This window comes from Nycticebus coucang, chromosome 22 (genome assembly GCF_027406575.1).
Source record: "Nycticebus coucang isolate mNycCou1 chromosome 22, mNycCou1.pri, whole genome shotgun sequence".
NCBI classification, from domain to species: domain Eukaryota; kingdom Metazoa; phylum Chordata; class Mammalia; order Primates; family Lorisidae; genus Nycticebus; species Nycticebus coucang.
In genome coordinates, this window is record NC_069801.1 from 20,188,984 (window position 1) to 20,297,663 (window position 108,680).

The 108,680-nt window shown below is 47.3% G+C and overlaps 3 protein-coding genes, 1 long non-coding RNA gene and 2 pseudogenes across 7 annotated transcripts; 4 read left to right on the forward strand and 2 right to left on the reverse strand.

Moving 5' to 3' along the window:
* Positions 1-16,804: 16,804 nt before the first annotated feature.
* Positions 16,805-18,399, forward strand: LOC128575424 (uncharacterized). The gene is made up of 3 exons (XR_008376991.1): positions 16,805-16,948; positions 17,527-17,559; positions 18,066-18,399. It is a non-coding gene; the product is annotated as an uncharacterized LOC128575424 (long non-coding RNA).
* Positions 18,400-24,541: 6,142 nt separating this feature from the next.
* CEP85 (centrosomal protein 85) lies at positions 24,542-74,518 on the forward strand. The gene is given in 16 exon segments (XM_053577048.1): positions 24,542-24,675; positions 33,641-33,713; positions 40,176-40,285; positions 40,287-40,329; positions 49,715-50,409; positions 52,640-52,773; positions 53,153-53,270; positions 54,686-54,871; positions 59,161-59,313; positions 59,541-59,695; positions 62,240-62,333; positions 64,123-64,173; positions 67,444-67,551; positions 68,989-69,214; positions 69,585-73,185; positions 74,055-74,518. Coding segments are annotated over 14 exon segments (2,289 nt in total). The 5' UTR covers positions 24,542-24,675; positions 33,641-33,658; the 3' UTR covers positions 69,746-73,185; positions 74,055-74,518.
* On the reverse strand, positions 27,028-28,070 carry LOC128575408 (centromere protein K-like; annotated as a pseudogene).
* On the forward strand, positions 44,590-44,764 carry LOC128575741 (uncharacterized; annotated as a pseudogene).
* SH3BGRL3 (SH3 domain binding glutamate rich protein like 3) lies at positions 73,071-74,518 on the forward strand. The gene is made up of 3 exons (XM_053577104.1): positions 73,071-73,185; positions 73,755-73,922; positions 74,055-74,518. The coding sequence occupies exons 1-3, from the start codon at positions 73,138-73,140 to the stop codon at positions 74,118-74,120; spliced, it is 282 nt and encodes a 93-aa protein (XP_053433079.1). The 5' UTR covers positions 73,071-73,137; the 3' UTR covers positions 74,121-74,518.
* Positions 74,519-74,987: 469 nt separating this feature from the next.
* Positions 74,988-102,772, reverse strand: UBXN11 (UBX domain protein 11). 4 transcript variants are annotated; one of them, XM_053577054.1, is made up of 16 exons: positions 102,724-102,772; positions 99,494-99,593; positions 98,097-98,125; positions 97,368-97,466; positions 92,379-92,479; positions 91,957-92,011; positions 91,403-91,479; positions 87,669-87,755; positions 85,644-85,770; positions 78,512-78,726; positions 78,200-78,277; positions 77,149-77,269; positions 76,928-77,031; positions 75,722-75,795; positions 75,501-75,641; positions 74,988-75,414 (listed from the first exon to the last, which is right to left on the reverse strand). In XM_053577054.1, the coding sequence occupies exons 2-16, from the start codon at positions 99,562-99,564 to the stop codon at positions 75,234-75,236; spliced, it is 1,560 nt and encodes a 519-aa protein (XP_053433029.1). In that variant the 5' UTR covers positions 99,565-99,593; positions 102,724-102,772; the 3' UTR covers positions 74,988-75,233. The 4 variants fall into 4 exon arrangements, with proteins under 4 accessions (XP_053433029.1, XP_053433028.1, XP_053433030.1 ...); XM_053577053.1 differs by lacking the exon at positions 102,724-102,772 and adding an exon at positions 102,413-102,711; XM_053577055.1 differs by lacking the exons at positions 87,669-87,755; positions 102,724-102,772 and adding an exon at positions 102,413-102,711.
* Between the last annotated feature and the right edge of the window lie 5,908 nt (positions 102,773-108,680).

Below are 108,680 nucleotides of genomic sequence, written 5' to 3' on the forward strand. Positions count from 1 at the left end.
AAGACTCATCCAATATTAAGCTCAAGTCCCCCACTGTGCTAAAGGGACATGGAGCCCCAGATAAAGGGGAGGCCTTCCCCAAGGTCACACCGCATAGCAAGTCAATAGCAGGGTTAGGTCTTCAGCCTAGGTCCCACTACCCTCTCCAAGCACCTTGGCCAGTTCCTCTGCCCTTTTGTGATCCTTTAGCTCTGTACAGGGATAAAAGAAAGTGGTGTGAATGGGCAGGTGCCAGGTAGGAGCAGGGTTGGGGACAAGTGTTAATATCTCTTCACAGTTAGGTGATGGGAAGGATGAAGGATGATCCTATCAACTAGGCTGGGTCACCTCAGTTTTCTGAATTAACCCCTTTGAAAATTACCAACAGTCCAATGACAGGCATCAGGTGATGAGCCTATTTCTGCCCATTGCCCATGGGAAGGAAGGTTTCCAAGGGATCTAGCTAAGCATAGCTGATTTGTATCTTTCTCTCTAGAGAAACTAGTTGGCTCAGCCATGAGGAGGAAGCTAAAAGGCAGTGTGCTTGGGAAGATACCACAGGCTCTGGGATCTGATGGACCTGGTTTCAAATGCAATGCCACCACTTCCTGGCTATGTGTCCTTGGAAAGATACCATCACATGTCTAAGTCTCAGTTTTTTCATCTGATAAATGGAAATAATAGCCCTTACCTCTGGTTAGTTGTGAGGATTTAGTGTGCCAACGCTTGTGCCTTGGAGCGGCATCTTATCTGGACAAGGTGAAAATCGAATGATGTCAAAATGATTCTTAGGCTGAACACAGTGCCTCATGCCTGTAATCCCAACATGTGGAAGGCTGAGGCAGGTGGATTGCCTGAGCTCATGAGTTCGAGACCAGCCTGAGCCAGAGCTAGACCCCCGTCTCTAAAAAAACAAATAGCCAGGTACTGTGGTGGGCACCTGTAGTCACAGCTACTTGAGAGGCTGAGGCAAAAGAATCTTTTAAGCCCAAGAGTTTGAGGTTGCTGTAAGCCATGATGCCATGGCACTCTACCAAAGGTGACAAAGTAAAACTGTCTCAAAAAAAAAAAATTAAGCTAAGCACGGTGGCTCATGCCTATAATCCTAGCACTCTGGGAGGCTGAGGCAGGTGGATTGCTTGAGCTCAGGAATTGAGCCTAAACAAGAGTGAGACCCCATCTCTAAAAAATAGCTGGGCATGTGGTGGGCACCTGTAGTCCCAGCTACTTGGGAGACTGAAGTAAGAGGATTACTTGAGCCCAAGAGTTTGAAGTTGCTGTGAACTATGACACCACAGCACCCTACTAAGGATGACAAAGTGAGATTCTGTCTCGGAAAAAAAAAGAAAAAGAAAAAAGAAAAGAAATGCTGCTGAAATAGCTGGACATCTACATGAAAAAAGTAAAAATGAAATCCTTGAATGCTATCATGCTAAATGAAGGCCCTGGCTTGCATTGTACAGAAAAATTATATCTTTAAATCCTATAATCATATTCAATGTAGTAGGAAACTGATACCAAATAAAGTATAAGAAATCAAACACTGGCTCAGCGCCTGTAGCTCAAGTGGCTAAGGCGCCAGCCATATGCACTGGAGCTGGCTGGTTTGAATCCAGCCCCAGCCTGTCAAACTACGATGACAACTACAACCAAAAAATAGCCGGGCGTTGTGGCGGGCGCCTGTAGTCCCAGCTACTCGGGAGGCTGAGGCGAGAGAATTGCTTAAGCCCAGGAGTTGGAGGTTGCTGTGAGTTGTGATGCTACGGCACACAGGGCAGGGCAACAGCTTGAGACGTCTCAAAAAAAAAAAGAAAGAAAAGAAAAAGAAACCAAACACCAACTGAGATAACAGATTTCTGTCTTTTGCTGACTCACACTGTGTGGCGTTGCCATTGAGTGAAACGAAATATAGTTACTCACACAAGTTAAGTTCTCTCTCCCTGGCATGCATTAGTTGAAATCTATGTTGATGTTATTTATTTATTTATTTATTTTGAGACAGAGTCTCACTTTGTCGCCCTTGGTAGAGTGCCATGGTGTCACAGCTCATAGCAACCTCAGCCTCTTGGGCTCAAGCAGTTCTCTTGTATCAGCCTCCTAAGTAGCTGGCACTACAGGCACCTGCCACAATGTCCAGCTATTTTATAGAGACAGGGGTCTCACTGTAGCTCAGGCTGGTCTCAAACTCATGAGCTTAGGTGATCCTCCCACCTTGGCCTCTCAGAGTGCTGGGATTACAGGCATAAATCACTATGCCCAGCCTATTTTTTTTTCTTTTCTTTTTTTTTTTGCAGTTTTTGGCCAGGGCCAGGTTTGAACCTGCCACCTCCAGCATATGGGGCCAGTGCCCTACTCCTTTGAGCACAGGCGCCACCCTGTGCCCGACCTATTGATGTTATTTTTATTGAATTCCCAATGAAAATATTTGGCAGGCCAGAACATCTGAGAAGAGCTCTGGTTTGGTGGAAGGAATGAGTAGATTGGGGTTTTTTTGTTTGTTTGTTTTTCACAGGCAGTGTTACAATCTGGGCCACTGCATCGCCTAAAAACTCACCCATAACCAGGAGGACATCGACGTGTGCATCTCAGGAGCACTCGACATCAGCTATTTCTCCAGCCTCTCCACAAACCAGCAGCTCTACTGGGACAACTGAGAAGACAACTCCAATGGCTGGTACTCAGGAAGAGAAATTAAATACAACTATCACCACAACCTCCAAGGGCACAAGGCTGTCAAATTCTATGATAACTTCTACATTGAAGAGTCAGGGAGAGACATTAAGAACTACAGGCTTATCCAGCATGTCCTCATCAGCTGAGACCCCAAAACAGAATCAGAAAACTCTAACTACAGCCCCATCAGTATCAAATACCTCATTCAATGGAACAGAATCATCGGTGTCCCCTGACTCTGAGATGTCAGCCACAGTCACAGCTCCAACAGCATCAGACCTAGCTGGCAATGTTGTTCATTCATCCCAGGCCATGATAACCACTGTTTCTGAGAAATCAGCTGTAACTATATCCCCAAGAACATTGAACAAAGTCACTAATGTGAAAGAGTCTTCACCCATGACAATGAGTGCAGTTATCCACACCACCTTGCTAACCACAACCACTCTAGGGACAACTGTTCTCGGAACAACTGTGTCTGGGACTCAGGAAGGAAAAACAACAGGTGCACTCCCACCTCTAACATCAGCCCCCATGGTGAGCAAGCTGTCTCAGGAACACCAGAGCACAGCCACACAGACACCTTCCTACCCAGTGGAATCAGCCTCCATTGTGGACACTGCGGCAGCCCAGTCACGTGAGACAAGGGCTGCTCATTCCACAGCCCTTACCCGCAGCTCCTCAGGAACAACAAAAACCTCAATAACTGGGACCAGTCAAGCTTCCCCTAAACACACCCGAAGTAGTAGTCCTGGAACTGAAGCCTGTGCTTTGGACGAGTATTCAGAGAGTAGAGGAGTTTGTAGGTGCAATAAGAGCTACCACACTCACTCAGGTAAGTCTGTGGAACTCATGTGAGTAAACCAAAGAAGAGGCAGGGCCCAGAGTGGATATCAGAACTTTGTAAAGGTCCAGAGGAAGATTGAGTCCAAAAGGTATGGGAGGCCCAGTGAGGTTTGGTAAGATGTTGGCATCTGCGGAGTCTATCCAGGTAGTGGTCATTTCTGGTAGAAAGACAACTGGCCATTTGAGGTAGACTAGACAATTTACCAACCTCCACACCCCAAGGACTCCAGCTACTGGGCAGAGATGAAACCTTCCTGTGAGAAGGAGCTGATGATCCACCAAAGACCAGGGCTATAGTCCCAGCAGAGGCCTGTAAGGCTGGGCAGGGAAACTGAGGCAAAATTCTGATTGTTAGGGCAGCTTAGGGTGACAGATATTACAGAAAGGCTGAGTTCACAGGGCCTCCCACAGGCAATGCAATAAACTTCCCAGTCCACCTTCTGGTAGGGCTGAAGCTGGGTCCAGGGAACCAGAGTTTGAGGTTGCTGTGACCACGATCACCCATGTCTAATCATGTCCCCCAGACATATGTCCTTCACAGTCAAAATAATTCTAAGCCTCTAGCACATTTAAATTTAGCAAAATTCTGATTTTCCTAAAATGATTACTGTGCTTTTTTTTTTTTTTTTTAAATCAAATTCCTTGAAGAAATATTTCTTTGTCATTTCTGCTTTGGTCTATTGGATAACCCTGCCTTGGGATGAAGCTTATGTTATATGCAAAATTAGCAATGCTTAACTTCTTCCTCAATATTTTCCAAAATGTATTTGCTACAGAATTTCAATACACTTAAGAAAAGATTCTATTGTCAAATATATTTGGGAAAGGCTGGATTAAACAAAACTGTTTCTTTCTTTCTTTTTTTTTTTTTTGAGACAGAGTCTCACTTTATCGCCCTTGGTAGAGTGCCGTGGCATCACAACTCACAGCAACCTCCAGCTCTTGGGCTTAGGAGATTCTCTTACCTCAGCCTCCAGAGTAACTGGGACTACAGGCGCCCACCACAATGCCCAGCTATTTTTTTTTTTTTTTTTTTGTAGAGACAGAGTCTCGCTTTATGGCCCTCGGTAGAGTGCCGTGGCCTCACACAGCTCACAGCAACCTTCAACTCCTGGGCTTAAGCGATTTTCTTGCCTCAGCCTCCCGAGTAGCTGGGACTACAGGCGCCCGCCACAACACCCGGCCATTTTTTGGTTGCAGTTTGGCTGGGGCCGGGTTTGAACCCGCCACTCTCCGTATATGGGGCCGGCGCCCTACTCACTGAGACACAGCTGCCACCCAAAACTGTTTCTTTCTATTTTTTTCTCTTTTCTTTTCTTTCTTTCTTTTTCTTTTTCTTTTTTTTTGAGACAGTTTCTTGCTCTGTCACCCAGGCTTTGTCACCCAGGCTAGAGTACAGTGGTATTATTATAGCTCACTGCAACCTCACACTCCTGCCTCAGCCTCCTGAGTAGCTGGGGCTACAGGCACGTACCACCACACCCAGCTAATTTTCCTTTTTCTTTTTTGCAGTTTTTTGTCCAGGGCTGAGTTTGAACCCGCCACCTCTGGCATATGGGGCCAGTGCCCTACTCCTTTGAGCCATAGGTGCTGCCCACTAATTTTCTTATTTTTGGTAGAGATTGGGTCTTACTATTGCCCAGGCTGACCTTGAACGCCTGGTCTCATGTAAGCTTCCCATCTCAGCCTCGCAAAGGGCTAGGATTACAGGTGTGAGCCATTGTGCCTGGACCAAAACTGTTTCTTGACTGCAGGGCTTTTCAGAACCTTTAATACTCTGCTGTTCACTGTGACTTCCTTACAGCAGATTATGGCATGCATTTCCCGAGAGTATTTGTCCCTAGAATCCTCATTCTGATCGATGTTTGTGCAGCACCTCGGAATACTCTGTTGTAGAGCTAAGCAGGACTGTACAAGGCAGAAGTGATCAGGATAACAAGTCCAACCCAGGTGGTTTTTAATCAAATCCTGAGGGAGTGTTGGCCTCTTAGAGGATTGTCACCATCTCAACAGACTCTCTTGATAAGACCAGGGTTGTGTGCCAACTTGTATACATTGCATGTGTCCTTCTGTGGAAGGTATAAAGTATATCATTGTGTTTTCATGCAATGCAAATGAGATGATTTTTCTGTTTTTGTTAATTTTTTCCCCCTGTGAGTAAGAACATGGACTGTGCAAGGTAGACCAGGTTTGAACTGTGTCTCATTTTCTTCTGCTTGGGATAATAAGAGTACATTTACCTCATGGGATTAATTGGTGCTAGCTATCATTAATATTGATATTTAGCACCATGTATTACAATATAATATTGACTGCGCGGCGCCTGTGGCTCAAGGAGTAGGGCGCCGGTCCCACATGCTGGAGGTGGCGGGTTCAAACCCAGCCCCGGCCAAAAATAAAAAAAAAAAACAATATAATATTGACTGCAACAGCGGAAAGTTATATGACTGACTAAAACTCCCCAGCACACATTGATGGGTACAAAGTACCTGAACTTTAACTACAGTTCATCCCTCTGACCAAACATGCCTGCCAAAAAAGAAATAATAATAATAATTTTTTTTGAGACAAAGTCTTACTAAGTCACCCTCAGTAGAGTACTGTGATGTCACAGCTCACAGCAACCTCAAACCCTTGGGCTTAAGCGATTCTGTTGCCTCAGCCTCCCAAGTAGCTGGGACTACAGGCATCCATCACAACACCCGCTATTTTTTGTTGCAGTTGTCATTGTTATTTAGCAGGCCCAGGCCAGGTTCAAACCCACCAGCCTTGGTGTATGTGGCTGGCACCGTAACCACTGTGATATGGCGCCAAGCCAGAAATAATAATATTTTTAAAAAAGGAAAAAAACTTTAAATTCAATGTAGGAAAATAAGTCCAGAAATGTTTTGCACTAGTACTTCTATTATGTTTTACATTTTAAGCTTTACTTTATTTTATTTATTTATTTTTTTTTGTAGAGACAGAGTCTCACTGTATGGCCCTCTGTAGAGTGCCGTGGCCTCACACAGCTCACAGCAACCTCCAACTCCTGGCTTAAGCGATTCTCTTGCCTCAGCCTCCCGAGCAGCTGGGACTACAGGTGCCTGCCACAACGCCCGGCTATTTTTTGGTTGCAGTTTTGGCCGGGGCTGGGTTTGAACCCGCCACCCTTGGTATACGGGGCCGGCGCCTTAACGACTGAGCCACAGGCGCCGCCCAGCTTTACTTTATTTTTTATTTTATTTTTATTTTTATTTTTATTTTTTTTTATTTTTTTTTTTTGTAGAGACAGAGTCTCACTGTACCGCCCTCTGGTAGAGTGCCATGGCGTCACACGGCTCACAGCAACCTCTAACTCTTGGGCTTACGCGATTCTCTTGCCTCAGCCTCCTGAGTAGCTGGGACTACAGGCGCCCGCCACAACGCCCAGCTATTTTTTTGTTGCAGTTTGGCCGGGGCTGGGTTGGGTTTGAACCCGCCACCCTTGGCATATGGGGCCGGTGCCCTACTCACTGAGCCACAGGCGCCTCCCTTTATTTTATTTTTTTGAGACAGAATCTCACTATGTCGGCCTCGGTAGAGTGCTGTGGCATCACAGCTCACAGCAATCTCAAACTCTTGGGCTTAAGCAATTCTTGCCTCAGCCTTCCAAGTAGCTGGGACAACAGGTGCCCGCCACAATGTCCAGCTATTTTTTGTTGCAGTTGTCATTGTTGTTTAGCTGGCCCTGGCCAGGTTCAAACCTGCCAACTTTGGTGTAGTGGCTAGTGCTATAACCACTGTGTTACAGGCACCTAGCCTAAGCTTTACTTTTTAATGACTAACTTTCAAGTAACTCATCCCAAATTCAGTGGAAAACATGGAGAGAACAGATGCAAAGAAAGGGAAGGGTATTAGCTTTTTTTTTTTATTTTTTTTTTTGTAGAGACAGAGTCTCACTGTACCGCCCTCGGGTAGAGTGCCGTGGTGTCACACGGCTCACAGCAACCTCTAGCTCTTGGGCTTCAGCGATTCTCTTGCCTCAGCCTCCCGAGCAGCTGGGACTACAGGTGCTCGCCACAACGCCCGGCTATTTTTTTTTTGTTGTTGCAGTTTGGCCGGGGCTGGGTTTGAACCCGCCACCCTCGGCATATGGGGCCGGCGCCCTACTCACTGAGCCACAGGTGCTGCCCGGGTATTAGCTTTTCATTCATCACTCAGACAGCACTGGTGTTTGGCATGTATCAGTTAGGACACCTTGTGTTGAAGTGGCAGAAAATCAACTCTAATTGGCTTGAGTGTAATACATACAGTTTTTATTTTTTATTATTTTTTATTTTTTGGAGACAGAGTCTCACTTTGTCACCCCTGGTAGACAAGGGTGGTATAACAGCTCACAGCAACCTCATACTCTTGGGCTCAAGTGATTCTCTTGCCTCAGCCTCCCAAGTAGCTGAGACTACTATATACAGTTTTTAAAAAATTGAAAACATGGCCTGGGGCAGTGCCCGGGGCTCAGTGGGTAGGGTGCTGGCCCCATATACCGAGGGTGGCCCCATAATCCGACCCCAGCCAAACTGCAAAAAAAAAAAACATGGCCTAAGATGCTTTAGGGTGAGAGTGTGAGTGATTACCGCTTGACCCCAGCAGTTTAATGCTTCAGTGAACTATGATGATGCCACTGCACTCTAGCCTAGGCAACAGAACAAGACCCCATCACTAAAAAAAAAAAAAAAAATTGAAAACATGAGGTCAGAAGTGGTGCTGACACCTGTAATCCTAGCACTCTGGGAGGCCGAGGCAGAGGGATTGCTTGAACTCAAGAGTTCAAGACCAGCCTGAGCAAGAGAGAGACTCCGTCTACTTAAAAAAATAAAATAGGTGGGCCTCGTGGCTCACACCTATAATCCCAGCACTTGGGAGGCTGACACAGGTGGATTGCCTGAGCTCACAGGTTTGAGACCAGCCTGAGCAAGAGCAAGACCTTGTCTCAAAAAAAAAAAAAAAAAAAAAGCCGGAGTCCCAGCTACTTAGGAGGCTGAAGTAAGAGAATCACTTAAACCCAGAAGTTTGAGATTGCTGTGAGCTATGACGCTATGGCACTCTACTAGTGGTGACAAAGTGAGACTCAGTCTCAAAAAATAAAAATAAAAATAAAAAAACTAGCTGGGTGTAGTAGCACATGCCTATAGTTCCAGCTATGTGGGAGGCTGAGGCAAGAGGATTGCTTGAGCCCAAGAGTTTGAGGTTGCTGTGAGATATGATGACACCATGGCACTCTAGCCAGGGTGATAGAGTGAGTCATTGTCTTAAAATAAATAAACAAATAAAAATTGAAAACATGTAACAAAATAAAACAAAATTGGTTGGGTGCAGTGGCTCATGCCTGAAATCCCAGCACTTTGGGAGGCCAAGATGGGAGGATCACTTGAGCCCAGAGTTTGAGACCAGCCCGGGCAACATAGCAAGACCCCTAAAATTAGCCAGGGTCAGTGGTGCACAAGTGTAGTTTCAGCTATTCAATAGGCTAAGGCAGGAGGATTGCTTGACCCTAGGTGTTTGAGGCCTCAGTGAGCCATGATCATGCCACCGTACTCCATGCAGACTGGGTGACAGTAGGGGAACCTGTTTCCAAAAAAAAAAAAAGTGTTGGCTAATGAAACTAGAAAGTCCAGAAAAGAACCTGCAGATTCCCAAAAGCCCTCTCTCCCTTCCCTCCCTCAGGGCAAGTTCTTCAGTAAGTTTAGACTTTTCCAGACTGAAAGAGCCATTCATTTCGAGCCATTTAGTCCCCTCAAAATGCCCCAGGGACTGGCTTCCAGCTTGGAATAGAAGAGAAATCACAGAGAACAAAATGAATTAATAAATCAAAATACAATCTTTCCAGACAAGTAACAGAAACCAACAGGACCAGCTGAAGGAAAAGTGTCTCAGAGAGGCCTTGCAAGGGCAGGCTCCAGCCAGGTTCTCTAAAGACTGGAACTTGAACTAGGAATGTAGCAGGAACCAGGGGGCCACCTCTCTTTCCTCTCATCTTGCTCTCCCAATCCTGCACCTGCTCTCTCCCTCTGTCCTTACCTACCTCTCAGCCCACAGACAGAAGATGGTCCTCACCTCTCAAGTTCTATGTCATATCTTTTGAGGCTCAGTTCCTAATTCCTAGGAAAATGATACTGAGTGGATCAGCTAAGGCCTGGGATCAGGGTCCCACAGGGCAAATGTGCTATGGGTATGTGCCTCCTGTGTAAGGGAGACTTTGTGAGTTGCGCTAATATCCCAACAGTGTCTCTTCCCCCTATATTAGAATTAGAACCTCCTCCCATGGCATCATCCCAGGAACCTCAGGAGGCCCCTGCCCTGGCTCTTGTCCTCCTACAGAACTGTCCAGGGAGTCCGTGAGCCTGCATTGCCTGCCACAGAAAATTGAGGTGCTCCTGAACAGCTGCTTTCTGGAAACTCACCACTGGATCCTGGCTAAAGGTGCCTTCTCAGGATGCTCCAGTGTCAACAGGATAGACCAGGGGCTCCGTGTCCAGGTCTTCACACTGGAGAAGAAGGAAAGTACCTGTGGACTCCACCTTTCTGTAAGCAAGCTGGGAGGGGCTGCCTGGTGGGGGAATCTGTAGGTAGAGGCAGGAGCTAGGAAGGGACTGATTGGGCACTGGTCAGGATTTTATTTCTTTTCTTTCTTTCTTTCTTTCTTTTTTTTTTTTTGTTTGAGACAGAGTCTCACTATGTCACCCTTTAGTAGAGTGCTGTAGCGTCACAGCTCACAGCAACCTCAAACTTGTGGGTTTAAGCAATTCTCTTGTTTCAGCCTCCCAAGCAACTGGGACTATAGGCATCCGTCACAATGCCTGGCTATTTTTTTGTTGTAATTGTCATTGTTGTTTAGCAGGCCTGGGCCAGGCTGAACCCACCAGCCCCAGTGTATGTGACCGCTGCCCTAACCACTGAGCTACAGGCACCAAACCATCATGACTTTATTTCTTTTTTTTTGGCAGTTTCTGGCAAGGGCTAGGTTTGAACCTGCCACCTCCGGCATATGGGGCCAGCACCCCACTCCTTTGAGCCACAGGCGCTGCCCCCCTCATGACTTTATTTCTATCAGACTGAGGAATTCTCTGATAAGGTAGTCATGTCTCAGCCATCAGTCCAGTCTTTTTTTTTTGAGACAGAGTCTCACTTTGTGGCCCTCAGTAGAGCGCCGTGGCGTCAAAGCTCACAGAAACCTCCAACTCTTGGGTTCAAGCAATTCTCTTGTCTCAGCCTCTCAAGTAGCTGGGACTACAGGCACCCACCACAATGCCTGGCTACTTTTAGAGATAAGGTCTCACTCTGGCTCAGGTTAGTCTTGAACCTGTAAGCTCAGGCAATCCTGCCTTGGCCTCCCAGAGTGCTAGGATTACAGATGTGAGCCACCACACCTGGCCCATTAGTTCAGTCTTTTTGAGGGAAAAAACCATGGTGTTCACCTTCAGACTGGGCACACCCTTGTGGATGGTACCATGTTTGATGGATTGAGATATTGCTTTCCAAACTGTTGTCAGGCACTTTAAATAGTAATAACCTAAACCATAACCGATATTTATTAATTTCTTACCCTGTGCCATTTTCTATAGTTCAAATATTTTTATACACATTACTTCATTAAATCTTTTTTTTTTTTTTTTTGAGACAGATTCTCACCATGTTGCCCTCGGTAAAGAACAGTGGCATTGGGCGGCGCCTGTGGCTCAAAGGGATAGGGCACCGGCCCCATATGCCAGAGGTAGCAGGTTCAAACCCAGCTCTGGCCAGAAACTGGAAAAAAAAAAAAAAAAAAGAACAGTGGCATCACAATTCACAGCAACCTCAAACTCTTGGGCTCAAGTGTTTCTCTTGACTCAGCCTCCCAAATAGCTGGGCCTAGAGGTGCCCGCCACAACACCTGGCTATATTTCATTAAATTTTCATGATAATCCTGTGAGGTTCCCATTTTACAGATGAGTAAATAATGTAAGGCTCAGAGAAGTTGAGAGATTTTCTCAAGTTGCATAGCTATTAACAGATTATGTGGTTGTTAACTGCCTCTCCTTTTTGTAGAAAGGGTCTTACACAAAAGCTAAATATAAAAATATTATAAATACTTAAAAGTAGAGCAGTTCTGACTGACTTGGGGGGGGAGAGTCCCCTGCTGAGGAGCTTCCCCCTCACATATAAGCTGGCTTTCACTGCCCTTCAAGGAGGCTCTGGGGCTTCCCAAGCACAGTTTGAAAACCAAAGTTTGGAGCGGCATCTGTGACTTAGTGGGTAGGGCACCAGCCCCATATACCAAGGGTAGCTGGTTCAAACCTGGCCCCAGCCAAACTGCAACCAAAAAATAGCTGGGCGTTGTGGCGGGCACATATAGTCCCAGCTACTCAGGAGGCTGAGGCAGGAGAATCACCTAAGGGTGGCACCCGTGGCTCAGTGAGTAGGGCGCCGGTCCCATATACGGAGGGTGGTGGGTTCAGACCCAGCCCCGGCTGAACTGCAACCAAAAAATAGCCGGGCGTTGTGGCGGGCGCCTGTAGTCTCAGCTGCTCGGGAGGCTGAGGCAGGAGAATCGCGGAAGCCCAAGGGCTGGAGGTTGCTGTGAGCTGTGTGATGCCATGGCACTCTACTGAGGGCCATAAAGTGAGACTCTGTCTCTACAAAAAAAAAAAAAAAAGACAGAGAATCACCTAAGCCCAGGAGCTGGAGGTTGCTGTGAGCTGTGTGATGCCACAGCATTCTACTGAGGGTGATACAGTGAGACTCTGTCTCTACAAACAAACAAACAAACAAAGTTTGTCCAACAGAGATAATTTAGTTCCTCCCAATTGTCTGCTATTATCTCTTGTTCTGGGATTCATGAGGGATTCACGAGGTCTCTGGCTGAGGATATGGAATAGTTTTGGCAATTTCAGTATAGGACGGCAACATCCGTAGCTAAGCACCACAGAACTCTCTATTAATGTTCTTTTTGATCAAGTGCTTTATTTATAGCAACAAATCATTTTTTAAAACTATATTAACAATAGGGTGGCGCCTATGCTCAGTGGGTAGGGTGCCAGCCCCATATACTGAGGGTGGTGGGTTCCAGCCCTGGCCAAACTGAAACAAAAAATAGCCGGGTGTTGCGGCAGACACCTGTAGTCCCAACTACTCAGGAGGCTGAGGCAAGAGAATCCCCTAAGCCCAGGAGTTGGAGGTTGCTGTGAGCTGTGATGGCTACAGCACTCTACCAAGAGCGATAAAGTGAGACCCCATTTCAAAAAAAAAAAAAACTATTTAAACAATAAAACACCAAAGATGTATCCAAATCTTAGGATCAAGACTAGAGGACTTGACATTTTTAACAAGCCTCCAGTGATTTATTTATTTATTTATTCCATGGGATTATAAAATGCACACTGAAATTTGAGAAACACTGGCATGGAGGTTAAGCATGTGCATGACCCTAGAATCAGAGAGATGTTGAATTCTGGCTCTGTTACTTGCTTTGGGCAAGACTTTCAAACTTCTTAAGCCTAAGTTTGCTTCTCTGTAAAATGGGACTAATAACAGAATTCTCTTAGAGAGTTGTGGTCAAGCCACATTACCTGGCATACAGCCCAAACTCAGTAAACTTGAGTCATCACTTTCATTTAAATATACAGCTTGCATCCAATGAGGATAGGAGGTGGTGTTTCCCTTGGAGATCTGACGGTAATAGCAGCCTCCCCGTCCTTTCTAGACCAACAACAGCCACGCCCTGTATTCTCTGGAGGTGCAGCTTCTGCATATTCTCCCTGGCTTTATTGAGACTACCTCCTCAATGCTCAGCTTCAGCTGCGTGTACCCTCTGGTGGTGAATGTCAGCCAGACCCAGCCCTACCCGGTGGTCTCTTTTCCGTGAGTTCTACCTTGTCAGCTGCTTCTCTGGCTGGGAAAGCCCTGGGAGCCTTCTGAATTCTCTATCTCTAATCCAGGTGAAATCCAACACTCTCAGGAAGTTGGCCCCCTATGCCCACCCACCAACGATAAGCACCTTTTAGATGGAAACTCAAAACATTAGTAGAAGAAAAAAGATGCTTTTGTGAAGGAATACATTATGGGTTGCTTATGTAAATTACCATAGAGTAGGATGGCTGGGGATCTATAAGGTGGGGCTTCACTTTTTAGGGGGACTGAGAGGAAGGATAGCAGGTTTGTTCCTTCCCTCCCTTTATTCTCTATGGTTACCAGTGCTCAGTGACCTTGATAAGGTAGAAGGTGGGTGACTGGGGTTTTGTAGTGAGGGTCTTATTCCCGTCCCTCTTCAGACACAGTGTCATCCATGTTCCGGGCACTGGGGACACCATCATTATCCTGGGAATCTTCACAGACCCTCAGCTCTCAGCTCCTCTTGAGAACAGAACAGCTCCTCTTGGCAAGCCCCTCTTCGTGGTCCTCAGGGCCACAAGCAGTGATCCAGACCGATTTGCCCTGGTGGCCAATGAGGTCTTTGCCAGTACCAACATCTCCAGGATGAGTGCTGATAAGGCCACCTACCACTTTGTGAATGAGAGGTAAGGATCTGTCAGACCCAATAACCTCCGGCCAATGCCAGACCAGCCCCTTGACTACAGCTTGTGCTGGGTTCTTTTGTACCCATAAGCACTTGGCACACAAACACTGGGAGAAAGTAAGTGTTGGGTGGATATCTGTTGAATACTGTTATCATTTCCATTTTGCAGGTGAGTAAATTAAGGTTCAGGGAGATTAAATCCTGCTCAAGAGCTCACAGCCAATAAATGATATTCTCTTCCTTTATTCTTCCTTTATACAATTAGTGAGAGCCTAAGATGATAAAACTAAACAACAAAAACAAAACAAATCAGAGTGCAATACTCTATATTATATATTGGACATGCATTGCACTTAATAGTTAATAGTAGCTAATTACTGACATAGCATTTACTCCGTGCCAGGGACAGTTGGAATCACTTCACATAAACTCATGTAAAGCTCATATAACTCTATGAGATAGTTATACTATTTTCTTCTCTCTCTCTCTTTCTTTCTTTCCTTCCTTCTTTCTTTCTTTCTTTCTTGACAGAGTTTCAAGCTGTTGCCCTGGGTAGAGTACCATGCATCACAGCTTACAGCAACCTCAAACTCTTGGGCTTAAGCGATTCTCCTGCCTTAGCCTCCCAAGTAGCTGGGACCACAGGCACCCACAACAATGCCCAGCTGTTTTTGTTGTTGTTGTTTTTGCAGTTGTCACTGTTGTTTTAGCTGGCCTTGGTGCATGTCGAACCCACCAGGCTTGGGTGCATGTCGCTGGCGTCCTACCTACTGAACTATGGGTGTTGCCCAGTTATATTATTTTCATTCCCATTTTATAGATGGAGAAACTGAGGCTCAGTTTATACAATTGGTAAATGGCAGACTTTACTAAGTGTTAGGAACACAGAGATAGAAAATCTAAGTCGGAGGTGGGGGGTGGGGCTCACACCTGTAAGGCTGGTGGATTGCCTGAGCTCATGGTTTCAGGACCAGCCTGAGCAAGAACAAGAACCCATCTCTAAAAAGTAGCTGGGCGTTGTGGCAGGTGTCTGTACTCTTAGCTACTTGGAAGGCTGAGGGAAGAGAACTGCTTGAGTCCAAGAGTTTGAGATTGCTGTGAGCTGTGACATCACAGCACTCTACCAAGGGTAACAAAGTGAGACTGTCTAAGAGAGAGAGAGAGAAAGAAAGAAAGAGAAAAATCTAAGTCCTTATTCTCAACAATCTAGGGAAGGAGCTAGGTTTCAGGATTTCTAGATCCTATTTTATTTTATTCATTTATTTATGTATGTATTTATTTATTTGAGACAGTCTCAGTTTGTCACCCTCGGTAGAGTACCGTGGTGTCATAATTCACAGCTACCTCAGATTCTTGGGCTCAAGCTTCTCTCCTTAGCCTGCTGAGTAGCTGGGACTACAGGCACCTGCCACAACACCCAGCTATATTTAGAGATGGGGATCTTGCTGTAGCTCAGGCCGGTATTGAACTCATGAGCTCAGGCAACCCACTCACCTGGGCCTCCCAGTGTGCTAGGATTACAGGCGTGAGCCACCGCGCCCAGCCCCTAGATCATATTTTAATAACAAGCACAGGGAATCATTCATTACCTTATGTATTCCTGAAAACAGCCCTATAAAGTATTATTTCCCCACTTAATAGATGAAAGAACTAGAGAGGGCTCAAAGAGTTTAGGTGACTTGACCAAGGACACACCAGGGGTCTGTTCGTGCTCCAGAGTCCAGGTTCTGAAATACACCACTACCAAACCTGTTAATGCATGTAATTTCTCCTTTGTCAGGAGGAAATAGAACCTAGTGATTAAGGGTATGGGCCAGCGCTGAAGCCAGATCGCTACCTGCAGAACACTGGGCAACCTTCTTTGAGCCTCAGTCTCTTCATCTTTTTAAAAGGGAGGGGGGCGCAGGCGCGGTGGCTCACGCCTATAATCCCAGCACTGTGAGAGAGTTGCTTGAGGTCAGGAATTCAAGATTTGCCTGAGCGAGAGTGAGACCCTGACTCCTAAAAAAATGGAAAAAACCCAGCCCTGCGCTGCGGTGAGCGTCTGTAATCCCAGCGGCTTCCGGAGGCTGAGGCAGTGGGATGCCCACAGCCTGAGTCTGAGGTTGCAGTGAGCTATGATGCCATTGCACTCTGCTCAGGGCATAGGGTGGGACTCTGTCTCAACAATAATAACAACAACAAAAAGGGCGGGGAGTATTGTCTTCTTCACAGGATTGGTGTGATGAAATGAAATAATCCATGTAAAGTTCTCAGCAAGAGACCCAGCATTTATTCATGTATGTAGGACAAATAAAAAGCTGGAACTCATTGTCCATCTACACCGTCTGCCCATGCCGGGGCTCCTAACCAGTCCAGACACTGCCTCTTCCCACAGTTGCCCAGTCAGCAACCGGCTGCTCCAGGGTCTGTGGGCCAACGGGGACTCTCTGGAAGTGACGCTGGCCTTCAACCTTTTCCGCTTCTTGACCAGCGATACGCTCTACCTACATGGCCGCGTAACCCTGTGCGATAAGCGAGCAGGACGACCATGCCAACCGGTGAGCAGGCAACCTCGGGGACCCTGGAGCAGCCGCCGCCCACCCCACCAAACAATTAATTTCTTGGTGGCCGGACTCACGGCAACTCACCGGGCCTGGAAGCTGATTGGCCTATCCTGCCACGGGCGGGGCTTGCGGAAAGACCGGAGGGGCGGGATTTTGAAGATCTAGGCCTGCGGATTGGTGAACTCACTTGGGGGCGGGAAAGGAGTCGGGGACTATCTGGAGTCTGGTGCAAAGTCCCTTACCCGGCCAGCCTCGCTATGCGTTTGCCTGTATCGCCCACAGACTTGTCAGAAGAACCCTCCTGGAAGCGAGCAAGCCTGGCAAATCCGAGCGTCAGAGAGCGTGGAGCGCGGCGACAGCTGGGTGGTGTTCGGGCCCATTCGAATAAGCGGTAACTGGATCGTTGTGGGGCCTCCCTCCTCTTCCAGAGCCTCCCGCTTTTGTGCTGAGACTTCCACTCAGTTAACTGAGTCCCCTTCTATCTTTATGATCTCTTGCTCCTCACTAAATGCAGGTTTCCTCCCCGAAGCCATATTCTTCTTGGTGCTTTCTGCGCTCTAGAGAGGTCTCCTGCCCTCCTTGCATCCTGTTCTCATTCATTAAACTTCGAGTCTAAGCCGCCTTTCCCTCCCTCTTGACCCATTCTCGCCTTTACTGTCACACCAGATCTTTCTTCTCCCAAACTATCCCTTGTGCTGGTCTTTTTGGTAAATTTTCTTTGCTAGTCTAGAACAGTCACTCTCTTCCTTCTATTCCATAATAGTCCTCCGAAGTTCTACCCCTCTCTGGAAAGCCTATCTTCTCAGTAAATCCATTCTCATTAGAGGTAGAGGGTCCATCTTCACACCTTTCTGAGGTCAAAATGGGACTGGACCCTTTGCCTAATCTTGATGAAATGATGGGAGATTGCCGGCCTTGTCCTCTCAGGATGGCACCTTGAGCTCAATCTTTCTTTCTATGTGATTTCAGAGTCTAATGCCTCCAGCAGCAGAAGCTCAGCAGGTTGGTACAAAGGGATTGTTATGATGAAGGTCTGAGGATTACACGAGGGTTTAGGGGTGCACACTGGGTCCTGGCATGTCCTAGTCTTGGATTCTGTTTCTACTCAACTTTTGTGACCTGGGAGAAATCAGTTAATCTCTCTGAGTCTCAGCTTCTTAAGTCTCAGCAGTACAGCAGCTGTACTGCTGAGACTTTTATCCCTTATCAAAACCTAAGACTACCCAGAAATTATTGAAAATCAAGATACAGGGCCAGGCAGGTAAGAATTATAAATGAGGGGGCTTGAGTGGTTCCACACTAAACTAGACAGTGCCTTTTATCACTGTTATCCTCATCCTACCCACCTCTAATCACAATGGCACATAGTCCCAGAAAAGCTCTGTTGAAAGAATAAATGAATGGATTACTAAATAATCTCCCAAAGTGAACTATCTAAGCCTAAAAAGTTTCCCAGGCTTTCAAAGCCACCTAATCTTGTTTTGTAATTATTTTTTTCTTTCCTGCAGGAACCTGGATGGCCATCTTTCTCCTGATGTTGATAGGTTGGACGCTGGGCTAAGATCTTGCCCCCCAAATCTAGTCCTTGGCCTCTAGTTTACTTGCCTGAAGCAAGAGTGGAGTGGAAGAATATTTAGGGAGAGGCAAGTAATCTGTCCTCTTGTCAGGGACCAGAGAGGTTGGGGGTGAAAAAGGGCCTGATGTGTGGCCCCACTATAGTAGGTAAGGAGTGTGGCTGCTGAACATTTGGCTGTGTTTCCTCATCCCATTCTTTTCTCATCTCTGAAACTCTTCAGAGGAATGTTGGGTTGCTCATTATGGTAGGGGGAGGTGCAGAGGGTATGGTCAATAAACAGCAGGGAATTCTACCTTGTCTGGCTCCTTTCTGTGTAAACTGACCATAAGGACTCAGTGCTCCAGGTCTCAGGGTTGAAGGATTGGGGTAAGAGATGGTATGAGAAATCACTTTACATTCTATGGGTCACAGTTTCCCCACATGTAAAATGAGAGTTTGATCATGTGATTCCTGCTTCAACACGGGGACACTATGAGTCTGTTAAATTTAACAGTCTTTTTTTTTTTCTGTCCATTCTGGTGTGTCCTAAAAATGTAACCATCTTAACATTTCATTTGCTAACATTTTATTGTTATTTAATGCTTTAACAGCTCCTGGAAAAAAAATTAAGTCAAACGACTAACCCATATTATTTTTTCATGTACATCAAAGTCACACATCTATTAAATCAGCATATAACTAATTACATTTCATTAAGAATTCATATCAACTTTACAGGTCTGGAGTAGACTGCTTAAACAACACTGCTAGCAAAGGTGTTAATCCTTGCCTTTAAAGGAGGTAGAGGAAATATGTTTGTGTGTGTATATATATGTGTGTGTGTGTGTGTACATTATATATGTATATGTATATAGAGAGATGTCCATATATATCTATATCTCCTGAAGGATAAGGGCAAAATACTCTTATCTAAATATCTCACAAAGAGAAGAATGAAACAAAATTAAGTAAACTAGGAAACTATTGAACTTAAACCAAATTAGTTAACCACATTAAAGAAGCCTTGATGCTGTATAACCCTAGATGTTTATAAACATAATCCACCAGACAACATTAAACGTGTAGGAAAGTGGTAGCTCTAATTATACAATTAAAACTAAGTTGGCTGGCTGGATGCAGTGGCTCACGCCTGTAATCCCAGGAGTGGGAGGCTGAGGTGGGAGGATTGCTTGAGCTCAGGAGTTCGAGGCTTGTCTGAGTGAAAGTGAGACCCTGACTCATGAAAAAAATGGAAAAACCTAGCCGGGCACTGTGGCCAGTGCCTGTAATCCCAGCAGCTTTAGAGGTTGAAGCAGCAGGATGCTCACAGCCTGAATCTGAGGTTGCCATGAGCTACAACGCCATTGTACTCAGCTCAGAGCATAGGGTAGAACTCTGTCTCAACAAAAACAACAAAAAAACCAAGTTGGCTGGGAGAGGTGGCTTACTCCTGTAATCCTATTGCACTCTGGGAGGCTGAAACAGGTGGATTGCCTGAGCTCAGGAGTTCAAGACCAGCCTGAGCCAGAACAAGAATTCATCTCTAAAAAACAAAAAAAGAAAGAAAACAGCCGGGCATTGTGGTGGGCACCTACAGTGCAAGCTACTGGGGCAGCTGAGGCAAGAACATCACTTGAGCAGAAGAGTTTGAGGTTGCTGTGAGCTATGGAGCCATGGTACTATACCAAGGACAACAAAGTGAGACTCTGTTTCAAAAAAAACAAAAAACTAGGTTGCAGTTAATTTTCCATTTTCTTTTATTAAATCGAAGTGGATCATAGCTGGCCAAATCCAGTCCTTTTTCAAGGAGTAATTAATACAGTCAGTATCGGGCGGCACCTGTGGCTCAGTGGGTAGGACACTGGCCTCATATACCGAGGGTGGCAGGTTCAAACCCAGCCCCTGCCAAACTGCAAAAACAAGAAAATAGCCGGGCATTGTGGCAGGCACCTGTAGTCCCAGCTACTTCAGAGGCTGAGGTAAGAGAATTGCCTAAGCCCAAGAGCTAGAGGTTGCTGTGAGCTGTGATGCCATGACACTCTACCAAGGGTGACAACGTGAGACTCTGTCTCTACAAAAAAAAAAAAAAAATACAGTCATATCATCAAGTGATAGTTCCCTTGATACGTTTTATTAAAATGTGTGAATGCCGTGAATCTTTTGAAAATTATAAAGTAACTGAAAATCTCATATCTGAAGATTGATTGGTTTTTTTAAATATTTATTTATTTATGTATTTGAGACAGAATCTCACTCTGTCACCCTGGGTAGAGTGCCATGGTGTCATAGTTTACAGCAACCTCAAATTCTTGGGCTCAAGCAATCCTCTTTCTCTAGCCTACCAAACAGCTAGAACTACAGGAATGGGCCACCACGCTCAGCTAGTTTAAATTTTTTTTTTTTTTTTTTCAGTAGAGATGGGGTCTCACTCTTGCTCAGGCTGGTCTCTAATTTGTGATCTCAAGCTGTCCTCTCACCTCGGCCTCCAGAGTGCTAGGATTACAGGCATGAGCCACCTGGCCCACCCTAAAGATTGGTTGTTAATATGAGTTGAAATTAAGTCCAAAAGGGTCTGTTAAAATATAAATATGGCGAGCAATATAGTAAGACCCTGTCTCAAAAAAAAAAAAAAATATATATATATAATATATATATATGCCTGTAGTCCCAGCTACTTGGGAGGCTGAAGTAGGAAGATAGCTTAGCTCAGGAGTTTGAGGCCAGCCTGGGCAACATAGCAAGACTTTGTCTTGAAGAAAAGAAAAGAAGTATTATATATATATATAATATAATATTTATAATATATGTAATAAATACATATTTAATTATAAATGAGTGATTCACATTTGAAAATTGTAGTAGATAATGCTGTTACTTTTAAACTATAGATATCCATCGAAGAAAACTGTACAAATGTACTGTTGGCTGGGCGGCGCCTGTGGCTCAAGGAGTAGGGCGCCGGTCCCATATGCTGGAGGTGGCGGGTTCAAACCCATCCCCGGCCAAAAAAAAACCACACACACACAAATGTACTGTTGGCTATTTGTAAATTTAAATCTCAACACTTATGTTTCCAGTCAGGTTTCTCTTCCATTGTCTGTATCATCTCTTCAAATCTTCCCCAACTTTCTTTCTTTCCTTTTTTTTTTTTTTGAGACAGAATCTCATTTTGTCATCCTTGGTAGAGTGCTCACAACAACCTCAATCCCCTGGGCTCAAGAGATCCTCTTGCCTCAGCCTCTTAAGGAGCTGGGACTGCAGGTACCCACAAAAACACTCAGCTATTTTTTTGAAGAGTCGGGGTCTCACTCTCACTCAGGCTGGTCTCAAACTCCTGAGCTCAAACAATCCACCACCTCAGCCTCCCCAGAGTGCATTCCCACCTTTTTTTGTTTTCATTCCCACCTTTTTTTGTTTTCATTCCCACCTTTCTTAATCCTCTACATGTCTGTTTCCTTTCTCCTCCCATATGCCTTTCACAAAAGAAACAGAAGCCATCAAGTTGCTTTCAATTTTCAATTTTTTTTTTTTTTTTAGAGACAGAGTCTCACTGTGTCATCTTCGACAGAGTGCTATGGCATCACAGCTCACAGCAACCTCCAGCTCTTGGGCTTAGGTGATTCTCCTGCCTCAGCCTCCTGAGTAGCTGTTTTTTTTTTTTTTGTTGTTGTTGTTGCAGTTTGGCAGGGGCCGGGTTTGAATCTGCCACCCTCGGTATATGGGGCCAGCACCCTACTCACTGAGCCACAGGTGCCGCCCTTAATTTATTTTTTAATTAACATTCTCAACTTTATACCCATGAGTCCATAGATTTATTCATTTAGACACCCAGCTTTACCTCCCAAGCCAGCTTTTCTGGCTCAGCACCTGTAGCTCAAGCAGCTAAGGCTCCAGCCACATACACCAGAACTGGTGGGTTCAACTCTAGCCCAGGCCTGCCAAAAAACAATGACAACTACAACCAAAAAATAGCTGGGCATTGTGGCGGGTGCCTGTAGTGCCAGCTACTGGGAGGCCAAGGCAAGAGAATGGCTTAAGCCCAGGAGTTGGAAGTTGCTGTGAGCTGTGATGCCATAGCACACTACGCAAGGTGACAGCTTGAGGCTCTGTCTCAAAAACAAAACAAAACAAAAAACAAAGATTTCTGGTTCTAGTTGCATATAATACCCAGTTTTATTATCCAGTAAATCTTCTGTTTTATGGCTTCTATGTTCTTGCCTTAAAAGGTTAAAAGAGAGGGCAGGAAGGCGGCACCTGTAGCTCAGTCATCAGGGCACCAGCCACATACACCAAGGGTGGCGGGTTTGAACCCGGCCTGGCCAGCTAAAAAAAAAAAAAGAAAAGAAATTTTAAAAAAAGGAACTTATAATTGATAAAAAAAAAAAAAAAAAAAAAAAAACAGAGAGAGCGAGAGAGGGCAGGAAAACTAGCTGGGCATCATGGTGGGGGCCTGTAGTCCCAGCTACTCTGGAGGCTGAGACAGGAAGATCACTTGAGCTCAAGAGACCGAGGTTGCTGTGAGCTATGATGAAGTCAAGGTACCCTACTCTAGGTGGACATAGTGAGATTCTGTCCAAATAAACAAACAAACAAAAACCCAGACAAACAACAAAAAACAAAGAGGGAACTTTGGAACACATTCCTAGGATCCTTAACTCTAGAATGAATTTGTTTTGTTCCCCCCTGGGCTAGAGTGCTACGGCTTCAGCCTAACTCATAGCAACCCCAAACTCTTGGACTTAAATGATTCTCTTGCCTCAGCCTCCCAAGTAGCTGGGACTATAGGCGTCTGCCACAACGCCCGGCTGTTTTTTGTTGCAGTTGTCATTGTTTAGCTGGCCCAGGCTGGGTTTGAACCTGCCAGCCCTGGTGTATGTGGCCGGCATTCTAACCACTGAGCTACGGGCGCCAAGCCCTATTTATTTATTTATTTAGACACAGAGTCTCACTTTGTTGCCCTCAGCAGTGTGCCCCGGCTCATAGGTCACCACAGCATCAAACTCTTCAGCTCAGGTGATCCTCTTGTCTCAGCCTCCCAAGCAGCTGGGACTCCAGGCCACAACACCAGGCTATTTTTTTTTTTCTTTTTAGAGACGGGGGTGGTCTGGAACCTGTGAGCTCAGGCAATCCACCCACCTTACCCTCCCAAGTGCTGGGATTACAGGCGTGAGCCACTGCGCCCGGCCTGGTGTCTTGCTCTTACTCAGGCTGGTCTCTTAACTCCTGAGCTCTGGTGATCCACTCGCCTCGGCCTCCCAGAGTCCAAGGTTTACAGGAGTGAGCCATAGCGCCCGGCCTAATTTTTCTATTTTAGTAGAGAGGGAGTCTCACTTTGCTCAGGCTGGTCTGGAACTCCGAGCTCAAGGGATCCTCCAGCCTCGGCCTCTCAGATTGCTTGGATTAAATGCGTGAGCCACTGCCTCTAGAGTGAATTTGAATTTGATCCAGTAATGAACTCTATTTATGTCTGGTTCTTCAAACCCAAGAACCTTTTTTTTTTCCATATAACTTTATAATGCCTCTTCCTCCCAAGTCAGGTTTCTAGAAAACTAGAATTTCACCATCAAATATTCATTCCTTTGGCTCTTGGCTTTGTTCCTCCTTTGAAACAATTTTTCTTTTTTTTTTTTTTTTTTTGTAGAGACAGAGTCCCACTTTATGGCCCTCGGTAGAGTGCCGTGGCCTCACACAGCTCACAGCAACCTCCAACTCCTGGGCTTAAGCGATTCTCTTGCCTCAGCCTCCCGAGTAGCTGGGACTACAGGCGGCCGCCACAACGCCCGGCTATTTTTTGGTTGCAGTTTGGCCGGGGCCGGGTTTGAACCCGCCACCCTCGGTATATGGGGCCGGCGCCCTACCGACTGAGCCACAGGCGCCGCCCTGAAACAATTTTTCAGTTTGATGCAAGTACATATTAACGCAAATTAACAGTTCCTTTTCCTGGTACCAAGTCTGGGCCGGAAGGCAAGTCAAGACTGACCCTTTACACTAAGCCCCGGTCACAGGCTGACCACAGACTCCCAACCAGACCCAGCCCTGACCTCCTGCTTCAGATGGGAGGACTGATAGATGGGTGGTGAAACTCGAGGAGCGTGAATCTTGTTTGGTGCCCTTTCTATTTTAGTACAGACGCCAGCTTCCCAACTGTCTCCGGTCCTGCAGGCTACCTCAAGCAGAGGTGAGCAGGGTTCCCCCTAAAGGCAAGACCCAGCTAGCGGCCGCGGAGAAGTTTCCAAGAGGCGGCGGGGTCATGCGCAGAGAGATCCGCCCGGCCTGCCCGCAGGGCAGCGTGCGGGGGGGGGGGGCGGCACCGGGGCGGCTCGACTCCCGATTGGTCAGAGGCAGGCATAAAGGGGAGGGAGAGTGGTGTGACTCGGCTCCCCATTGGTCAGTGGGCAGAAAGGGAGCGGGGCTGGACGGCGCGCACACTGAGGCGCGCGGCCTGGCGGGCTTGTAACGGCTGTTGGGCAAGCTGTGGAACTGGCCCACTGTCCACTGCAGACGTGGTGGCCGCAGTCGGTGTCCCCCAAGTGAGGGATTTCGTCTCCCGCTTTCAGGCTTCCGTAAGTTTTCCTCGCTTGCGGGCCCCTGTGGGAGTGACGGACCTCGCTCCTCCTCCTCCGGTAGCCCGGGCCAGGCTGGGGACCCGTTGGGGGCCGGGCTGGTGGGGAGAGTAGCGCATGCGCTTGGCGACTAAGTCGCAACCCCTCGGGTCACTCATGGTCTCGGCTTCCTAAGATAATGCCTCCCCCACACGCCCTCTGGTGTCCCAGTCTCCTCCCTTCTCGTCATCTTGCTTTCTCTTCGGTCATTCACTCCACAGCAGTTGCTTTACCTGTGTGCTGGGCCCTGGGTCGGTGGTCAGAGTAACCGCGGGAGGCACATTCCTTGCCCTCACGGAGCACATCGTCCCGGGAGAAGAGTGGACTTTAAGCGGGTCGTTAGCGCTAAGTGTAGGGTGGAGAAATTTTTACAAACAGCACAACATAGAGGGCGCTGATCTAGTTGGAGAGGTCAGGGAGCCCTCCCGGAGGAAGTGAAGTTTGAGGTGAGATTTCAAGGATGTATAGAGAATTAAGGTCGGGGCACAGAGTGTCAAAACTCCGGGGATTGTGTATAGAACAGCCCCCACAACAAAGAATCATCCTATCCAAAATGTCAGAAGTGCTGACGTTGACGAACCCTGCTCTAACAAGAAACTGGTACTTTGGATGAATTGAAAGTTCGGTGTGTCCAAGTTTATTTGTTCACCAGAAGGCATTTAGCACTTCAACCCAGTAAACCAGGGGCATCAGAACCATGTTTTTCTTTTATACTTATGTATTTTCAGCATATGGCACAGAGCCGGCAGTAGTAGGCATTCAGTAAAATTTGGATAATGAAATGAATGCTGTGTACTAGGTAGGGAGGAGTGGTGATAACCAGGACTTGTCTGCTTTATAATGGTCTGGTTTTTATGTCCCAGTACTTGTTCTTTGTAAAGGCAAGTTCTTGTCTTTCACAAAGTCTGGTTTAATGAATGATCAAGGCTGTGAAAATAGTGTGATGGTGAGAAATTCCTACTGTGTCTGTTTTAGCTGTCTGTGTATCCCTTCAAATCCTCTCCTGTCTTGATGTAGTTCTCTCAACAGCTGTGAGTGTGATGTTCATACTAAGATTGTAATTTTTCAAGGGGAGAAATGAAACATTGGAAATCTAATCCTTAGAGGGTAGCAGCTTGAGAAATAGAACCTGGGTGAGGACCAAGGGCAAAGTGAAGAAATTGTATGAGCTGTCCCTTGACTTCCTTTTTTTTTTTTTTTTTTTTGACTTTTAAAAAGAATTTTATTTACAAAAAATTCACAGAGCGGGCGGCGCCTGTGGCTCAGTCGGTAAGGCGCTGGTCCCATATACGGAGGGTGGCGGGTTCAAACCCGGCCCCGGCTGAACTGCAACCAAGAGGTAGCTGGGCGTTGTGGCGGGCGCCTCTGTAGTCCCAGCTACTCGGGAGGCTGAGGCAGGAGAATCGCTTAAGCACAGGAGTTGGAGGTTGCTGTGAGCTGTGTGATGACATGGCACTCTACCGAGGGCGATAAAGTGAGACTCTGTCTCTACCAAAAAAAAAAATAAATAAAAGAAAAAAAGAAAATTCACAGAGCATTAATAGAATGTTTGCGAACACAATTTTGTTGGTAATAATTAACAGAATCAAGAGCGAATTAATAATGTCACTTGATATATAATACAAATTAGATTATTTTCATACTAGTTTTATCCATTTTTATAGCCCAGTTTTTTGCAAATCTAGAAATAAGGCAGTACATATGAAACAAATTTGCTAAATATTTTTAAATTATGCCAACTTCTCCATGAGATGTTATTTCCATTTTAAAACTATCTTCAAGGTAAATAACTTTTCCACTATAATTCTTAAATATAAAGAATCAAATAGAACTCAATATGCATAAAAGATAGTATTATAAATTTAAAAAGAAAAATATATAAACAATATCAAATTAACAAAGAATTTTCCAAAGAATATTGCAAAAGGAAATAAGGTACATTAAATGTTTTTGTCTAGAATATTATTTACTTGTGTTCTCATCCATACAATTTAAAATGCCAAAGCACTGACTATGAAAGGACCATTTAAAAATGACTAATAGGCGGCTCCTGTGGCTCAAGGAGTAGGGCGCCGGTCCCATATGCCAGAGGTGGCGGGTTCAAACCCAGCCCCGGCCAAAAATAAATAAATAAATAAATAAAATAAAATAAATAAAAATGACTAATAGATGGCAGCCTATATCATTTAAAGATAAAAGGAACATAGACTATGTGCTTCGATTTTCAAATAATGTTCTTTATCCAAATAGTGCTGTGTTTCCATTATCCTAGAATGACAAGATCTTTTACTATGTGAAAAAGAGATCATCCTTTTACTGATGGAAAGCTTCTAATCTTATTTGAGTTGGATCTTCTGGATGTCTTAAGGCAATTCCATTACGCAGCAGTTCAATATAAGGAGGCCAAAAGGAATCACTAATTTTGACATATGGATCATATGGAACATCAAATCATCTATTTATAAGAATCCCTAACATTTCATGCAGTGTTATCAGCTGTGCAGTTGGCTCTTGAACATTTTTCTGTTTCTTTTCCACATTTCCATCAGGCAAAGGAAAATGGTCTAAAAATTCACCCAAGGTAATCAAGAGTTTCTCCTTATATTCTTTTATATTAAATATTTTAGTTTTCAGTTCATTTAAGATTCTTGACTCAGAAAATGGCACAACCTCACTTTTCAATTCACTGTGTAGTATATTAAGAGATTCCATTATCTGTTGCTGTTCATCTAATCACCGTTGCTCCCTTGCCAAGTCCTCCTTTAACTTTTCATTCTTTGAATAGTAGATAGGACCATTTCAAGATTATGTCTCAATTTTTAGAACTCTTCTTGTCCTAATGTTGTTAAAACATCATCAGTCGGGTGGTGCCTGTGGCTCAGTCAGTAAGGCGCCGGCCCCATATACCGAGGGTGGCGGGTTCAAACCCGGCCCCGGCCAAACTGCAACAAAAAAAATAGCTGGGCGTTGTGGCAGGCGCCTGTAGTCCCGGCTGCTCGGGAGGCTGAGGCAAGGGAATCGCTTGAGCCCAGGAGTTGGAGGTTGCTGTGAGCTGTGTGAGGCCACGGCACTCTACCGAGGGCCATAAAGTGAGACTCTGTCTCTACAAAAAAAAAAAAAAAAAAATCATCAGTTAGGGGAATTATTTCAGGTGTTTCTTTTTGCCATTGTCTGAGTTCAGCAGTTAAACATTTCGCTTACAGAATTAATAATGATAGTTCTTCCATATCTCTCCACGTTTCTTCACATTCTTTAGCAAGTTCTTGTTCAGTATCTGTAATATCTCCCACATCTGTACTACTATCTAGATCCAGGTCTTGCTGATTCATTGACATGTTGCTTTGTGATTTTCTATGCCTTATGATAAAAAACACCACACAGCCACAGACTTCAGTTCTCCTCAGCGCTTCTTAATCTGCTCTCTCCCTTGACTTTTGAGCTGTTCCCAACTGCCTTGAGGCTTGCAGCTCTGGTCTGAGGTGAGAACTCCAATTTGTATTGTGGTGCTTCCTTGATTTCTCTTTTTGTGTTTTGTCACACGTAGAATGCTGATTAGACTCCTAGAGCACTGGAGCACAGTCCTGGTTTTTTATTTTTAAGACAGTCTCACTTTGTTGCCCTTGGTAGAGTGCTGTGGCTTCATAGCTCATAGCAACTTCAGACTCTTGGTTTCAAGTGATCCTCTTGCTTCAGCCACCTGAGTAGCTGGGACTACAGGTGCCCAAAACCCTGCTGTTTTGTTAGAGACAGGGTCTTGCTCTAGCTGGGGCTGGTCTTGAACTCCTGAGTTCAAGCAATCCACCCACTTCGGCCTTCCCTGAGTCCTAGGATAACAGGTGTGAGCCACCCGCTTGGCCTTCCATTTGCCTTCTATTCATTTATATTTTTCTTGGCTATGTGATTGGTTCTTTGTGTTGCTTCTTAAATTCATTAATTTCTTGCACTTTTATCCTAGGAAATTTCTGTCTCCTTAATGGTCCTAAAAATCTCTTGTAGCTCATCTGTTTCTGAAATTAGTAGGAAAAAGTCAAGAATGGGTTTTTACAGGCTGGGTGTAGTGGGTCACACCTGTAATCCTAGCACTCTGAGAGGCTGAGGCAAGTGGATTGCCTGAGCTCACAGGTTCCAGACCAGCCTGAGCAATTGTGAGACCCTGTCTCTAAAAAATAGCCAGCTTTTGTGGCTGGTGCCTATAGTCCCAGATACTGGGGAAGCTAAGACAAGAGTATCGTTGAGCCCAATAGTTTGAGGTTGTTGTGAGCTATGATACCACAGCATTCTACTGAGGGTGACAAAGTAAGACTGTGTCTCAAAATGGTTTGTTGCAAATTGTTGTTCTTTTTTAAAAATTGAGATATGATTCATACATCATAAAAACAAATTTTGTGTGTGTACAAATTAGTGGTTTTTAGTATATTCACAAGGTTGTGCAGCCATCACTACTCTCTAATAACAGAACATTTTGTTTACCCTGAAAAGAAGCTCCGTGTTAAGGAGTCTCCCTATTTCTTTTTTTTTTAGTAGAGACAGAGTCTCACTGTACCGCCCTCGGGTAGAGTGCCGTGGCGTCACACGGCTCACAGCAACCTCTAACTCTTGGGCTTACGCGATTCTCTTGCCTCAGCCTCTCGAGCAGCTGGGACTACAGGCGCCCGCCTCAACGCCCGGCTATTTTTTTGTTGCAGTTTGGCCGGGGCTGGGTTTGAACCCACCACCCTCGGCATATGGGGCCGGCGCCCTACTCACTGAGCCACAGGTGCCTCCCGGAGTCTCCCTATTTCCTTACCCTCCCTCCCCCCTTGCCATGAATCACTAATCTACTGTCTGTATGGATTTGCCTATTATGGCATTTCATATAAATAGGATCAAGCCTTCAGTGTTTGATTTCTGTCACTTAGCATGTTTTTAATGTTCATCCATGTTGTAACACCTATTAGTACTTTATTCCTTTTATTGCCAAATAATATTCTATTGTATGGATATAACACATTTTATTTATCCTGTCATCAGTTGATGGAAATTCAGGTTGTTTTCACTTTCTGGCTATTGTAAATAAATCTGCTATGACCATTCTTCTACAAGTTTTTGTTTAAACATATGTTTTTTCATGTTTCTTCAATTTATACATAAGATAGAATTGCTGAGTCATGGGGAAACTCTGTATTTAACTGGGAGTTCTCTCATCATCCTATTTTCAACTCATCCGAATTTGGAAAGGTCTCAGAATGGGGTTGCCATTTTTTTTTTTTTTAACAAAAATATATCAAATTTATTTCAATATATAGTTTCAGTTTTAAATTAGAGCTGTTAAAATTTGTTATCATTTAAAATTATCAGAATTGTAGAAGACATTAAATAGCTATTAGAAACTGAATCAGTGAATAAAATTATTGGTCCAGGAATATATAAAAGCCATGTTTAATAGAGAAAAGGTCCATTTATACTACTTAACTGACAGAAACATACTTTAGCTCTTTATTTCTAATGATAGCACATTCTCATTAGACATAATTTATTCTTTTCACCCAATTTCTACTATGCCAACAAAATGTTTTCCAAATTTAAGCCCTTCTTTAACACTTACAAAGTGTAACTTAACTGTGAAGAGTTTTTTTTGTTTGTTTGTTTGTTTTTTGTGGTTTTTGGCCGGGGCTGGGTTTGAACCCGCCACCTCCAGCATATGGGACCGGCGCCCTACTCCTTGAGCTACAGGTGCCGCCCAAAGAAGTCTTTTTTTTTTTTTTTTTTAATGGGGGAGGGGGAATTGGCAATGTGTTTAACTGTGAAGAGTTTTTTTTTTTTTTTTTTTTTTTGTAGAGACAGTCTCACTTTACTGCCCTCCAGTAGAGTGCTGTGGCGTCACAAAGAGTTTTTAAAAAAGAAATGTGAGGGTGGCGCCTGTGGCTCAATGGGTAGGGCACCGGTCCCATATGCCGGAGGTGGCGGGTTCAAGCCCAGCCCTGGCCAAAAAAAAAAGAAACGTGAAATTTTAGTTTTTGCCTTAACCCTGTTTGACCAAAAAGTACTGGACACCAGTACCATATAAATCAAAATAAAGAATGGAATAAAAAACAAAAGTAGTGTCTATATTTCAAGACATTTTGTTATCTTTTAAAGAAAGGGATGAAGAAAAGGTTTGATAGTCACAGGAAAGGAAATCACTAATAAGTTAGTAATGTAATGTCATCATTAACTCATTGAATGATACTAGCCATAAATTGAAGCTTTGATTACTGAACAAAGCTTCTCTCACCCAGTATGTGAAGAACTAGGATTTTGGAAGATGTTACCATTTCTTTGAAGCAGTGAATTAGTGAGAGTTTGGATTTTTGTTTCTAAGAGAATACAGTAAAGGCCACTACACTAAAGTACATTAGAGAACTAGTGCCATGTAACCCTTTTTTCGCCTCCAAAATTGATTTTCATCTCTAAGAATTGTGTTTTGTGAATGTTCCCCAACTTTTGATGGGCTCTTATAAATTTAGTTTCTAAATTCATACTTTTTTATATTCCAGGGACTGTTACTATGCCACTTGTATTGACACGAACTGCCAAGTAATCATAATAAAAACATTAATTAAGCATTTAGTATGTGTTAGGTACTGTTGTAAGTTAATTATAAAAGAATTAGGTCATGTCTTTATCCTCATATTTATATGAATAAATGAGGCAGAGACATATGAAGAAATTTGCCCAAGGTTGCATAGTCAGTAAACAGCTAGTATTCAGGTATATTTGTTTAGACTTCACATATATTTTGCTGTATTCTCAGCAACTTATCCATAGAATACTGCACATATAAATGTTTTGGGTTTGTTTTTTTTTTTTTTTTTGGCCAGGGCCGGGTTTGAACCTGCCACCTCCGGCATATGGGGCTGGCGCCACAGGCGCTGCCTTGTACATATAAATGTTTTAAGGGGTGGGGAAATGGGAAGAAAACCTCAAGTTCCCAGCTAAAGACTGGGGTTCTACCTAAGACCACAAGCTCTGTTGGCGCCTGTAGCTCAGTGGATAGGGCGCCGGCCACATACACCAAGGCTGGCAGATTCGAACCCAGCCCAGGCCACCTGAACAACAATGACAACTACAACCAAAAAGTAGCTGGGTATTGTGGCGGGCGCATGTAGTCCCAGTTACTTGGGAGGCTGAGACAAGAGAATCACTTAAGCCCAAGAGTTTGCGGTTGCTGTGAGCTGTGACACTACGGTACTCTACTGAGGACATCAAAGTGACTGTCTCAAAAAAAAAAATAAAAACTCCACAAGCTCTGTTCATTCCTGTGCATCATATGACTAACTTTCGTTACTGGAAGAATTAAGGAATTTGTTTTATGTTAATCATAACTGAGGCTGTAATACATCACTACTGGCTTGATTTTTTTCTTTTTCTTTTTTTTGTTTTTTTTTTGAGACAGAGTCTCACTTAGTTGCCCTGGGATTGAGTGAGGTGGCGTCATAGCTCACAGAAACCTCAAACTCTTGGGCTCAAGAGATCCTCTTGCCTAGCCTCCCGAGTAGTTGGACTACAGGCGCCCACCACAATGCCCAGATGTTTTTAGAGACAGAGTCTTGCTCTTGTTCAGGCTGGTCTCGAACTCCTGAGCTCAAGCAGTCCACCCGCCTTGTCCTCCCAGACTACTGGGATTTTAGGGGTGAGCCACCGCGCTGGACCTCAAACCTGCAGCACCTACAGGTATTCCCGGGCGGTCTCCCATCCAAGTACTAACGAGGCCCGACCCTGCTTAGCTTCGGAGATTAGACATGTTTCTTTATTGAGACAAGGTCTCACTGTATCATCCAGGCTGATCTCAAACTCCTAGGCTAATCCTCCTGCCTCAGTCTCCTGAGTACCTAGCACTATAGGCATGTACCACTGTGCCAGGCTTTGGTTCTTTAGTTCTTTTTCCACCCCATCTTCTCGTGTGTCCTCATGGCAAAAAAGACTCATGGCAAAGTTTGTTAATGAAAAGTAAGATATATATATATATATTTTTTTTTGTGGTTTTTGGCCGGGGCTAGGTTTGAACCCGCCACCTCCAGCATCTGGGATTGGTGCCCTACTCCTTGAGCCACAGGCGCCGCCCGAAAAGTAATATTTTTGAGGCCAGATGTGGTGGCTCATGCCTGTAATCCCAGCACTCTGGGAGGCAGAGGCTGGTTGATCCCTTGAGCTGGTGAGTTTGAGACCAGCCTGAGCAAGAGCAAGACTCCGTGTCTTAAAAAAAAAAAAAAAAGGCCAGGCATTGTGTTGGGCACCTGTAATCCCAGCTACTCAGGAGGCTGAGGCAAGCAGTTCGCTTGAGCCTAAGACTTTGAAGTAGATGCTATAGCACTCTACCCAGGGTGACAAAGTGAGACTCTGACTAAAAAAAAAAAAAAGAAAGAAAAGAAAAGTAATGTTGGGTGGCTCCAGTGGCTCAGTGAGTAGGGTACTGTAATTGTAACAAAAAAATAGCTGGGTGGGAGCAGCTGTAGTCCCAGCTACTCAGGAGGCTGAGGCAAGAGAATCGTCTAAGCCCAAGAGCTGGAGGTTGCTGTGAGCTGTGATGCCACAGCACTCTACCGAGGGTGACAAAGTAAGACTCTGTCTCTTTAAAAAAAAAAAAAAGTAATATTTTTGGGTTTTGTAACAGCTGGAGGGTTTTAGGATCTTATGAAATTTATGTTGAGAATCTCTGTTTGGTTCTAGGTTTTCTCTGGTTGGTTTAGGGAAAGAAGTAGGATGAAGAAGTGCTGGGTGTTGCTTTGCCTTTTAAAATATCCTTGTAAGTAAAACGTGGAATACTTGAATATTCTATATGACGGTTTCAATCGAATGGGAACTAAGTTATAGGGAATTAAAGATAACTGAGGAAATCTAACTGATTATTCCTTCATTTTTTAAAATGTGGATTATCAGTATATATGGTTATTTCTTCATCCTACAGTTGGCTCAGATAACTGTGATGGCCATGCAGGAGAAATACCCAGCTGAGAGGATCTCTCACACCACTTCACCAGGTGAGTAATCAAAGTTTTCTGGGTTAAATTCTGATCTTTGGGCCTGCCTTGTTGGCTCATACCTGTAATCCTAGCATTGAGGGAAGTGGAGGCAGGAGGGTGGCTTGAGATTAAGACTTAGGGAGTAGCCTGAACAAGAGCAAGACCCCATTTCTATTAAAATAGAAAAATTAGCTTTGTGGTGGTAGGCACCTATAGTCCCAGCTACTTGGGAGGCTGAGGGAGGAGGATTGCTTGAGTCCAGGAGTTTGAGGTTTCTATGAGTTAGGCTGAGGCATAGCACTCTAGCCCAGGTGACAGAGCATGATTCTGTTTAAAAAAAAATTCTGGGCAGCGCCTATGGCTCAGTGGGTAGAGCACCAGCCCCATATACTGAGGGTGGCAGATTCGAACCCAGCCCTGGTCAAACTGAAAATAGCCAGGCATTGTGGCGGGCACCAGTAGTCCCAGCTACTTGGGAGGCTGAGGCAAGAGAATCGCCTAAGCCCAAGAGCTGGAGGTTGCTGTAAGCTGTGATGCCACGGCACTACTAAGGGCGATAAAGTGAGACTCTGTCTCTAAAAAAAAAATTCTTCTGGAAAAGCAGGTTAAAAAAAAATTCTGATCTTTGTTCTATTATTTCATATTCTTTAAGGGAAATACTGAGCAAATAAGCGTTCATTGAAATGCTCATACTAAAAGAACAAAAATAATATCCGACTACATTGAATATAAAAACAGATCTCTCTGAGGGAACAGTTATTTCTCTCAGGTCCTACATGGCTTTCCACAAGACCATGTGATTGAGAGGGGACAACACATAAAGGATTGTAACAGAATGACTTTGGCAAATAGTTCCGTTTGAAACCAGAAAAACACAGCAAAAATTACTGTGTCTGTGTTGTCTTTGTCCTCTGGATGGTTCAGTCATCTGCTAGCCTACAAAGATCGGAATTCTTTTGGGATGTCAGCAGTCTTGGTTGGGTTGTCACTTGAGAATTTATCACTAGAATAGATTAATAGTTTTCTTTTTTTTTTTTTTTTTGTAGAGACAGTTTCACTTTATTGCCCTCGGTAGAGTGCTGTGGTGTCACACAGCTCACAGCAACCTCCAACTCCTGGGCTTAGGCTATTCTCCTGCCTCAGCCTCCTGAGTAGCTGGGACTACAGGTGCCCACCATAACGCCTGGCTATTTTTTGTTGTTGTTGTTGCAGTTTGGCCGGGGCTGGGTTTGAACCCGCCACCCTTGGTATATGGGGCCGGCGCCCTGCTCACTGAGCCACAGGCGCCGCCCTAGATTAATAGTTTTCAAAGTTAAATAGATATGCCAAGTATATATATTAAGTATATATAGTTGTCCCTCAGTATTCATAAGGGATTGGTTCCAAGACCTGCAGAAACCAGAATCTGAGAATGCTCAAGTCCCTGATTTAAAATGGGGCAGTATTTGGTATAACCTAAATCCTCTCATATACTTTAAATGATTTCTAGGTTATTTATAATACCTAATGCAATGTAAATATTATGTAAATAGTAGCTATACTATGTTGTTTAGAGAATAATGACAAGAAAAACAATTCCGTCCATATTCAGTATAGATGCAATTTTTTTCCTGAATTTTTTTTTTTTTTTAAGAGATGGAGTCTCACTTTGTCACCCTCAGTAGAGTGCTATGGTGTCACAGCTCACAGCACCCTCCAGCTCTTGGGTTTAGGCAGTTCTCTTGCCTCAGCCTCCCGAGTAGCTGGGACTACAGGCGCCTACCATAACGCCTAGCTATTTTTTTGTTGCAGTTTGGCCGGGGCTGGGTTCGAACCTGCCACCCTCCATATATGGGGCCGGTACCCTACTCACTGAGCCAAAGGTACTGCCCTCCCTGAATATTTTTGATTGGTTGAATTCATGTTTTTTGAACCCATGGATATGGAGGGCCAGCTGTATATTAAACATATATAAATATATATATGTACTACCTAGGCATATTAAGTAGATACATTTCAAATAAGTAGGAAGTAGTATTTTAGGAATGTTGAATTTTTGAATTCTGGGGGATTTATAAAGATGAGGCCATATTTTATACAACTGAGAGTGTTTTATCTAACTGAAAAATCTGCATTGCCTTACTCATGATAGATATTTGGTGTGTCCTCCTAGGCATGCTGCCTTGCATAGAGTAAGCACTATTCTAAGTATTGATTGAATCAGTTCAAGATTCATTCAGCAAATATTTATTGAATAGGCTTGGTGCCTGTAGCTCAGCAGCTAGGGCTCCCACCACATACACCAGAGCTGGCGGGTTCGAACCCAGCCCGGGTCTGCCAAACAACAATGACAACTACAACCAAAAAACTGCTAGGCATTGTGGTGGGCACCTGTAGTCCCAGCTACTCAGCAGGCTGAGGCAAGGGAATCACCTAAGCCCAAGAGTTTGAGTTGCTGTGAGCTGTGACGCCATGGCACTCTACTGAGGGCAGCATAGTGACTCTGTCTCAAAAAAGATATGTTTATTGAATAACTGCTATGGGCTACATACTGTTTTAGAATTGTACAATTTCTTTTTCTTTTTCTTTCTTTCTTTTTTTTTTTTTGAGATAGTCTTAACCGTTGCTCAGGCTAGAGTGTGGAGCCCCGTGGCATTAGCCTAGCTCACAGCAACTTCAAACTCCTAGGTTTAAGTGATCCTCCTGCCTCAGCCTCCCTAGTAGTTGGGACTACAGGCACTTGCCACAACACTGGAGAAAAATAATTGTTTCTATTTTCAGTAGACCTGGGATATTGCTCTTGCCTAGGCTGGTCTTGAACTTCTGAGCTCAAGGAATCCTCCCACCTCAGCGTCCCAGAGTGTTAGGATTACAGGCGTGAGCCACTACTTCCAGCCAGATTGTACAGTTTCTATGATAATTATAATACATTGGATTGTAGCCGTTCCTAACAAAACTCACTGCCTTTCTGATAGCTTTTTCTCTTTTCATTATTATCTCATGCAGATGGATAATGGTCTTAATGTTTGTTAAGGATAGTACTGATTGGACATATAACAAAAAAGTTTAGCTTTCAAACTTGAATTTTGAAATAAGCATAACATTTTTATTTTAACAAGTATTTAGAATTTATTTAGGGTATGGAGTAGGTGGGTGGGAAGGTGGTAGTGATGAACAGTGAGAGATTAGGCCAGTTGAGGTGGCTTATGCCTATTATCATAGCGCTCTGGGAGGCCAAGGTGGGAAGATTCTTCGAGCTCAGAAGTTCAAGACCAGCCTAAGCAAAAGCAAGACCCCAGCTGTACTGAAAATAGAAAAAAATTAGCCAGTGTTGTGGCCAGCGCCTATAGTCCCAGCTACTTGGGAGACTGAGGCAGGAGGATTGCTTGAACCCAGGAGTTTAAGGTTTCTGTGAGCTAGGCTGAGGCAACAGTGGAGATTCTGTCTCCCCCATCCCCCCGCAATAAAGAATGGAAGATTCATAGCAATAACAGGGACTAGTTCCAGGTTGCCAGGAATATGGTAAAAAAAAGACATCAATCTTTTTTTTTTGACGCAGTCTCACTATGTCACCCTCGGTAGAGTGCTGTGGCATCACAGCTCACAGCAACCTCAAACTCTTGGGCTTGAGCGATTCTCTTGCCTCAGCCTCCCAAGTAGCTGGAACTACAGGTGCCTGCCACAACGCCTGGGTATTTTTTTGTTGTTGCAGTTGTTTAGCTGGCCCAGTTCGAGTCCGCCACATTCAGTGTATGTGGCTACACCATAACCACTGTGCCGAGGACATCAATCTTAACTATTTACAAAGACCTGGCAAATTATACACTGACTAGAGAGATGAACCTGTATAGACTCACCAAGAGGTCAGATTTCTTAGCTAGAATTATACCAACTTGGTATAGCAGCATTGGCTAATCTCATGTGCTTAGGAGCTCTGACTGTTACTTATGTCTTTTGTTAACAGTTATTGCCAAATACTGAGTATATAAAGATTGTGCATATTCTTTCAAATTAAGCAGTCCATTATGACTCAAAGAATAGAAGGCATCTTTGAGGGCAGTGCCTGTGGCTCAGTGGGTAGGGCATCAGCCTCATATACCGAGGGTGGTGAGTTTGAACCCGGCCCTGACCAAACTGCAAAAAAAAAATAATAGCTGGGCATTATGGTGGGTGTCTGTAGTCCCAGCTACTCGGGAGTCTGAGGCAAGAGAATCGCCCAAGCCAAGGAGTTGGAGGTTGCTGTGAGTTATGATGCCACAGCACTCTACCGAGGGCGATAAAGTAAAACTCTGTCTCTTAAAAAAAAAAAAGGGCGGTGCCTGTGGCTCAGTGGATAGGGTGCCAGCCCCATATACTGAGGGTGGCAGGTTTGAACCCGGTCCCGGACAAACTGCAACAAAAAATAGCCAGGCATTGTGGTGGGCGCCCGTAGTCCCAGCTACTCAGGAGGCTGAGGCAAGAGTATCGTCTAAGCCCAGGAGTTGGAGGTTGCTGTGAGCTGTGACTCCACGGCACTCTACCAAGGGCAACAAAGTAAAACTCTGTCTCAAAAAAAATAAAAATAAAGAGTCTTTGAGGAAAATTAAATTGCTTTCAAGAAAGCAGGAGTAAGGGTAGCAGAAAAGGAGCAAAAGTGAAAGAAAGTAAGTTAAAAAGGTGAGAGAAGCACTAATCTTGGAAGAAAGGAATAGGGCAATTTGTGTTCTCATCATTTGCCTCCCAGTCAGGGACGTCCAACTTTTTTTTTCCTACCACACTTTGGAAAAACAAGAGTTGTCAGCTTGGTGCCTGTAGCCCAGCAGCTAGGGCGCCAACCACATACACCGGAGCTGGTGGGTTCAAATCCAGCCCGGGTCTGCCAAACAACGACAACTACAACAGCTGGTCATAGTCCTGTAGTCCTAGCTACTTAGGAGGCTGAGGCAAGAGAATCGCTTAAGCCCAAGAATTTGAGGTTGCTGTGAGCTATGACACTACAACACTCTACTGAAGGCAACAAAGTGAGACTGTCTCAAAAAAAAAAAAAAAGTTGTCCTGGGCCACACATTAAATAAACACTAATGACAGCTGATTAGCTGGAAAATTAACTACCTTGGAGGTACAGGAGAGAGAAAGGAGGGTGGGAGGGGAGCCAGGGGAACCTGGGCTGGAGAAGGAAGCAAGGCAAAGGCTTCTAGAGCCAAGTCAGACCAGTTCAGGCACCTTTGGCTGAGCAACCTCTTAATGCCACATTTCTGTAAGCACCATCCCATAGCTAACATGCAACGTATACCGCTATTCTCTCATAGGTTTAAGTGATTTTTTGTTTTTTTTTGAGATAAGAGGCTAGGGCACCAGCCACATACTCCAGAGCCTGGTGAGTTTGAATCCAGCCCCGGGCCCGCCAAACAACAATGACAACTACAACCAAAAAAAATAGCTGGGCATTGTGGGGAGTGCCTGTAGTCCCAGCTACTTGGGAGGCTTAGGCAAGAGAATCACTTAAGCCCAAGAGTTTGGGCTTACTCTGTTGCCCAGGCTAGAGTGCCATGGTGTCACCCTCGGTAGGTGCCGTGGCGTCACAGCTCACAGCAACCTCAAACTCTTGGGCTTAAGCGATTCCCTTCCTTCAGCCTCCCAAGTAGCTGGGACTACAGGTGTCCAACACAACACCTGGCTATTTGTTGTTGTTATAGTGTGGTAGGCTCGGGCTGGGTTTGAACCTGCCAGCCCTGGTGTATGTGGCTGGTGCCCTAAGTGCTGAGCTACGGGTGCCAAGCCTTAAGTGATTTTTTTTTTTTTTTTTGTAGAGACAGTCACTTTATCGCCCTTGGTAGAGTGCCATGGCGTCACATAGCTCACAGCAACCTCCAACTCCTGGGCTTAGGCGATTCTCTTGTCTCAGTCTCCTGTGTAGTTGGGACTACAGGAGCCTGCCACAATGCCTGGCTATTTTTTTGTTGCAGCTTGGCCAGGGTTGGGCTTGAACCCGCCACCCTCAGTATATGGAGCTGGCGCCCTACCCACTGAACCACAGGTACCACCCCTTAAGTGATTTTTTTTATTTATTTATTTATTTTTTTTTTTTGGTAGAGACAGTTTCACTTTATGGCCCTCGGTAGAGTGCTGTGGCATCACACAGCTCACAGCAACCTCCAACTCCTGGGCTTAGGCGATTCTCCCGCCTCAGCCTCCCGAGTAGCTGGGACTACAGGCGCCTGCCACAACACCTGGCTATTTTTTTGTTGCAGTTTGGCTGGGGCTGGGTTTGAACCTGCCACCCTCGGTATATGGGGCCGGGGCCGGCGCCGGCGCCTTGCTCACTGAGCCATAGGCGCCGCCCAGCCATGAATTTTTTTTTGGCCGGGGCTGGGTTTGAACCCACCACCTCCGGCATATGGGACCGGCGCCCTACTCCTTGAGCCACAGGCGCTGCCCCCCTTAAGTGATTTTTAAAAAATGGTCTCAAAGGGTCATATCTGCTGATTTCACAGTGAAGGTGAGAAATGCCAATTGTTTCAGGTTCCAGTGTGATTCAGAAGGGCGGTTCCCTGGGGACTGAATGGCAGACCCCAGTTATTTCGGAGGCCTTTCGGAGCCGTTTCAGCCGCTGTTCAAGTGTAGCTGACAGTGGGGGACACAGCCGTTGGCACTTCATGCTCAGACATCGCAGAGGGTAAGTTTGGATTAATGACATGATTACGCATGTCATTTTCAGGTTGTATTTTTTAGGTGTATTTTCATTTCCAGATTGTGTGGTTTCCAGTATATTCATAAGGTCAGTCAATTCAGTCAAGGAGTCTGCTTTGATTCTTTTTAAACCATGCTTCTCACTTGTTGTTCCTGCATCTCAATTTCCACTATTTATCCTATCTGAAACAATTTTTTTTTTTTTAGAGACAGAGGTCTCACTTTATCACCCTTGGTAGAGTGCTATGGTGTCACAGCTCACAGCAACCTCCAACTCCTGGGCTCAAGCGATTCTCCTGCTTCCACCTCCCAAGTAGCTGGGACTACAGGTGCCCAGCACAATGCCCGGCTATTTTTTTGGTTGCAGCCATCATTGTTGTTTGGCAGCCCAGGCTGGATTCCATCCCGCCAGCTCAGATATATGTGGCTGGCGCCTTAGCCGCTTGAGCCACAGGTGCCGAGCCAGCCCAGCTTTTTTTTTTTTTTATTTTATTTGTTGTTGCAGTTTGGCCAGGGCCAGGTTCAAACTTGCCACCCTCGGTATATGGGGCCAGTGCCCTACTCACTGAGCCACAGGCGCCACCCTGAAACAATTTTTTAATAGGTTAATTGGTCTCAAATCTTCTGGTGGCAGATTAATCTTTCCAAAAGCCTGATTTTATAGTTTCCCTTTCCTATAAATCCTCAATTATTCCTATTACTTGAGAGATAAAGTTCAGAGGCTTCAGTTCTTCTGCGATCTGTCCCTACTCCACTCATTCTAGCATATTTGTTGCTGTCACCAGGTCTTTGTCTTACTATGCTATGAAAGTATAGACCAGTTTATTTGGGTTTTGCATACTTGAGCTTTTTTTTTTTTTGAGACAATCTCACTCTGTCGCCCAGGCTAGAGTGCTGTGTGTCAGCCTAGCTCACAGCAACTTCACATTCCTGGGTTCAAGTGATCCTCCTGCCTCAGTCTCCCTCGTAGCTGGAACTGCAGGTGCCCACTACAAAACCTGGCTAATTTATCTTTTGTTTTTTTTTGTTTGTTTGTTTTTTTTGTAGAGACAGAGTCTCACCGCACCGCCCTCGGTTAGAGTGCCATGGCGTCACACGGCTCACAGCAACCTCCAACTCTTGGGCCTACGCGATTCTCTTGCCTCAGTCTCCCGAGCAGCTGGGACAACAGGCGCCCGCCACAACGCCTGGCTATTTTTTTTTTTTGGTTGCAGTTTGGCCGGGGCTGGGTTTGAACCCGCCACCCTCGGCATATGGGGCCAGCGCCCTACTCACTGAGCCACAGGCGCCGCCCTAATTTATCTTTTTTTAGTAAAGATGGGGTCTTGCTCAGGCTGCTCTCCCAACTCTTCTCACCTTGGCCTCCTAGAGTACCTACCTGGGCTCTTTTTTAATTTTCATTATGGACCCATCTGTGCTATTCCCACCTCTTCTTGCTCCTAGCTATGTTGATTTTACTTACTCTTCAAGATCCAGCAAAGTTTTCCACAAAACTTTCCCCATCCTGTCCACTCATTGCTAACTGCTTTCATTTTTGCAGTAATGAAAATATCTTTATTTTCTCTGCCACTTGTTTGTGCACTTCAGTACCAACTCCCAGACCTTATATGGGTATTTTGTTTTTCCATTTAGATGGTGAGTTTCTAGAAGGCAGAGGAACTAATGATAGTAATTAAATACTATTTCTTATATCCTTTGTGATATGTACAGTGCTAAATTTTTTCTGTATTATTTCATTAAAGCCCTAAGAACTCTATGAAATACTTGGTTATATAAAACTAGTCACTTTATAGCCGGGCGTTGTGGTGGGCGCCTGTAGTCCCAGCTGCTTGGGAGGCTGAGGCAAGAGAATCGCGTAAGCCCAAGAGTTAAGCCCAAGAGTTAGAGGTTGCTGTGAGCCATGTGACGCCACGGCACTCTACCCGAGGGCGGTACAGTGAGACTGTGTCTCTACAAAAAAAAAAAAAAACTAGTCACTTTAATACTTAATCATATTTATTTATTTATTGAGACAGAGTCTCACTTTGTTGCCCTTGGTAGAGTGCCATGGCATCATAGCTCACGACAACCTCAAACTCCTGGGCTCAAGTGATTCTCTTGCCTCAGCCTCCTGAGTACTTGGGATAATAGGTGCCAGCCACAACGCTTAGCTATTTTTTAGAAATGAGATGTCACTCTTGCTAAGGCTGGTCTCAAACCCTTGAGCTCAGGCGATCCACCCTCAGCCTCCCAGAGTGCTGGGATTATAGGTTTGAACCATCGCGCCTGGCCAGATGTTATCATTTAAAAACATTTGCTGGCTTGGCTTGGCGCTTGTGGCTCAAGTGGCTGAGGTGTCAGCCACATACACCTGAGCTAGCGGGTTTGAATCAAGCCTGGGCCCACCAAACAGAAATGACGGCTGCAACCAAAAAATAGCTGGGCGTTATGCTGGATGCCTGTAGTCCCAGCTGCTTGGGAGGTGGAGGCAGGAGAATTGCTTGAGCCAGGAGTTGGAGGTTGCTGTGAGCTGTGATGCACCCTACCCAGGGCGACAGCTTGAGGCTCCGTCTCAAAAAAAAAGAAAAAATTTGCTGGCTGGGTGCAGTGGCTCACTGAACCCAGGAGTTGGAGGTTGCTGTGAGCTGTGATACTACGGCACTCTACCAAGTATGACAAAGTGAGACACTGTCTCCAAACAAACAAACATATTTGTTCCATAGGCCCTAGGATGGCTTTCATTAAAATGATAATACTGTGGGCTCGGCGCCTGTAGCACAGTGGTTATGGCGCCAGCCACATACACCTAAGGTGGCAGGTTTGAACCGGGCCCAGGCCCACTAACCAACAATGACAATTGCAACAAAAAATAGCCAGGTCTTGTGGCAGGTGCCTGTAATCCAGCTATTTGGGAGGCTGAGGCAAGAGAATCACTTAAATGCAAGAGTTTGAGGTCACTGTGACCTGTGATGCCATGGCACTCTACTGAGGGTGACATAGTGAGACACTGTCTCAAAAAAAAATAACAATAATAATAATAATACTGTGTCAGCCGTGTGTGGTGGCTCACGCCTGTAATCCTAACACTCTGGGAGGCTGAGGTGGGTGGATTGGCTGAGCTCATGGGTTCTAGGACCAGCCTGAACAAGAGCAAGACCCCATCTCTAAAAATAGCTGCACGTTGTGGTGGGTGCCTGTAGTCCAAGCTACTTGGGAGGCTGAGGCAAGAGAATCCCTTGAGCCCTGTAGTCTTAGGCTGTGAGCTTTGACACTGTGGCACTCTGTGAAGGGCAACAAAGTGAGACTCTGTCTCAGAAAAAAAAAAAAACAAAGAAAGAAAATGCAAAGCAAGCTTAAGATTCAACTGGACATTTTATAGTACAATTTGTCGGAATTGGGCAATTTCCTTAATATAAGTAAACAAACTCAATAGACAAGTGAGAAATGCTGACAAAGCCGTCATCTTAATTTTCTAATGTGCACGATCTGATATCTGTAGAAAATTAGAAAAAACACATTCTTTTGGGTCAATTTTTCCTTTTTTCTTTTTCTTTTTTTTTGAGACAGAGCCTCAAGCTGTCACCCTGGGTGGCGTGCTGTGACATCACAGCTCACAGCAACCTCCAACTCCAGGGCTCAAGTGAGTCTCCTTCCTCCGCCTCCCAAGTAGCTGGGACTACAGGCGCCCACCACAACGCCCGGCTATTTTTTTTTTTTTTTTGGTTGCAGCCATCATTGTTGTTTAGCAGGCCCAAGCTAGATTCGAACCCGCCAGCTCAGGTGTATGTGGCTGGCGCCTTAGCTGCTTGAGCCACAGGCACCGAGCCTCCTTTTTTCTTAGCTTTGGTTTTGGCATTATTAGTGGGCAGGGTGTTTTTTATTTTTTTTAGACACAGTCTCACTTTGTCGGCCTTGGTAGAATGCCATGGCGTCATAGCTCACAGAAACCTCAAACTCTTGGGCTTAACTGATTCTCTTGTCTCAGCCTCCTGAGTATCTGGGACTACAGGTGCCTGCCACAATGCCCGGCTATTTTTTTAGAGACGGGGTCTTGTTCTTGCTCAGGCTGGTCTCCAACTCATGAGCTCAGGCGATCCACCCGCCTCAGCCTCCCAAGTGTTGGGATTACAGAGTGTGCCACTGCGCCCACAGGGCATTTTCTTAAGTTTGTTTTTTGTTGCTATACCAGAATACCTGAGACTGGACAATTTATAAGGAAAAGGTTATTTGGCTCAGAGTTCTGTAAGATTGAAAGTCCAAAAGCAGTATACTTACCTGGCAGGGGAGAAACCATGGTCACGAAGGTGGTTTTCCCAGGGCAAGGCTTATCCATTGTACTCCGGATGTGCTGGCCCTGCGATTTCCCCAAATGTGGGAAATGCGACTGCATAATTTGTGGTAGTGAGGGACTGATGAAACCAATTTATAAACATCCACACTTCTATATGAATGCTATAACCCAACTACAGCTCAAGATGAAGGGGAAAGAGGAGGGAGTAGGGAGGGGAGAGGGGAGGATGGGTGGACGAAGGGTAATTGGTGGGACCACACCTATGGTGCATTTTACAAGGGTACATGTTAAATCTACTAAGTGTAGAATATAAATGTCTTAACACAATAACTAAGAAAATGCGGTGAAGGCTATGTTAACCAGTTTCATGAAAGTATTTTCAAATTGTGTATAAAACCAGCACATTGTACCTCATAATTGCATTAATGTACACAGCTATGATTTAATTAAAAAAAAGAAAAGTCCAAAAGCATAATGGCAGCTTCTGGTTGTGGCTTTCATACTGCATCATAACATGATGTAAAAGCACAAGGGCAAGGAAGACCACAAAAGAAGACCACAAGAGTGAGCCAAGCTCACTTTTATAATAACCCACTCTCGTCAGAACTAACTCACTCTAACTAATCAATTCATAAGGCCTCCACTCATGACCCAGGCACCTCTTAAAGTCCTTACCTCTTAATACTGTTACATTGGCAACTGAGTTTACACACATGGACTTGTGGGAGACAGACACGTTTAAACCATAGCAGGGGTTATGAGCTCAAAACTGAATTTTGCAAGTCTGGAGAGAGAATGATGCTTTGTATGGAAAATGGAAGAAGGTGTTACCTAAGTTTATCATAATAGCAGCCCAAAATGTGATACAATCTCACATTCTTCTGTTTTATAATTATACTACCAGAGCAGAGACCCTTGGTAAGAGCTGATATTATGGTACTGCTATGGAGGGTTTCAGGTAGATCACTTACTAATCTTAGAAGTCTCCATCTCCACCAGTTTACTCTAACCTTGTTGACCAGTCCTCTACTTTAGTTATAGGTTATCGAAACTGTATCTTTTATTTCAGAAATTTCCTTCTTTCTTGATCCTGAGAGGCTAATGCATGTTATTAGATTTATTGAGGTTTGGGGGCTTTTTTTTTTTTTTTGTAGAGACAGAGTTTCACTTTATGGCCCTCGGTAGAGTGCCATGGCATCACACAGCTCACAGCAACCTCCAACTCCTGGGCCTAAGCGATTCTCTTGCCTCAGCCTCCCGAGTAGCTGGGATTACAGGCGCCCACCACAACACCTGGCTATTTTTTTGTTGCAGTTCAGCCAGGGCAGGGTTTGAACCCGCCACCCTCAGTATATGGGGCCAGCGCCTTACCAACTGAGCCACAGGTGCCGCCCTGTGGGGCTTTTTTTTTTGAGACAGAGTCTCACTTTGTTGCCCTCTGTAGAGTAAGGTGGTGTCACAGCTCACAGAAACCTCAAATTCTTGGGCTTAAGTGATTCTCTTGCCTCAGCCTCCCAAGTAGCTGGGACTACAGGTATCTGCCACAACGCCTGGCTATTTTTGTTGTTGTTGCAGTTGTCATTGTTGTTTAGCTGGGTTCAAACACACCAGTCTCAGTGCATGTGGCCGATGCCGTAATCATTGTGCTACAGGGGCCGAGCCATAGTGTAGCCTTTTTTTTTTTTTTTTTGTAGAGACAGAGTCTCACTTTATGGCCCTCGGTAGAGTGCCGTGACATCACAGCTCACAGCAACCTCCAACTCCTGGACTTAGGCGAGTCTTTTGCCTCAGCCTCCCAAGTAGCTGGGACTACAGGCACACGCCACAACGCCCAGCTATTTTTTGTCGCTGGGGTCAAGTTTGAACCTGCCACCCTTGGTATATGGGGTGAGCGCCCTACTCACTGAGCCACAGGCACCGCCCCGTGTAGCCTTTTATATATCCTCAAGATCATCTGAGTATAGGAAATTAGATACATACATGTTAAGTCTTGTGTGTGTTTGGGCTTTCTTTTTTTATTTTTTTTGAGACAGAGTCTCACTGTGTTGCCCTCGGTAGAGTGCTGTGGCGTCACAGCTCACAGCAACCTGAAACTCTTGGGCTTAAGTAATTCTCTTGCCTCAGCCTCCCAAGTAGCTGGGACTACAGGCACCCACCACAGTGCCCAGCTATTTTGGTGTTGTAGTTGTCATTGTTGTTTGACAGTCCAAGTTCGAACCTACCACCTCCAGTGTATGTGGCTGGTGCCCTACCCGCTGAGCTATGGGGGCCGCCTGGGCTTTCTTTTTTTTCTTCCTGTCTAACTGAAGCATTATACTCTTATGACCAATATCTCCTCATTTCCCCCACTTCTCAGTCTCTGGCAACCACAATTCTGCTGTCAATTTTTTTTTTTATTGTTGAGGATTCATTGAGGGTAAAAGAAACCAGGTTACACTGATTGCATTTGTTAGGTACCGTCCCTCTTACAATTTTGTCTTGCCCCCAAAAGGTGTGTCACACATGCCCCTCCCTCTTTCCCTCTCTCTGCTTTTCCTTTCCACCACCCCTCCCTCCTTCTTTCTCTCTCTGCTGTCCCCTTCCCCCAACTCCACCGCATCATTAATTGTCATTAATTGTCCTCATATCAAAATTGAGTACATAGGATTCATGCTTCTCCATTCTTGTGATGCTTTACTAAGAAGAATGTGTTTCACTTCCATCCAGGTTAGTGCAAAGACTGTAAAGTCTCCATTTTTTTTTAATGGCTGAATAGTATTCCATGGTGTACATATACCACAGCTTGTTAATCCATTCCTGAGTTGGTGGGCATTTAGGCTTTTTTCACATTTTGGCGATTGTAAATAGAGTTACAATAAACAGTCTAGTGCAAGTGAATTTTTTTTTTAGCTTCCACCTATAAGAACAGGCAGTATTTGTCTTTTTGTTCCTGGCTTATTTCACGTGGCGTAATGTCCTCCAGGTTCATCTATGTTGTTGCAAATGACAGTTCCCCTCTTTTTAAGGTTGAATAATAGTCACTTTTGTATGTACGCCACATTTTCCTTATCTGTTCATCAGTTGATTCCTTATTTTGGCTATTGTGAATAATGAATCCATAAACATGAGAGTGCAGATATCTCTGTGACAAACTGATTTCAAATCCCATTGCTGAATCATATGGTAACTCTATTTTTAGTTTTTTTTAGGAATTGCCATACTCTTTTCACTGTAGCTATATTAATTTATATTTCCATCAACTGTGTAATAGAGTTCTTTTTTTCTCCACATCCTTGACAGCGTTTATCTTTCACTTTCACTTTCTTTCTTTTTTTTTTTTTTGGTAGAGACAGAGTCTCACTTTATGGCCCTCAGTAGAGTGCCGTGGCCTCACACAGCTCACAGCAACCTCCAACTCCTGGGCTTAAGCGGTTCTCTTGCCTCAGCCTCCCGAGCAGCTGGGACTACAGGTGCCCGCCACAACGCCCGGCTATTTTTTGGTTGCGGTTTAGCCGGGGCCGGGTTTGAACCCGCCACCCTCGGTATATGGGGCCAGCGCCCTACTCACTGAGCCACAGGCACCGCCCTATCTTTCACTTTCATAATTGCCATTCTGACAGGCGTAAGGTAGCTTGCTGATGTTTTTTTTTTTTTTTGGCCGGGCCTGGGTTTGAACCCACCACCTCCGGTATATGGGACCAGCACCCTACCCCTTTGAGCCACAGGGAGCTGCTTAGTGAGAAGATGGTAGCTAATCTATTCTCATAGAATTCTGGGAATTACATATTATAGTATCTGTCCTCATTATCTGAGTGTGTTCTCTATTGGTTGGTGGGGAGAAAAAAACCCAAATTGATGGTTCTTCTGCTACCTGATAGATGTGCTTAGTTTACAAAAGAATACTGGACATAGTTGAAAGGGGAAGAAATTGATATTCCTTATCTCCTCATTCAGTTTTCTTACTGCTGAAGGTAATAAGTATGTTACCTTAGATTCCTATCTTATTGTTTCTTGCAGCCCATTACCTTAGCCATTAGTTCTGTCACCTTGTCATCCTCAGAGTAGCACTTTGAAGTTGTAAGTAGGTAGAAACGTGAGCCTTCTGTAGTAGGACTAATCAGAGTTGTCTCATAAGACAAGGCAGGAGCCAAAGGAAACATAAATCCAATCTGAAGAAAAAGTTAAAAATCACAGTGAAGGGGCAGTGCCTGTGGCTTAGTGAGTAGGGTGCAGTCCCATATACTGAGGGTGACAGGTTCGAACCCGGCCCCAACTAAACTGCAACAAAAAATAGCCGGGTGCTGTGACGGGCGCCTGTAGGTCCAGCTACTCTGGAGGCTGAGGCAAGAGAATCGCTTAAGCCCAAGAGCTGGAGGTTGCTGTGAGCTGTGACACCAAGGCACTCTACTGAGGGCGACAAAGTGAGACTGTCTCTTAAAAAAAAATCACAGTGAAGAAGAGGCAAGGAGACAAGTGAAAGGCAAAATAAAAAATAGCATACCCACTTGAGAGTGCTCAATGTGCTAGAGTGAAACCTGAGAGTTACTAAGAATAACTTCACAGATCCAGGCAGTCAGGTCTGGGGTATGAGAGAGAGAACAGACTCCTGACTCAGATGCCATACCCTCTGCCCTGGATACTGAGCAAGATTGTCTAGTTTGCTTTATTCTCTGAATAGTTTAGATTTGGGGGCTTTTGGATGTCACAGAGGATTCTAGCAGCCGTTGGAAAGGATATTATTATTAGATTGAATTATAGCTTGGAGTTACCCAGCTTACGGAAGACTGGGAATGGACCCAATCCATTTCCCATAAGTAAGTGATTTTTTTTTTTTTAAGTTTGGTTTTCAGCTGTGTTTGTTGACTGGCAAGATTTTTTATTTAAGGGCAAAGGACAGAATATAAGTTAAAAGTGAAGCCATTGTTGCCTTTTGTTGGTTTACCGTGTGAATGGCATTTGTGATCCTGGAACACATCTCCTAGTTACTTTCTGCCTGATACTTGTGGTGATATTTCTCTCTCTGCTTGGTCTTAAGAGTGGCAGAGAATGTCTGGCAGAGCAGTCAAACTCAAGTAAGCTTCCTGCTTCAATTTTGATTTATGGAAGACTGTTCTCTCCACAGATTTTTGCAGCTCAAGTGGCAGCCCTTCTTTCCAGCCCATCAAAAGCCATGTAACCATTCCAACAGCCCATGTGATGCCTTCTACTTTGGGGACCTCTCCTGCCAAGCCAAATTCTACATCTGCTGGACTTTCTTCCTCCAAACTCCCTTTGTCAGGGGTGGCTGAAAGTGTGGGGATGACAAGAAATGGAGACCTTGGTGCAATGAAACGTTCTCCAGGCCTATCTAGAGATTTCATGTATCTTTGTGGTGCTACTGGAGAAAATGGAATTGAGCAGTCCTGGTTTCCAGCAGTGGGCCATGAAAGAGAGGAAGAAGTGAGGAAGTTTGATATTCCTAACATAGAACCTACTCTCAATCAGTCGGCAATGATGGAGACACTTTATTCTGATCCTAACTACCGAATCCATTTCCACAACCCGAGAACCGACACAAGCAAGGAGTTGTACAAAGTGTTGCCTGAGGCCAAGAAGGCACCAGGCAGTGGGGCAGTATTTGAGCGGAATAGACCTCACCCTAGTAGCAGTGGGGTGCTCCCTTTGGGACTCCAGCCTGCTCCTGGGCTCTCCAAACCTTTACCCTCCCAGGGATGGCAGCCGATTCCTGACACTTGGCATCCCCGCGAACAATCTTGTGAACTCAGCACTTGCCGGCAGCAGCTGGAATTGATCCGTTTACAGATGGAGCAAATGCAGGTGATGCCCTTTTTTCCTTGAATGTAGTAGGTTCTGTATGCTTCTTAGAACTTTATAGCTCCTATCTAATAAGTTGGTTTTTTTTTTTCTAATAAGTTTTGACTTCAAAGAAAAAGTCACTAACATTATAAGAAAGAAGAAAGATGTCTGTAAATAGGAAATAAGGCTTATGTGAGCTGTTGACCATTAAATCTGTTGGTGTTCTGATCAAACACGAGATAGGTTCTCCAAAGTAGAAGATTACAAGGGAAAACTGGAAATGTAGAACACTAGCATTCTGACTATATTCCTGTCATTAGGTTAAGTACTTTCACATGTGGAATCTTTTTTTTTTTTTTTGCAGTTTTTGGCCTGGACTGGGGCTGAACCCACCACCTCCAGTATATGGGACCAGCGCCCTACTCCTTTGAGCCACAGGTGCCGCCCGGAATCTTTTTTTTTGAGACAGAGTCTCAAGCTGTTGCCCTGGGGCATCACAGCTCACAGCAACCTCAAACTCCTGGGCTCAAGCAATTCTCTTGCCTCAGCCTCCCAAGTAGTTGGAAGCACCTGCCACAATGCCCGGTTATTTTTTATTGTTGTTGTAGTTGTCATTGTTGTTTTAGCTGGCCCAGGCCAGGTTCAAACCAGCCAGCCTTGGTGTATGTGGCCAGCACCCTACCCACTGAGCTATGGGTGCCGCCCCACCTATGGAATCTTATTTAATCCTCACAGCACACTGATGAGGTAAACGTAGAAACTTACTAGGATCTAAAGTAATCTAAGTTCACAAAGCTGATAAATGGCAGAGCTAGGATTTATTATTTATTTATTCATTTATTTATTTATTTTGAGATAAGAATTTTACTTTGTCATGCTTGGTAGAGTGCTGTGGCGTCTTAGCTCACAACAACCTCTAACTCTTGGGTTCAAGTGATCCTCTTTGCCTCAGCCACCCACGTAACTGGGACTACAGGTACCTGCCACAACATCTGGCTGTTTTTAGAGACAGGGTCTTGCTCTGGCTCAGGCTGGTCTCGAACTCCTGAGCTCAGGCAATCCATCCTTCTCAGCCTCCCAGAGTGCTAGGATAACACACGTGAGCCACTACACCTAGCCCCTATCTTTGAATACCTGTTTTTCCACTATGCCACTTTTGTATTTTTCTTTTAAAAAGAACTTGTGGGCCATGTGCAGTAGTTCACACCTTATAATCCTAGCAACTCTGGGAGCCAAGGTGGGTAGATTGCTTGAGCTCAGGAGTTTAAGATCAGCCTGAGCAAGAGCCAGAGACCCTGTCTCTACTAAAAATAGAAAAATTCCCTGCCTTTAGTTGCAGGCACCTATAGTTCCAGCTACTCAGGAGGCTGAGGCAGAAGGATCATTTGAGCTCAGGAGTTTGAATTGCTGTGAGCTGTGATGCCATGGCACTCAACCCAGGGCAACAGAGTGAGACTGTCTAAAAAAATTATAAAAGGGGGGGGGGCGGCACCTGTAGCTCAGTGAGTAGGGCGCCAGCCCCACATACCAAGGGTGGCAGGTTCAAATCCGGCCCTGTCCAAACGGCAACAAAAATATAGCCTGGCATTGTGGTGGGCATCTGTGGTCCTAGCTACTCTGGAGGCTGAGGCAAGAGAATTGCCTCAGCCCAAGAGCTGGAGGTTGTTGTGAGCTGTGACACCACAGTACTCTACCGAGGACGACAGAGTGAGACTCTGTCTCTAAAAAAAAAAAAAAAAACTACCCTGTTGTCTTAGCTACTGGGGAGGCTGAAGCAATAGGATTGCTTGAGCCTAAGAGTTTGAGGTTACTGTGAGCTATGATGTTCCAGCATTCTACCTAGGCAACAGAGTGAGACTCTATCTCAAAGACATAAAATAAAATAAAAATAAATTTAAAAAAGGAGAGTCCTTGTGCTGCTGAAGAGTGAGAAGGAAGGAGACATGTTCTCCTTCCTTGGTTGATGAGGACATCTTAGCTCCTGATTTGCCTCTGTTGCTGGATAATAAAAGATAACTGACCTTTTCTTAGAAACTAGAGCCTTTCTGAGCAGAGAGTGTTCAGTTGGCAGAAATCTCCCTGCCAGGTTCTTTCCAGTCATGCATCAGAGCTAAAATTATTTCATAAACATTGGGCCTTATCAGGTTGAGCCAAGCTGGGCCTTGACCACAGATCCAGCTGAGTATTGCCCAAATGTTTTCAGATATGTATGGGTCAAAATCAAGCCCCTCTGGGCCCACTTGTCTTTCAGCTTCAGAATGGAGCCATCTGCCATCATCCTGCTGCTTTTGCTCCTTCACTGCCCATATTAGAACCAGCACAATGGATCAGCATCTTGAACAGTAATGAACACCTTCTGAAGGAAAAGGAGCTTCTCATTGACAAGTAAGAGGGCAAAGGATGCCAAAGGGCCATCTTCTACTCTCCCAGGCCCCACTGAGGGCACCTAATGAAGTCTTCCCAAAGACAGTACATCCCCCTGTTTTTAAGCCCACATCCTGCCTCCTGGTAGAAATTGTTAAGCAGCCTAGTCTTGTGTCTGATTAGTGATAGGTCAGTTGTGTATCTGTGCAGGAGCTCTAGAGAGTACCTAAAGGGGGTAGCTGATTCATTGCAGCCAATCTTACTTCATTTACCCTCAGTCATCTTTTTCATTTTTGCTTACATAGTAGGGTTTGAACTCATTTATTTAAGGAGAGTTGGGGCTCATATTGTAAGGGGGTTAATGTTAGGACCCCAGTTCTGATTCTACTGGCTTTTGCAGACAAAGGAAACACATCTCTCAGCTGGAGCAGAAAGTGCGAGAGAGTGAACTACAAGTCCACAGTGCACTTTTGGGCCACCCTGCCCCCTTTGGGGATGTTTGCTTGCTGCGGCTCCAGGTAAGTGCTTGCTGCCAGTTATTTTCCTACACTTGGCACAATTAGATAGATATCCAAAAGATACAAAAGAGATCAAGTGATATTGGTACTCTTCATAACATCCTAATTATGAAACACCTTTGCCATGGCCTCGTGGGAATAGAAAAGACTGTGAGGGTGGACAGGTGAAAGTCCAGATGCCTTGGTATCAGGCATACTTGAAAGAAAAGGAAGGCAGGACAAGGTGCATATTAAGGTCCTGGAGTTGGATCATGTTTGAAGAAGTCTTAATCTGCCAGTCCTAGCCAAATGGAGGAAGAGAAAAAGATAATAGGGGATTTAGAGTCATTCTCATTTTTATTCCTCCATGCCTAGGTATAATCAAAGAAAACCATTTTCTCACTGAGACTGAGATCAATGACCATGGGGGTTGAAAACTTAAAAAGCCTGCTTTATGAACAAGCTTCTGCAACTTGGGCTTGCTGGGGGGCTTGGGGTTGTTTTTCTTTGTTGTTGTTGTTTGTTTAAGACAGAGTCTTACTCCATTGTCTACCTAGAGTGCAGTTGTATGATCATAGCTCAACTACAGCCTCAAACTCCTGAGGTCAAGCAATTACTTCTGCTTTAGCCTCCTGAGTAACTGGGACTATAGGCAAGCATGCCAACACACATGGCTAACTTTTCTGTTTTGTTTTTTTTTTTTTGGTAAAGACTGCCTCTCGCAATGTTGATCAGGTTGGTTTTAAACTCCTGGCCTCAAGCCATCTTCCCATCTGGGCCTCCCAGAGTGCTGGGATTACAGGCCTGGGCTACTGTGCCCAGCCTACAATTTGGGCTTTTTAGCATTGAATATTTGACAGATTATAGTATTGGCTTTGCTACCTAGTAGGCCTGTTAAGGCAGTATTCCATCTGACAGAATCAGAATATTAGAGTAGGAAGGGCCCTTATATAAAAACTAATTCAGTCCTCTAATTTGCTGATAAGAAAATGTGAAATCCAAGGAAGAATTTACCCCAGATCGTAACAGAGAACGAGTGGAAGGGAGCCAGATCTTGAGCCCATATCTGCTGTCTTATCCTGTGTTACTTACACTATACTGCAACTCTGCAGGTATTGCCTTAAGACAGTGGTTCTCAAATGTGAAGGTACATCAGAATCACTTACAGAGCTTGTTAAAACGTAGATAATTGGGACCCATCCGTAGAGTTTCTGAATTATTGGGCCTAGGAATTAGGCTAAGAAATTGCATTTCTAACAAATTCCAGCATCAAGTAAAGTTGATGCTGTTAGGTCTAAAATCATACTTCAAAAAGCCCTGCTTGAAGACATTCTTAGAGAAAGGTAATATTTGACTATGAATTGTGCTGGCAGTAACTAAAATACATGGGACTTTAAAGGTAGGGAACAGTTATATATTGAGAATCTCTTTGGCAGGAATTGCAACGAGAGAACACTTTCTTACGTGCACAGTTTGCACAGAAGACAGAAGCATTGAGCAAAGAAAAGATGGAGCTTGAAAAGAAACTCTCTGCTTCAGAAGTTGAAGTTCAGCTTATCAGAGAGTCGCTCAAAGTGGCACTGCAGAAGCATTCCGAGGAGGGGAAGAAACAGGAAGAAAGGGTGAGCTGAGGAGTTATTAGCTATCTAATTCATGAGGAGTTGGGAGTCAGCTCACTCTTCCAAAGCTTAGGCTGTTTGTGGCCCCTATTCCTGGAACCAAGTGAAGCCAACTGGGTGAAACCTCAGCTTTCTCTTCCAAAGCCTAGGTTGTTTGTGGCCCCTATTCTTGGAACAAAGTGAAGCCAACTGGGTGAGACCCTCCACTGTTTTATGTAATTTCTCACATAAAACCAATCTGTTAGAAATGAAGCCTTCCTTTCTGCTTTGCCTCCACAAAACTCCCAGTCAAGGAATGTTGTATGATCTCTTACTGTCCCAAGTTGTGATGTGCCCCGGGCTGGTCTGGATGGAAAACCAGACTGAAGAGTCGTACCAGATGGCAGTGTTGCAAGATGTTTATTTTTTTATTTTTATTATTATTTTTTTGAGACAGAGTCTCACTGTGTCAACCTGGATTGAGTGCGACAATGTCACAGCTGACAGCAACCTCAAACTCTTGGGCTTAAGCGATTGATTCTCTTGCCTTAGCCTCCCAAGTAGTTGGGTTTACAGGTGCCCACCACAACACCCAGCTGTTTTTGTTTTTGTTGTAGTTGTCATTGTTGTTTAGCAGGCCCTGGCTGGGTTCAAACTTGCCAGTCCCAAGTGTATGTGGCCAGCGCCCTAACCACTCAGCTATGGGTGCTGAGCCTGTTGTAAGATGTTTAAATACCTGTGGTAAACTTAACATTATTCGTCTGCTTTTTCCTCACTCTATTGAAAAAAGTAGAGAAAAATTCTATACATCTAGTTTGGGAATATTTTTTGTTTTGCTTTGTTTTGTTTTGGCTTGTTTTTTTTTTTTTTTTTTGCTGGTACCTCTCAATTTACAACTTGCTCTAAAGACAATGTTCTTGGGAGACCAGTTTAGTAATATTTAGTTCTAAACTACTTGTATCAAAACAGCTAGAGCATCACTTCTCAACCATTTTTTTTTTTTTTTGCAGTTTTTGGCCAGGCCTAGGTTTGAACCTGCCACCGCCAGCATATGGGGCTAGCGCCCTACTCCTTTGAGTCACAGGCGCCACCCCACTTCTCAAGCTTTAATCATTAAAGTTTAAGAATCACTTGAGGGGTTGGGCACCCATAGCACAGTGGTTATGGCACCAGCCACATACACCAAAGCTGGCAGGTTCGAACCTGGCTCGGACACCTGCAACAAAAAATAGCCAGGTGTTGTGGTGGACATCTGTAGCCCCAGCTACTTGGGAGACTGAGGCAAGAGAATCGCTTAAACCCAAGACTTTGAGGCTGCTGTGAGCTGTGACACCACAGAACTCTACCAAGAGTGACATAGTGAAACTCTGTCTCAGAAAAAAAAAAAAAAAAGATCACTTTTTAATCTTGTTAAAAATGTAGATCCAGATTCAGTAGTGCTGGGAGGAAGCCTAAAATCCTACATTTCTAACAAGCTCTTAGGTGACATTGGTGGTGTTGGTATAGGAAGGACTTAGAGGGCTTGTTTAAAAATAAAATTTTAATTGACTCGGCGCCCATAGCTCAGTGAGTAGGGTGCCAGGCACATACACTGAGGCTGGTGAGTTTGAGCCTGGCACAGGCCTGCTAAACAACAATGACAACTCCAGCCAAAAAAGTAGCTGGATGTTGTGGTGGGTGCCTGTAGTCCCAGCTACTCGGGAGGCTGAGGCAAGAGACTCGCTTGAGCCCAAGAGTTTGAGGTTGCTGTGAGCTGTGACACCACGGCACTCAACCGAGGGTGGCATAGTAAGACTCTGTCTCTAAAAAATATATATATATATATTTATTTATTTTTGAGACAGTCTCACTATGTCACCCTAGGTAGAATGCCGTGGCGTCACAGCTCACAGCAACCTCAAACTCTTGGGCTCAAGTGATTCTCCTGCCTCCACCTCCCAAGTAGCTGGGACTATAGGCGCCCGCCCAGCTATTCTTTTTTTTTTTTGAGACAGAGCCTCAAGCTGTCGCCCTGGGTAGAGTGCTGTCGCATCACAGCTCACAGCAACCTCGAACTCCTGGGCTGAAGCGATTCTCCTGCTTCCGCCTTGGTAGAGTGCTGTGGCCTCACACAGCTCACGGCAACCTCCAGCTCCTGGGCTTAGGCGATTCTCTTGCCTCAGCCTCCTGAGTAGCTGGGACCACAGGCACCTGCCACAATGCCTGGTTATTTTTTGGTTACAGCTTTCATTGTTGTTTGGCAGGCCTGGGCTGGATTCGAACCCGCCAGCTTAGGTGTATGTCGCTGGTGCCTTAGCTGCTTGAGCCACAGGCACCGATCCATATACCTGAATTTTATTTGACTAAACACATCAAGGGATATAAAACCCAAGTACATGGAAGGCCAATTTTTTTTTTTTTTTTTTTTTTTTGCAGTTTTTGGCTGGGGCTGAGCTTGAACCCACCACCTCCGGCATATGGGGCCGGTGCCCTACTCCTTTGAGCCACAGGTGCCACCCGAAGGCCAACTTTTTCATATACTCAGCTTCTGCAGGGCTGACCGTGGGACTTGAGTATGCACAGATTTAGATGTACACAAGTGGTCCTGGAACCAATACCCTGCATATACCAAGGGATGACGAAATTTCTGAATAGTATGTTTTTCTTACAATTTTTTTGATGAATTTTAGATATCTGTTTCTGTTTCATAGATAGAGTACCTCTGACAAAATTGATTATAGCTTATTTGGATATCTACTTCTACTTACAGTGTTCGATTTCCTTCGGGTCCTTTTTTTCTGTTTTGTTGTCTTTCATGTTAGAGTCTTGGTGATTGTTGGATGAATGGACACTCATACTTAAGAATGAAGCATTTACAAGCTAGGTGAAAGCCCTGAGTCCATGGTAGTTGTCTATTGGACTTTACTGTAGGATGAGAGTTAGACTGCCCTTTTCACTTGGGAATTTGAAATCTGAATGTCATTTCTCACCTTTTTTTTTTTTTTTTTTTTTTTGTAGAGACAGAGTCTCACTCTATCGCCCTCGGTAGAGTGCCATGGTGTCACTGTCACACAGCTCACAGCAACCTCCAACTCCTGGGCTTAGGCGATTCTCTTGCCTGAGCCTCCTGAGTAGCTAGGACCACAGGCGCCCACCACAACGCCCGGCTATTTTTTGTTGCAGTTTGGCTTGGGCTGGGTTTGAACCCGCCACTCTCGGCATATGAGGCCGGCGCCCTACCCACTGAGCCACAGGCGCCACCCCCATTTTTCACTCTTTAGAGAAGAATCTACCCTGCTGCCTATAGGGAAATTGGGTGCAGAAATGCTTTTGACCTTTGGATTATTGGTGCTGGGAAGGAGATTGGGCTTAGAGTTCCACAGTTCTGTATATAGATTTTTACTTATATTTGTTTTCACCCTTTATCTCTGCTATGACTGGTATCCCTGAGTCTAGAATCGCTCTCATTTAATTTCTCCAGAGAATAAATCTCTAGTCTCCTGTTGGAGAAACCCAGAGTGAAGGTGGTATCTGGCTACCCTGGATATGGACTTCCAATGGATTTCCCTGTTTTGTCAGCTCTGTGGCTGATACCTGCCTCCATAGCTACCTGGTGCTTCAAGTTTATAGGCTCTTAGGAGTTATGAGGGGCACATTGTCATCATGTTATCTGAAACTCCCACTGTGGATTATAACTCCTCTGCTCCAAGTCATTCTGTTCACTTTCATCTTTTGGTTTTGGGGGATTTTTGTTTGTTTGTTTAGAGACAGGGTCTCACTTCCTTGTCCAGACTGGAGTGTATAGCTCTCTACAGCCTTGAACTCTTGAGCTCAAGTGATCCTCCCACCTCAGCCTCCTAAGTACCTGGTACTACAAGTATACACCACCACACCCAGCTAATTTTTCTTAACTTTTGATTCTCTTCCTGCCTTCATTGCAGTAAAACAACATTCACAGCCCCACAGGCAGAAACAATGTTCACTTCAAAAAAAATGACATTTGGGCAGCGTCCATAGCTCAGTGGGTAGGGCGCCAGCCACATATACTGAGGCTGGCAGGTTCGAACCTGGCCTGGGCCTGCTAAACAACAATGACAACTGCAACAAAACAAAATAGCCAGGCGTTGTGGCAGGCACCTATAGTCCCAGCTGCTTGGGAGGCTGAGGCAAGAGAATTGCTTAAGCCCAAGAGTTTGAGGTTGCTGTGAGCTATGACAGCATGGCACTCTACACAGGGTGACAGCTTGAGACTCTGTGTCAAAAAAAGGAAAAAAAAGTGACATTTGAGATTCTAGAGGAGTGAATGGAGACATACTTAAAATTTCTTTCCCTAGGTCAAGGGTCGTGATAAACATATCAATAATTTGAAAAAGAAATGTCAGAAGGAATCAGAGCAGAACCGGGAGAAGCAGCAGCGTATTGAGACCTTGGAGCGCTACCTGACTGACCTGCCCACTCTGGAAGATCATCAGAAGCAGAGCCAGCAGGTAGCAACAATGTCTGGACATACCTGGGGTAGTTAGGGAGGAGCCAAGTAGGGGAACTGTCTCAGTATCTGCTGTATGAAATTACCCTGTGACTTCTTGAAAGGAGAATTCCAAAGCTGTCATGTCCAGATTCACATCTGTCAAATTTGCAACTAGACTAGAAGTTTTTTGAGATAACTAAAGTCTTCCTTGGGTTACTGACCTAAGTATGGTATCCTGTCTCTCAGCTTAGGGATTCCGAGTTGAAGAGCATAGAGCTGCAGGAGAAAGTGACTGAGCTGGAGAGTTTGCTGGAGGAGACCCGGGCAATCTGCAGAGAGAAAGAGGTTCAACTGGAAAGCATGAAACAGAGAGAAGCAGACTTCTCATCCACTAAACATATGTAAATACCCTTATTGGACTGAGAGAAGGGTGGAAAGCTAGTTTCTGGTCCTAGCTACCCAACTCACTTATCCGTGAATGGGTGATTTGAGCAAATAATTTTACTTCTCTGAGCTTCCTTTTCTTTGGACTATGAATAATAAGAAAACTGCTTATAGGCAGGGGATATATCTTTGGGATGCAGTGGAAGGATCCAACCCAGTTACTGACACATAATAGTTCTTGAGTGTGTATGTGTTAATGAAGGAAAGCATTTTATAAATTAAGAAGTGAGATACCTGGGCAGCACCTGTGGCTCAGTGAGTAGGGCGCTGGCACCCTGAGGATGGCGGGTTCAAACCCAGCCCCGGCCAAACTGCAACAACAACAACAAAAAAAATAGCCAGACATTTGGCCAGGACGCCTGTAGTCCCTGCTACTCGAGAGGCTGAGGCAAGAGAATCGCCTAAGCCCGGGAGTTGGAGGTTGCTGTGAGCTGTGTGACGCCACGGCACTCTACCAAGGGGGGCGATAAAGTGAGACTCTGTCTCTAAAAAAAAAGAAGTGAGGTATTTATATATTTTCAAAAGTGGATACTGGTACTGTGGACTGAGAGTTATCATATTTTGAACTTTATAAACTAAAGGTTACCAGAAACATCTGTTTGTCTTCAGCCCCTGGGATTCCTCCCTTTTGCCATGATGTGTTCTGAGTACAAAACAAGATGCTATAATGTACTCTCAGAGTGTCTTGGGAGCCTCTTCCATATTAATAGCAGTTTCTGAAAATAAAGGCTATTCTTCAACAGCTTCTTGGACCAAATCCATTTTCTAATAGGGTAGATTAGATGTCTCATCCCATCTTTAACCATAGTGCTCCTGTTGTTTATTCAGCAGAGTGCCATGCTATAAAAGATTGTGAGGGCAGCACCTGTGGCTCAAAGGAGTAGGGCGCCAGCCCTATATGCCAGAGGTGGCAGGTTCACACCCAGCCCCGGCCAGAAACTGCAAAAAAGAGAAAGAAAGGGAAAAAAAAAAAATTAATGGTGGCACCTGTAGCTCAGTGGGCAGGGTGCCAGCCCCATATACTGAGGGTGGTGGGTTCAAACCCAGCCCCAGCCGAACTTCAACAAAAAAATAGCCAGGCCTGGGCGGCGCCTGTGGCTTAGTCGGTAAGGCGCCGGCCCCATATACCGAGGGTGGCGGGTTCAAACCCAGCCTTGGCTGAACTGCAACCAAAAAATAGCCGGGCGTTGTGGCGGGCGCCTGTAGTCCGAGCTACTCGGGAGGCTGAGGCAAGAGAATCGCTTAAGCCCGGGAGTTGGAGGTTGCTGTGAGCTGTGTGATGCCATGGCACTCTACCGAGGGCCATAAAGTGAGACTCTGTCTCTACAAAAAAAATAAAAAATAGCCAGGCCTTGCGGCGGGCGCCTATAGTCCCAGCTACTCGGGAGGCTGAGGCAAGAGAATCACCTAAGCCCAAAAGTTGGAGGTTGCTGTGAGCAGTGTGACGCCACGGCACTCTACGAAGGGCAATAAAGTGAGACTCTGTCTCTACCAAACAAAAAAAAAAAGAGATTGTGGGCACTCATGACTGGAGTCAGAAGTGGATATAGGAGACAAGTTGGCTTTTCTCAGACTATGTGTGCCAAGAAAAAAGGAGCTCTTGTATTTTCTGGAATTTCTAAAATGTACATGTATGACTTTTATAATCTAAATACATGTGATAAATAGGCCGGGCTCAGTGGCTCACTCCTGTAATGTTAGCACTCTGAGAGGCCGAGGTGGGTAGATTGCCTGAGCCCACAGGTTCGATGACCAGCCAGAGGGAGCTCATCTCTAAAAATAGCCAGGTATTGTGGCAGGTGCCTGTAGTCCCAGCTTGGTGGAAAGCTGAGGCAAGAGAATTACTTATAAGCCCAAGAGTTTGAGGTTGCTGTGAGCTGTGACACCATGGCACTCTACCAAGGGTGAGAGTAATATTTTTTTGTCTCAAAAAAATAAGTCCATGTGATAATTGTTTATTTTTTTATTTTATTCTTTTTTTTTTAGAGACAAAGTCTCACTTTGTCACCCTTGGTAGAGTCTCATGGCATCATAGCTCACAGCAACCTCTAGCTCTTGGGTTTAGGCGATTCTCTTGCCTCAGCCTCCTGAGTAGCTGGGACTACCGGTGCCCACCAACAACGCCCGGCTATTTTTTGTTGCAGTTTGGCCAGGGCCGGGTTCAAACTCACCCCCTTGGTATATGGGGCCAGCACCCTGCCCACTGAGCCACACACACTGCCCAAAATGTTTATTTTTAAATATCAAAGAACATAAGAGCCTTGAGCAGGTAGAGAATTGGTGTCACATTGTATAGACTCTAGCCCCTAGGGAAGAAAACTAACATACACCGAGCAGCTTCTGTGTGGCACCCCTTACATTACAACAGACCTAAGATACTATCCCCAGCTACAGTTTAATAGGGCTTAAGTGTCTTGTCCGAAACACACAGTAAGTAGCAGAATCCCTCAAAGCCACATCTCTCTGACTTCAAAGTTATTGAAGAGTCCACTGTCTTTCAGCCTGCAAGATAAGCAGTCTTTGGAGGACACCAGTGGAGAAGGTCCAAAAGTGGAAACGGAGTCTTGGCAGAAGGAATGTGATTCTCTCCGGAAGGTGACTCAGGGTGTCCTGGCTGTAATGGAGAGTAGGGTGGGAGGAAAGAGAAGATTGGGAAGGAAGCATGAATTCCTGGCCTTGGACTACCTAGGATTTGCTAGGTAGAAAGCTTTTCTTTATTTTTTGAGAAGATGTCCCTGCATAGTAAGTTTACATGTACATATTCTTTTTTTTGAGACAAAGTTTTACCATGTCATCCTCAATAGAGTGCCATGGTATCACAGCTCATAGCAACCTCTAACTCTTGGGTTTAAGTGATTCTTTTGCCTCAGCCTCCCAAGTAGCTGGGACTACAGGTGCCTGCCACAACGCCCGGCTATTTTTTTTGTTGTTGTTATTGTTGCAGTTTGGCCGGGGCTGGGTTTGAACCTACCACCCTTGGTATATGGAGCTGGCACCCTACCCACTGAGCCACAGGCGCCACCCCCAGCTGTTTTTTTGTTGTAGTTGCCATTGTTATTTGTTCGAACCCACCAGCCCTGGTGTATGTGGCTGGCGCCCTAGCTGTTGAGCTACAGGCGGCAAGCCGATATTCATCTTTATAACAGGTATTCATCTAGAATATAGGCAAAAGTAAGGGGAGGGCCATGTGCCTCTGAACATCTGGACTAGATGACCCAAAATGGGGCACTAAAATGTGGTACATTTTACTCATGGCTCTTGCATTAGGCAGAGTTCTAACCAGTAGGGTGGCCTGGTATCTCAATTAACTCAACAGAGAAGAGGGAGCCAGTGGCTTCATGATGAAACTGATCACAAGGTTCATAAAAGGGAAGACCAGGCTGGGAGTGGCTTGTAGTCCTAGCTACTTGGGAGGCTGAGATGGGAGGACTTCTAGTTTGAGCCCAGCCTGAGAAAAATAGTGAGAACTTGTCTCCAGTAAAGAAAAAAGGAATGATTTAACCAGTACCTTCAGTTTTAAAGGAAGTCAGACCTATTCAGGGCCTCTCCTTGTGTAGACAGTGTGACCAGACCTATAAATAACAACCCCTGGGCATGGTAGCTCATTCCTGTAATCCTAGCACTCTGGGAGGCCGAGGTGGGTGGATTGCTTGAGCTCAGGAGAGCAAGACCAGCTTGAGCAAGAGTACTCCGGGGCAGCGCCTGTGGCTCAAGGAGTAGGGCGCTGGTCCCATATGCCGGAGGTGGTGGGTTCAAACCCAGCCCCGGCCAAAAACCACAAAAAAAAAAAAGTGAGACTCCGTCTCTAAAAAAAATAGCTGGGCATTGTGGGGGATGCCTATAGCTATTCGGGAGGCTGATGCAAGAGGATTGCTTGAGCCCAACAGTTTGAGGTTGCTGTGAGCTGTGTTGTCATGACATTCTACCCAGAGTGACAAAGTGAGACTCTGTATCAAAAAAAAAAAAAAAACAACCACCACCACCACCATTACAGCCCTGAAAATGGCAGTTTTTATTAAACTGAATTTTTAGCTGTGTCCATTCCCAAAGAACTGGAATATATACTGTTTATATATAAAGTTGATTGACTAGCCTAGTCACTAGAGCAAATGTCCCCTTTCCCAGTTGCAGTTATAGGTCTTACTACCATTCCTATACAAACCTTTGTGATTAGAGCACAGAAGTGTGAAGCTAGTTAGCCAAGGTTGGAGATATGGGTTATATTTCTGTAAGTAGAGCTAACAAGTGTTCAACCTGGTCTCACTATTAATGGGCTATAGCCAGTGGGGATAATAGCCAGACCACAGATCCTAGTGTGGCTCGTATGCCCTTTGACCTCACCATCAGCACACTTGCAGCCTTTCTTGATAACTTTGCCTTTCAGATTGTGGAGAAGCAACAGCAGAAGATGGATCAATTGCGCTCACAAGTAAAGGTGAGAAAGAATTCTTGGGACATGATGGGTAAGACTTAATGATGGAACCTCTAGAATTAAGCTAACATTTCATTTTGTTCTCTGCCATGCAGTTTGCTTGGCATTAGGGATACAAGAAGAATGGGACCCAGTCAGTGCTTTTGAGCCTTTTTAGGAGGCTACAAATATGATAGGAGTTTCACACAGTAATGTGAGAGCAATGCCCACATTACCCTGCGGGAGCACAGAAGTGTCAGTGGGAGCTGGAGAGATCAAGGAAAGGTTTTTAGAGAATCCTCAGTTTTGAAAGATGAGGAGTTCATCAGGCAAATAAGAGGAGCTGGACATGATAGTTAAAGAATTCTAAGTAGAAGGAATAGCATGAGTTGGAACATACAGGCATGAAGCAGTATGTTTGAACATGGAGCTGCAGTTTGATATTGTTGAAGTATTTGGGTTAAGGTGTTGAATAGAGACCTGGGTGTTCCAGGCTATGGGAGGGCCTTGGCTAACTGTTAGCTTTTATTATTTACTTATTTATTTTGAGACAGAGTCTCACTATGTCAACCCATGGCATCACAGTTCACAGCAACCTCAAATTCTTGGGCTTAAGTAATTCTCTTGCCTCAGCCTCCCAAGTAGCTGGGACTACACGAGCCTGCCACAAAACCCAGCTATTTTTTTGTCGTAGTTGTCATTGTTTAGCAGGCCCAGGCCAGGTTCAAACCCACGAGCCTTGGTGTATGTGGCCAGCGCTCTAACCACTGAGCTATGGGCGCCCAGCCTGTTATAGCATTTAATTGGGATGTGGAAGAAGATTGGCAGCTTGCAGGACTGTTGCAGAAATTCAGTGAGAGATGATGAGGGAACCTGGCATAAGGCAGCACAGCAGGAAGATTTGAGGGGACAGGCTTAAGTGACTTTAGGAGGTAAAATTGAGAGGAATCAGTGACTGAAAGGATGTAGGTGTTGAAGAATAGGGAAGTACCAAAGATGACTCCTGGTTTCTATTTTGGGCCCAAGTGGGAGTGTCCTTAATTGGGTTCTCCAAGAAATCCTGGGTAAAGAAGGCTCACTTGGTGCTTTTGGGACTCTAAAAGTTTTCACACCAAAACACCTGAAGACTTCAGTCCTGCCTTTACTCTTATCTTGGTTGGGCTATATCTATTTAGTTTACTCTTTTTTCCTTTTTCTAAGGAAATAGTCAACCCTGGTAAGCATTTTATATGTATCCATTTTAAAATCCCAGGTTTGGGTGGTGCCTGCAGCTCAAGCGGTTAAGGCACCAGCCACATACACCAGAGCTGCTGGGTTCAAATCTGGCCTGGGCCTGCCAAACAATGACAACCACAACAACAAAAAAAAAAAAATAGCTGAGCATTGCTGGGGGCGCCTGTAGTCCCAGCTACTCGGGAGGTTAAGGCAAGAGAATCGCTTAAGCCCTGGAGTTTGAGGTTGCTGTGAGCTATAACACTACAGCACTCTACCCAGGGCAATAGCTTGAGGCACTGTCTCTAAAAAATAAAAATCCCAGGTTTTTTGTAGAGTTTATAATGAATCACAAAGTAGGTTTCCTCCTGTAAGTTTCCACAAAGGTTGAAACAGCCTAACATTTTAAATGGTACATTGACCTATGATGTGACTACTTAGGCAAATTAAAATGTCAGGTGAGGCTTGGCGCCTGTAGCTCAGCAGCTAGGGCGCCAGCCACATGCACCGAAGGTGGTGGGTTCAAGACCAGGCCGAGCCTGCCAAACAATGACAACTACAACCAAAAAATAGCCAGGCATTGTGGTGGATGCCTGTAGTCCCAGCTACTTGGGAGGCTGAGGCAAGAGAATCGCTTAGGCCCAAGAGTTTGAGGTGAAGCCGCGGCACTCTACCAAGGGTGACATGGTGAGACTGTCTCAAAAAAAGAAAAAAAGTCAGGTAAATTTGCTGGAATTATATGGATTCATCATGATCACCTTGGGTATTTCTTTTTTTTTTTTTTTTTCAAGAGTCTCGCTTTAGTAAAAAAGAAATTAAAAAAATAAAAAATAAAAATTCTCGCTTTGTCGCCCTTGGTAGAGTGCTGTGGCTTCACAGCTCACAGCAACCTCCATCTCTTGAGCTTAGGTGATTCTCTTGCCTCAGCCTCCCGAGTAGCTGGGACTACAGGTCCCTGCCACAACGCCCCGCTACTTTTGTTGTTGTTGTTGTTGTTGTTGTTGAAGTTTGGCCAGGGCCTGGTTTGAACCCGCCACCCTCAATAGATGGGGCCAGCGCCCTACTCACTGAGCCACAGTGAGCTCACAGTGAGCCACCTTGGGTATTTCGTGATCGTGAGGTATTAGAAGTTATACATTTTTTATTAATACAAAATGGGCAAATTCAAAAAAAATTTTTTATACTTAGGTGTTCAAGTCAGTTTCCAAATTGGGAGAAGATAGTAATGAATAGAATGAGAGAAGCAGAAGCTAAAAAATATAAATACTTCCCTCCAGCTGACTCTGACCATCCCCATACACACACACACACACACCCCTAATACACATGACTCACTCCAGATTAGGTTCCTGTGAGTGTGCTGTTTTACCCCTTTCCACATCTGTCAAAAGCAAACACACAGTGTTGTCAAGGGCACTTGAGCATTAACTCCTTGAAGACAGGGACTGTTTGATGTTCTATTCAGTCTCCTCAGTGACTGTCATAGCTAATGGTCATTGAACTCATCTGAATGGCACTGCCTGCTCTCAAGAAAGTTACATTTTAGTGGACAGTGAAATAAAGACACAGCCAGATAGAATATTAAGCAGATGTCTTCATGAGCTGTAAGGAAAGATATGCGTGGCAGGGTAAGATTAGGATGAATTGGGTCTGATACACAGATTGAAGAAGGCTTACATGGGCCTTGGGGAATTCCTGGAGTGACTGACAGAGCAAGAGAACAGCTTAAACAAAGGAGAAGAGGAACGAGCAAAGGCATTGAAGCTGGAGCCTTTGGGGATGAGGGCCAATCATTCAGCATGGCTAAGTGGATACTGGGAAGAGATACAGCTAGAAAAGTAGGTAGGAGCCAAAGTGTCCTAGAAGGCTCTGCTGAGAAGCTGGCCTCTGTACTTCGTCAGGGGCTATAGGACTGTTTTAAGTGGGAAGTCACAGATCAGGGCTATTCTAAAATAATCTTTGAGCAGCAGTATGTGGGTAGGGTGAGACTTCACTATTTTAGTTCAGACCAGCAGGGTATGGTCTCAGCCAGACTTTTTACCCCTGATGTGTTCTTCCTCAATGCCTTGCCGTGGGATCCAGAGCCTAGAGCAAGAAGTGGCTCAAGAAGAAGGAACAAGCCAGGCCCTCAGAGAGGAGGCCCAGCGAAGGGATGCAGCCCTCCAGCAGCTGCGCACAGCAGTGAAGGAGGTGAGCAGCCTCAGCTAGGCCTCTTGATACTACCTCCAGGAACCTGATTTTTTTGTATGCCTTCTCTATCCCTAACCCCAGTATGGAGCCCCAGTATGGAGAGGTCCCTGCTGAGTTGTTCAGACTGAAGAATAGGAGTGTGTATTATGTTAAAGACCCCAAGCCTGTCTTAGAGGGTCCAAATTAACCAGTAATGTTTCTTTGATGTGGAAAATCATTCTCTTTCCTTTTGTCTTCTGCAGCCACATGTTTGAGGGGGTTGGGGAGGGAGGGTTCAAGGAGACTGAGGTTTGATGGTTCTCATGCAGTAAACAGAGCTGTCAGCAGGGGGCAACCAAGTGCACTGGCCAAGTGTCTGGGAAGGAGTCTCCTAGAGCTAGATAGGATTGTCACATGGCCCACCCAGTGTGGGTGGAGGGCTGGGACTGAAGGAGGAACTCTATTCAGAGTTCTTTAATAAAAGTGGGGCGGGAACGGGGGAAGAAGAGTGAACTAAGCTATCAGGGTGAGGGAGGGAAAAAGATCCAAACATACATGAATAGCTGGTCTTTGTAATGAAGCCTAACTCCACTGAGGTGGTTTGAAATGTAAATCTTTTAGGTACCCAGCTTTTTCAGCCCCACAGCCAGTGGCCACCAGCTGTCACATTGTATTTCTTGCCCCCTTTATTTTTTTTTTAATTTATTTTTAAAAAAGAGACAGAGTCTCACTTTATTGCCCTTGGTAGAGTGCCATGGTGTCACTGTCACACAGCTCACAGCAACCTCTAACTCCTGGGCTTAGGCGATTCTCTTGTCTCAGCCTCCCAAGTAGCTGGGACTACAGGTGCCCACCACACCTGCCCAGCTATTTTTTTGTTGCAGTTTGGCCGGGGCCAGGTTCGAACCCGCCACCCTCGGTATATGGGGCCAGCGCCCTACCCACTGAGCCACAGGCACCGCCCTTCTTAACCCCTTTATTCCTCTGATGCACTGTGATCAAGCTGGCTGGTGGCCACTTTTGTCAGGGTGGCAGGGAGAGATTGAAACCAGTGTCTCCTCAGATTTCACAGTTCACGTTAAGCCTTCTCTGATAGCCTGGCTAACAGAGTTGGCTGAGGGACTGACTTCAGATAGAGTTCCTAGGAGAGGGAACCTCTTCTCTGGTTCCTAAACAGAAACTTGGAGGCTGATGACTCAGAACCTGCTGGGGAGTGGCTTTCTCTCCAGTGCTAGGACCCTGTGGGCCCAGCCTGCCCTCAAGAGGAACCAGGCCTGATACTGGTAGAGGGAGAACGAACACTAAGCTTATTGGCAGGGATTGGGTGGGAGGGGGAAACTACCTGTGACTCATCCCCTCTCCTCCACACACATATATCCACACCACACACACTCATACACAGATACTATTCCTCTCCCTGGGCCTGAGTTAACATCCTTGCCCATTTTACCTGCTCAGCTTTCAGTGCAAAACCAGGACCTGCTTGAGAAGAATTTGATGCTCCAGGAACACTTAAGCCAGGCCCAACCAGGGTCTCCATCTTCACCAGACATGGCCCAGCTGGCACTTGAGCTGCATCAAGAATTAGCAAGTTGCCTTCAAGATCTACAGGCTGTTTGCAGCATTGTGACCCAGAGGGCCCAGGGCCATGACCCCAATCTCTCATTGCTACTGGGCATTCACTGTGAGTCCTCCAGCCGGAATGGGACCCAGGAAGGAGGAGCAAGCCTTCATACTCTTCTCACCCCCATCCAGCTTTCCCATTCTTACTGTAGCGTGGACTGGTTATACAGGCCTGGTCACTGTCCTCTGGAAGTTTATGTGTTTTGCAAAGTAGGTGTTAGTAAATCTGTTATGGAAACAAACATCCTTATGGGGTACCTTCATAGAGGACAAACTAAAAGTAGGCCTTCAGTAGCAAGTTAAAGCCCACTATCCCCAGTTGCTTTTTGTAAAGTGCCTTGTCCAAAGACCATGAGCTTCTGGGTACTGCCTATCTGCATCAAAGTATTTCCCAACTGACTGACATTTTCTTTAAATACTCTTCTCCTCAGCAACACAGTATCCAGGGACTCAGCTAGATTTGCAGAAACCAGATGTGATCAAGAGGAAACTAGAAGAGGTTCAACAGCTGCGTCGTGACATCGAGGACCTACGGACCACCATATCAGACAGATATGCCCAGGACATGGGAGAAAACTGTGTCACACAGTGAGGAATGCTGGGGGTGAGACCCCAGGCTGTATTCCCCCATGGAGAATCTGGGTTGCTGAGAGCCTAGTCCAACGGGTTCCTGCCCTGACAATCTCTTTATCTCCTGTTGGCTGCTATTACCAGAGAGAGGAGTTGGAAGGGAGGGAAGAGCCTGCATCTGGGGTCCAAGGGCTGATTAGGGAACTGTGCCTGCCCTACACAACACTGGCTTTGCCTTGTTGGATTATGTTTATCCTGTTATCTTAATTCACTCTTAAGGGTGAGTTACTAATTAACTTTTACAGGTACAACTGATAAAGTCTTCACAAACTGTTCCCAGCCCTAGGCTGACATCAGAGACAAATAGGCTGCTCAGCTTTCTGTTCCATCCTCTCCGATGGATCTATGTTCATTCCCACTCCATTCCTTGGTCCTGCTGATTAGAGAGCTGATTAGAGGGGCCTGGAAAGGCCAAGTAGCAGTGACAATAGCTGTTGGAGGAATTCTCAGGTCCCTTGTACAAGCCTTCTTGGGAACTGAGCTGGCTTTCTGGGTTTTCTCAGCCTGGTCCCACTGCTTCTTCCTCAGGGATCTTGTTCTTCCAGAAGCTTCAGGATAATCTCATTAGCAACATACCCACTAAGATTGGGGGTCTAGGGTTTACAGCCAGGGCTCCTTAATCTGTCTATTGTTCCATTTGTAGGAGACCTCACTGTTCAGCTGCGCCATATAGTTAGCACAGCTCTATTCTCCATTGTTCTCAGACCTTCCAGGTAGCCCCTTCTTGGTCTTTGAATGCAAACTATTCTCTGTATTTCTGGGCTTGGGCAGAATTTTCTGCCAGAAGGCCACAGGGTATCTAACTGTCAAGCTGCTTACTCCCACACGGGGCCTAGAGCCTGTGCCTGGCCCTCTGATTTGTGCCTCTTATGCTGGGGCAGTGGAGGAGGGGAGTGTCCTTTCCCTTTCCAGCTCCAGCCTCCTTGAAAGTTCAGTGTACGCAATGCAAGTCAGCTTTAAGGTGTACAGCTTTCAGTGTTCTCTGGATTTATTTTTTTATTTATTTCTCTGGAGCCTTTGGACCTTCTGCTTTCTGATTTTTCTTGCATCCTGGTTTTGGAAGCATCTCAAAATTGTTTGTATCTGGTTGTTGGGCCAGCCTCAAGCCTCCTCTAGATCTGGAGCCAGGCCAAGCAGGGGCCGTGCGTATGGGAGGGCATTCAGCAGTTCAGGAGCCTGGAGTCAGCCACTACAAGATTCTTGCTGAGCTTTGGGCTGTTGGCAGCGTCTCGGACCTCATGCCTGGGCCTGAATGAAGCTCCTTCTTAAGTGTTTTTACAAGTTAGTGTTTTATTTATGGAGTGACTTATCCCTTCCATTCAGAGCAGCCCCACCCGGCCACCTCCTCAGCCTCTGGGCTTCTGCCTCCTAAAAGCAGAGCTGCCTGGTTGGAGCCCAGCCACCATGCTCACGGGTATTTTTCCTCATAATGTTTATAAGCAGTTATTTTTATGAATCTTTGTTATGTTAACTTGTTTGTATTGCCTATTTTCATTATAAAATAAAATCTCTTAAACGCCTTAGTTTTCCATAGCCTTCCATCACCACCACCACCCTACATCACCCTTCACTTTGGCTTATTGGAGCCAAAAGCTGGGTATTTAGCAAGATCCCCTGGCATCATCAAGGAGGGACCTTTGGTTGGTCCAACTTCATGTCGGTATCTCTACCATTTCTGTTCCTCCGTTCTACGTAATTGCAAGTAAGATCTCCTCCCACACCACTTTGTTGGGCAGAGCTGCCCTGAGTCATAGAGCAAGTTTGTCACTGGAGTTTCAGCAGTCCCCTCAGGAAGTCAGCTGCCTCTGGGTTACTGTTTGCAACTCAGACAGCAAGTGGTATTCCTCTTGGGCTATTTACCTATCTGAGCCCTAGACCTGGGGGGACTTTTTTTTTTTTAGAAACAGAATCTAACTTTGTCGCCCTCGGTAGAGTGCCGTGGCATCACAGCTGACAGCAACCTCCAATTCTTGGGTTTAAGCGATTCTTTTGCCTCAGCCTCCCAAGTACCTGGGACTGCAGGCGCCTGCCACAACGCCCAGCTATTTTTTTGTTGTTGCAGTTTGGCTAGGGCTGGGGCCAGGTTTGAACCCGCCATCCTCAGTATATGGGGCTGTTGCCCTACTCACTGAGCCACAGGTGCCACCCAGGGGACTTTTTTTTTTTTTTTTGATACATAATCCCCTCTGTCACCCTGGCTGGAGCCCAATCACAGCTCACTGTAACCTTGAATTCCTGGGTTCAAAGTAGCCTCCTAAGTAGCTAGGACTATAGGCACACACTACCACACCTAGCTAATTTTTTTTTTTTTTTTTTTAATTTTTGTAGAAAGGTCTCACTTTGTTGCCTAGGCTGGCCTCTCTCCCCTAAAGTGCTGGGATTACAGGTTGGAGTCACTGGCCTGGCCCTGAGGGGACTTCTGAGAAGCTTTGTGCCTAACCCCAGACAGATAGCTGTCTCCAAAGTTGCTGGCATCTGTACCCTCTGAAGCCCTGGCAGTAATGGCACTTTTGAAATACCATTTGCACCATTGAGTTGGGGTTGAGCTGGGGCTACCCCTAAACCAGAAGTGGGTCTTTAACGAGGGCCAGCATAAACCCAGGCTCTCAGTCCTGACACCAACCTGAGTTTTTCGGAGCTGTCAGCCTCTCACTTTGGTCTCCATCTGGCTCCTTGAGGGTGTGGCCTCTGACTCCTGCCATCACTCTTCCTTATCTAAACCTGCCTGAGTGGAGAGGAACTTTAGGGAAAATCCCTAAACTCGGGCTGCTCCTGCTTTGGTATGCTTCCCATTCACCAGGGTCAATGGTGTGTCTGTTGTGTGTGTGGGGGGGAGTCCCTTGGAGCAAGGTTTCCTACTTTGGCACCTTTGAATTTGAAAACACCACAAGCCTTCCAAAGCCCCAAGTTTTTATGGCACCTCCTTCCGGGAGACTAAGGGTGGGGAGCTGGATGCACCAAACCTGGGTGAGGCTGGGCAGGAGGTCTTTGCCAGACCCTCGCCCCTGCCCGCCCGGCCTTTCTTGCCGTTTAGTCCCTCCCCAGACGTCACGTTATGAGCCCTAGACAAGAAAGGCTGAAGGAGGGGAACTGTGCAGCTGCAGAAAGGACGGTTCTGCGTGGGACGGGTCCTCTGCCCGCCCGGCCACAGAAGAGGAAGGGAGGGGGCCACTGGCGTGAGGGGCGGTGTCGCGCAGGCCCCGCCCTGCCTGTCCGCACCGCCCATTGGTCCCGACTGCTGTGACTCGCGGGCGGAGCAGGAAGGAAACCGCTCCCGAGCGCGGCGGCGGCGTCGTCTCCCGGCACTGCAGCTACCGCTCCCACTGCCCCTCCTCACGTCCGTCTTCCCGCAGCATGAGCGGCCTGCGCGTCTACAGCACGTCGGTCACCGGCTCCCGTGAAGTAAGTGCGCGCCCAGACTGGCGCTGGGGGAATGCACAGGGCTGTGTTCCGGCGCTCGGGACCCGCCCCCAGGACAGGGGCGGGGCGGGGGGCCGTGAGGTGTTGGGTCAGGCCTCCCCGCTCCGGGCTCGGCGGCCACATCCCCAGTGCCTTCACTGGGCATCTTGGGTCCTTAGCAGCCGCAGCTTGAACCGCCTGTGCCCATCCCCCATCCGTCGGGCACCCATTCTCTGCACCCCACTACCAGGCTGACCCTGACCATGACCTCATCCTACTCTTTCTCTTCTCCCTCGTGGATCTGGGGGTGGAGGGCGCTGGCTTGCCTTGGCCTCGCTGAGTTTTATTCCACTTCCCTTCCTTCTGAAGGCTGGTGGTCCCTCTCTTCATCCTGCACCACCTCAAGCCTGACTCACTCTCCCAACTCATAGTGGCCAGAATCCTCCTCTAGAGTGTATGTGGGAGGGGAGGGGAAAAAAAAGTTGCTGGTCACAGCCTCTTTCACATTGCCCAGGGTTCTCCTATAAATCCTCTAGCCCATCCACTAACCCTGGCCCACCCTCTGTCCCCAGATCAAGTCTCAGCAGAGCGAGGTGACCCGCATCCTGGATGGGAAGCGCATTCAATACCAACTAGTGGACATTTCCCAGGACAACGCCCTGCGGGATGAGATGCGAGCCTTGGCAGGCAACCCCAAGGCCACCCCGCCCCAGATTGTCAATGGGGACCAGTACTGTGGGGTATGGGCTGGGAGCCTGGGGGTGGGTAGTTTTGTAGGGGGACTCCAGCCAGGGTCAGACCTGTGACAAAGCACTTGGGCCACCTGTACCTGTACTCAGGTGGCTGACTACCCCTTCCCTCCCCTCCCACAGGACTATGAGCTCTTCGTGGAGGCTGTGGAACAAAACACGCTGCAGGAGTTCCTGAAGCTGGCCTGAATCAGGCCAGCCTGCAGATTCCCCACTGGACTCCCATGTCACCATGTTCTCCCCACAGCCCTCACTTGGCCATGAATGACCTTGTGACCAACTCTCTGCCATTCCTAACTTTCTGACCTCAGAGTCCCTCCCCTGCAACCCAGGCCCCTTCTCCACTCTCTAACTGTAGCCTCCTCTTCTCCATTCAAAGGCAGCATTCCTTATCCACTTAGTCTCAGAAATTGTCTTAATAACAGCCCCAAATGCTGGCTGTTCCCAGCCAGGCCTTGGGACTGCCACCCTGCCTGGCACTAGGTGATGGGCACCACTGTTGGTTCCATTAGCCAGAGCTCTGCCAAAGGCCCCGCAACACCCCCCAACAGGAGCACCCTAGAGATGATTAAATGCCCATTCCACTGGCACTGTGTCTGTCTGGTTATGGCCTGGGCTTCTTGGGTCCCTACTCTGGGTAGGTTGCTAGATGTGATTGTGCTGAGGCTGTGCTCTGTGGGCAGCAGGTCAGCTGAGCTGTCCTCATGGGAGTCACCTCTATGTGTGTTACTGCACATTTGGATATGTCTGGTCCACACAGTGGTTTCTAGAGACAGCCTGGATGGGCTAGCCTGCGTGTGATGGTGTCCCTGTCACTCTTGTATCGGGGTATGTACTACACATTTGTGTGAGTGTGACCATCCTTGTGCCTGCCTACCTGTGTTGGAGCATATTGGCTCAGTGTGGATGTGTCATGGGAGCAACTGGGTGCACAGGCGCAGTTGTGCACAGGATTGAAGAAGTGTCCCCGTGAGCTGTGGGTGTGTGCCTATCTGTGCACAGGTATCTGCTGGCTCCATGCTTGCACAGTGAGGCTTTGCTGCTTCAGTGTAAACCCAGATGCAGCTGGCTCTTTCCCGCCACTGGATTCCTAACCCCCAACAGGATCCTCTTAGCCCTTCTTAGAAGAAAGAGGAAACTAGAGGACAAAGAACCTGAGGCCAGGCCCGCCAGCTGGGGCTCGAGTTACTGAGGGGCGGGTTGGCACCGCCCCCTCCCTGGCCAGCTGGTCCTCTGGCCCTCCAGCGTCCAGAGAGAAGGCCCCACCAAGAGAGCCTCCCAGAGCATGGGGAGGTGGGCTCTTTATTCTGAGCTGGAGCCGGAACCAGGACCAAAGCTGGGGCCAGACCGGGAGGCTGGGCACACCCGCAGGAGCAGTGCTGCATTGGGCACAAGGCCTGCGGCTTGCAACGTGAGCCCGTCGTCATGGTAGACCCTCGGTGGGAATGTGCTGAAGATATCGAAGGTGGTGGCATCCATGGCCCTGCGAACCAGGCATAGCAGATCAGGCCCCGCTATGAGACTGGAGCACCCCACAGCCGCCCTTGGCCAGCCCCACCCTTCGCCTACCTGGCCTGTGCTAGCAGGGCACGCACGTCCCCAATGGTATCCTCAGGCCGCATCATCAGGAGGAAAGCCTGCTCCCCATTCTCAGACTTGATGCGCAGCATGGAGAGCAGGGGTGCTGGCCTGTCAGGCGAATCCTGGCTCCTGCACAGCCCAGAGGCCATCAGTGCTCCTGTGGCCCAGCACCCACACCACAGGCCCTCACCTCTCTGCCCTGCCCTCACCTCTCCCGCTCAGCCACCAGGGTAGGCGTCTCCACCACAATCTCCTGGACCGGGGCAGGCAATGGGCAGCAGTTCTGGAAGGCATCAGTAGAATGGACAGGGCCCTGGACCCTGCCTGATCATCCATAACCCTTAGAAGGGGCTAAAACTTGACCAATGAGGCAAGTGTGTGGGGAGGGCTTCTGTGTAAACTGAGGCCCAAAGAGAGGTAACGGAAGGGGAAGGAGGCTCTGGGCCGCAGCCCCAGCATTCTCCCCAAGCTGCCTCCTCCATCTCAGTCTAATGGGGGAGACAGAACGCCACACACACGCACAGACTGTGACCAGGCTGGTCGCTTAGCCTGGGGTCAGTTAAGGCTTCTCTAGGAAAATGGCAAAGGAGCTGTGACTGAAGGACGAACAGGAAGGGACCAGGGATGTTCCAGAGAGCATGGACAAATCCTGGAGGTCAGGAAAAGCTTCCTAGAGGAAGTGATACATTTAGGAAACTGCCAGCAATCACATGGCTGAAGCTGGGGATGGGGCTGGACTAAAAGAAAGAAAAGGTTAGGAGTGGCCCTGCAATATAGGACAGGCCTTGAGTGCCAGGATGAGGAACTTGGCTTTATCCCAAGAACCGCTGGGGGATTTCAATGGGGGAGGCAGCCAGGAAGGATGACTGGCAGGGGCATGAGGAACTGGGAGGCATCTCTGGAAAAGATATTCTGGAGCCTAGGCTAGAGGGATGGGCCATGGGAAGGGGAGAAGTTCTAAGGGTGGACAGACCAGACAGGACTTAGCAATGTGGGGTGAGGGAGTCAGAGGAGGCCTAAGAAATAAAGGTTTGGTACCTTTCACAGGTGGAGGGCAGAATGGGGAATAAGGAGAGATGAGTTGTGAGGGCCAGGGAGGTTTGAGGGCCTGCAGGACAACTAGAAAGGGGCACCCGAGACTGAATAGAGATTCTGGCCTGGACCTAGAGGGAGTGGCCTGGACTCTGACTTTACACTTCTTACAGCCAACTCAGCTATTCTCTGGGGCCTAGCCCAGAGCCCTCACCAGCTCCTCAGTTTTCAGAGAGCAGAACTCTGAGGGAGTCCTCTCTCCATCCAGGCCTCATCAGAGGCCTCCAAGGCTGAGGCTCTAGACAAGAGGCTGCTCTGACAACCTGATTGATGGTAAAGTACCCTCAAGAAGTCTAGTAGAGTTAGGCTAGGGCTGGCCTCACCTGCAAGGTGTCCCGGATGGGGCCCCGGATGTCAATCACCTCACCTTGCCTGATCACACACTTGGGAAGACTGTTCAGAAATTTCTCGATGGTCATCTTGGAGCCTACAGGGAGGGCATTGTGAATCTTGGCCTGGGAAGGACTGAGTGGTGGTGGAGGCCACCTGGTGCCTGTTCTGCATAGCCCCCCTGCCACCAGGCTCAGCCTCGAGCCAAGCTCACCTGGGTGCTCCACCACGCTGTCCAAGGACTTGTGCATCCTCTGCCGGCCCACCACACGGCCTTCGCCTGGGAATGGGTCCAGCCCATCCTCCAGGTAGACCTGATTGCGCAGGTCACTCACCTGCCAAGACGGGAGAGAGTGGCAGGCCCAACACTTCAGCCGTTTGCCACACCCCCACCCCTGCTTGCCTGGAGGACCCAAGAATAGGCCCAAGTGGTGGTCTGATGTGATCTCCATTTACAGATGAGGAAACTGAGGCCTCAGGAGAGCCACAGATCATGTTGCTATCTCCTCTCTGAGCCTTACTCCTCCTGTAAACACTCTTGATCCATTTCAGCTGAACCCTCAGTACTGCCACCCTCCTCAGAGTCCCAGGAGCCGACCGTGAAGGTGTCCGGAAAAGGCAAAGCTGCTGTTTAGTCTGCGGCTCAGACCCCATCCTTGCAAGTCCCCTCACTTGCTCTCTCCAGGCACAGCTCTGAAGCCTCCATCTTGGCCTCAAATACCCCTCATGACCCATGCTATTTCCTAAGCCCTGGTGGCACACACTCCCTCCCTGACCGGGCCTTGCCCCCCTTCTGGAACATGCTGCCTCATGTGCTCCCATGGCAGTGCTTACAACTGGCTCCTTGATTCCCAACATTTGCTTCCTCCGTTCCACCTTTGTGGCCCACAGTGCTGCCTTCTACCCCAACCAGATAGCTTCAGGAGTCCCTGGGGGACCCCAGGCTGTCAAGGAGTCTTGAATGTGGGGAAGAGCAGGAACTGATGCTATGCCTTCAGGGCGCCAGCAGAGGGCACTGCCTATTGCTCTGCTTCAGCTCCTTCCCACAGCACCAAGACAACTGTGGCCATGGCTGCTCCCCCTTCCCCTCCCACACTGGCTTCAGGCTTACCCTCCTAGAGGGCATCAGACTAGGATCCCCTGAGGTGGGGCAGTGGCTCTCCCCTCGGGCCTTCGAGATGGGCAATGCCTGAGGAGATTGTTTATTCCCACATTCTCCAAAATCCTCACACAGGGAAGGGGTGGTTTGAGAAGCAGCTCTTCACCTTAAAGGGGACCCCATCGGGGTATAGCCGCTGGAGCTCTGAGGGAAAGAAGCCATCCAGTATGTCTCGGAGGCAGCGCTGCAGAGAGAGGAAGGGTGAAGCCCAGCTGGACCTGGGGTGTGCCCCCCACTGCTGCCTGTCTGAATGGCAGATGCCCTGGGCCCACCCAGTGCCTCACACGCTGAAAACATTCACAAGCCCAGGACTGGGTGGGAGGAGGGTGCTCTGCAGAGGGCACTCAGTGCCCTGCTGGGCCTGGGGTGACCTGGTGGGCAGGCAGGGGCACAAGAGCACCTCCACCCCCACTCCTACCTGAGTGGAGGGATCATAGAAGGGCCGGAAGGGCCCATCAAACATCATGATGCCATTCCGGTAGAGCTTCAGAGGGATGGGCTCAAGGATATGCAGCCGTGCCCCACCAGGCACTGGCATCACCTGGGTGTCGCCCTCTGCCACCAGTTCACTGAGGTCCTTTAGGCTGGCCAGCAGCCTGTCAAAATCCACCTCAGGGGGTGCAAATGAGTCCCCTGGCAAAGAGGACAGACATCCATGAGCCTCTCCATGGCTGCAGGGTTCCCTGGCAGTCCTGGTTCCTATGGTCACCTCCCAAGCTAGGCAGTGGCCTTAGTACCTCCTCAAGTGATCACCTAGACACTAGATAATGATAGCTATCTTTGATTGAGTGCTGACTTTGTACATAGTAGTAGGGGTTTAATAGCCAATATCACATTCCCCTCTCTCACCAACCCTATACTGTAGAGGCTACCATCATCTCTACCTTCCAGATGAGGAAACTGAGGGTAAGAGAAGGTTAAATGGCTTGTGTAGGAAGGCATAACAGTAAATAGCAGAAGCAGGATTTGATCCCAGATCAAGAGCTTGACCTCAGCTGTTGGTCAGCCTGCCCAACACAGTGAGACTATGTCTCAAAAAAAGAAAGAAAAACAACCAGCTAGGCATGATGGTACATGCCTATAGTCCCAGCTACTCCAGAGGCTGAGGCAGGAAGAATGCTTGAGCCCGTGAGCTTGAGGGTATAGTCAGCCACGATTGTGCCATTACACTCCAGCCTGGGAGAGTGAGACTGTCTCAAAAAAAGAAAAAGGCTGTCTGGGTTCAAATCCTAGCTCCTCCTCCTATCTGTATGACTTTGACAAGTCATTTAATGCTCTGTGCCACAGCACTGTCTTCTAGAATGGGATGAGCATAGTATCTGGCTCCCAGGATGGCTGGAAGGCTCTAAGAAGATGACTGTTGGACCATTCACAGGAGGGCCATTGGGAACAAGCACTCTGTCCATTTAGCTATTGTTACAACTATGCCTTGCACATATGGTCCTTAGGCCAACCCTGAGGCTATGAGGCAGGGGTTATTTATCTCCATTTTACACATGAGGAAACAGGCCCACAGAGATGAAAAATGACTCACCCCAAGGCACTTGGCAAGTTAGAGAGCCTGGGATTGGAACGGGGGCTGACGCTGGAGCCTTTTTTCCCAGAGAGTGGGAGGTCAGGGATGGGGACAGATGGCTATTAGGAAGGATGTAGGGACAGCTGCCGGACAGAACAGATATGGGACAGACTTTAGGTTGTGTGACTATTTCTGGGTCACAGACCCCTTTAAGAAGTTGACAAAGCTTGGCCCCCTTTTCTGAAAAATGTGTTGCACATACAGCTGTGCATAAGTTCTGAGGTGTGCAGATGGGGCAGTGGGGACAGCCATGATAGACACCAGAGCAGAAAGGGTGCAGAGCAGTGGGATACTGGCTGGGGACCTGGCCCCCAAGTAAGTCAACCACTAGTGTGTAACCCTATCACATACCAGTAACTTTTGGGGTCTCCTGAAGGCATTTTTTCACCAGACAGCCAGGCTATGGCAGGATGTGGGTTGGGGCTCTGGGGACCCAATTCCTTTCCCCACAGTGGTACAGTGGCTGTACCAGAAAGGTGCAGATGTGGGTGGCCGTTTCCAACTGCCTCTGCAGCTGTTGAAACAGTAGGCCCCAGCTGGCCTTCCCCTCTCTCCTACATCGCCTATTGTTGAAGGGACCACCCTACCTCCTCCTGAAGTCCCCCAGAGTCCCTGAGATCCCCCAGGAAAAGTTCGCAGAACTATATCAAGATGTTATTTTCCTTTAACTACTATTATAAAAATTAATTGGTAAACCTAAAACTAACAGCAGAAAAGATCTCATGCAGCGCCTGCCCACCCTCTTCTTGCAGATGGGAAAGTAAGGTCTAGAAAGGTCAGGTGAGTGGCCTGATCAGACCCGACAGAGCACAGCCAGAAGCCCTCAGATGTGTCAATTCTGAATCCAGGGCTCCTGCCCTGCTCCAAGCTCCCTCTTGGGGCTAAAGCTTTTCAGGCTGAGGGACATAGGATGGTCTACAAGGGATGGGGCCAGGCAAAAGCTGAGAAGCAATGAAGAGGGAAGCTTGCCAAGAAAGCCCACCTGGCAGTTCTCAGCCAGCTGGGCTGGGCTTGAAGCAAAGCAGGGTGGGCTGGACAGGCCCTGGATACCATGAGGTGGAGGTAAGACCAGGGGCCTAGGCACAGGTGGGTACGACCATTCCCATTTGGGCCTTGTAAGGTGTCATGCCCCAAGTCATGCAACTTGAGGGACCTGGGGACTCAGCCTCAGGCTGCAGTGACCACCACACTGCCCCTCAGTGCATATTCTGGGGCAGTTGCTCACTGGGCTCCCTTTCCAGAGAACGGACAGTGCTGGACATCATCTTGGAGGCCTCATCCAGTTTTCAAGTCCATAAGTGTATTAAAAAGAGAAGCAGGGAGGGATGAGGTTGAAGTCAATTCCAAGCTCCTCCACCTGACTCCCCAAGACCCTCCACACGTCCCTACCCTGCTCGGGTGCCACATCGAAGGCATGTCTGAGCCTGCAACCCTGGTGAGTGGGCCTCTCTGGGCTTCAGCTTCCTCTTCTATAAGAAAAGTAAAATGGCTGTCCCTACTTCACAGGGCTGCTATGAGGCTCAGAGGAAGTACTTGGCAGATAGTGGCTGCCATTGTCACTGACACCTCTTACTCATTACTGGGCTCAGGCTGCTCTCCTCACTCCCACCTCCACTGAGAAGCCTTGCCAGGAGCCCGCTCGTCGAGGCGGGGTCCCTGGAGCCCTGGCTGCTATTTCTATGTGCTTGTTTGCCTTCATCCACATGGGGCACCCCTGGGACTCAGGGCTAGGGCGTCAAGCCCTGGGCCTGACCCAGAGTGGGTATGCTAGAAGCCTGGCTGAATCTTTCCATCCATGTCTGAGCACCCAGAGTCCTGCCCTCTTCAAGCTCAGCTTTGGGGAGGGAGACAGGGCAGTACATGGTGACAATGGCATGTGGTAAGTGCCACTATGGGGGCTGTGGGGCCCAGAGGAGAGCCAGAGGATGATCACCTGCCCCCCAAAGTGCCTGCAGGTTTAGCTTCTCACTGTCAGGGGGCCCACCATGCCCTGCCCCTCCCCCATGCAGAGACTGTTGCAACAGGAAATGGAGCCACCATTATCACACACCTAGCAGCCAAGCCCTGCTCCGGGACTTTACGTACATTCACTCTGCTCCTCTGAGGAGCCAATTGCAGAGAGCTCTGAGGCTCTGACTGCTGCCAGAATACTCCATCAGCCTGTGGCCTGGTAGAACTTGAACTCAGGACCACTAGGTTCTACCCTCAGCTCTTGCTGGGCCCGGCCATCAAACATTGGACTCTCGGCCCCACCTTGTCCTATGCAGACGATTGTTCTGATGTGCCCTGATCATCCAGGCCTGGCACATGTGGGAAACACAGCCAGTCTCATGTAGGCACACACCAGGCCTATGTGCCAAGCACTGTGCTGGGTACTCCAGGACGTGACAACCGCTAAGTGACAATGGTTAACAGTCACTGTTCATTGGCATATGTCAGCCACTGGCGCTGTCCCATTCCATCCACTCAGCAGCCTGGAGACAGTCAGTACTATTCCCCTTATTTTGTAGAGGAGGAACCAGGCTCAGAGAAGTTCAGCAATCCACCCACACAGGATCCACCTGACCCTGCCCTGTCCTCAGCCTGAGCCCTTCACCCTAAAGCAGAGCTCCTTCCCACAAGGCCCTGCTCCGAGGGGCACTCAGGGCAGAGGTTGGATTTGCACAGCACTTTGGAAGGAGGGGTGAGAAGTGGGCAAGGCACAGAGCACCGGCAAAAGCTTGATGTGGAAGTGGGAGTGGGAAGGAACTCCAACTGGGGGCTGGAGCTGGGACCGGGGAGGAAAAATGGTGGGGTGGAGGCAGGGGTGGCAGGGAGGGAGGGGAAGTGGGAGTGAGGAGCTCATGGGACCTCTCAGCCCTGAGGCTCAACACCTCAGCTGATGGTGGTGTGAGCAGAGCAAGACTGTCCCTTTCAAGTCTCCGCATACCCTGAAGCAGTACCCTGTGTGATTCTTCAGATACTGGCAGAGAGGGTAGGCAGGAAAACTGATCCAGCCTGAGAATAAGCCCTTGCAAGTCGTTCCCTCTGCTGGGCCCCCTTCATGAGTCCAACTGACCCTCCTCCCCAAGGAAGTCTCAGGCTCTAGAACATTGGAGTCATCTCCCCTTTGCCTCAATACAGATGCTCTGGCTCACCCATGTGACAGTCTCTGCCCCAGAGTCCATGGGGAGTGATATGCAACAAAAGGAGAGTCAGAGAAATGAGCTGGAGCATCTGGACAGCTAGGGGCCAGGCTGTGACCTTCAGGGCCCCCGGGGCAGGAGCAGGCTGGTACCTGGGGAGGAGGAGGACTCAGAGGAACAGTTGTTAGCATTGAAAAACATGTCAGTTCATCTGGCAGGAACAGCCAAATCAAGGCCCCTCTAGGATGGTTTTCCCAGGTTGCTTTAGCCCTGAAGTGTGCAGCCTCAGAGCCAGCTTAGAGCACAAGCAAGAAAACAGGGCAGGGTGAAGGCTGCTGACTTTTTGATGGGTGGGAAGAGTAGGAATCCATAGGGCCAGGGCCAGAAACCAGCCATCAGATCCCAACCCCTCCCCAGAGGAGCATGAAAATCCTCACTGGCCAGGAGGAAGCTGCCCTGCAGTAAGACAGCAGGCCCATGTGAAGCTTGAGCCTAGCCTGCCACAGCAGGGGTCCAGGGTGTTGCACTGGCAACCCTCTGACCTACACCCAGGACAGACATTCTTACAGTGTCTGTAGCCCCTGACAGGGCCCCACTTCTCAGCCTGGCCAAAGAGCTCCCTGGTGAACTCTTCCCACAATACCCTGTGCTGGTTTAATTAGACCACACTTGGTGTTGGCCTGCAGTATTGTGAGCAGCAGGGCCACACCCAACCAGCATCACTGGCAGCCACACAGCTCCCCAGCTCTGCTGCGTCCCCCTGCCCAAACAGACACAGCATCTTCCACAGCCCTGCTCCCTAGGCCAGCCTCGACTCCTCTCATGCTCTCCCTCACGTACAATCAAGGCCATGGACTGCACCTTCTCAATCTCTCTGCCCTGCCCCTTCCTGCCACTCTCAACCAGCATCACCGTCATTCTGAGCATCATCTCTTCTTTGGCCTGGATGACTGCAGCCCCTCACAGATGGGCTCTCAGCCTTAAATCTGACCCTCTCCACCCGACAGAGTCTACAGACTCTGTAAGGGCTTCAATTTGCTCATCTGTAAGGAATAACCCCAGGCTCATGTCAAGGCTATTTATACAAATGCCTTGAAAGCTGCAAATGTTACAAAAATGGGAAGTGATGTTTTTCGAATAAGCAGTGAGTGGGTTGTACTCTGAGATTTAGAGACCAAGCCCAGGCCTAAATGGGAGGGAGGTAGGACTCTCACATTTAGAGTCCGGGACTTTCCCTAGCAGGAAATGTGAAATCAGCAGAGGCTTGTTGTCTTCCAAATGGTCCCTTTGAGAGCTATGTTGGTGTTCCCCTGAAACTACTTGCCTTCAGAGACTCTGGAAACAACAGGAGCTCCCGCTTGTTGAACCAATGACATGCAAGGCCAATGCTACTCCGTGCTGAACTCATTTAGCACATTTAGTAATGAGTATAACCCCCATTCTATAGAAGAAGAACTTGAGGCTCAGAGAATGTTAGTTGCTTGCCCAAGTCACAACTAGAATAGGTAGTGGAATCAAGATGAGGACTCAGGGCCAGCAAAGTGGCTCATGGGTGTAATCCTAGCCCTCTGGGAGGCCAGGTAGAATAGAACAGAGGCCAAGGCGGGTGGGTTGCTTGAACTCACGAGTTCAAGACCGGCCTGAGCAACAGCAAGATTCTGTCTCTACTAAAAATAGAAAAACTGAGGCAAGAGGATTGCTTGAGCCCAAGAGTTGGAGGTTGCTGTGAGCTATGATGCCATAGCACTCTACCCAAGGTGCAACTCTGTCTCAAAAAAAAAAAAAAAAAAAGATGAGGACTCAGGTTTAGTTGACTCCAGAGCCTGGAACATTATCTTCTAGTTAACAACATCCATTCTTTGAAGAGAATGGATCCAGATCTCAGAAATGGCCAGTTTTATTGACTCAAACCTAGGCAAGAAAGGAGTTTAGGGGCATCCCTCTAGATCTTAGCTGTTGAGTTAAAAGTAAGAAATGGGGGCTGGCAGCACCCATAGCTCAATGGGTAGGGTGCTGGCCACATACACCAAGGCTGGCTTGTTCAAACCCCGCCTGGGCCTGCTGAAACAACAATAACAACTGCAACAAAAAAAATAGCTGGTCATTGTGGTGGGCACTTGCAGTCCCAGCTACTTGGAAGGCTGAGGCAAGAAAATCACTTAAGCCCAAGAGTCTGAGGTTGCTGTGAGCTGTGAGGCCATAGCACTCTACCAGGGATGACATAGTGAGACTCTGTCTCAAAAATAAATGAATAAATAAAAATAAAAATAAATAAGAAGTTGTGGGGGGGAGGAGGGATGCCTGTAGCTAAATGGTTTCGAATGCCAGCCCTGTACACCAGTGGCGGGTTCAAACCTGGCCTGGGCCTGCTAAACAAACAAAAAAAAGAAGTGGTAGCTTTTGGTGGTCATAAATGAACCTGGAAAGGGAGTCCAAAAGGGGACCAAGCCCTGGGAATTCAGGAGTGGCTTCCAGGACAGAATGCTTCTTAAAGGCAACAGCTTCTAGATAAGTGACATTTTGTAGACTATGGAGCCTGAGGCAAATAAGGTTTTGCTGCATCTTATATCTCTGGGCTTTTTGGAGCCTTTTACAGATGAGCAAGAGAGAGCAAGAGAGTCCCAGGAGAGACCAGGGAAGAAACTTGCCAGCAGGTTAAGGGGGTCAGCGATGGAGGCTGAGGCCCTTCCTCCACTGGTCAGAGGCAAGGCATGAGTGGGCTCGGAGACCTTTCACACTGAGAGGCTGGAGCATGAATGAATGATATGGGCCTCTGGAAGGCTGCTGGCACTAGAAGCTGCTGGAGAATTCCCCCTGCAGAGGGGTCTGGGGTGGACTCTCTATTCTACCTGGCTTCCAGAACTTCTTAGCAGTCATCCAGTCCCTTTCACCATCTTCAGGGACTGCCTTGCCCTCTGAGTCCTCCTGGTCCATGGGCTCGCCCACCCACTGCAGGCCGTAGTCACTGAGGAACCTCTGTAGAGAAGAAGAGGGAGACCTGGGGCAATGTCAGCTTATCCTCTTCCCAGGGGAAGGTTGCAGCAGCCCAATCCTCAGCCTCAGCCCTCAGGCACCTGGAGCCCCAGAAGTCAACTGCACAAAGGAGATAGATTAGAGCATCCTGCCCACTTCCTGGGTGTGGCCTTGAAAGCCACTTCAATTCCTAGAGCCTCAGGCTCCTCCTCTGTAAAAAGGAAATGGCAGCACCTGACCACATAACCTTGTAAGGACTCAGTAAAATGATCTATGTCAAGTACTTAGCACAGTGCCTGACACAAATAAGAACTCAATAAAGTGGGCGGTGCCTGTGGCTCAAGGAGTAGGGTGCCGGTCCCATATGCCAGAGGTGGCGGGTTCAAACCCAGCCCCGGCCAAAAAATCACAAAAAAAAAAAAAAAAAAAAAAAGAACTCAATAAAGTTAGACACTCCGGGAGTCAGGTGCAACAACTCAGGAGGCCACGGAAGAAGGTTTGAGACCAGCCTGGGCAACATAGCTACTCTTGTCTCCAAATAAATAAATAATTTTTTTTTCTTTTTGAGACAGAATCTCACTCTGTTGCCCAGGATAGAGAGTTGTGGCATCAATCTAGCTTTCAGCAACCTCAAATTCCTGGGTTTAAGTGACCCACCCGCCTCAGCTGCCTGAGTAGCTGGAACAACAGGTACCTGCCATGATGCCCAGCTAATTTTTCTGTTTTATTTATCTATTTATTTTATTTTAATTTATTTTATTTTTATTTAGACAGAGTCTCACTCTGTTACCCTGAGTAAACTGCTGTGGCATCATAGCTCAAACTCCTAGGCTCAAGCAATCCTCTTGCCTTAGCCTCCAGAGTAGCTGGGACTATAGGCACCCACCACAACCCCTGGCTATTTTTTTAGAGACGGAGTCTTACTCTTGCTCGGGCTGGAATTTTTCTATTTTTAGTAGAGATAGAGTCTCAATTCTTGCTCAGGCTGGTCTAGAACTCCTGAGCTCAAAGGATCCTCCTGCCTCAGTGTCCCAGAGTGCTAAGATTACAGGCGTTAGCCACTGTGCCCAGGCTAAATAAATAAATTTTAAAAGTTAGCCAGGGCCCGGCATGGTGGCTCACATCTGTAATCCCAGCATTCTGGGAAGCTGAAGTAGGACAATTACTTGAACTACAAGTTTAAGACAAGCCTAAGCGAGAGTGAGACCCCTATCTCTACTAAAAACAGAAAAACTAGGCATTGTGTTGGGTACCTATACTCCCAGCTACTCAGGAGGCTGAGGTAGGAGGATCACTGGAACCCATGAGTCCAAGGTTGCTGTGAGCTAGGCTGATACCATGGCACTTTTTTTTTTTTTTTGAGACAGAGTCTCACTTGGGGGCCCTGAGTAGAGTACTATGGTGTCATAGCTCACAGCAATCTCGAATTCTTGCCTGAAGCAATCCACCTGCCTCAGTCTCTAGAGTAGCTAGGACTATAGGCACCCACAAAAACACCTGGCTAGACTGAGCACCTGTAGCTCAGTGGTTAGGGCGCCAGCCACATGCACCGGGGCTGGTGGGTTCAAACCTGGCCTGGGCCTGCTAAAACAAACAAACCAAAAAAAATAGCCAGGCATTGTGGCAGGTGCCTGTAGTCCCAGCTACTAGGGAAGCTGAGGCAAGAGGATTGCTTGAGCCTGAGAGTTTGAGGTTGCTGTAAGCTATGATGCCACAGCACTCTACCAAGGGTGACAAAGTGAAACTGTCTCAATTTTAAAAAGAAGAAAGGTGAGGAAAGGAGAGGAAAAGAGAGGAAAGGAAGAAAGAAAACACCTGGCTAATTTTTTCTATTTTTAGTAGAGGCAGGATTTCGCTCATACTCAAGCTGATCTTGAACTGAGCTCAAGCAATCTACCCACCTCGACCTCCCAGAGTGCTAGGATCACAGGCATGCGCCCTTTCGCCCAGCCACTTTGGTGCTCTTGCCTGGGCAACAGGGTGAGACTCTGTTTCCAAAAAAAAAAGAAAAAATTAGCTGGGTGTGGTGGTATGCCTGTAATCTCAGATACTCCGGGAGCTGATGCAAGAGGGTCACTTGACCAGCATGAGCTAAAGTGAGACCTTGTCTCTACTAACAATAGAAAAACTAGCCGGGCATTATGGCAGGTTCCTGTAGTTCCAGCTACTTGGGAGGCTGAGACAAGAGGACTGCTTAAGCCCAAGAGCTTGAGGTTGCTGTGAGCTATGATACCATGGCACTCAACCCCAGCACAACTGAGTAAGACTCTGTCTCAAACAAACAAAAAAAAAGGGTCACTTGATACCAGGAATTCAAGGTTGCAATGAGCTATAATCATTGCACTCCAGCCTAGGCAACAGAGACCCCCATCTCAAAAAAAAAAAAAAAAAATTGGCTGGGTGCAGTGGCTCACACCTGTAATCCTAACACTCTGGGAGGACAAAGTGGGAGGATTGATTAAGGCCAGGAATTTGAGAACAGCCTGAGCAAGAGCAAGACCACATCTTTACAAAAATAGAAAAAATTAGCTGGTCATCATGGCACATGCCTGTAATGAGAAACTGAGGTAGGAGGATTGTTTGAGCTCAGGAGTTTTGAGGTTGCAGTGAGCTATGAAGGGTGCCACTGTATTCTACCCAAGGTGACAGAGCAAAACTCTGTCAAACAAATAAATAAAGTTAGCCACCATGTGGGTCTAGCCTGAGAGTGAGGATGAGGCAGGGCACCCCGCTTTGCAGGACTGAGGACACAATCCCCATATGTCAGCCTCCGAGGGCTTGGCCACATATTCCCACTGCCAGTGGAAAACTTATTTTTTTTTTTAGAGACAGTCTCATTTTATTGCCCTCAGTAGAGTGCTATGGTGTCACAGCTCACAGCAACCTCCAGCTCTTGGGCTTAGGTGATTCTCTTGCCTCAGCCTCCCGAGTAGCTGGGACTACAGGCGCCTGTCACAACGCCCAGCTATTTTTTTGAGTTTGGCTGGGGCCGGGTTCGAACCCGCCACCCTCGGTATATGGGGCTGGCGCCCTACTCACTGAGCCACAGGCGCCGCCCTCCAGTGGAAAACTTCTAAGCAGTCTACATTTCCTGTCTCCTTCTTTATCTCCTCTTCTCTCCTCAACCCACTCTCACCTATCTTTCATCTCCACACCTCACCGAAACTGATCATGGTGCAGCCACCACCAACCTACATTGCCACAGCCAGTGGGCACATTTCTGTCTTCATCTCTTTTAACACCTGGCTGGTTTCCCTCCTACCTCATGGGCACCTCCTTTACAGTTTTCTTTGCTGGCTTCCCGTTCCTATCCAATACTGACAAGTGGAGGTCCCAGGGCCCAGCTCCATCTGCCCCCTCCCCTTAGGGTTCTCATCGGCTCCCACACACATACGGACAGAACTCAAATTTGCATCTAAGGCAGATCTCACCCCCCAGCACCAGACTGACATTTCCCACCGTCTACACTCAGAAGTCTAAGGTGTCTCAAAAACAACTTGTCCCACCTCCCAAACCTCTTCCTCTCTAGGACTCGTCTCAGTAAATAGCACCCTTTCTGCCAGGGAACCTTCCAGGACCCATTCTCTTCTCTGCCATATCACCCCTGATGACTGCAGGGCCCATGAGTGCCCCCCCAGCACTGCCTGACACCTGGGCATGCAGCTGTGTCTCAAGTCACCGCTGTCTCCTTCTTAGACAATCAAAAGGCTGCTTCTCTCCCCTCCCCCAGTCACTCTGTACCCCACTACCTATTTTCCACACCACAGAGTCCTGTCACACTGCTTCTCTAACTGAAACCTTCTGGGGTTTCCTGCTCTCCCAGGGCAGAACCCATGGGCACCACGGCTGGCTCCCATGTGATATGGCCCCTGCCGGCCTCTCCTGTCTCCTCTCATTCTCTTCTTGTTCCCCACAGCCACGCGCCACCAGCCACATCTCTGCAGTGGGAGGTGGTGCCTTTCCTCTTTGGCTTAGCTCCTCTCCCCCAGTCTCCTCCTCACTCTCCAGATCTCATAGCCAATGTCACCTCCACAGTGGCTTGTCCCTCAACCAGTCTCTATCGTGTCATCTGTTTAATTATCTCATAGCCCTCTCTGTACTCATCTATCGGTACACTCTTTGGGTCTCTCCTCCCTTCCGGACTATCAGCCCCCAGAGTCTGCCTTGTTCCACCCTAACCTAGTGCCTGGCAGGGCCTGACACACAGCAGATACTCCATATGCACTGTGAAATGAATGACCCAAGAAATGGGTGGCTACTGTGCGTGAGCCAGCCCTGCCCTCTGTCCTGAGGCTCTAGGGTGCAGCCCTCACCCCACTTAGGGACAGCTATGTGTCTTGCAGCCCTAGGTGTGAATGGGCCTGGGGAAGGAAGGGCTTTCAGCTGCAGCTTGAGGGGGTTGCTTCTGTGGTCTTAAACTAGGTTGGAAACCAGCTCTGTGTAGAAAGAGGAAGAGGCTGGGTCCCAGGAAGAACTTCTGGCAGGGCCAGTGGAGGGGTGAGGAGCCCTGAGGACACCTTCCTGGGACCTTTCTTTGTGCCTAGTGTCCCTCCAATTCAAGCCTTGCTGTTTAAATGAGTGTATCAGTGAAAAGAAAAGAGGTGACTGGGGTAATTGAGTCAGCAGGTGAGTGACTCTACCAGGGGCAGAGGATGACCTTGATCAATTCAGTGCTAGTCGTAGGTGCACAGTGACAAACAGGAGGAAAGGATCCCTCCTTCATGGAGTTCATAGTCCCACAGGGGACAAGAAACACAGCACTAAGAAAAGCATAGGACAATGCAAGGTACAGTGGCTCATGCCTATAATACCAGCACTTCCAGAGGCTGTGGCAGGAGAATCGCTTGAGGCTAGGAGTTTGAGACCAGCCTGGACAACACAGCGAGACCCATCTCTACAAAAAATAAAAAAAATTAGCTGGGCATGGTGGCTTGTGCCTGTAGGCCTAGCTACTAGGAGGCTAAGGTGAGAGGATCACTTGAACTGGGAGTTCTAGACTACAGTGAGCCAGATCAGGCCACTATACTCCAGCCTGGGTGACAGAGTGAGACCCTGTCTCTAAAACCTAATTAAAAAAATAAAAATAAAAGGCAGAAGATGGAGAACGAGCCTGATTAGCAGTTGGGGAGGGCCCCAAGGAGATGACCAAGGATGAGTGACAACTTGCCTAGGGAAGTTGGGAGAAAACGCGTCAGCAGAGGGAACAGCACAGGCCAAGGTCCTGAGGTGGGAAAGAGCTCGATGTGGTCAAAGAACTGAGGAAAGGTCCCCGTGGCTGGAGGGGAGAAGGTTCAAGGTGAGACTGATAAGGCAGGCAGGGGTAGCCCACAGGGGCCACCCAAGGCCTTTGGAATTCAGCCCAATGGAAACCTTGAGGTCTCTCATCAAGCAGGGGGGGGACATGTTCAGAGTTTGAGTCAGGCCAACAAGTCAGGAAGAGTGTGCTCCAGCCCTGACACCTCCCTGGCTCTTTAAATCCTGGGTAGTCCAGGGTAGGGAACACAGAGAAGGCCCCCAAGTGGACTGTGATGAGGAGAGGCCCAGAGAGGTGGGCTAGGACCCAGTTCCTGAGGGGCAGACTGCCAGAGCTGGGGACTGCTGTCTGCCCATGTCCCTGGGGCCCCAGCCCTCTCACCTCCATCTCCCCGACCTGTCGCTGCAGCTGCATGCACATCGTCTCCAGTTCCTCCTGCCGCTGCAGGGCCGCCCCGACTTCAGGGAAGACAGGGACAGGCTTCAGCTGCCCCAGCACGGAGGCTGCCAGGTCACCTCTGGCCTTGATCAGCGCTCTTCCCTGAGGGTCATCTAGAGAAGCTGTTCTGGGGATCTCCCAAGAACTGCCTCTTACGCCCCACCATCTCCCCCATCTCCCTGGCCCCTCCTCCATGGGGGTGCCTTTAACTGACTCAAGAGGCCACTGCTCCCCTTGGAGCTGCACGGCCTCCATGCTTTAGTTGGCACACTCGTGCCCAGGGGACTCAGCCCCACATAGGAGGGCAGTGAGTGACTCCAGCACCATCCCAGAGGTGTCACTGCCCCTCTCTGTTCAGCTGTACAGATTCCACAAAGGAGTCTGCTTGATGCTCTTGGAGCCCGGATGCTGGAAGTCACTATCCAAGCTTCCCAGAGCCACAGGCCCAGGGGAGGTACTTAACTTGTGTGGGTTGGGGGGTGGTGGGTACCTCTTACCCTGGTGCTGCTGGAGGGTCTGCACCAAGTCCTCCAAGGCTGATATCTTCTGATCCTGAAGCATAAGATGTGGGTTAGCATGAGGCCTGGCAGTGCCCAGAGCACTTTCCAGGTGGAAAGACCCAGAATTTTTGTTCCAAGTCTGAGGGTTCCACACTCCACTCAGAAGTCCACTACTCTGCCAGATCCAAGGTCTACATAGCCTCGCTCAGCTGAAATCTTTCCCCAGCCACTGTGCTTGGGTCACAGGGACTAAAATCAGTTCCAGGCCACACCTGGCACTCAAACAGGGAAGTTCAGTGGGGGAGATGATTCTAGAATCCACCTGCCTTGGTCCAACTGCTGGCCTCCCTGGCCTTCCCAGCCCAGGGCCCTTCTACCTCTCAGACTGGACACTGGCCCTCTCCAGCCTAGGGCCCCACCTTGGATAGCATCTCGTCAGTCTGGGCCTTCACCTGCTGCTCCAGGTCCTGCAACTTCCTCATCATGGAGGACATAAGCTCCGAGTCATGGAACGCAGAGACTGCCAAGCAGACAAAATCTTTAGAGCCCAAACCTAAAGCTGAGGCTAAGGTATGGGGGGGGGGGGGGTCAGTGAACAGGGGAGAGGGATCCCCAGAAGTAGAAATAAAAACACTGACAGCAGCTGACACTTACATCATAGGGACTGTTCTAAACACTTACATAGATCAACTCATGTAATCCTCGAAACATGACTAAGAGGTAAATGAACTGTTTGAGGAAACCAAGGGACAGAGGACAGATAAGTAATTTGTCCTAGGCGTACAAATGAGTGGTGTGACATGTGGGCCACATCACCCTGAAGTATTGTCAAAAATTTCACTCTCAGTCTAATCAAACTTCAAAACCTGGCCTCCAGTTTGCAGACAAGACAGCAGACAGAGAAACAAGGCAAACACTCCTGCCGGCAAACTGCCAGACCAAACCTGAATGCGGACGAGTGCCCAGGACTCTTCTAAAAGTTCCTGTCATTTCTGCTTTCTTTTGTGTTTTGGTTTTTCTTTTGAGATAAAGTCTTGCTCTGTTACCCTGGCTAGAGCACAGTGGCATCATCCTAGCTCGCTGCAACCTCAAATTCCTGGTCTGAACCAATTCTCCTGCCTGAGCCTCCCAAGTATCTGGGACTACAGGTGTGCACCACCATGCCCAACTTTTCTAATTTTATTTTATTTTATTTTTGAGACAGAGTCTCACTATGTCACCCTCGGTAGAGTGTCATGGCATCACAGCTCACGGCAACCTCAAACTCTTGGGCTCAAGTGATTCTCTTGCAGCCTCCCAACCTAAGTAGCTGGGACTATAGGTGCCCACCACAACACCCAGCCATTTTTTGTTGCAGTTGTCATTGTTGTTTAGCTGGCCCCAGCCGGGCTCAAACCCGCCACCCTTGGTGCATGTGGCTGGAGCTATACCTACCCTGCTACAGGCGCCGAGCCATAACTTTTCTGATTTTAGTAGAGACAGAGTCTCACTCTTGCTCAGGCTGGTCTCAAACTCCTGGCCTCAAGCAATCCTCCTGCCTTGGCCTCCCAGAGTGCTAGGATTACAGGTGTGAGACACCTTATCCAGCCCCAAGTCGTTTTTTAAAAAGGCAGCCATTGGGGAAAGGGGAGAGCAGAGAGAGAAAGGAGGGAGGGGTGGAGAAAGGAAGAGCAGAGAGAGGGAAGGAGGGAGGGGGTGGGGCCTTAGTGTGTGCCACACCTTTTGGGGGCCAGACACGATGGCAAGAGGGACTTTGCCTAACAAATGCAATCAGTATAATCTGGTTTACTGTACCCTCAATGAATCCCCAAGAATAATAATAATAAAAAAAAAGGCAGCCATTAGTTTAATCTAGTCAGCTAGATCCTAGTTCTGGGTGGGGAGGATTGCTATAAGGGATATTTTGGAACACTGGGGAGATTTGATATAAAAGAGACAGATGTTAGAGGGTATTATGGAATCATTTACATTCTTAGGTGTGATAACAGCATTGTGATTATGTTTTTCCTTATTCTTAGGAGATGCATATTGAATGTCATGATATCTGCAATTTATTTCATCTAAACAATACATTTACATTCATATATCCGTGGACATGGAGAGAAAGAGTGTGATGTGGCAAAACGGCATTGATGGGAATGTCTGGATGTTCGCTATTACTGTTATTTCGACTTTTTTCTGTATGTTGTGACTTTTTCACAATAAAAAGTTTGGGAAGGCTGGGTGTGGTGGCTCACGCCTGTAATCCTAGCACTCTGGGAGGCCAAAGCGGGCGGATTGCTTGAGCTCATGTGTTCAAGACCAGCCTGAGCAAAAGCGAGACCCCCGTCTCTAACAAAAATAGGAAAACTGAAGCAAGAGGATTGCTTGAGCCCAAGAGTTGGAGGTTGTTGTGAGCTATGATGCCCCCGCACTCTACCCGGGGCGACAGCTTAACACTCTGTCTCGGGCGGCGCCTGTGGCTCAGTCAGTAAGGCGCCGGCCCGATATACCGAGGGTGGCGGGTTCAAACCCGGCCCCGGCCAAACTGCAACCAAAAAATAGCCGGGCGTTGTGGCGGGCGCCTGTAGTCCCAGCTACTCGGGAGGCTGAGGCAAGAGAATCGCCTTAAGCCCAGGAGTTGGAGGTTGCTGTGAGCTGTGTGAGGCCACGGCACTCTACCGAGGGCCATAAACTGAGACCCTGTCTCTACAAAAAAAAAAAAAAAAAAGACTCTGTCTCAAAAAAAAAAAAACAAACAAAAGAAAAAGACAGAGAGAGACAAGAAAAAACAGGCCCTTTCCCCATGGATATTGTCCTTTCTATCCATGAAGCAGAAGCCACAGCCACCATCAAGCAAATGCCATGGGACTGACATGTCAAGGCTGGCTCAGTAGAAAGATGGAGAAACCTGACGACATCTTTGAGTTGTTGAATGAGCAACCCTAGAGCTGCCTCCTTAGGAGTTTTTAGCATGCAGTATAATAAATCTTCCTTAATGTTCACACTAGTTGAGGAAGTGTTTTCTTTGACTTGCAGTCAGTCAAAAGCATCTCAACCAACATACACATATCTGTATGTCAAATGTCTGTGGTGGAGTGCACTGGAGTACAGTGAGCTCCCGGGGCAGGGTGGCAAGGAGAGTCCAGGCAGGTGGAACATCTCACTGAAAAGCTGGGAGAGAAGGACCTGGCAACCAGCACTAAGAGGAAAGGGTCTGCAAGCAAAGGGTGATGGCAGCCAAGAGCTGGGAGGTCGGGCGGCGCCTGTGGCTCAGTTGGTAAGGCGCCGGCCCCATATACCGAGGGTGGCGGGTTCAAACCCAGCCCCAGCCAAACTGCAACCAAAAAATAGCCGGGCGTTGTGGCGGGCGCCTGTAGTCCCAGCTACTCGGGAGGCTGAGGCAAGAGAATCGCGTAAGCCCAGGAGTTGGAGGTTGCGGTGAGCTGTGTGAGGCCACGGCACTCTACCGAGGGCCATAAAGTGAGACTCTGTCTCTACAAAAAAAAAAAAAAAAAAAAGAGCTGGGAGGTCACGAGAAGAAGGGAGCAGTAGATGGTGTAGAATGCTGCTGGCAGAGAGGTGAAACACGGCAGGCCTTGGTGGAGACAGACACTCGCTGGGCAGGGGAGGGAAGAGAATAACAGGGAAAAGCAGGGGGAGGACAGCTCTCTTAAGGGGAGGAGCTGGCTGTCATAGTTAATATAAAAAGTATCCCCAGGTGGGCTTTAGGAGATCCTGGCTTCATGACTCAGTGGCTGTGCAACCTTGGGTCAGACTCTTCCTCTTTTCCCACCTCAATTCTCCTTTAGTAAAACAGATGAAGGTGGCTGAGGATCACCAGGACCTTTCCTATGGCTGACCTGATCAGTGGCCACCACCTTGGACACCCCTGTATGACAAGCACTGCCCAGAGGTCCTCCATCGAATAGCATCTGGTTGAATCCTCACTCTGATCTCCCAATTCCCACTTCAAAGGAGAGGAAACAGGAATAGAGAGATGTAGAATTGTTTGCTCAAGATGTCACAACTGGTGGGAAGTTCTAACCTATTCTAACCTCATCCCAGCTTCTCTAGACTCCCAGCTCAGACTCTGATCCTGCCCAGAACTTACACACGGCTTGTCCCTGCTTGCCCATGTTTGCCCCTTTTCCCAGACCTGATCGTCTTTCCTCTTCTGCAGAGTGTGAATTGTGAAGTGGCAAAACCCCCACAGCCCAGGAGGTGTGTTCAAGGAACAACTCCCAAACTGCTTCTCCTCCCTTCCTGGGCATGGTGGTGGACACCTGTAGTCCCAGCTAATTGGAAGGCTGAGGCAAGAGAATCGCTTGAGCCCAAGAGTTTGAGGTTGCTGTGAGCTATGGTGCCATAGCACTCTACCGAGGGCAACAAAAAGAGACTTTGTCTCAAAAAAAAAAAAAAAAAAAGTCCTTTCTTCTTGCTCCCTCTGCCAGAAGTCACGTAGCTTCTGTACACTTTTCTATCTTTTGCCTAAAAGCACACAGCCTTCTCTCCCTAAAGTTAATCTTTACCCCATGTACTATTACTTCCCCTCAACATTATAAGATGAAAATATTCCCACTCGCTTCCCTTATTGATTTCCAACATTGTTAGTGTAGTAATCTAGCTTAGGTACTATATAAATAAAGCTGCTGGGGGGCAAGACATGATTGCAAGAGGGACTTTACCTTAAACAACTGCAATCAGTGTAAACTGGCTTATTGTACCCTCAATGAATCCCCAACAATAAAAAAAATAAATAAATAAATAAAGCTGCTGACCTGGTTCGGTCCTGGCTGCTGTCATCAGCTGTGTCAAACCTTCCGATCCCATCCTTATCTCTGGAGTGATCTTTGTCTCTTATGTGTTTTATTTCTTCTTCCCCCACTATTGGTATGTTTCCCACTTTGGTATGTTTATTCTTCGCACTGGCTCACGAAACTCTCTGGGGAAGTCACCCTGATGAGCTCTGTCCCTCTTTAGGGACTTCCATGAACCCAGCATTGCCACGGTCCCTTGCAGATGGTGTGGGCCAGGCTCAGTAGACTATTTAGGGGACTTTGGGTCTTCCCGGTGCCCTGCAGAAGCAGGAAGCCGATGGCCAAGGGCTGAGCACCACCCTCAGGGCCTTCATTCCTCTCTGACCCTGAATCCTGGACCCAGTGACATCACACTTGATCATGACTCCAGTCACAGCCTGGCTGGGTGTTTGGCCAAATTTCATGAGCCAAGGATGGAGCCTGTGTGGCTTTATGCCCAGCTAAGTCCTGAAAAGGTTTGGGGGTTTAGGCTCATGGCCACAGTCAGCCAGGAGTGAGAGCAGCTGCATTGGACTCAGCAGGCAAGAGTAGGTGCCACGCCTCCCTGAGCTTCACACCTTCTCTGGGTCCCCCTCCTGCTGCCAGGACCCAGACCCCTTTGGGCCTCACCTTTCTGACTCACAGAGGCACCTATGCCACCATAACAGGAAGGGCCAGAGATCCTTTCTTCTGAGCCATGGTCAGTATTCAGCAAATCCACCTCATCTTCTGCAGACAGAGATGCCTAGGTCATCACTCTGGGACCAAGGCCCAGAGGGAACTCAGGTCCTGAGACCTGGCCAGGACAAGAGTAAGAGGATAGACAACTCAGGAAGCTGGGAACAAAGATCCAACCAGAATGGGCCTCTGCTTAGAGTTCTCCCAGTCCAGCTCCAAGGGGTCATGAGTAGCCAGTGCCAGGACCACAGTGGGGTAGAAGTGGAATTGGGATCCAAAGGCCTCAGCTCACAGGAGTCAGGGCAGTGATGTGAGGATAGGCCTTCAGGGAGAAAAGGCTATAACAGCTAAAGGAAGCTGTCAGGGGGAAAGGGTCCCAGACCCTTGGACTGGGTAATTTCTCAACTTTCACATGATTTCTAGGCACCCACCAGCCAGCCCCATAGTGGGTTAAGGGATTCAAATGTTAGTGATGACACCTCTACTAAGGGTATAGGAGCTCCTAATCTGAGAGCTGCAGTCCTTAGGGAGACAGGGTGGGGGAGCTGCAGATATCATTGTGGCAGGCATTGCTTAAGCTCAGAAAGGCCTTCATCCTGTTCTTTCTCTTCATCTGCCCAAGCATAGGAGGTCCAGGCAGATGGGAGGTGAAGAGGACACGAGGATGGAGCCCACACTTACCATCTCCGTAGATTCGTATCCCTCGCCTCCTGGGAACCCAGGCAGAAAGGAGAAGAAGGAAAAGCAAGTTAGGACCCCCTGTACCATCACCAGGAAAAAGTTCTGGGTGCCAGGCCCCAGTCCAGGCTAAAAGAGATGGAGGCTGGGCCTCTGCCTCCTGAAGACTTCCACCCTGAATCCCATTCCCATCCTGGGGTGAGCCAATGCAGAAGGATGGGGGAAAGAGCTGAAGGGCAGGGTCTTGGATGAGGAGACTACAAGACTTACAAAGCCCACTTGCAAAGCCCCACCTCTGCTCTGCAAAGATTGTGAGACCCCAGGCCTGTCACTTAACCTCTCTGGATTTCCTTGGTCTTAGAATGGTTCAAAGTGGTATTCAGAAGAGCAAGAAAGAAAAGAGAGATTAAAAAAATCTTTGGCTTTGGGCTTGGCACATAGCACAGTAGTTATGGCACCAGCCATATACACCAACAGTGGCAGGTTGGAACCCAGTCTAGGCCAGCTAAACAACAATGATAAAATGATAACTACAAAGGAAAATAGCTGGGTGTTGTGGTGGGGGCCTGTAGTCCCAGCTAATTGGGAGGCTGAGATAAGAGAACTGCTTGAGCCCAAGAATTTAAGGTTGCTGTAAGCTGTGACGCCACAGCACTCTACCAAGGGCAACATTGTAAGACTCTGTCTCAAAAAAAAAAAAAAAAAAAACTTTGAAAAGATGAAAATACTAGACAGATGTGAAAGATTTCCTTCACTGAGAGCTCAACACAGGGCCTGGGTGGGGATAGATAAGCCATCAGTGTTTGCAGAATTCTTACTTTTCCTTTCTCTCTCTCTTTTTTTTTTTTTTTTTTTTTTTTGAGACAGTCTAACTCTGTCCTCCCAACTAAAGTCCAGTGGCATCATCTTAGCTCATTACTACCTCAAACTCCCAGCTCAAGCAATCCTCCTGCCTCCGCCTCCCGAGTAGCTGGGACAACAGGCACATGCCATCATTGCCCATTTGATTTTTCTATTTTTTGTAGAGATGGGGTCTCACTCTTGCTCAGGGCTGGTCTCCAACTCCTGGCCTCCAATGATTCTCCTCCTTCAGCCTCCAGAGTGCTAAGATTATAGGTGTGAGCAGTGTTTGGAGAATTAATAAATGTACAATAAATGAACAAATGGACCCTGAGCCACTCCAATAGGGGCCAAACCTTACTAAAAAGCACAACCCAGTTATGCTTAGACACAAAATAGGGCACCCAGAAGGTATAAAGAGAAGAAAGGATGTCAGAGCAAGCTATGTAACTCTTCCTTGTATTCTGCAAGACAATAAGAGTCATTCTTCTCTGGCCACAGACGGATGAAGGAGGAGACAGGGGGAGGGACCCAAAGACCCCATGAGGCTGATTCCTTACCCAGGATTGACAGGCTCCGACTGCAGGGGCACCTTCCGGGTCTTACTAAGGGAGGCCAAAGGTGAGCTCATAGTTCTAGTTTCTAGCTGTCAGGAGCTCCCTGAGAGAAAAGAAGGAACTCAGCCCCTGGGGACAGAGGGAACCCAAGGTTTCAGGTCTGGGGGAGGGGGTAGGGGGTGGGCTGAAGTTTCCTCTTTCCTGGGTACTATTCCTAACAAGGAGCACTGTCCAGGAGGCAGTGCCCCTCACCTCTTCCCACTGCCCCAACAGAGGTCACATCTGCCTGCTCCTCTGGGTATGTGGCTCTCTGCTCTGACCCTGGAGACCTTTGGCCTGGTGGTGCATGGGAAAGGGCTGTGGAGGTGAGGATGGGATGCAGAGATAAGTCAGAGGCCTGGGACTTCTCCAGACTTAGAACCTGGGAACAATACTTCCCATGAGGCTGTCCATCTATCAGCAAGCCAGTTGACAAAGGGCATCTCTTTCCCTCCTACAAGAAACTAGACACCCCTCCTAACATTTCAGAGGGACAATCCAAAGTCAAGATTCAACCAAGACAGAGACCACATGATATGAAGGTTAAGAGGCCTGGTTCTGGACAACTTCTGCCACCTCAGTTCCCTTTGATGTAAAATGGGGCCAGTAATAGCACTGGCTGGGCAGGGTTATTGAAGGGATTCAGAGATAACAGATAATATAAAGCCTCTAGCCCAGTGTTAACCTCAAAGGAAACACGTAGAAATGTGAGCTGTGGCTATTGTGTGTTTTTATTGTTATTGGCGCATAGAAGGCACCCATAAACACTGGTTTCCCTTCCTTCCCTCTTCCTTTTGGAAAGAGAAATGCACATTAGGGGCATAATTAAAGGTTACTACTCTTCAGTAAATAAAGTATATTAAGGGATTCATATCTAGAAATCCTAGAACCTCCAGGTTTTTTTGGACATAACCAAGGAAGTTCTACTTTGCAAATGTCTGGTACTGGCCTCCAGCCTCCTTCTGAAACATTCCAGCAAGGGAACCCATGCTTCCTGGAGGCAGCTTCCCAAGATTTCACCCTGGAGTTTAGGACTCATGCCCTGCTCCTTCCTCAGGAGGGGCCCTCCCCCAAGGACCAGGCCCAGAGTCCCCCCACCACCTAACCTCCCACATCTGTCTCCACCCTTTCCCAGCCCCTGCTCTGTCTGGCCATCCTCAGGGTTTATGTGGCCAAGATGACAGCCCCTTATGGCTCCCTTCATCAGTCCCCACACACTGCCAGAGGGATCTTCTTAAAACACATTCTTGCACACGGCTCCCCAGGCCTCCTTCTCAACCATAGAAAAAATTCAAAATTCTTTCATACAGGTGATCTGGTCCCTGCCTGTTTTTTCTGACTTCATTGTCCATCTTGCCACCCCCTAACTCGAGCCACCTGAACCGATAGCCAAATGCATCACGCATTCATGGCTTCCCTGCTGGAAGTCCCCTCCTGGGATGGTCTCCTCACTCCTACCAGTACCTTACCTCTTTATAGCCACCCTCATCCGCCTCTCCTTCCCCAGCCCTAACCCCTGGCAACTGCTACCCTGTTTTCCATCTCTGTAATTTTCTTACTTCAAGAAAGTTACATAAATAAAATTATACAATATACAACCTTTTTCATAAAACAGCTTTATTGAGATATAATTCACATACTTCACCCTTTTAAGGTATTAATTTAAGCTTTCAGTATAGTCACAGGGTCGTACAACCATCACAATTTTAAAACATTTTTATCAGTCTAAAAAAATCCTTGCCCTTCAGCAGCCCCCCCTAATTTACCCTCCAGCCACCACCCTTCTTTCCCAGCCAGCCCTAGGCAATCACTACTCTACTCCCTATCTCTATAGATCGTCCATTCTGGACATTTCATATAAATGGAATATATACCAAAATATACTAAACATTATTAAAATGTGCACTTTAAAGGGGCAAAGTATGCAATATGTGAATTATATTTCAACAAAGCTAATCATAGCAGAAAGAAAGCAACTGATCTTCAAAGCAAACTCAATATCTTCCCTCAAACTCAGTTCTTTCCACTTTGGCCTTCTTAATGGGACTCCACCATCCAAGCACAACATTTTCCCCCCTTCTTTCCCTCTTGTGTTTTTTTTTTTTTTTTTTTTTGGAGACATAGTCTCACTCAGTCGCCCTGAGGTTGAGTGCTGTGGTGTTATGGCTCACAGCAACCTCAAATTCCTGGGCTCAAGTGATCCTCTTGCCTCAGCCTCCTGAGAAGCTGGGACTACTACAGGCGCCTACCACAAAGTCCAGCTATTTTTAGAGCGGGGTCTTGCTCTTGCTCAGGCTGGTCTCCAACTCCTGAGCTCAGGCAATCCACCCACCTCAGCCTCGCAGAGGGCTAAGATTATAGGCGCAAGCCACTGCGCCCAGACTCCCTTCCTTCCCTCTTAATCCTATCAGTTACCAACTCCCAAAGTCAAACTCTGCAATGTCTCTCACACACAGTTCCTCCTAGTCATACCCAGTAAGAGCCATACCCGTGGAACTCACATTGCCCTCCTTCAGGGCTGTCACAGTGGCCTCTGACTTCCCTACTTCCATTCTCACCCCAGTCCAATCTCACTGTCTCCAGGTTAATCTTCTCGGATTATGGGAGATATCGAAGGACAAAAACTGTGTCTTCCCATTAGGGGACTTGTGAGGGAAGGGCTGTGTCTCTTCCTCAGATTCAGAGGGCGAGGTGGAGGGCCTGAGGACAGAGTCACGTCTACCCCTTCACCTTGTGGCTTCCAGGGGCAGGACTGGGTCTTCCACTAAGGCCAAAAGCTCCTAAAGGTAGGGCTGTCTCCCCCAACCCGCTCAAGACCGGGGATCTGAGGGCAAAGCTGTGTTTTGTGCCTCTAACACTTTGGAACTGCACTCAGTACCGTACCTGACTGACAATAGCCTTTGTCACACCTCCTCGGCCTTATTCGTCACTCCAAGCCCGAGTCTAGCGCCAGGACTGCCAGACCCGCTGCTACTGGTCACTAACCACTCCTGGACACACCCAGGGCGCAACGTCTACCTCGACCTAACCCCGCCCTGGGAGCCACGTTGCCTCCTCTCGCCTCCACGCGTAATGATGGTAAATGCGGTCCTGAATCCGCTCCCGGAGGAGCCACGGAGCTTGCCAGCCCTCAGGGCTTAGGGCCCAGACTCTGTGGTGAGTCCAGGGACAGAGAGACCTTGGGTCAGACTCACCACGCAGGCTCAGCGAGCCGTCCCGCGGCGCCGCCATCTTGTTGTCATGCAGTTTCCCGGGCGACCAGGACCTGTGCCCCTCTCATTGGCTAGTTCGAGGGGGCCGTGAGCAACCTGGGCGGAGGCGCCACTCGAATTCTATTGGCCCACAGACTAGAGTCGTCTCGGGCTACTGCGAATCCCAGAATGCACCGCTCTGAGCGGCCCGGGTTGGGGGAAATACAGGGCTTGTTCCTACCGCAGGCCGGCTGGTAGAGAACCTGGGGTTAGGTTAGGAGAGAGGCAGGAGTGGGATGAGATGAAAAATTACCTATTGGGTTCAGTGTACCCTGTACGGGTGATGGGTACACTAACAGCCACTATGCAGTGTGTAAAAAACACCTTAACAAAACTCCGCTCGTGCCTCCTAAATCTATGGAAATAAAAAATAAATATAAAAAGAAACTGCTGACAGCCTCTGGACCTAAATTTGTGATTCTGACGATGCCACTAATTTCCTTCATTAATCTTGGGAGGAATTATCCCTCTGAGCCTATTTCCCCATCTGATCGGTACGGTACTTTATGGGGGCTGCTTTGAGGATGAATTGAAGTGATGCAATACTTAGGAAATGTTTTACCTCAACTCAAATTTTCAAAAGAAAAAACACTTAAAAAATAAAATAAATGGGGCGGCGCCTGTGGCTCAAGGAGTAGGGCGCTGGCCCCATATACCAGAGGTGGCCGGTTCAAACCCGGCCAAAAACTATAAAAAGAAAAAAAAGATTATAATAAATAAAATAAAATAAATGGGCTAGGTGCAATGGCTCACGCCTGTAATCCTAGCACTCTGGGAGGCTGAGACAGGAGGATCACTGGAGGTCAGAAGTTGGAGATCAACATGAGCAAGAAGGGAGACTGCCCCACCTCCTCGCACCTTGCCCCCCTGGCTCTATCATAAATAGAAAAAGTGGAAAAAATTATCCGGGCGTGGTGATTCCACTGAAGTCTAGCCAGGACGACAAGAGTGAGACCCATTCTCAAAATAATACTAAAAATAATAAATAAGCTTCTTAAATCTGAGTTTCTCCACGAATTCCTTGACCAGATGGTGCCCTGAAGGGAAGCTCCAATTCTAGTTCCCTTGTGTAATAGTTGGGTAAGGTACTCTCCCTCCCTTTGGTAAGACATTATGCCTCCCTGAATCTCATCTGTAATTGGATTAGACTCCATCACCAGAGCGACAAGAGCCAGTTTAGTTAAGAACACAAACTTTGGGGGTGGGCCTGGTGACTCACACCTATAATCCTAGCACTAAAGGAGGCTGAGGCTGGCCAATCCCTTGAGCTCATGGGTTAGAGACCAGCCTGAGCAAAATTGAGACCCCGTCTCTAAAAACTAGCTGGGCATTGTGGTCGGTGCCTGTAGTCCCAGCTACTTGGGAAGCTGAGGCAAGAGGATAGCTTAAGCCCAAGAGTTAGAGGTTGCTGTGGACTATGATGCCATAGCACTCTACCGAGGGCAACAAAGTGAGACTCTGTCTCAAAAAAAAAAAAAGGGGCGGCGCCTGTGGCTCAAAGGGGTGGGACGCTGGTCCCATATGCCGGAGGTGGCGGGTTCAAACCCAGCCCTGGCCATAAAAAAAAAAAAAAAAAAAAGCACGAACTTTGGGGTTAGAGTGTTGGCTACTGACTGTGTGTCCTTGGACCTGTTAAACACCTTAGTTTCTTCATGTGTAAAATGAGATTATCTATCAAACACCTGTACAGAGCATGTTTGCCAAAACATTTCCTGCTATTAATCATCTTCGTCATTATCTCTAAACTCTCTCAGCTGTGATGGTCTAGGAATTGATGCCTTCTGATCTAGACACCCACTTCCTTAGGCTCAAGTTCAACCACCAAATCCCTTTCTTTACATAATTCAGACTGCACTTTTTAATAATTTATTTTCCATTTGACTTTTTAACCTACATTCAGGGGAGGGTAGACAACTTAGGGCATTTTTTTTTTTTTTTTTTTTTGCAGTTTTTGGCCAGGGCCAGGTTTGAACCTGCCACCTCCAAAATATGGGGCCGGGGCCCCACTCCTTGAGCCACAGGTGCCACCCAGCACATTCTTTATATACCAATTGGAAGCTAAAGAAAGCTACCAATTATAAGGTGCCTTCCAAGCACCAGATACCAACATTAGGAGATTTACAGATGAGAAAACTGAAGCATAAGAAAGTGAAGTGACTGACGGCACCTGTGGCTCAGTGGGTAGGGCGCCAGCCCCATATACCAAGGGTGGCGGATTCGAACCTGATCCCAGTCAGCTAAAACAGCAGTGGTAACTACAACAAATAGCCAGGCGTTATGGCGAGCACCTGTAGTCCTATCTACTCCGGAGGCTGAGGCAAGAGAATTGCTTAAGCCCTGGAGTTGGAAGTTTCTGTGAGCTGTGATGACACAGCACTCTACCGAAGAGTTGATAGAGACTCTGTCTCAAAAAAAAAGGAAGTGAAGTGACTTGCTCAAAACTATACAGGAAGCAGAAGTGGATTCAAACCCAGAACTGCCTGCCTCAAGCGTCCATGTTCTTTCTAAAAAGTCCCACTCTAGGCTTGGCGCCTGTGGCTCAAGCGGCTAAGGCGCCAGACACATATACCTGAGCTGGTGGGTTCAAATCCAGCCTGGGCCTGCCAAACAGCAATGACGGCTGCAACCAAAAAATAGCCAGGTGTTGTGGCAGGCTCCTGTAGTCCCAGCTACTTGGGAGTCAAAGGCAGAAGAATCGCTTGAGCCCAGGAGTTGGAGGTTGCTGTGAGCTGTGATGCCACAGCACTCTACCCAGGGTGACAGCTTAAGGCTCTGTCTCAAAATAAATAAACAAGTAAATAAAAAGTCCCACTCTAATAAAATAGGCAGGCAGAGGTAAACCAAGCACACAGGGTGTACAGACCCACTGCTAAGGGAGGAATTGGGCAGAAAATATGAGTATAGATTGGCAATGTGAGAATTCTTTTTCTTTTTTTTTTTTTGAGACAGAGTTTCACTTTGTTGTCCCCTGGTAGAGCGCTGTGGTGTCATAACTCACAGCAACCTCAGACTGTTGGGCTCAACTGATTCTCTTGCCTCAGCCTCACAAGTAGCTGATGTTATAGGTGCGGTTTTTTTGCTGTTGTTGTTTGTTTAGCAGGCTCGGGCCAGGTTCAAACCCATCAGTTCCCGAGCACGTGGCCAGTGCCCTAACCACTGAGCCACAGGCACCTGAAGTGAAAATTCTTGTTGCTGAGCTGCTCACAGAAAGTTTTCTGAGGCCTGAGGTGTATGATGATGAGAAAGTCTGATGTTATGCTGGGTAGGAGCTGAGATTGGAGAGAGTAACAACCTTATGCTGTCTCCTTGCTAATGAAGGTAAGCCAGGGGTGGGGGCAGAAGCCCTGCCCTCAGAAGCCCTGCTGTGCTCTGGCCCCTGACTCCTGCCTCTTTGAAAACAGGGGCCTGAGTGGCATTTACCCAGTTGTCAAGAGTTACCCCATACCCCCCTTCCACCCAAGGCATGGCCTGAGAATTCTACAGTAGACAGACAATACTGAGAACATCTAGTTCCTGGGAGTGAGGAGCCCTCCAACCTGACTGGACACTTATTTGATTTTTTTTAAGTTTCTCCAGTGAAAATGTATACTTTTATCATATGTGTAAGACTCTGACTTCCCCCTTACCATCTCCAGCTTAGCATGACATTCAGCTTTCAGATTCTGAGTCCTGCCCTTCTTACTTCCAGAAACCATCATACTTTTTCTTAAATTCCAGCCTCTCTTTAGAATGAAAATATCCGGGTGGTGCCTGTGGCTCAGTGGGTAGGGTGCCGGCCCCATATACTGAGGGTGGCAGGTTCAAACCCAGCCCCGGTCAAACTGCAACAAAAAAATAGCTGGGCATTTGTGGCAGGTGCCTGTAGTCCCAGCTACTTGGGAGGCTGAGGCAAGAGAATCTCTTAAGCCCAAGAGTTTGAGGTTTCTGTGAGCTATGACACCACAGCACTCTACCGAGGGCAACATGGTGAGACTCTGTCTCAAAAAAAAAAAAAAAAAGAGTTTGCTAAGTAAAATAACTGGGGAAGTGTTTTCTTTGCAGAGGAAATACATGGGCTATAAAACAGCCTAGGGCAGTTGGAGAGAGGCAAGGTGGGTGTGGCTGAGGCTAAGATGCGGTCTGGATGTAGGGAAGTGGGGTGGGGGATGTTAGAGAACCCAAGACATGAGGCTGAGGAGGAAGGCAGAGACCTTGAATATCACATTAAGAAGTTTGGTCTTGGTCCCTGGCGAGAGTTTGTAGGGGATGTGGACTGAGATTCCCCTTGCTAGCTAAGGTTCAGAAGTCAAGTTTGGGTCTGGGCTTGGTAACTCACACCTGTAATGCTAGCATTCTGGGAGGCCAAGGCAGAAAGATCCCTTGAACTCAGGAGTACAAAACCAGCCTAAGCAAAAGTGAGACACCGTCTCTACTAAAATAGAAAAATCAGCCCAGCATTGTAGTGAGTGCCTGTAGTCCCAATTACTCGGGAGGCTGAGGCAGGAGGATCACTTGAGCCCAGGAGTCTGAGGTTGCTGTGAGCTAGGGTGAGGCCCTGGCATTCTAGCCCAAGTGACAGAGTGAGACTCCGGGAAAAAAAAAAAAACCCCAAAAAGAAAACCAAGGAAGAAGTCAGGTTTGGAGAAGGCATATAGGAGTCAGAGATCTAGTTTGTATCCCCAGATCTGCTACTCACTTGCCCTTCTTTGGGCCCTTAGTTTTCCCATCTATAAAATGGGGGGTTTCGCAGGCCTCTTTAAGCTTTGTGACCAGGACTCTGTCTATTCAGATTTTTTTTTTTGCAGTTTCTGGGCAGGGCCAGGTATGAACCTGCCACCTCCGGTATATAGGACTGGTGCCCTACTCCTTTGAGCCACAGGCACCGCCTTGTCTATTCAGATGTTACCGGACAGAATGTAACTGCTTAGAGGACAGGAGAGGAAAAGGTTTGAAACTCCTACTTCCCTCCTCAGGTACTGACAGACTCCAGATGGTCTCTCATGCCCCAATTCCTGATGACCTGTAAAAGCCATTCCAGTACCCTCATACCCCTGCTCAGCTTCATAACACAGCAGTGTCAGGAAGTGAAAATGAAGCTTCTGGGTTTGCAAGAAAATGTTTACAAATATGAGTCTGGCATTTGGCCTCCTCACACTGCTGGTCCCAGGACTTAGCCTGCCCAGCTGCCTCTTCATAAGAGGGAAGAAGATTGCCCAGTGTGATGAACCCCCAATTTTTAGCACAGCAGTCTTGGATTTCAACATGTCTCCTGTTCGCTGGGCCAATGCTCTTCTGGCTGCCTGGCTTTCATGAACTCCCAGAATCACCCACCCCCACAAGTGTACCAAAGACAACAGATAACTTGAGTCAGCAGTCAGGAGAGACCACTGAGTGAAGGGGCAGAGGGGTGGTGATGAGGGTGGTGGGTAGTTAGGGGCTCCTCCCTTTTCCCTCCCTACCACCTACCTGCCTTCTTTCCACTTCCTAACTCTCTGTTATCAGTCTTGACCTCAGTTCTTTTGAGCTGGCTTCAGCCAGGGGCTAGAGGCCCCTAAGGGCCCACCAGGTCTTCCCTGGGCTTGTAAGACAAGACCCCAAATGGCACCTGTAGCCCCAGCTACTTGGGAGGTTGAGGCAGGAGGATTGCTTGAGCCCAGGCATTAGAGGTTGCAGTGAGCTATGATTATGCCATGGCACTCCAGCCTGGGAGACAGAACAAGTCCCTGACTTAAAAATAAATACTTCCCAAGCCTTCATTCAGAACCTGCAATCCATCTACAACCCCATCTTAGAATCTAAATCTATCCCAGCCTTTCTCCTTCAGCTCCCATCCCCTGCCCCAATCTTCTTTAACCATAACAAACCCATTTATGTAATATTTACTATGTGTTGACTCTTTTAGTATTTTTTTGTTAAGCTGT

Bases quoted from the DNA above. Each gene is read 5' to 3' on its own strand.
- SH3BGRL3 (XM_053577104.1), top strand. From the start codon at position 73,138: ATGAGCGGCCTGCGCGTCTACAGCACGTCGGTCACCGGCTCCCGTGAA. The intron at 73,186-73,754 runs GTAAGTGCGCGC...CTCTGTCCCCAG, and splicing joins CGGTCACCGGCTCCCGTGAA to ATCAAGTCTCAGCAGAGCGA. The intron at 73,923-74,054 runs GTATGGGCTGGG...CCCCTCCCACAG, and splicing joins ATGGGGACCAGTACTGTGGG to GACTATGAGCTCTTCGTGGA.
- UBXN11 (XM_053577054.1), bottom strand. From the start codon at position 99,564: ATGAGCTCACCTTTGGCCTCCCTTAGTAAGACCCGGAAGGTGCCCCTG. The intron at 78,727-85,643 runs GTAGAATAGAGA...CCTCTTTGCCAG, and splicing joins TAAGAAGTTCTGGAAGCCAG to GGGACTCATTTGCACCCCCT. The intron at 75,796-76,927 runs GTGAGGCCAGCC...GATGCCTTCCAG, and splicing joins CCATCCGGGACACCTTGCAG to AACTGCTGCCCATTGCCTGC.